Source organism: Nycticebus coucang, chromosome 10 (assembly GCF_027406575.1).
Source record: "Nycticebus coucang isolate mNycCou1 chromosome 10, mNycCou1.pri, whole genome shotgun sequence".
In the NCBI taxonomy this organism is placed as follows: Eukaryota; Metazoa; Chordata; class Mammalia; order Primates; family Lorisidae; genus Nycticebus; species Nycticebus coucang.
The window spans coordinates 94,275,740-94,419,918 of NC_069789.1; the positions used below are offsets into that span (position 1 = coordinate 94,275,740).

Here is a 144,179-nt window from a genome sequence, read left to right on the forward strand (position 1 = left end):
CAAGGGTCTTTGTTTTGTGCAGATATGGCCCAAGCACCTAGAATAGTGCCTGGCACCTCAGTAAGTGTTTTATTAAGGTATAATTTGCATACCAGAAATTTACCCATTTTAAGTGTACAATTCAATGACTTTTAGTAAATTTAGAGTTGTGCAGCCATTTCCATCTCCCTCAAAAAATGCCATGCCCCTTTGCAGTCAATCTCTACTCCCATCTTAATAACTGATCTACCTTCAGGGAACTCCACATCTCAACACCAGCTAATTTTTATATTTTTACTTTTCTTCAGAGGGAGAGCTTGAAGCCCTTGCCTACGTATGAGACAAGTGAAGACTCAGAGTGCATGTTCTGTGCAAGACATAGTTATTTATTTCTGCAGTGAAAGAATTCTCACAAGCACCTGTCAGCTACCATGCAACGAGTGGAAGTCTATTAGCTTATCTGACCGCTTTTCTGAAGTAGTGACATAAGCATTTGGCTTGGAATAGGAAGAGCTGGATTCCAGTTCTGATTTTATTAGCATTTGACCTTGAGTTCTTCTGTGAAATGTAGGTAATAAAGGTTAAATGTTAAAATGTTTGTCAATTATACTATACAATATTCTATTTCTCTAGTGATTTTACCCTTAAGTTAGCAATACATTCTTAGTATTTAACTATGTTTCTGATTAATGATGTGTCTGCATATTCTTTCTGAACAAGGCTCAAGATTTTTGACATGCTTTAACTTTCTTCTCCCTGTCACACCTCTCACTCAGAGTCTGGGATTTTAGTTTCAGAATGTTATTTTTAGTACCCTCCAACACTAATAATTTAGATCAGGAGTGAACTTTCTCTGTAAAGGTCCAAAGAGTAGTAAATACATATTTTGGGTTTCACAGAACATGGAATTGTAATTACTCAATTCTGTTGTAGTGTGAAAATAACTGTAGACAACAAATGGTATGGCTGTATTCCCAATAAAATGTTTTTACAAAACAGGTGATAGGCCAGCTTTGGCCAAAGGGTTGTAGTTTGCTCATCTCTGATTTAGACAGCAAGTCTTATCAATTTATTTGCTAAATAGTGATTTTTGTGTTTCATTTAATTTCATTTTTTTTTCTTATTGGAGAACATCCTCTAGTAGTTAAGAGCCTATAAATCAGGGGTCCTCAAACTGCGGCCCACGGGCCACATGAGGCGGTGTGAATTGTATTTGTTACCATTTTGTTTTTTTACTTCAAAATAAGATATGTGCAGTGTGCATAGGAATTTGTTCATAGTTTTTTTTTTTTTAAACTATAGTCCTGCCCTCCAACGGTCTGAGGGACAGTGAATTGGCCCCCTGTTTAAAAAGTTTGAGGACGCCTGCTATAAATGACAAAACTTGAATCCTTGTAAGTATTATGCTCCTTTACTCCTGTTTGAATGGGTATTTGGCTGGATAATAGACTTCTAAATTCCTTAAACATATTTCAGGGACACTACCCCATTGTCTTCCTACAACCAGTATTTACTGCTGACAAGAAGTTTGCGGTCAATCTGATTGTCAGTCCTATTTTGTAGGTAATTTTTCCCTGTCTCTCATAATTTCAAAGATCTTCACTATATCCGTATGTCCAAAAGAATAAAGCTACAGACAACGGGTCTTAGTATAATTTTTCTCTAATTTGTGGTAGTTGGCCCGCGGGCCCTTTCTATTAGCAATTTCTTAATTTATTTTCTTCTGAGAAATTACTCTTTCAGTGTGGACTGTACTGTCACATCTATTTATTTAGTTATTTTGGGGAGGTGAGGTAAGGGATTAACTTAGTACTATATCTTAAAACCTATTTCCTGCCCTTTTTTCTATCAGCACAAAAGCAAACTACTTGACACAGTATGTTATCTTCTTTTCTACCTCTCCCTCACAAACATTTCAGGTTTTACTCATCAAAAACGTCTTAATTTGCCTCAAATGCACCACTTCAAATCTCTCTGCTTTAGCAAGTCAAGTGCTATTCTTTAAATTCCCTTCTCTACTTAGTCTGTTTTGAAATTTTTTCATTCTTTATAGCTCCAATATCTCCTCCCATAAAATCATCACAGATTTCCCTTATATTCTGCTTTCCCCGCAAAAATTGTTAATCACTCCCTTTGTCCTATTACTCTACCTATGCAACGTCACAGCACCATTTTTACTGAGAATTCAGAAGCCATAAGTCACCTTTAAAAGTACATAGTTAATGGGGTTTTGTAGTCACAAAGTTTTAAAACAATTACCACTAATTCCAGAATGTTTTCATCATATCCAAAAGAAACCCTGTACCCACTCACTCCCCATTACTCCCTCCCCCAGCACCTGAAAATCACTAATCTACTATCTCCATGTAACTTTTCTGGACATTTCATATAGAAATTGAATCATACAATATGTGGCTTGTGTGTCTAGCTTGTTTCATTTAGCATAATGCTTCTGGGGATTATCTCTGTCGTAGGATATATCGACACTCTTCCTTTTTATGGCTAAATAATATTTTATTGTGTGGACATACTTTTTGTTTATCCATCCATCAACTGATGGACATTTGGGTTTTCTCCATTTGGGGCCTATTACAAATAATGCTGCTATGAACACTTGTGTATAAGTTTCTATAGAAACATGTTTTCAGTTCTCTTGGGCATAAACCTAGGAAGTGCTGGATCATATGGTACTCTGTTTAACTTTCTGAGGAACTGCCAAATGTTTTCCACAGCAGCTGTACCATTTTACATTCCACCAGCAGTGTATCAGAGTTCCAATTTTCCACATCCGCATCAACCCTTTCCCTTTTTTTCATGATAGCCATACTAATGTGAAATAGTATTATTGTGGTTTTAATTTGCATTTGCTAATTGACTGATATGGAGCATCTTTTTAGATACTTATTAGCCATTTGTATTTCTTCTTGGGAAATATTCAAATCCTTTCCCATTTTTAAATTGGGTTGTCTTTTTATTGTTGAGTTGTAAGAAATCTTTATATATTCAGAATACTAGACCCTCTTCAGATAAATGTAAATATTTTCTCGCATTCTGTTGGTTGTCTTAATTTTTGATAGTGTCTTTTAAGTTCAAAAAAATTTGTGGTTTAATTTTGATAAGTTCTAATTTAGTTTTTTCTTTCGTTGTATGCGCTTTTGGTGTCCTATGAAGAGACTGCTGCCTTCTCTGAGGTCACAAAGATTTACAGTTACATTTTCTTCTAAGTGATATATAGTATGTTTCAGCTCTTACCTTCAGGTCTTTAATACATTTTAATTTTTGTGTGAGGTGTGAGGTAGGAAGTGTCCTATCTTTGGGCTGCTATAACAAAATACCTGAGATGGTAATTTATAAGGAACAGGAATTTCTCATGGTTCTAGAGGTCAGGAAGTTCAAGATCAGGTGGTAGAAGAACTAGTATCTGGCCCTCTGCTTTCAGGATGATGGGGGCCTTGTTGCTACATCCTCTGGAGAGAATGCTTTGTCCTCACATGGTGGAAGGGATGGAAGGACAAGAGAATGCTAACTTCAAGTCCTTTTACAAGGGTGCTAATCCCATTTATGAAAGTCCACTCAAAGGGCTCCCAAGGCTGGCACCTCTTAATACTGTTGCATTGGTGATTAAGTTTTGACATGAATTCAAACCATAGTAGGTACAACTTCATTCTTTCGTATGTGGATATACAGTTGTTCTAGCACCATTTGTTGAAGATTATTCTTTCCTCCATTGAATGGCCTGGGCACAGATCTATCAGTTTCAATCTGGATTCTCAATTCTATTTCAATGATTTATGCGTGTCTCTTACACTTAAGAGCCCTTTTAATAATGCACTACAGTTGTTTACCTCCACTAAACTGTAAGGAGCCACAGCTTTATTCATCTTAGTATTTTTAACCCAGCATTTAACAGACCCTCAAAACATGTTTATTGAACAAATGTAATTAACTGCTTAGTTTTGAGGAGATGAACAGGAAAGGAGTCCACAAGAAAGGTGGTCCTCCTTTGCATGTAGTACTCTACCTTATGAGATGGCCTTGAATTTTCCTTTTTAGTAAGTTTCTACATACAGCATTGAATTGTGTTTTAGAGACAGGGTCTTGCTCTGTTGCTCATGCTGGAATGTAGTGGTATGATCATAGCTCACTGTCACCTCAGATTCTAGGGCTTAAGTAATTCCCTGTCTCAATCTCTGGAGTACCTGAGGCTGAGGTAATGCCACCATGTTCAGCTAATTTACTTTTTTGTGGAGTTGAGGTCTATTATATTGCTCAGGTTGGTCTCAAACTCCTAGACTCAAGCGATCCTCCTGTATTGGCCTCCCAAAATACGAGGATTACAGTGTGAGTCACTGTACCTGGGCTGGCTTGCAAATTCTGACATCTCTTTTCCATTACTCGCAATGGCAATTGTTCCTTCCAATATTTATTGAGCACTTTCTCATGCAGAAATGTGGGCATCTCAATGTTTGTAATTGGGGAAAAGAGATATGTCATAATAATTAAATAATTAAAAGCAGTAAGTGTTGGAGGTGGCCAAGGGAGCAAGATGGCTGAATAGAAGCCTCCAGCTATCACCCCTCTGCACGAACAACAAATTCAATAACTATACACACAAACACGCACCTTTGGAACCACCAACAATCAGGTGAGCACTCATATTCCCTGGTTTGATCATTATATCAAGAAAAGAGACACTGGGCAGCGCCTGTGCCTCAAAGGAGTAGGGTGCCAGCCCCACATACCGGAGGTGGCAGGTTCAAACCGGGCCCTGGCCAGAAAAATTGCAAAAAAAAAAAAAAAAAAACAAGAAAGAAAAGAAACACTAAGGAGGGCAGAAAAGATAGTCATGCATAGCCTAAGCCACCCTTCCCTCTTTCTCCAGCACTGCTGTGCCTACATGGCGAGTAAAGAGAGAATCTGTGGACTTGGGGGAGGGACAGTGACATTATTATAGGACTTTGCACTGAAATTGAGGGCCACCCTGACACAAGGAAACACAGTACAGGGAAGAATTCTGCCTATGCCCAGTCTGGCTGGAGGGAAAGCCTCTGCCCTGAAACCTGAGTTCTGGCTACCCATACACTAGCTAATAAATAAGCAGCCTGGGGTCTAGATCAATTTGTAAGGCAACTGGATCATAAAGGCTGCAGTCCTTGGGCAATTCCTGCACCTGTGCTGGTTTGAAGCCAGTGACTTATTGTGCACGTGACTCAGTGAGACACATAAGCCAGGGGCCAAGCCAGTGCCTGTTTCACCCCATTCCCAACTGCACACAGTGTGGCTCAGGGAGAGTCTTCTTCCACTTGGGGAAAGGTAAGGGGAGAGTTTTGCAAATTGGTTACCAGCTCAGCCACAGTAAAATAAAGTACCAAGCAGACTCCTGAGGACCTTGAGCCCAGGCCTTAGTTACTAGACATTTCCAGACTTACCCCAAGCCAGGAGGAAATATGCTGCCCTAAAGGCAAGGACCTAGTCCTGGCAGAATTCACCACCTGCTAACTAAAGAGCCCTTAAGGCTTTGAATAAACATCAGAGGTAGCTAGGCAACAGCCACCATGGGCTTTGGGTGACACTGAGCTGGCCACAAAGGGGGACCTGCATCACTTCCTCTCCAACTCTAGCACCCCAGCACACAAAGTGAGGGAAGACAGCAAGACTTTGCCTGCTAATCCAGAGAACATTCCTGTATCTTACCCAAGCACACCAAGGCAGTATCACTAGATAAAGAGTCAAAATGCTGTTAAGAGTCACAGCATTATTTGGCTTAGGGCACCCTGCTGCTAATACAGGGGATTCAAAAGGCCAGTTTGAAAGATGGGTTCAAACAGGTCCAGATTGTGAAGATTAAAATAAATACCTAATTTTTCAATGCCCAGATACTGACAAATATCCACAAGCATCAAGAACATCCAGGTAAACGTCTCTTCACCAAATGAACTACAAAAAATACCAGTGACCAATCCCAGAGCAATGGAGGTATGTGACCTTTCAGACAAAGAATTCAAAACAGCTGCCCTGAAGCTCGGTGAACTTCAATACAACACAAAGAATCCATACGCCTATCAGAGAAATTTAACAGAGATTCAAATAAAACAAAATCAAGCAGAAATTCTCGAGTTTAAGCATTCAACTGACAATCTAGGCAATGCACCAGAGCCTCGCAACAGCAGAAATGATGAAGCACAAGAATTAGTGAGCTTAAAGACAATCTATTTGAAAACACTGACAGAAGAAAAAAAAAACAATACAAAAGAATGAATCATATTTACGTAAGATCTAGAAAATTGCCTCAAAAGGGCAAATCTGAGAGTCATTGGCCTTAAAGAGGAGATAGAAAGAGAGATAGAGGTAGAAAGTTCATAAAGAATTAACAACTACAGGTGCCCACCACAACACCCAACTATTTTTTGTTATAGTTGTCATTACTGTTTAACTGGCCCAGGCTGGGTTCCAACCTACCAGCCTCCATGTATGTGGTGGCGCTGTAAGTACTATGCTACGGGCACTGAGCCTAAAAATCAAAATTTTTAAGAAGTCAAAATAAAAATTACAAAAAGCAGTACATGTTGTAAGACAACATGAAGGAAATGCTATTGGAATTGGAACAGCAATCACTGTCATCCAGGACATCTATCAGTGTCCCCCCAATCACTCATTTAGTCTTCTTAAAGGGTAATACTTTGAATTCAATGCGTAAAGAATTTTTTTAAAACAGGAGACAGGGTTTGAATTTTACTAATAATATGGTTTTGAGATTCTGAATATCTCTGATGGGAAAGACCAGCTATTCTCCTAAAATAAATCCTCGCGAATTATTGTTATAGTTTGACATATATGTCAAAAGTACAACCAATATATTGCAAAATTTAAAAAATGTAACTTGAGGGCGGCGCCTATGGCTCAGTGAGTAGTGCGCTGGCCCCATATACTGAGGGTGGCGGGTTCAAACCCGGCCCCCGGCCAAACTGCAACAAAAAAATAGCCGGGCGTTGTGGTGGGCGCCTGTAGTCCCAGCTGCTCGGGAGGCTGAGGCAAGAGAATCACGTAAGCCCAAGAGCTGGAGGTTGCTGTGAGCCGTTTGACGTCATGGCACTCTGCCAAGGGCAGTAAAGTGAGACTCTATCTCCACGAAAAAAAAAAATGTAACTTGAATAATTAACGCAGGATTGAATTCAGACTGACAGAGAACAGGACTTAGGTATTTGAAGTCATGAGCGTGAGTTGTAATTATGGACCTTCCCCCTCCTCTTCCTCAGCCAACCCAATTACTATTGGCTGATTTTTAAGAAAGAGAAAATGGCTTCAAAGCTTGGATATAACTGTTAGAAAATAGAAGTTTACAGTCTATGAATTATTTCTTGGTTCTCCTGAGATTGAGAACATAAGCCAGTTTAAGTCAATCAGAGTGAACACTTGACTCAATATGGTATCTACTTGGTGTACACAAAGGGCTCTGTGGTTCAGTGGACCTGGACACTAGCCACGTGACTTTAGGGAAACTATTTATATAACCTTTCTCATTTTGGCTTCTTACCTTTCAAATTACTCTTTTTGCCAAAGCAAAGACTTTTAAAAAAGTTAAAGCCTAATTTTGTTAGTTATTTGCAATGAAAATAGCCTACAGGTTTCTAATGTAAGTGTCCCATTTTATAATAGGAAGAATAATGCTATTATAGAACCTTTCGTAACAGATATTTGATACTTTTATTGTTGAGGGACAGTTATTATCAATTTATAACATTCTCAAAAGCACAACTTTGAAAATGCCAGTTTTGTTAAGGACTTACAACTTGAATGGTATAACCAATCAGGAAGTAAAAACACCCCTCAAAAAAATAAAGGGGGCAAAATGCCAAGATCTTCTCCAACCACAATTATTTTTAATCTATGAAACAGAATTTCCTTACAAATTAAGTAGTTTTTACAGTAGTGATATTTACCATTGATGTGATCTATTTGTTTAATATGACTGTAGTCAGAAGGGAAGTTGGGCCTGTTATTTTTCCAGAAATTGAAAAAAGTACCATCATTAAGATAAGGAAGAGAAAGATTTGTATCCATCTTTTTGGGACACATAAGGTGAGAGTGAAGTCTCACAGTTGGAGAATTTGTGGATATTGCTGGAGGAATTGGAGATGCTCTCTAGTAAACGGGTAATCCCTCTTCCCCGAACACTGCTGTTTTGGCCAGAAATTTTCACCCCAGATGGGTAGTCACCTAGGATATTAAAAATAAGAAAAAAGAAATATAGCAATTTTAATAAAGAGATGCCTCAACTAACTGACTCATCCTATTATAGGCTCGCTCTAAGCCATTATCAGATGGATCAAGAATAGAGAGAGATTCTTACAGATAAAAGACTGAACAAGAATGTTTCTTCTTGTTTTTAGGCCAGGAATCTTAACTGAAGTCCTTCAGGCACCACTTGAAATTTCATCTGACTAGCTTTAAAATTTGTTTATTAAAAGACATGGTCACGTCAAAATTATAAAACTATAGCTGTTACAAGAAAACAGGTTTTTTTTTTTAAGTGTCCTGAAGAAAATTCTGAGGAATAAGACATGGTGTCAAACTGAGCCCCAAAACACACACAGCCAAACTGTTAAAGGTGACAATGCTAAATAAAACCATCAATTCAACAAATTTCTTATCTCCCAAAGCTAATTTGGAAACACTGGTTTGAATATACACCTGGAATCTAGATAATAAGCTTTGAGGCCCTAACTTCCTTTAGTTTAATTCTTGTGAAATATATTATGCTTACCGATCGGTGTGTTTGATCTTTGTTCCTGATTAGAAGAGTTGAAATGAGAGAATCCTGGACTCTCGACCCTTAGCTTCTGTAAATAACAGGAAAATACCAGAGGGGGAAAAAAATGTCAATTATTGGATGGTTTTTAATTTCAAATGACTCTTTAAAAATGATAACACTCAAATACTTTCCCAATGTCTGATCAACTTTTGCTGCAAAAGAGAGGAAAGAAGTAGGGTAGACTTTGGAGGAAAATTAAGAATTTCAGGGTTAAGAGAGGGTTTGATAAAAAAAAAAAAAAAGATGAGATTATAATATGTTTGATGAGAAAAACTCTAATGAAAAGGGGTAACAACAAGAAAGGGGGAAATTACTGGAGCCATGTCCTTGAGTGGTAAGGGAGTAAGAGCTAAAACAATAGACTGGTTTTACAGAAGAATGCACACCATTCATTAAAACAGGAGTAAAGTAGAAGAAAGATGCAGGTAGATGAGGTGGTAAAAATACGTAGAAAATCTCCTCTGATTACTTTTTTATTTTCTCAGAGAAACAGGAGACAAGGGCACAGCTGTAAGAAGAGTGAGGGAAGAGGAGATAGAAGTTTGAAGGAAAAGAAGGTGAGAAGTAACTGTCTAGGAAAGCAGGAGACTAATCAGACTAAAAAAATGAGTAACTGCCAGGCAACACTTAAAGGCTGCTGATAATGAATATTCAGGAAGAACAGTCAGCAAGGGAGTTTCTTTCCAGCTTTATTTAACTTCATAGGTATAGGAGTAAAGTACCCAAAGAGTTAGATTTTTTTTTTTTTTTTGGTAGAGACAGAGTCTCACTTTATGGCCATCGGTAGAGTGCCGTGGCCTCACACAGCTCACAGCAACCTCCAACTCCTGGGCTTAAGCGATTCTCTTGCCTCAGCCTCCCAAGTAGCTGGGACTACAGGCGCCCGCCACAACGCCCGGCTATTTTTTGGTTGCAGTTTTTGGCTGGGGCTGGGTTTGAACCCGCCACCCTCGGTATATGGGGCTGGCGCCTTACCGACTATTTGGGGTTTAATCAGGGTTACTATTTGTCAAGTATGATGAAGAAAAGAGAGCCAATGAAGTGAGAATGAGTGCAAGGCAGCGGAACTGACCCACCAAGAGATCTAAACTGGTAGGGAAGAAGTGAGGGAGGGGTGGAGGCAGTAGAAGAGGAGACATGAAACTGCGGCAGTGTGGGTGGGAATGCTGCCCCTGTAAGGGGGTGTACAACAGTAGAGAGGCATAAATGAAGTATATGTCCTTATGTTATGGAACAAGTTGTCTCTTTAACAACAGCCCTCCAATTATTTTTGGGAATTAACACCTGCATTCCTGTCCAAGGCTAGTGATCAGAAGGGTAGGGGACTACTGTTTGTTCTTTGCACCAACAGACAGTGGCTCAATGGAACTGTCTGGGTAGAAGTCAGGAGTCAACCAACGTCTTCATCGGGGTTACCTTAGTTAAGCAGCAATAGCCCAAGGCTGAAAACTACCTTTGAAAAGCTCTGTATTTCTGCTTTTAGGTAGGACAATGGCCCTTTAATTAATTAATTGTCACAATAATAAACTTCTTTCCCTCAAACCACTTGTCCTCCTTCTTGGTTTGGCAAAACAAATACTGAGCTTTCAGTAACACCAGTAGATGTAAAAGAACTGTGGACACCAGGGTAATAGAGAAAGAGCATGGTAGTCAGAGAGGATGATGTTTGAAACTGAGCTTATGGAGGAGGTGCCACTGTGGTGCAGGATTTGATCATGAGAATGGGAATCTGTGTGGTAGAAGACAGGAAAATTAGAGAGGAAATTAAAATACTGAGAGGTGAGGCAGATGGAAGTAAAGATTATCTACAGAGAAGCTAAAATAAGGTATTCTGATAGGAAAACAGATCTGGCACAGTAATGCTCTTAAGAGTGAGGACAACCAACTAAGGGGTCTATTGACTCTGAAAAGGGATTGTCAGGTACTACAGCCTTAATGGCATGAGAGTCAAAGCCTAGAAATTTTAGGGAAAAGGTATAAAGAAATCTGAAAGCAGCAATGAAGGACTAGTTCACATCATTTGTAAATGAGAAAAAAATATCACCATCTGAAAGGGCTAATAGAGAAGCAATATCCTAAGATGGGGGTTAAATTTTAATTATAACCAAGAAGTTAAACAGATTTTCTCAAAAACAGGTTGAAGATATCTGATAGCTCATAACTGAGGCTGAGAAGACCCACAGGAAGGTTTTTCAGAAGTTGGGGAGAGCAGGGAAATAGGATCAGTCAAATAAAATGAGTATGGAGTCTGGAAGATGACAGAGAATGTAGAAGTCCTCTGTTTCCCAGAGTAACTGACGTAAACAATGAAAAGGCACATTACTGAGATTAATTCTGGTGATGTCAACGTGGATGGTAATAATGAAGCTAAGGTGGGGTTTCTCAACCTGGGCACTAATGACATTTTAGGCTGGATAATGCTGTGTTGTGGAAGGCTGTCCTATAGGAACAGAATGCTTAGCAGCATCCCTGCCCTTTGTCCACTAGATGCTGGTAGTACTCCCCCTTCTGAGGGGTGACAACCAAAAATGTCTTGACATTGCCAAATGTCCCCTGGAGACACAAAATTGATCTGAGAACCACTGGGCAAAGGGTTAATGAGAGAGGTCTTTCCCAGTGTAAATATGGACAAGAATGTTATGTAAATAGAATCATACAGTAAATTACACAGTTTATAATCTTTGGAGACTGCTTCTTTCACTTAGTATAATTAATGTCTTTGATATCCATCCTAGTTGATGTTTGTATCAATAGTTCATTCCATTTTGGGGTTTCCCTTTTTACTGTTACCCTATTTTTAAATAACATTTATTTATTTATTATCTCTGTGTTCCAAGGCAAAGGTCTTGGCCCTCTCACACATTGCTGCATTTAACTCTAACAGCTACTCACCCCTAGTATTCCTGTTTAACAGATAAGGAATTAGCACAGAAATTTCAAGTAACTTGTTCAAGGTCACAAAGCCTGTATGTAGCAAACTATTTATTTATTTATTACCTGAAAGAAAATTCAGAAATTCTGATGTGGGAGCCCATACTCTTTAACTGGTTTGCTTAATAGTGTAAAGAGGCCTAAGAAAATAAGTAAATAGCAAGGAGGTAGAGAAATTAAGCTTTTAACCAAATTCTAAATCAGGTCTTAAACATTGCGTAGGTAGATACTTAGAATATTTATATTATCTACATTCAGATATTTAAATTTTTGGAATAGATCTTTGGGAGTATTTTATATAAAGGCTAAATGCCAATTTTAATTTCCTTAAAACTTTGTTAAATGTAGTGGGAAAATATATCAGGAAGGAAAGGGATTTTATGCAAGATGTAACTAAATTAGATTTGGCGTGCCATGAAGGATTTCAAAATAATTTTTAAGGGAAAGGAAAGAACCAAACCAAGGGTTGACCTTTAGCTGCTGTGCCAGGACCATGTTGAATAGGATAGCCAGAGAGATGAGTAAACTCCTAAAAGTTAGCTCCTTACCTGGTAACGCCCTGCATCCAATACAACCATTTTGGGTGTCACACAATTGCTGGCCTCATAATCTTGTAGTGGTACATGAGCCTCCGTGAGCTGGAGTCCAAAGAGAGTGGCCAGAGAATTACTGATGCAGTACCTTTAAAAGAAATAAGAAAAAATTCACCATTAGAATCTCATTTTATTCACCCTGAAAGCATTTATATTTTGAAATCTCTTAACATAAAGCATCCAAAATACTACTTTAAATTGAGAAAAAATAAACTTAGAGATTTATTTCTAAGTTTTATTTCTTCAGATAGAAACAGGTAGCAATACACATCATGTAACAGGTTATTACTGGTAAGCAATCTTCTGATTACCAGATAAAATTTCAGATTCATTGGGAAATGGGAATGAGGGTTAAGATTACCAGGATTCTTACATACTAAAGGCAAGGAAAGGGAAACAACCATAAACACTTATCTATCCTCAGAACCAATAGTCATGCACCTTGTGAGAGGGCTACCAGAGGACCCAAACATCTGGGGCTCCAGGTGCTTTCTCTATAAAATGAGAAGAAAAGGTCTGTGTTTTGGGAGCACCTTCACAAGGAAAACGTCCTTAATGACAATAGGGAATTTCACTCTCCTACAGGAGTCTTAGAAGGAAAATTTCAACAAGTGTTTATGAAGAGTTCATACAAATTGCATAGGTAAGTAGTGGCATGGACAGAAGAATAAAGTAAAAAACCACCTTTGCTTTGAAACAGAACTGTAGAAAACAGAAGTTAACTAGAGATTGGCCCCAGCTGCCAAAGCAATAGCAAGCAAAATGGCAAAGAATTCAATGCAGAATAGAGCTTTATGAAGAAACTCCTTTTTCCAACTTACGCAATCTTCCTGCAAACAGCTAAAGCACAGAAGAGAATATCATTTTCTTCATGCCACTTGCACCTGTTACAAAAAAAAAAATCTTTAATATCCTAACTGAAGTACTTTAGGGTTTTTATATGCAAAGATTTCTAATTTACATGAAATCATTAAGAAAAACTAACATAAAGACTTCTAATTTAACACACAAAAAGATTTTTTAAAAATAAATTTTATGTTACTTCCTCTGATGTAAATTCATGATACTATGCAAATTATACATTAATATAACGCTTAAATTTTACCTTAAAATAAAGTGAGTATTCTAGGGTCACATTAGTGACTGAGATTAACATGCACTCAATTCAATGTTTACTGAATGCACACTATTTGCCAGGCATTGTTTGGCACTACAGATACAATACTTAATAAAACAGACAGAAACCTACTGTCCACACAAAACTTACTTTCTAGTGAGGAAGACACCTCACTTGCCTTTAATATTTAAGAGAGATATGCAAGAGCATAATACAGGGTCCAGTTGAAGTAACCCCCTTTTGTTCTTGAAGTGTGATATTGTTATGCTACATAATTACATGCTCATGATTTTGTAATAATAAATTGGTACAGACTACCAGCTCATAAAAATGGGGTGTTATTTGTGCCATTATTTGTACATGTAAGTCTGTAACATAATACCACACTCAAGCACAAGAGGGCATTACTTCTGCTAGACCCTACACAAAGTAATTTAGAAAATTTTAAGTGCTAAGGAGAAAAAATGAAAAAGATAATAGGAAATGTTGGGGAAGGGCAATGTTTTAGGTAAGGTGACAGGAAAGCCATCACTAAGGTGGTGGTGTTTGGGTGGAGACCTCAAGAAGTCACTGACGTTAGAGAGGAAATCTGTGTGATTCTATACAAGGTTATATACACTCAAACAAAATACACTCATAAGAGTCACTATGAATTTGTCTATATCTTTCCATCGAGCACATAATCTATTAAGACTCAGAAAAGCACTACTTACATAACACAAAGCTCCCCTAAAATTAGCAACAATCATTAAAATTACAAACATGCTAAATAGTATAAGGGTAAAAAGTCCATTATTTGTACTTAATAAAAGTTATGTAACTGACTGGAAGACTACCTAAAAATAAGATGAAGAATTTCCCACTGTTTTTCCAAAGAAAAGTAATCCAATATATGTGATTCATAAAACTCTTTAACTCTTAAGTGAAGCCTTAGGTTAAAACTAAACCTGTGTACTTAGACAATCACACATAAGTAATTTTTAGTTTCTAATAATTAGTTCTGTTCCATGTCCAGAATTTAAACCCTAAGTGTGTCCCTACCTCATACATACATTTTCCATTGGAGATCAGATTTGAAATGAAAACAACTGAAAAACCAACAACATACTACAGGATTAAAACAAACAACAACAAAAAAAACCTTACAAAAATCTCATCCTGGGGAAAAATGTCTCCAAATCTGTAGTTCTTCACTAAAAATGACATTATTTTGATTCATTTTTATTCCTATTTCTTGGTCGTCTTCCTCCAAATCCTCCTACTAATCTCCCTAAAAATATAAGTGCATTTTCTAGTAAAGGAAGGTTCATTGTATAAGTCTGTCAAAAACCAGAACTACTTTATATACACTTTGTTAAGCTAAAGGCACAGCTTACTCCTAAAGCTCCCACACCATCTCACTCAAATGATGTACAGCATAAAGGCCTTTCACACTCCTTTATCTCAGAGGAGCCTAATGATCTCTTTTTCTCCTATTTTAGCAGTAACATTGTTTCTTCTTTTCAAGGATAATCCCATCTTTACCTGCCTTGTGAAGCACTGTCATCCCATAGTTATATATACGCACATGCATGCTCTGACCTAGTCAAACTGACTTAGTGGTTTTTCTTAAACAGTCTCTGGGCTGTCATTCCTCTAAGTCACACTTCAGGCCATTTTCTATTGTAAAAGTCCCCCTCTCCTACAATCTCAATCTCTGCTCACAGAAATTCTATCCATCTTTACAGAAGAACCAGATAAAACATTTATTTCATAAAATACTTTGTAGTTTTTAAACCCTTACACTGACATGACTTCTTTATCATAACCTTTTGAAACTCTACGAGTTACCAGAAACTACTATACATGACTTACTGCTCTTATCTGACAGGAGATTCTGAAGGCAAGGATGTCACTCTTACCCATGTGCCCTATAGAACCTAGTCAAGTGCCTTATGTACAAGAGCTGCTCAATTTTTTTTGTTAAATACGAATAGTGCACTAAATTGGACTAAGAAAAACTACTCTAAAGTGATGTCAAAGCATAAAACTTCATCTCTTATTACTATTGTTGGGCTTCCAGTGCAAGATGGTGAATTAAACCCATGCACAAATTTGTCTCCTCTTGATCCCCAGGCCCTATAAAAATGTTACTCAAAGAGTAAAAATGGTAGATGTTCACAATGGAAAAAACAAAAAGAGGTCTCCATGGAAGAGTTTAACAAGTTTGTGGAAAGTGAAGAAAACAAATGGTAACTGATGAAGCTGGACAGAAGTCACGTCTTCAGTGCTCTCATTAGAGAGCTATGGTAGAAGAGGCTCTATCAGAACTCTGGAGAGGCAGTGGACTCAGACATGTCCCTAACCCACAGAGCAGAGGTTAAGACTATTCTTTTTTACAGAAGTCCAGCCTCATGAATTGTTCTTGAAGCAGCAAGAAGTGAACTGCTCTTGGAGAACTAAGCAGCAAGAATGGCTGCTGGTTCCCTAAAGTAAAGCCCTCCATATTCTGCAATTAAGAATTCTCCCTCCAACTTAACATTTAGCTCTCTTGTCTGCATTCCCTATCGCAAATTCTAATCAGTTGACAATTCCCACTAAATAATATGAAACACTCAGCTTTGCAGCCTGATTTCTAAATATGAGCATAATCAAGGATAATCAGACATTCAAGGAAAGCTTGCAACATGAAAAAGACCAAAATAGGAAGACCACAACTCACAATGCAAAAGAATGAGATAATTTAGGGGACAAAAGAAAACTCATACCCCTACCAGGATATTCTAACAGAAAAGAGTGTGTGAAAGTCACACTAACTTATAAAATGGTCAAAAAAGCCTTTTTTTGTCTTGCACATCAAGTGGATTTAGAAAATTACTGCATTCAGGATCCTAGTTTTTCTCATCTCTTCAACTCTCATCAACACTGATGACAATTATAATGATTTGAGTAACATGGTAACAATTATAGGCTGAGAGGTACTGAGATCTAAAAAAAAAAAAAAAAAAAAAGAGCCTCATATACTGAGGGTGGCAGGTTCAAACCCGACCTCGGCCAAACTGCAGCAAAAAAATAGCCGGGTGTTGTGGCAGGCGCCTATAGTCCCAGCTAGTCGGGAGGCTGAGGCAAGAGAATCACCTGGGGCCAAGGGCTGGAGGTTTCTGTGAGCTGTGACACCATGGCACTCTACTGAGGTCGACAAAATGAGACTCTGTCTCTAAAAAAAAAAAAAACCAAGGAGCCTCTTCCCATTTTAAAATGTCAGAGCTTGTTAGGGCTCTGTGATACAAACAATCCTTTCTGACTCTTGCCTAAATGATGTCCTCTATACACTAGGAGGTCCATCAAGACCGAGGACTCATCTCTCTCTTCATTGTAGCTTCAGTGCCCAGCACATAGTGAAAAGGGAATGTTGACATTAACTCAAACCTCTCCACTGAGATCTACGCCAGGATTAACCTGCTTTCTATCTCCAATCTAATGTCTCAGCAGTACCTCTGAACATTCTAAACTTGCTCCTTTCTTCCTCATCTCCCAACAGTAGCATATGATAAAAACCTGGGTATATTTTCTTTCCATTCTCTCTCCCTGAGTCTAATCCATCAGCAAGGTCTACTGATTTTTACCAATCTTAAATCTGCCTATTCCTTTGCATCTCTGTCACCAGCCTACCATCAACCATTTCTTGCCTGAACTAGAGAGCCCATGTAATAATCATAGGCCCCACACTTCCTTTTTTACCTCCTCATAAATCCATACATTAAAAAACTCAGAGGTCTTTCAGAAACCTAATCACCTAATACTTCTCTACTAGACAAAATTCCTTCCTATGACTAACAAGGCCTTGTGCTTGTCTCCTCCTTATTTCTTCAACCTCATCCTGTGCATTATCCTCTTTGCTCATCATTTGTCAGTCACACTGATTGTCTAACAACTTCTAGTAAACAACCACCTTTTACCTCAGTCTTTATATCTCTCTACCCAGCATGTTATTCTTTACATTTTTGGCATGGCTATATCCTTCAGCTTTAATATTTTGCATGCCAATAAAGCCTTCTTGAACATTCTATAATGTATTCTACATTGTTACACTCTGTTAGAGTATCCTCTTGATTTCCTTAGCACTTATCACAAGCTAAAATGACCATTTTCTTTACTATTTGATGTATCTCTCTTTCCCACTGAACCGTTAGCTTCTTAAAAGTCAGAGACCACACTAATTTTGCTCACCATTGCACCTTAAGTCTAGTTAGCAGAGGAATTGCTCAGCAAGTCCTTTGTTGATTAAATAAAGGTTGCCATGTTTTAATCAGAAGGTCATGAATAATGAGTTAGTCCAAAGACATTTATGGTCAGAGACATCAGGAGGATGGGAGATATATAAAAATCATGACTACTCTTAGCCTCTAAAACAGTGGTTCTCAACCTTCCTAATGCCGCAAGCCTTTAATGCGACCCACAGGTTGAGAACTGCTGCTCTAAAATAATGATAGTTATTAACAGCCTGTTTAAATTCCAATATTAATTTTGCGTAACTGTACTCAATTTTACCAATTTAAGAACTTATTCATAGGAGCTAGACAAACATTTATCAAAAACTTATTATAAACTTGAAGGTCTTTTAGTAGATGTTGAAGAGCAATGTCTAAAATGAGTCCCATTTGCTTATATTAGCAAATGTTGTGCACTTAACTAAAATTTCCTTGTAAAATGTTATAATATTGAAATCTTGCTATGTTATGAAGCTCAGTACAAGATTCATCCTGTCCAAAGCAATTTATTACTGAAGTACCCCAAATACTATATAACAATTTTACCTTCAAGAAAATCAAATGGCATAGGCCTCAAAGAATGCCTTATGCCAAAGCTACTCTAGTTTTGTTAGTGTGCACTTGGACTTCAGTACTGGATTTCTTCAATTAAGGTGCATTTTTTCACCTTCTAACCAAAATTAGAATGCATTTTATGATTGAAGGTATTCTACAATTGCTCCTAGACAACTAGAAATAGTTGCCATGGCCTAAGCATATGCAAATATGATTATTCGTAACATTTGCAATCCTTCAACATTTTAGTCAGTAAATCCTTTAACGATTACTTGAGGAAGTATTGGTCTTTCTCTGAAAACTTTCTATTGATCAAGAAAGAACCAGCATCAAAACTTGCAGAAATTATATTAGAATAGAATATATATGGTATATATATATTCAGAAATTACTGAATGGAGTAAAACTGAAAGCTTTTCCACTTAGAACTGGAACCAAAGTTGTCCTCTATTGCCACTTCTATTCAACATATTGCTGGAAGTTCTAGCCAATACAATCAGGCAAGAGAAGGAAATAAAGGGCATCCAAATGGGTGCAGAGGTCAAACTCTCCATTTTGCTGATATGTTCTTATACTTGTAGAACCCCAAAGACTCAACCACAAGACTCCTGGAAGTGACCCACAAATACAGCAATGTCTCAGGATATAAAATCAATGTCCAAGATCAGTAGTCTTTGTATATGCCAATAACAGCCAAGATGAGAAGCTAATCAAGGACACAATTCCCTTCACGGTAGCTTCAAAAAAAAAAAAAGAAATACCTAGTAAAATACATAAAAGAGGTAAAGGACCTCTACAAAGAAAATTAATAAACTCTAAGAAAAGAAATAGCAGAAGATATTAACAAATGGAAGAATGTATCACGCTCATGGCTAGGAAGAATCAACATTGTAAAAATGTCTATACTACCCAAAGCAATCTATAGATTCAATGCAATCCCCATTAAAATATCATCATCACACTTTCAAGATTTGGAAAAAAAAATTCATTTTGTATGGAACCAGAAGAAACCCCATATAGCCAAGGCAATTCTTAGTAATAAAAACAAAGCCAGGGGTATCACCCTACCAGACTTTTGGCTATACTACAAGGCCACAGTGCTCAAAACAGCATGGTATTGGCACAAAAACAGAGAAATTGACATGTGGAACCAGATAAAAAACCCACGAGATGAAACTAACACCTTATACCATTTGATCTTTGATAAGCCAACAATATCATACACTGGGGAAAAGAATCCCTATTTAATAAATGGTGCTGGGAAAACTGGATAACCACGTGTAAAAGACTAAAACTGGACATACACCTCTTACCACTTACAAAAATCAATTCAAGATGGATGAAAGATATACATCGGAGACATGAAACAATAAAAATCCTTAAAGAAAGTGTGGGAAAAACACTTGAAGATATTGGCCTTGGAAAGATTTTATGTGTACTTCCATGGCAATTGCAACAATAACAAAAATAAACAAATGGGACTTAAACTGAAAAGCTAAGGAAACAACAACCAAAGCAAACAACTTTCAGAATGGGAAAAGATATGTGCAAATTATGAATTGGACAAAAACTTGATAACTAGTAACTATAGAGAACTCAAATTAAGCAATACAAAAAGAACTGATACTCCCATATATCACTGGACAAGACAGAGGAATAGAACCTTCTCTAAAGCAGACAAATAGTTAACATGAAAAAATGCTTATCATTCCCCAAATCATCAAAGAAATGCAAATCAAAACTACCCTGAGATATCACCTAACCTCAGCGAGAATGGCCCACCTCACAAAGTCTCAAAGCTGCAGATGCTGGCACGATGTGGACAGAAAGGAACACTTTTACACTGCTTGTGGGACTACAAACTAGTACAACTTTTTTGGAAGAAGTATGGAGAATCCTCAAAGAACTCAAATTAGACCTCCCATTTGATCCTATAATCCCATTACTAGGCATCTACTCAGAAGAAAGAAAATCCTTTTATCATAAGGACATTTACACTAGATTGTTTATTGCAGCTCAATTTACAATCATCAAAATGTGGAAACAGCCTAAATGCCCACCAACCCAGAAATGGATTAACAAGCTGTGGTATATGTATACCATGGAATACTATTCAGCTATTAAAAAAAAATGGAAACTTTACATCTTTTGTATTAAACTGAATGGAGGTGGAACACATTCTTCTTAGTAAAGCATCACAAGAATGGAGAACAATCCAATGTACTCAATTCTAGTATGAAGGCAGATGAGCTAACACAACAGGGGAATAGGGAAATGAGCAAGTGATGAGAAGGGTGGAGGGAGGAGGAAGATGTGGTCACGGTGTACAGTACACCTCTTGGGAGTGGGACACAATTATAAGAGGGACTTTATCTAACAAATGCAATCAGTGTAGCCTAATTCTTTGTCCCCTTAATGAATGAATCCCAAACAATAAAAAAATTTTGCAGAAAGGGTGTCCAGTGCGAAGAAAATCCCACAAACAGTGCAATTCTCTTTTAAGAAATGCTGTATACAATAAAAACACAGACACTCGATGACTCTGAATCAAAAATTGTTGAAATATTTCAGCCAACAGCTGAGGTGATGGTATATAAATTCAAATATCCTAATACATTATCCATAAACTTAACAGATTAACAAGAATAACCAAGACAAAGCAGACAAAATCTACACCAGCAGCATAATTAGAAGACAGAACACCACAAAACTTGATTACTTATAAATAGAAAAAAGTAAACTTTAATTTCCAGGGGAGCAATTTCTTAATCTCTCACCTTGAGCCTTTATATGGAGAGTGGTGTTCAGGAAAAAATAATATCTAAGAAAGTGAGAGAAAGGAAATGGAAAGCCTGAAATTAAATTAAAATCATCTTCACAATGATATTATAAATATTGGAACAGAGTTCTCGTAGATAGAATACTGACCATAGGAAAGTGCCTGTGATGAGGGAAAGAGAAGATGTAAGAGCTCTTTAGAAATTGGATGGAGAGAAAAAAAGCAAGATGGAGAAATTTAGTATCCTGCAGGATTAAAAAAAAAAAATCAAAAAGGGAAAGATCTACAACCATACCCCTGCCACCCTGAAATCATTTTCTGAAGAACCTGTACTTACTTTGCTACCCTGACTGAAGAGGAAGCTCTTGAGCTAAGACTCTCAAGCCTCCCTGCAAATTATCAGTCACGTCCAAGAAATGCAAGGAACAATGCATCTTCTTCTATTCTATAGATAGAAAGCTATTATAAGAAACAGAAAATGAGAATCAAAACACTTTAGCTAGTAACTCTCCCTCAATCTCCTCCCACAAACAACAACAAAAACTATAACTGTAACTTATAATACCACATTAAATATCCCCAATACAATAATGTGAGGTTATGAAACAAACCCTAAAGGAAAAACTTCAAAACCAGAAACAGAAATAATAAAAAAAGAATAAATCACAGTTGATTAAACTCAGGAACAAAAGAGAAAAAAAGACAAAATCATACTGGAAAAGAACTAATTATAAATTGTCCAAAGAAGAATAGATCCATTAGGAAAGCTAATAAGGAAAATTGAAAAAAAAAAACAACAAAACACCCCCCCCCCCCCAGAAAATTGTCAAGAGAATAAATGATTAAAGAAAGCAAAAAGGGTCAGAAAAGTGATTAAAAGGAAAAATAGGCAAAGCTCATCAAACATAGATATATCAGACTCCTTTAAGAAAAAAAAATAGTGGAATAGAACATTAAACTCCAATCTAAGAAAATTTCCCAAAATAGAACCGGATTCTGTACACTGAAAGGGCTCGCCAAATGCCTCAGAAAATGGAACCGCAATAATAAACTCAAAGAAACATCCTAGTAAAACTATTAGACTTTAAAAATGAAAACTGACTAAGGTTTCCAGGCAAAATGATCAAGTAACTCTAGGCCAAAAGATCAGGTAACTAAGGCCAAGAGAATTAATTGAATTTTGTAGAAGGAACACAAAGCAATATAATGGAATTGTATGTTTCTAGACACTTAAGGAAATGAAGTATAAATAATTAGAAGGATTTAAACATGGAAAGAATACAAGGAACACTTGTCCATGAGCCCAGATCAATCTTCTATATCAAGGTTCAGCAAATTTTACAGCATCAAGTAACACAGTAATCTGTTTAAAACTACAGGAAATACAAGGAGACCTCAACAGAAACATAGTAATAGGAGAGATAAGAACTACTCTAAATACGAGATCAATTGAACAAAATATAAAAACATCTGAATGCAATCAATATAGATCTTATGTATCAAATGCTACACTTTGAAAATAAAAAAAAGACATATTCTCACATGCCCATGGAACAGTTACAAAAATTGATTAAACAAGTATATTAAGAAAAAAACTCCAAATACTTTAATTTCCATAAAGTAGAAATATTGTAAACCACATTCTTTGATCACAAAGCAAAAACATCAGAATTTACTAAAAGAAACAAAAATAAGAAAAGCTTTTTCATGCGGACACTTAAAAGCCTTATATTTATTAACTCCTTGTTGAGAGTTAAAAAGACAGAATTTGTTAAAAATGACAATGAAAATATTGCATGTCAGAATCTACAAGATTCATTGAAAATAATGGTTAAAAGATAATTCACTCTACTTAACACTTATCAAAAAAAGGACAAAAGATAAATGAATTATGTTCTTCACTGAAAAAATCTAGAACCCTGAAATACAAAGAGTAAATAAAAGCAGAAATTAATACGAGGATAGTGAAATAGGGGCAATAAATTAAAATCCTGCTGGTTTGAAAAATTCAAATAGATAACACACTAGCTAGAGAAAAAAGGGAGAGGGCACAAATATATAAGAAATGATGAGATAAACCACCAATAAACAGAAATTCAAAAAATTTTAAGATGTCTTCTTTACAGACCTTTAAACAAAAAAACCCTGAAATTAGAATTAGAAAGCCTAATCAAAGCAATTTCTGTAGAGAAAAATTATCAAGGAACTTCCCCCATAAAAATGCACCAGTTCCAGATATGCACAATCTATTAGAATATTAGAATAGCTTTGAAAGACACAAAGGTAGATTTGAACAACGCAAAGACATTGCTTGTCCTTGGATACAACTCAACATTATAAAGACTTCAGTTCTCCCCAAGTTGATTTATAAATCTAATGCAATCTCAGCGAGTTTTATGGAGCTAGAATGAAGTGATACTTTTGAACCTACTGTTTTTGTTTACACATGCCTTAGACATTCAAAAGACAATTAACAAAAGTAGGAAAAAACAAAAAATGGACTAGAAACAAACAAATCAACTATATTTCAAAAGAATAACTTCAGTATATTAAAGGGGGAAAAAGTCTTTTGAACAAAGTATTTTGACTACATACGTTCAGACTAAAAATAACTAAATTCTGAACCATTGTTAGTCTTTATTTTTAAACTATGGTAGTATCACATAATTCTGAAAAAACATACTGAGAGCCAGTATTCCCTTCTCTCAGAGCAAAGAAAAACAAAAATAAAAAGTACAACAGAGAATCTTACGATACTGGATTGTAATTGTAGGTTCCATATGAACTATTGGTGAGAGATAGAGACCCAGTGACATAATGTGTATGGAGGGTATGGATAGACACATACATAAGCTTCCTGGCTCTGTCCATGAAGGGGACCTAAAAATAATGCACTCTAATAAGAAATGAGCATACCTTCCACCCAGATTCTATCCCCAAAATGCTATATTCCACTAAAAGGAACCAGGCATCCTTGGAGAAATGGCTAATTCAAGGTTGGAGCAGAGAAAGTATAAAATAAGCTTGTGCCAGATAGAAAGGAAAGAAGGGCTCAAAGAATGATGAGGAAATGTGAAAAGAACATAGAAGGGACTCCCTCTGGCCAGAACTATCTGAGCATAAAAATACATTAAGAGATTATAATTCACTGAATAGCAATCCTTGAGTCCATACTCATACAAATAAAAAAAAAAATGGGTGAAAAGAAAAAAATTCTTCTTTACAGTAGAACTAATGATGTAGAAGGATCAATTGAATTAGGGGGAAAATATCACTATTTCACTAACAGTAATAATAAGAGCAAAAATAGTCATTGGATGATAAAACTAGTATATGAAAGGTTGAAGAATGGCTACCTAGTTTAAAAGTATTTCCCTAAAAAATATTAATTATAAGGTGAAAAATAGTGACTTTCCAATTTAGAACGCTGACAGACATTACTTCAGTGATCAAAGTTATCATCAGTAATGAGACAAACTGTTATCACATGCGTCCAGATGTGACACACTGAGAAGACACATCAGTTTTGAGGAAGTCCTGCTAAAAATGCAAAATCTCAGTCTAATCATAAGGAAATACAGACCAACTTAAACTGAGAAACATTCTATAAAATAACAGGCAAAAATCAGAGTAAGACTGAAGAACTTGACAAAGGAGCGTAAAAAAATACCTAAGTGCAACACATAATCTTGTATTGGACTCTAGACATTGTTTTTTGTCTATAAAAACCATAATTAGGCCAAGAAACAAAATACAGTCTTCACATTAGATAGTAATATCAATGCAAATATCCTGATTTCAGTAATTATATGACGGTAATTCTAATGCTCTTATCTTAGGAAACACTGAAGTATTTGGGTGCAAAGAGATACACAATGAAAGCTGCTTACTTTGCAAGTGCATCAGAAAAACAGTGAGTTTATACTTAAATATGAAAATGTTAACAATTAGAGAATCTGAGAGAATAGTATACTTTGTTATTATTCTCAGTACTCTTAAGTCTAAAATTATTTCATAATAAAAATACTTTTGTCAATTTATTTCACTAATATATTCCTTTATATTAAGTGCAAGAGTTCCATATAATAAAAAATCTGTCTAAATAATTCTAAAAACGTTCTTTCATCAATACTGAAACTCTAAATGGTAAGAAAGAGTTCATTTGGCAGCTTTTGTTTTGAGCAATACACAAAGTAATATATCTCACAATCAATAAAATGTTATATTCAAGGTAATATAATGCTATAAGGCTTCACAGGAAAATATTGTATAAAAAGGAAAAACTAGTCTTACTATATTTTCTCAGTTTAGAAAAGAAGGCAAAATTACTATATTACATAATTTCTATCAATACCTTGTGTTGCTAGAATAATCCCACATGGCCACATCTAGGAGACTTCGAACCCAGGTCTTGGAGGGCTCTTTGAGAAATTTTTGCTGGTAAATCCCCACTACAAGGTCCTCTACAGTGAGAAGTTCTAGATCTTGCCTGATTTCTTCCAATAGTAAACAGAAACATACACATGATGAGTAAATTTAGGGACTTAGGATATATATATCAAACTGGAAATAAATGTAGATGTTATAATGTGCTTCTGCAGTGACCCTGAGTTTTACCTACCTGATCTCTTTGCCATGTGTTTCAAACACCAGTTCACTCTGGCTCTATCATCAGACTGCAGAAGAAAAAAAAATTACTTTTGTTTTCTTGCATTTGCAAGTAATATAAAAATTTCTTGTATTAATTAATGTTCTCCCTCTAAAATGGGGCTGGGGGTACAGGAGACTGAAGACTTTGTGAACTAATAACTATAAAAATAATTGATGTACACTTCAAAAAAACCACTGTTATTACACTGGTAATACCACTTACATTTACTCATACACAGCAATATTAACATACTTCGAGAAGTGAGACCTAGGGAGGTGAATGAAGGAATCAATGTTCAAAAAAAGACTAGGTAGTCTGCTCATTGTTACAGTAAGCAGCAAGGTTAATTAAAACCTAATTCTTATGCCTACCTTAGAAAAATTTGGACAAAATAAAGAATACAGTCTCTCTAAATATTACAAAACAGGTAGAAGGGGCTTCATGAGGGTAAAATGATATTGCAGATATTTCAGAGTGGGGAATTCAAAAAACACTAAATTTACCAAAGTAGAGATGTTCAGCTTTTATAATCTTCAAAATCAGAAAAAAAATTTTAAAGGCATCATACCTAATTACATTCAAAAATAATTCATCTTTTTTTTTTTTTTTTTTTGCTGTTTTTGGCCAGGGCCAGGGCTGGGTTTGAACCCACCACCTCTGGTATATGAGGCCGACGCCCAACTCCTTTGAGCCACAGGCACCACCCAAAAATTCATCTTTTGATGATCTTTTAGCACAGTGGTTCTCAACCTTCCTAATGCCGTGGCCCTTTAATACAGTTTCTGTGGGTCGCAACCCATAGGTTAAGAACTATTGTTTTAGCATCTAAATGGACCCCTTAAGAGAATTTCTTTTTTTTTTTTAATTTATTTTTATTGTTAAATCATAGCTGTGTACATTGGTGTAATCAAGGGGTACAATGTGCGGGTTTCATATACAATCTGAAATATTCTCATCAAACTGTTCAACATAGCCTTCATGGCATTTTCTTAGTTACTGTATGTAGGCATTTGTATTCTGCATTTAGTAAGTTTCGCCTGTACCCATTCTAAAATGCACCGTAGGTATGGCCCCACTTATTACCCTCCTTCACCAAAACCTCCCCCTTCCCTTCCCCTTCCTTGGCCCTTTCCCCATAGTCTTGTGCTATATTTGCGTTATAGCCTTCATGTGAAAGCTATAATTTAGCTTCATAGTAGAGCTGAGTACATTGGATACTTTTTCTTCCATTCCTAAGATACTTTGCTAAGAAGAATATGTTCCAGCTCCATCCATGTAAATATGAAAGAGGTAAAGTCTCCATCTTTCTTTAAGGCTACATAATATTCCATGGTATACATGTACCACAATTTGCTAGTCCATTCATGGGTCGATGGGCACTTGGGCTTCTTCCATGACTTAGCAATTATGAATTGGGCTGCAATAAATATTCTGGTACAGATGGTTAACTTGAAATTACCTTGCAGTAAATAGGTGGCCAATTCCCTGGGTATGGACGAATAAATCTATAAAGGTTTTGTAACACAGCTGCTTGGTCATGCCCATATTCAAAGTTTGAAATAGGAATCTTGTGACTAGAATCACCTGAATAAAAAGAAGATAAAAGTTCAAATTTTGAGCAAGAAAAATGTTACAAGGTAGGTATAGAAGGAGTAGAGTAATGGCTAACTCATACTGTACTATGCCTGGCTATGGTTAGGTACTTTACATATTTTGATCCACAATCTTACAGCCATTCTATATGATAAATACACAGTAAAGACAATTGAGAATCACATAAATTAATAATAGTTCTTGAAAAGTTAAATTATTATTCACACTCAGGTTTATTAAGTGATCAGCTGCTGTGTTTTCACTATTCCCATGCTGCTTTTCATAAATGTTTTATTAATAAGGCTTAAGAATTTACTAGTAATGACTGCTTTTTGAAAAGGTTATATGCTGAAAACTTCCACTTCCAGTGGAAAAAAGGGGTCAAGTAATTCAGACCCACTGTCTCATAAAAAAAAGCTTGAGAGTATTATAAGCACACAGGACGGTAAGGAATTAATGGTCAAAATGCAAGAGACTACTGAAATCCAGACAAGAAAGACCAGTTTTGGGGGAATTTTTTCCCTGAGTCATTTGCCAATTCCAGATGAGGAAGACCAATGGCTGAGCAGGTGCTTTTGGTAGCTTTTGGGGCCTGAAAGAAGCAAACATAAATCCTCTCTGGAGAAAAAACATATCACCGAAAGCCTCAAATTACTTTAAAATCATTTCCCCTCCAAATGCTGTATGAACAAGGTACACACAAAAAAGAAGAATGAGAACCAAAATAAAGTCAATAAAGATACCTGTAAGCATTCAAGAAAATGCAGATTTTAAATAATTATGCTTATATTTGAAATCGAATTACAAATTTTAGCATAAAATTAGAAACTATAAAAAAGGATGAAGTCTTATGATGACTAGGGAAAACTAAACAAATGAAAACACTTGCTTGAAAATCCTATAGAGATAAAAATGCGGTAAGGAATTATAGGCCCAAAATCTTGAAAAGAAAAATACTAGACAGTTGCATCTGTCATGTGGATTTGTTTTTCCCCAAGGGTATTTAACAATTCTAGAAAAGGAAATTTGGAGGCTGAGAAACTGGACAGAATTTTTAGCATACCCAGAGCTGATAAGAATTAAAAATATTATTTCAGCATTATTTCTGTAAATAAAAAATTTACAATTAAAAAATATTTCGTTGTCTTCTGCCTTCTATTCGTTTATGCTGTGGAGTCAATGGTAAATTTTACTGATAATCCTTTGGTGGTAATCTGTCCAGCATAACCCCTTCTCTACTAAAGATCAACTAGACATAGACTAACCCTTATAAAGCCTAAAGTTACTTTTAAATTACCTTAATCCCTAAAATGAATTAAAGTAATCTGAGATATCAACGACTCCATCCTTTTGGCACATGCAATCATAAATCTTCTTTGGAGAGAAACGAGTTTTTATATATACTGTTTGGCACTCAGTTAAAACTAACTAGATATATGAAGAGATCTGATAACTTGCTTGAACATTAAGATAACCAAAAGACTATACTCCTATACTCAAACTCAATGCTGGGCATAGTGTTTTATGCCTGTAAATCTTAGCACTTCAAGAGGCTGAGGTAGGAAGATTGCTTGAGTCCAGGAGTCTGAGACCAACTGGGCAACAGCAAGATGCCACATCTATAAAAATCTTATAAATTAGCTGGATTTGGTGGTATACTCCTATAGTTCAGTCTCAGCTTCACAGGCAGCTTAGGCAGGAGGACTGCATGAGCCCAGGGGTTTGAGGTTGCAGCTAGGTAGGATGATACCACTCCAGCCCACTCAAATAGAACAAGATCTTGATTAAAAATTAATCAAATCCAAAGGAAAATTCTATGATAGAATTATCAGATGTAAGACCTTAAAGTAACTAACCTTAACATGTTCAGGGCAATTTAAGACAATATTCGGTATTTCTGAAGAACTAAAAAACATTCAAAACCTATACCCCAATCCGTTTTATTATGGCAAAATAAACTTAAAAGTAAAATTAAATAAGGCTAATCTCAGTTTTTAACAAAATTGCAAAAACCATGAAATAAAATAGCACCAAATCAGACTCAGTAATTTAAGATATACAGAGAGTTCTAAAAAAAAGTATACACATTTTAAGGAAAAGAACTGTATTAAAATCATAATACTCAACATATACTGGTAACAAAAGATGAATACAAGCCACATTGAAGACCTCTTGTAATTGTAGAAGTCAAATGTGATTGGATTATAAATTTAATATGGTTTTTCCTTTCTTAAAATGTATATATACTTTTTGACACCCTCTTTCTATAGTGACTATGTTGTGTTTGTTCTTGGACAGCAAGGTTGGTTTAACATAAGAAAATTAACATACGATCAACAGACACAAATCATCTGAAATGCAGATAAAGCATTCATTAAAATGTGTGGCTGCCATCTTCTGAGCCAAACTGGCAATACTGGTATACCTTGTAGATATTGTGAATTTGGTGCCAGACCACTGCAACAAAGTGAGCATCAAAAGAGTCATGCCAATATTTTGGTTTCCCAATGTATATTACAAGTTATAGCAATGGACTATATTGTCGTCCATTGAGTGCAAAAGCATGTCTAAAGACCTACACATCCCTAATTTTAAAATATTAAATATCAAAATATTGCTAAAAGTGCTGATAACAGCACAATCTTTTTGTTGGTGGAAGGTCTTGTGTTCTTGATGGCTGCTGACTAGTCAGGGTGGTGGCTGCTATAGGCTGGGGTAGCTATGGCAATTTCTTAAAATAGGAGAATGAAGTTTGCCACATCAATGATTCATTTTCATGAAAGATTTCTCTGTAGTGTGTGATGTCATTTGGTTAGCATCTTACTCATAGTATTATGTCTTTCAAAATTGGAGTCAATTTTCTCAAACCCTGCCACTGCTTTATTGACTAACTTCATATAAATTCTAAGTCCTTTTGTTGTCATTTCAACAATTTTCAAAGATATTCACCAGGAATTGATTCCATCTCAAGAAACCACTCTTTGCTCACATGTAAGAAACAATTCCTTATCATCTAAGTTTTCTCATGAGATTGCAGCAATTCAGTCACATCTTTGGGTTCCACTTCTAATTCTAGTTCTCTTGCTAGTTCTATTACGTCTGCAATTACTTCTTCCACTGAAGTCTCAAATCCCTCAAAGTCATCCCTGAGGCCTGGCAACTTCCTCCAAACTCCTATTAAAGTTGATATTTTAACCTCCTCCCATAAATTACAAATGTTCTTAATGACACCTAGAATGTTGAATCCTTTCTAGAAGGTTTTCGGTTTACTTTGTCTAGATACGTAAGAGGAATCACTATTTATGGCAGCTATAGCTTCACAAAATGTATTTCTTTATCTATGGGCTGCAGAATGAATAGTGTGTTAGAAACACAAAAACATTAATCTCTTTGTATATCTCCATGAGAGCTCTTAGATGACCACTGTCAATGAGCAGTAAAATTTTCGAAGAAACCTTTCCTTCTAAGTGGTAGGTATCAACATTGAACTTAGAATATTCAGTAAACCATGCTATAAAAGTAGATGTGCTATCATTCAGACTTTGTTATTCCATATATAGAGCATAGGCAGTTGACTGAGTGTAATTCTTAAGAGCCCCAGAATTTTAGAAATGGTAAATTGAGCACTGACCTGAAAGTATCCAGGTCCATTAGCCCTTAACAGGAGAGTCAGTCTGTCCTTTGAAGCCAGGGACTAACTTCTCTCTAGTCATTAAAGTCCTCAACAGCATCTTCTTTCAAGAGGAGGCAGTTTCATTCCCACTGAGAATGTGTTTAGTGTAGCCACTTTCTTCAGTTACCTTAGATTTTCTGTATAACTTGGCAGCTTCCATATCGGCACCTTCTGCCTCACCCTGCGTTTGATATACAGCAACGGCTTCTCTCTTTAAACCTCATGCATCAACTTCCACTTCCCCCCAACTTTTCTTCTGCAGCTTCCTCGCCTCTCTTGGCCTTCACCGAATTAAAGGCAGTCTGGGCCTCTCTCTGGATTAGGCTTTGGTTTAAAGCAGTGGCTCTCAACCTTCCCAATGTCGTGATCCTTTAATACAGTCCCTCATGTTGTGGTGACCCCCAACCATAAAATTATTTTCATTGCTAATTCATAACTGTAATTTTGCTACTGTTATGAATCATAATGTAAATATCTGATATGCAGGATGTATTTAGGCAACCCCTGTGAAAGGGTCTTTTGACTCCCAAAGGGGTTGTGACCCACAAGTTGAGAGCCATTGGTTTAAAGGAATGTGGGGCTGGTGTGGTTTTCTATCCACCAGACCACTACAATTTTCCTCATATTAGCAATAGGCTATTTTGCTTTATTACTATTTGCATGTTCACTGAAAAAACTTTTAATTTCTTTTAAGAACTTTTTCTTTGCGTTCACAGCCTGGCTGTTTGGCACAAGAGGCCTAGCTTTCCGTCTATCTTGGCTTTTGACATCCCTTCCTCACCACCTTAAAAATTTCTAGCTTCTGATTTAAAGTGATAGACATAGGTCTCTCCTCTCACTTGAATACAAAGGTCACTGTAGTGTTGTTTAATTGGCCTAAATTCTACACTGTTGTGTCTCAGGGACAGGGAGACCCATGGAGAAAGATGGGAGAACAGCCAGTCAGTGAACAGTCAGAACACATACACATCATTTATTACCTGTGCCATATCACATGGGCAGTCTGTGGTACCCGCATAAAATTACAAGAGTAACACCAAAGATCATCACAGCAGATATAATACAAAAGTTTGAAATATTGCAAGAATTACCAAAATGTGACACAGAGACACAAAGACAGGATTACCAAAATGTGACACAGAGACACAAAGACAGCACATGCTGTTGGAAAACTGGCACTGATAGACTTTGATGCAGAATTACCACAAATCTCCAATTTTTAAAAAACGGTGAAGTGCAAAAATATGAAGCACAAGAAAATGAGGTTAAAGCTTAAGAGGAAAGTCCTTTATCCTGATAAAGAATGCACAACAAAAATGGAAGAGATAAAGAAAACTGTAGCAAATAGCATATTCAGTGGTAGGAAAAAAAATCTAAAAGTCCTAATTTGCAAGCTAACAAAACAAATTTTAAAAAATTTAAATAAAGATAATGTGGCTTACAAAGAACAAGAAGTGATTTCACAGATATGATTATAATAAGAAGTTTATTAAAAACTCAAGACTTTAGAAAATGGGTGGGGTAAATCAAAATATAAAAGTAAATAACAATATGTATTCGCAAGGAACTGTAATAGCAGCAAAAAGTTAAGATATAAATTCAACAAGAGACATTAAGGTTATAGAGAAATTATAAAACTCTATTGAAAGACATTACAGAACTAAAAACAGGGTAGCACCATGTTCACAGACTCAAGATAATGAAGATAACATTTTTTTCTAAAATGACCTAATGTGAAACATGAAAAACTGATTCTAAATTGTATATGGGAGAACAAAGGGCCATGGTATTCCACAAGGACAAGGTCAAAGGACTTGATAACTATTGTTTAAGAATATGATAACACTACCAAAAGAAAAAATCAAGTAGATCAAAAGAACAGTCTAAATAGAAGAAAAAGGCCATGACATAATACAGGAGATGCTACATATTGGGGAACAAATTTATTATTTAATAAATGATGCTGAGACAATGGATTAACCACATGGGGAAAATATGAAAGTGAGTATCTATCACATACCATACATAAATCAATTCCAGGTAGAATACTTGGATAAGAAAAAAAAGCTTTATATTTTTTAGAAGACAACAGAGACCTTGGGGTAGAGGAGAATTCTTAAATCAGACTTAAAACCCCACAAACAAGAAAAGATACGTTTACTAAGTTAAAAGGAAAAACAAGTATGGGTTGGTGGCATGCACCTATAGTCACAGAAACAAGTATGGGTTGGTGGCATGCACCTACAGTCACAGTTACTTGAGAAAGTGAGGCAGGAAGATAGCTACAGCCCACAGCTGGTGGTTGCAGTGTGCTGTGATTGCCTCTATGAATAGCCACTGACCTCCAGCCTGGACAGCATAGGGAGACCCTATCCCTACAAAATAAAGAATAAAAATAAAAACATCTGTTCATTAAAAGATACTATAACAAAGTGAAAAACACAAAAGATAAACTGAAAACAGGTATGTGCACACAGTTTAAAAGATGTGTAAGCAAAGATGTATTAAACTTCCACAAGCCAATAAGAAAAACAATTTAACAGAAAATGGAAAAGATTGCGTTAAAAAATGTTATAGCTATTTAAATTGCACACGAACTTCATGGCCACCCTGTATATACACTGTTGATGGCATAAAAATTGAAACAAAATTAAACACATCATTTAAATAAATACACGTGTACATGTTAACAAAAGTACTCAGAAATGATTAGCAAAAACAATAAGAATTTTTGTTCTCTCATAAAGAGGGAATGTGATGCAATCAGACAGCAATGAGGACCTTCAATGGTACTGGCAAATGTGCTATTTTTATAGCTGACTGTAGGGTCCATTGCCATTCATTAATACTATTTGTCTCTTAAAGGAATGTTATCATCTTTGTGTGCATAAAGCGTCATTTGAAAAGCTGATGAACCTTTTGTACAAGAAGCTGAAGGCTTTGTTTTAAAGCAAATGTCTCTTGAGAAAATCATTAACCAGTAAAATGGAGGAAAGCAGAGCTCCTCTGGCTAAAGTGGGGAAAGAGAAGAACGAAGACATACCCTCACATTCAAACTTCATAAAAGATCAGATACTACAGAAGCATTTGAAACATCTATATGCATGTTCCTTAGCTACTACTCAAATTCATTACATCCACACACATAAATTTGTTCCACCATGTTACTGTATGAAACACATTCTCCTCTAAATCAGCTCAATTACATTAGCATAGACTTTTTTTTATTTTTTTAGTTATGTTGATACGGTTATTTCCCTAATAGTCATTTATCTTATTTAACTGGCACATTTCCCAGGGTTATCAAATTGGCAATTTAAGACAGGCTTAAATTGATAAGCACCAAACATTTTAAGTTACCCTTTAATGAGAAACACTGTGCTCTGTTTCAATTAGTTTGAGCAATAAATTAAGAAAACACTCCTAGAGTATTTAATCGTTTTTTGTAAAGAGCCATACTCTGTTAATCTCATTAATTTGAAAAGGTTATAAAAATAGCACTTTAAAAATAGATTTTTAAAAAGGATTTATCAGAATCAAAATAGCAAAGAAACAGTAAGCCAGCGACCCACTTACAATAAGTGTCTGGGACATAGTAGGGATTGCAATGCATTCAATGAATAAACCAGAAACAATTTAAGTAAAAATGTGAAAATTAACTCTGCAGCTAAATTTCTACTTATGGCTTTTTTTCCTACCCTATATTTAGCTTGATAACCTCAGATAATGCAACACTTGGGGAGATTAACTATGTTCACACTCCAAAGCAACTACAGAATTTTTCTTTCGTATCAAATTTTCTTAGAGTGATATAAGGAGACCTACTAAAAAATCTCCTTTACGCTTATTCCACAGCCTATAGCCCTTATTCCAGGCAAACAAATAATGGATTAGTACATATTCTTCACTAAGATTGGAAAAAATTCAAAATACACAACCAAAAATGAGCCCAAAATATTCTCATTTATGAAAAGCACCATTATAAGTATAATATAGCTGCTTGTTATGGCATATCTGAAAAGCTTATTTCTAATTTCAAACACTTCTACGGCCTAGTTGTCCGTATTTTTCAGTAAAAAAAAAAAAAAACTTCAGATACATGGTCCCTAATAAAATAATGACACTTTTGAATTAATACATATTAAAAAATAAACCTACCATCATGACTTCCATCCTAAGCAAATAGAAAACTGCTTAAAGTAGTTTAGGAACTTAGATATACACAGTCATGCCTTTTGGTTGTGGAATTATAAAGAACCTGTTTTACTTATATAAACAAAAATTTAGTTTATTGTTTTTGGGGGGATTCATTGAAGATACAAAGAATTGTGTTACACTGATTGCATTTGTTAAATAAAGTCCCTCTTATACTTGTGTCCCACCCCCAAGAGGTATGTCATATACCATGTCCCCCATCCTCCTCTCTTTCTCCCAGCAATAACTTTAACCCATGGATATCCCTGAAAAACCCTAAATCTAGATAATCTGAGACTTCTTAAAAGACTGTACTAAATGTATCAACAACTAAAAGCAGCTGACCTTAAGGTCGAAGGATACATACATATACATGAAAGGACAATCTCCTGAAAAGTCATATTATACAGTAAGTCTGTAAAATTTAACTATTAAAGATTGCAGACATCACCTATCATTTCCATACAGATTTTCCAACAATAACTAAGGTTACATTTTTCTAACTTACGTTGTATGAGTTAAAGGAATACATTTTAAGTATGCATGTATTCAATGCATATATCCTACCCTATTCCCTTATACTTACTTGCAGCCTGACAATGAAACCGAAATCCTCGTGGAATTTCACCTAAAATACAAAACATTTTGCTGAGAAAAGCAGAAATATCAAAATTCTCTAGTTGTGATACAGTAATACACCATAGGATGACCAAGTCATAACACAGGTAAATTTTATTACATAAAAATACAAAAGATTAAACCTTCATCATGTTGTTTTAAACCAAAGGTACGCATAAGCTACATTTAGAAGTTACTCCTTACAGACAAAAAAAAAAATTAGGTAAACAAAATTTGTGCCAGAAGAGTTTTATCTAGGAGTCCATGAATAAGCTTCAGATGACTGTGAAGCCCCTGATACAGAAAGATGATATGCATTGCTGAGGGGGGAAAGTCTCCACGTTCTATCTTTTTAATGTTTTACAACTCATATGGAAAAAAAGTAGCTATCTGACTTCTCCTAATGCTCACGAGTAGGATGATTCATTTTTTCTGTTATCTAAAAATGAGAAGAGAAAAGTGCTGGGAAATCCCAATCAATTTTAAAATGATTGATAAAACTAAAGATGAATATTGAAGCAGTACCCTGAACCCCACAAATGCATAATGTACAAAGTTATGATTCAATAAAAAATAAACAAAAAAACTAAAGATGAAGTTCTTTCCCCAATTTCTTCTTCCATATTTCTCCCACTTACCTTCAAGGGAATGGGGTTTCCTGAACTACTATCTATCTTCTTGGGAACAGAATTCAATGCTATGTCTTCCTACCTATCTTGCTTTTGATGGAGTGGAGTAGTAGGAGAGATGCTGATAACAACTGAGAGCCTATTAAGTACTACGCTATTTCCATATTTTGTCATCTATTCCTTAAAACAGCCCTCCAATAGGTATTATCCCCACTTTATAGATGAATGAATAGGTTTAGAGAGGTTGAGTAATTTCCTCAAAGTTACAAGGCCATGAACATAAAAAACTAGGGACCACTGAGCTGAAGGGTAGGGTAGAGAAGGAAAAGATCAAAGCATAAAAAGCTTTCAGAAAAATTTCAAGATGTAAGGCCACAGGTAAGCAAACAGCAGGCTATGCATTATTCAGATATTCTAGTCACTCAATTTTAATGCTTTCCTGAGGTTAAAAGCCTAAACCCAAAACCCTTGTCAACACCTAATTCCTAACAGTTTTTCAACTAAGTATTGTGAAGTCTTGTTACATTTTGAGAACCTAGCTGTACATCATTCAGCTTTTAAGACAACAAATACTATTACCAAATGAAGTCAAGATTAAAAAAAAAAAAACATTTAATATCTACTCTGACTAGTTACTTACCAGGATTTATAAAACTGTGGAAATCTGCCAGAATACCTTCTTGGAGAGAATATTTAACACAGCCAATTTCACAAGGGAGAAAGCGTTGTTCACAATGAGGTGGCAGCTCGCCATGGCTAAAAATGTTCAAAAAATAAAAAATGCCTCCAAGGACAGCTAAAAAGGAAAAACATATGTGTATGACAAAATTAACAAATTAAGTGTCTCCAATGTACCCCCTTCCACAAAAGCCTCATTAATTCAAGGAAAAAAAATGTTTTAGAACCATTTTCTGTTCTTATATTCCTAAATGAGCTGAAAGAAAACTAATCAATTATACAAAATAAATAAAAAATGTTATTTAATTTTATTTAAACAAGTAAGAATTGTACATGTGCATGGCCATACAGTGGTATTTTGCTACATATAACATATAGTGATTATGGTAATATCATCTCAAAATTTTTTATAGTTATACTCAAGAATTAAAGTGATAACTACTATGCATGAAGCAACAAAACTATTCAGACTTACAGCCAGTTCTATGCAAATACAAGTCCTAAATCACAGAATGACATAAAAAGAGCTTGACAAAAATCAGTATAGAAAAACCCTGTAATATAAACTATGAACAATTTAGTTACCAATTTGGTTCTCTTCTAGCTTAGCTCAGTAATTCATTGTAACCTTTTAACTTCCCATTCAGAAATTTAAATTTCATTTTTTTTTTTTTTTTTTTTTTTTGTGGTTTTTGGCCAGGGCTGGGTTTGAACCCACCACCTCCGGCATATGGGATCGGCACCCTACTCCTTGAGCTACAGGCGCTGCCCTAAATTTCATTTTTAATTAACCAATAATTACATATATTTATGGGGTACAATGTAATTTTGTTATTTGTATATTATGGAATGATTAGTCAAGCTAATTAATATATCACTTCATTTTTTGTGTTGTTAAGTATTTAAAACCTATACTCTTAGCAATTTTGAAATATGCATTATATTAAGCACAGTGACTACATGTACAATAGATTTCAAAAAACTTATTTATCCTATCTACCTTTATAATTTAAATGTATTGAAGTGCCTACCCAGAAAACAAGCCTAAGAAGTATCTGTACCTAATAACATGAAGTGGCAGAAATCAAGACCAGTTTTTTGTTCAAAGCAATCTCTCCAGTATTACTTTAACAAATACAAATTACCTGATCTTTTATAACTTTAGCACCATAATATTTAACACACGCAGGCAATTACTTTGAAATGGAGGATCAAAATGAAAAGAAATCATATTTACTGATCAATATAGTGTTTTAAGCATCTAAATTTATCTAAGCAAAATACTTTAGGATTGCTCTACCTTGATCACTTTTTAGAGACAAAGTTGACATATCTGGGGGCGAAACATTCTGCTTTGGTACGAGCATGCCTGGCCTCCTCAGTGGCATGGAAACAGGTTTCTAAAGAGGAAGAGAGTAAGTGATCACATTTTTTAAAACCATGCTAGGCACTTCAAACCATATACTTACATTTAGCAAAATAACTGCAGAGCAGTCCACTGATCACTTCTCAAGGCCAACGAACTCAATGAATAATTTGTCATTAACACCAACATCCACAGGCAGCTAATGTCAATAAACATTCTAAACATGTAGTGGCATATTAATGTTATTCATAATATTGTTTTAATTAATAAATTCAATCATTACTAAAGGTCATTTGCCCATTACTGATTTACCTACTTATCCTGAGCCACCTACTATGTGCCAAGTCAGTGGCCAAAAGAACACCCTTCCCCAAAGTGCTACACTATTTTGTTCTTACCCACACTCAAAAAAATCAAATCACCTTGACTCCCAATCTCACATGAAGTATATTCTACAAAACAGCTTAAGTTCTGAGGAGAAATACATTATAGTAAGAAAAAAAATCAAAGTTCACAAGTACAACTAAATACAAATTCAGCTGACTAGAGCTTCTAACTCAAAACATAAGGTCCATACAATTAAAATCTCTGTAACCTAAAGCAAGCAAAAAGCTCTCTTGAATATCAAGCCAATGTGGAAACTTTGATGATGGAATTTTACCATGGAAGAATGCAAAAAACACCTGTTGGGAAGTGGGGAATTTTACCATGTAAGAATGCAAAAAACACCTGTTGGGAAGTGGGGTGGACCACAATTAACCTGCACTTCTCTCATGCAAAACTGGCAAGAAAACAAATCTTACTTTGTACTTTAACATTCTACTACACAGGAATTTACTCAAATACACTTTATTCAATTCTTTTACTTTTAAAGTAAACATATATACAGCAATATCTCCAAGTCTCATTGTTCCAATATTTCTAACACAGCAGCTGACTTGGTTTCAGGTGTTATTTAAAAGGAATAGTCTAAACTACTTCTAGGTGGGCGGAGGGGGGAAGAGATGGAGAGAAAAAGAAAAGACTCTTAGATCATAGAATAGTTGAGAACCTAGGGATCACCTAATACAACTGCTAAATATCAAACTCTCCCATTGCTGATCAGAGTTTATTGTCTGCAGGTTTCCTAACAGGGATTTCCCAGGCCTTTCACCACCAAATTATACCAACGGGCATGTGTCCAAGTTATGGAACCTCATGGATTTTTAAAAGGTATTCTGACCCCCCCCGGGGGGGTGTGTGTGTTAAAAAATGAATGAAACTCTTCTTTGCGCTCACCCAAGTAAGCCAATAGTGTATACCCTTGATATCTACTCAAACAACATTTACTGAACAGGCCTACGTGCCAGGCAGCTGGCTGCTCTTCTCTTGCTAACTTTACCTGCTTCTCTGAAGGCCCAGGGTCCTTTCCCTGGGCAGCCCTCCATTCTCGAGCCATTTCTGCGTATTTCTCCTTGTCTTCCTCCTGCAGGAGCTTTGGGAGATTGAAGGGGGAAACAAAGAAGAGAAGCAAGTAGCCATGAGGATGAAGGACCCAGTGCCCTGGTTCCACTGGTAGTTCCAGCGTCGGTTTGCCCGGAGCCACAACGGGGGCCTTCTTTTCCCTCCAGCAGAGTCCAAGCGGTCACTGGCCTCCTTGAGGCCTCTTGCCTTCCTGCCTTGTGCCTTGTCCTCCCGCTTACTCAATTGCCCTGCCCGTCCCTCTCACCCGCCTCTAGCCTTACCGCCCAGTCTGAAGAGCAGTAGGGGATGGCATCAGCAACGCGAGCCACGGGCAGGCCTCGTCTCCGTAGTTCGGGGATCTTCTCCTGTACGAAGAAATAGTAGGCATTGCGGCTAGCCCTGCGGTTCGGCATGGTGAGCTCGGCGAGCTTCGAAGCGGCCCTGAGACAACCCCAGCCACCGGCGCCCTCGCCGGGCTCCCGCCCTTAGTAACCAAGGTCGGTGCCTGCGCGCGCAGCTCACAAATCTCGGCCAATCAGGGCTTGGCGCGCAGGCGCACTGGCCCCGCTGGGGGTAAAAAAAAGGTCTCAGACTGGGAGATTCCACTGCTTGTGCTCGTCGGGGTGAGGGGAAGAGGAGGGGAGTCACAGGTCCGGAGCGTTCTGATTGGCTGGGTGAGTGCTAGGCGGAGGTGTTGTCACGTGGAGGTGTTGTCACGTGGAGGCCTCGGAGCGATGTCTGTACATTATTGCGTAACACGCGACTAAGTAGGTAGAGAAAACCGGCCTTAGCCCGTACCTCAGGTTCTTCATCTTTAAAGGGCCATCTTTGGGCCAAGTACAGTGAAAGGTATTGGGTGAGGAACGCAGAAAATAAGGTCCAGGGCGGCGCCTGTGGCTCAAAGGGGTAGAATGACGGCCCCATATGCCGGAGGTGGTGGGTTCAAACCCAGCCCCAGCCAAAAACTGAAAAAAAAAAAAAAAAAAAGAAAAGAAAAGAAAAGGAGGTCCAGGCTCTCAAGAAGTTTACAGTCCAACGGGAACAAAGAGTGACAAAAACCACCAAAATGGTATTTTTTAAGTGCATTTAAAAATAAGTGTTAGGGGTGATGCCTATGACTCAAGGAGTAGGGCGCCCGCCCCCTATACCAGAGGTGGCGGGTTCAAACCGGGCCCTGGCTAAAAAAACAAACAAACAAAAATAAAAACCCAAAACAAAAGTGTTAGGTAAGAAACACAGCAAGAGGCTTAAAACAATACCTGTGAATAAAGTTTTGCAAATTTTCACATAAAAGTCTGGTCATTTATTTGTCGGTTTTATTTCTCAGTTACAGAACTTTTGGAGTTTTATGAAGATTATGTCTGTAAGTGTATTTTTTAACTTGTTAGTGCTGTTGTGTAGAGAAGGTATTGATTTTAGTATTGATGGGATGTGTTTAGTCACACTGAACGCATATTGGTTAAAATAGTGCCAGCTGATTCTCTTGTAGTTAGATATGTTTCTTAGAGAAGGTTCCGGTCTCTGCTCAGTTTACTATTTGTGTGTATATGCTTTAAAATCAAGTTTCTATTTTCATTATCTTCTATCAATTTCACAAGTTCAGGTCCCCGGGTCTGTGTCAGCTGCTCAGAGGCTTGAGGGCCTCTCCTGCGCAAGCAAAGGCATGCAGTAGGAAACCTGGCCACCTCAAAGGGGAGTTCAACCTGGGCAGAGCAGGACTGCCAGACTCCTCCTCCATCTGGAAGTGAGGTGGTGAGAATTGATTTCCTTATTGTATAGGACCAGATTCACAGAAGGGTCCAGGCTCTGTGCTGCTGGAGTTGTGGCACTCAGACACTATTGTGTCCTTGGTGGAATTAAGATGGAGTCCCAGTGTTGGAATAGTCCAGTGGCTACTTGCCCCCAGAGCAGGGCACACTCAAGAGGTGCCTCTGATCTCAAGGTGGCAGGTTGGTGAGTGGGGTGGGAGTGCATACCTTATTCCCATAATCTGGGGCAGTGCAGATGTGTGAATTGCTAGAAGAACTCCAGACTGGTCTCAGAGCTTGTAAGGACTGTGGGAGTCTCCCGTAGCAAGGACTACAGGTGTTTGTGGTGTCAATGAGGGCTGGAGGGGTTCTTCCACTTACCTTTATGCTGGAACAGGAAGTCCCTTCCTGACTCCTGGCAGATCTGATCCAGTCAGGGCAGACAGGGCTGCAGAGGGTGGGTGTCTCCAACATTGAGACATGATTGAAGTGCAACAAACTGAATATATTTAAAGAGTACAATCTGGTAAGTTTTGACATATATATACACCTATGAAATTATCACCACCATCAAGATAATAAACCTATCCATCCCCCAAAGTTTCCTTACCATCCCCCCCAGGCTGCTTGAAGTTGTGCACAGTTCACTGATGTTCTGTTCAGTTTTTTTTCCTTTTTTCTGTTTCATTTTGTGTAGTGCTCATTGTTCTGTCTTCATGTTTACTATTTTTTCTTCTATAGTATCTAATCTGCTATTTAATCCAGTGTATTTTTCATAGAGTATTTATTTTCATATTCAAAAGTTGAGTCCTTTTAAAAAATCTTATCTTTTTTTGAGACAGGGTCTTACTCTGTCTGAGTGCAGTAGCATCATCATAGCTCACTGCAACCTCAAACTCCTGGGCTGAGTCATCATCCTGCCTCACCCTCCCATGTAGCTGGGAGTATAGGTGAGGACCACCATGCCCAGCTAATTTTCTATTTTTATTTTTTAGAGACAGGGTCTCACTCTTGCTCAGGCTGGTTTCAAACTTCTGGCCTCAAGCCATCCTCCCACCTTGGCCTCCCAAAGTGCTAGGATTAGAGGCATGAGCCACATACCCAGTCCTCCCCTACTTTCTTTAACATGGAATATAATTACAATATATAATATAGTTATATTAACTATTAATGGTCCATGTCTACTCATTCTATCATCTGTGTCATTTCTGGGTCTGTTTTTACTAATTATTTTTTTCTTATTACGGGTAGGGTTTGGATGCTGGTCATTGTAAATTTTACCCTATTGAATGCATTTCTGAGTCTTACAAAAAATTTTTGTGCTTCATTCTCCGTCACAGTTCTTTTACCTGAAAACAGTTTGAGGCTGGTTTGTGCTCTTTCTAGGCTTATATTTATGCTTTGTTATTTGAGATCAGAGCAATCTTTAGGTCTAATTTTCTCCTCTTTCAATAATGTTAACGCCCTTCTGAGTACTCTACTTGATATCCCATGAATTTGAAGGTTTTTCTACTTTTGTTGAGGGGAACACAGACTATTTCTAGTTCTATGTGAATTCTAAGGATTGTTCCTTTTAATTGGTTCACGTTATTCTTTCCTGGTAATATGTAGTTTCTTCCCATACATGCACTGATCAGTATTTGGCTGAAGCTTCAAGGGAGCTTCAGAGCTCACCAGATGTCCAGAGCTATTTTTTTTTTTTTTAGATCTTTGGCCTGTTCCCTCTGTTCTGATATTCTGCTCTGCAGACTCCAGGCACTGTGCCCTACCTGGGCATCCAACTCCATCTTATTAATCCCCAGGGAGACCACTGAGCTCTGCCTAGCTTACTACCCATCTTGATACTGCAGAGCAGTACCATCCAGGAAGCTACCAACAGCAGTCACAGAGTCACCTTATTTGTTTCTGTTCTTTCAGGAATTACCTCTGTTCCCCGATGCCTAGTGTCTGAAAACATTGTTTTGTATGTTTTAACCAAATTTGTTATGTTTTGCTTTTTTGTTGTTGTTGATTTGCGTATTTTTTTATAGTTTGGGATTCATTGAGGGTACAAAGAATGAGGTTACACTGATTGCATTTATTAGGTAAAGTCCTTCTTATAATTGTGTCCCTCACCCAAGAAGTTTGCCATACTCTGTGACCCCCTACTCCCTCCTTCCCCTCCCCCCACCTAGTATTAGATTAGATCATCTACTGCCTTCATATTAGAATTGAATACATTGGATTCTTGCTTCTCCACTCTTGTGATGCTTTACTAAGAAGAATGTGTTCCAAATGTTTTGTTTTTCAGAGATAGGGTCTTGTTACGTTGCCCAGGCTAGACTTGAACTTCTAGGCTCAAGTGATCTTCCTGCTTTAGACTCCCAAGTAGAAGGCACTACACGTGTTCACCACTACACCCAGTTTTTTAGTTGTTTTGGGCTACTGAACAAATCCATATCTTGTTTCTCTATTTCATATTTTGATATTTTAAAATGATATTTATATTTAACTACTACATTTTAAAATAGGTATTCAGGGCAAATCTCTCTTAAGAAAAAGTGACTATTAAAATGAGAAAGGGTGGGCTTGGCACCTGTGGCTCAAGCGGCTAAGGTGCCAGCCACATACACCTAGCTGGCAGGTTCGAATTCAGCCCAGGCCGCCAAACAACAATGATGGCTGCAACCAAAAAATAGCCGGGCATTGTGGCAGGCACTTGTAATCCCAGCTACTTGGGAGGCAGAGGCAGGAGACTCGCTTGAGCCCAGGAGTTGGAGGTTGCTGTGAGCTATGATGCCACAACACTCTACCCAGGCTGACAGCTTGAGGCTCTGTCTCAAAAAAAAAAAAAAATGGGAAAGGGTGGAAAAGAACAGAGCTAGTTGTGTGGAAAATTGAAGAAGAGAATTCCAGGCAGAGGGAATAGTACATGTAAAGGCTTCAGATGATAAAGAGCTGGGCATGTCTTCAGAACAGATGGAAGACTGGTTGGTGTTGCTGTGGTGTATACAGTCAGGTGGAGAATGGTGCATGCTGAGGTTGGAGTGATCAACAGGGATTCGAGCATGACCATAGTAAAGGGTTCCAAATATTGCCATGAGTACAACACAGATGGTCATTTAAGGGTTTTATTTAATATTTATTTTTAATTGACAAATAAATATTGTACATATTGATGGTAAACAACATATTTTTAAATGCAGTAAAACCTTCATAGTTAACTACCTCCCTACATTGACTACCTCCTTAAGTTGAACTAATTTTCACAGACCAGACATGCACCACTTGGACGTATCAGAACAGCTCATCTAGTTCCCTTATGTTGACCACCTCCGTATGTTGACCAGTTTCTTGCAGTCCCTTGGGTGGTCAACTTACAGAGGTCCTACTCTATGTACACATTGTAGAATGGTTAAATTGATCTAATTAACATATGCATTACCTCACATACTTATTTTTTGTGGTGAGAACACTTAAAATCTATTCTGTTTAACGGTTTTTAAAATATGTGTCATGATTTGGTTTACAGTTTGAAATCTATCTTATTTCTATTAGGGGAATGAAATCAAAGTAGTAAGAATGGGCATGGCAAAACTAGTTAGGAAGTTCCTGCAGGAATCTATGTGAAAGAGAATGGTGACCTAAAACAGAGAAGAAAGGATGGGTTCAAAGTGTATTTTAGAAAAATAGAACTAGCTAATGGATTGGATGTGGAAGGGGAAAAAAAGGAGGAGTCCTAGGATTTTGACTTGAATAACCTAGTGATAAGTAATGCTTTTACTAAAATAGTGAGAACTGGGCAGCAGAGGGAGACAGTGCTAATACCAAGGAAGTTGCCAAGCTCCTCCATAATTCCTATGATCTGCTTCTCTCCTCCTTTGATCCAATTGATTATTTTCAATCTTAAGTCCTACACGAACAGAACAGCTTTTTCTACTTTGCAATCAGATTGTTTTTCTTACTCAGAAATTCTAAAGGGTGGCAGCATTTGTTTTGTTTTATTTTGTTAGAGACAGCGTTTCACTCTGTTGCCCAGGCTAAAGTGCAGTGGTGTCATCATAGCTCATTGCAACCTCAAACTCTTCCAGCAATCCTCCCTCTCCCTCAGCCTCCAAGTAGCTGAGACTATAGGTATGTGTTACCATGCCCAGCTAACTTTTCTATTTTTTGCAGAGCATAGGGTCTATGTTGCTTAGGCTGGTCTTGAACATCTGGCCTCAGCCTCCCAAAGTGCTAAGATTATAGGCCTGAACCACCAGGTCTGGCCAGTGGGAGGTTTTGGTTGGAGTATGTGTGTAGGAGGACAGAGATCAAGAGATTCATATGCACATGTTGATTTTGAGATGCCTATTGTATATTCAAGTGGAGATGTCAAGTAGGCAACTGACCATGTAAGTCTGGAATTTTATGCTTGACAGAATTTGGAAATAAGTCACATAAAGATAGTATTTGAATTCATTGGAATTAGGTGATATGATCATGAACAGAAAGAAAAAGAATCCAGGATGGAGTCCTGAGGAACTCGCATTTAGAGAAGTCAGAGAAGGAAGACCCAGTGAAGGTGACTAAAAAGCAACACGTGAAGAGGTAGGCAGAAAATCAGGAAAAAACAAAAGAGGGGAGCAATTTCAGTGGGAAATGGTTTATTTATTCCATAAATATTATTCAGAGTCTACTGAGTGCTGGGCTCTATTTTAGGCCCAAGAGGAGGTTCGATAGAACAAAACTTGTAATGAGAAATAAAAACAGTCAATAAAGAAATAAATAAGTATATAACAAGATGTCAGAACATCTTATTGGGCAGTAAGTCTAAGGAAGAAAAATAATGCAGGATAGGGAATAGAGACTGATGGAGGGTGAAATTTTATGGTGGTTGGAAAAGGTACTATAGGAGGAAATGAAATTGGAGCAAAGAGTGGAAGGAAATGAGGAAGATACTGGGGACAGAGCATTCCAGGCAGAGAGAGTAGCAAGTGCAGGGGCTCTAAGGTGGGAGCACATCAGGTGTGTTTGAGGAAGAGCAAAGTAAGTCTTGCGCTGGAGTGAAATGAATGAAGGGGAAAGTACAGTGGATATTAGAGAGAGAGTTAGGGCTAAATCATGTAGGACTTCAAAGGCCACCACAAGGACTTTAGATTTTAGTCCAAATGGGGGAAAGCCCTCATGATTTGGATGGCCTCTACTATTTTTTGGGTGGTCGTGGGAATATGAAGTATGATGTGTGATTTTTCAGCTGAGTAAAACCACCCAAGAACACTTCTTGGAAAATGTGGCTGAATTTTATCCCAATGCTAGTTTAAGTTAAGACTCTGACATTTTTCAGTGTGCAGCCTCCATCCTGTGCTAATAATAATGATAATAATAGGAACAGGAAATTGAGGATTGGAGTGGTGAAGTGACTTCCCCATGCCACACAGCCTGTGAGTAACTCTGAGCTCTGTGAGATTCCTACTTAACACTCATTTCAGTCTATTCATCAGAGATGCTCAAGGGTGATAATTGCCTGATGCTTTGCCAAAGTGAAAGGAGGAATTTCCAAGCACCATCTAGACACTGCCCGAATGCACGTCACCATCACATTCTGGAGTAACTCAATCTGAAGTCTAGGTGATTTCTCCTGATTGGTCAGTCTGTATACATACAACCTCCTGTCAGGTTGTGCGAATTCCACCTCCTCCCTGTAATGTCTCTCTCTACTGATATTTGCTCCCTATTCATACTACCCCCTTCTTGGGTGCTTGTTCCTTCTTGGACTCTTGTAATCAGCTCTTTTCATCAATTCATCCTGAACCCTGTGACCAGAATAACTCTGCTGAAACACAGATCTGATCTTGTTTGTCTGCTTAGAAATTTTCATGGATGGTACATTGCCTGTGGAATTAAGTCCAGGTCTATGAGTACAAATCTCGTAGTAATCTGGGTTCCCTTGTTTTGACCTTGTCTTACCTTTTTAGCCTCATTGCTGACTCTGCTCTTTGTGAACCTGTGCTCTGAGTAGCAGGTCCCACCCTCACCTCTGCTTGTGCTCTAAGTAGCAGGTCCCACCCTCACCTCTGCTTGTACATCTGCACTACCTCCAGCTCCCTTTCTGCTCTTAGAAATTCTTTCTAGATGATATGGAAGACTTAGCTTAGGGGTCACTTTTTCATCTCACACAGGCTTTAAGGATAAATAATTGTCTCCCCTCTTTATCTTCCCATCATACTTGGTATATATCCTAACATAGGCCCTGCCACTCCTACTTAGAGACCATGTGTGTGCCTCCCTCCTTCCCTTTCCACTCACATGACTGTAACTAAATGTAAACTCATAAGGGGCTGTGACACATTCATGTCTGAATTCCTATTCATCTTGAATTTCTGAATTTCTAGCATAGTGTCTAGAATATAGTAAACAGTCAATAGATGTATGTTGCATAAATGAATGAAATCAGGAAAGAAAAGATAAAGAAAAGTGAAGGTCAATATACTAAATGAGTTTATAATTAATTAGGCAGATACGTGTTGATGGTATCTATGTAAGTGTAAGGCACACACTCAGAATTAGGGAAAAGGTACAGAATTAACACTTCTGTTAGAGATCCTCACTCCATGACTTCAACCCAAGGTCAAAGCTGCTGCTCTTTTAACACTGGCCTTGAAAGCCCACATGCCCCTTCTCTTGTCTGAGTTGCTGCTTTTCATTATGCTCAGCCTTTTCCTTCCAGCTCCCTTCCCTGCCCATTTTTTGGGGGTGAGGTCATTGGATGACATATTTGTTCTGGTTCACTTCCCTCCCTCAGGTTCCGTGTTTCAGCTGTGTCAGAGAAGGAGGCCTGTAGCAGAATGTTTAGCGCTCTGAGAAACAATCTTCTGGCTTAATCACCAAGACCTAGTGCCCACGGCAGCTTAGTCTTATCAAATATAGGCAGCCAGGCCATCTTTCTTCCTGATGCCTTTGGGCTATAGGAACCTACTTGACCAGAGGAATCAAGAATTGCTTTGCTGTTCATGTTGGAGGCTGTCAGTACTGTTCTGGTCTCCAAAAGATGCTAACATTAAAACAAAAACAAGGAAAAAGAGCAAAACCCAGTGACAGGGCTCCTAAAAGAGGGGCAGGTTTACTTCATGTTTGGTTTTTTAACTTACAAAGGACTTACAGGTTGAACTGTTCAGTCTGTAAGGGCTCCCAGGGCTTCAACTGTTCATAATTAACTTGATTAACTGCTCATGCTTGAGATATAATGAGAGCAGTTGCACATATGGGAGCTTTGTATCTGGTTAAAGATACAGGCCTGACAAAACATCTGCCACTTCTTCATTCCTCTCTACTTTCTCCAGAGACATCCCAGAGACTGAGTGATTTTGGCATGATTGCATCTTTTATCTAGCATCTTTTTCTGCAATGTAGAAGTAGTAAAATGTATAGAAAATTATAAAGAAGGAAATATAAATGAAGGACAGTGCAACCTAGAAATAACCTAGAAATAACCATTTACCCATTTGTTGTTTTCTTTGTCCCTTTTAAGTGCATTTTTCCATATTTGAGACCATACTCTATATGTACTTTTATGTTTTCTTTTTTCCTGCACATTATCTTTAGAAGGACCTTTTTAGGGAAAGCACTGTAGCTCATTCAGGCAGATACTGTCCCACTGTTGTGTGGGGTCTAGCTTTAGGATAGGGTCCAGGTGGCATCACCTAATTCAGCACTCAGCAGCACCACAGTTGGATTTGAAGTCTGAGTCTGAGCCTATTGGGTTAAATCTGCCATAATTACATTGAATTTTCAGCAAATTTTCCCAACCTTTAACTTAATGTGTGCTTGCCACTGTACTTAGCAGTTGAGATTTTTTTTTTCTTTTCTTGTTTTTGTTTTTTTGGCATTGTGCACTGTGTATATTTGCATTTCCTCTCTCTAAAGCATTTTCTTAATGAAAAAATTTATTCCTCAATATGAAAGGCCTTTCAAATTGAAAATGTTTCCAGTTTTCAGTACAGCATGACTAGAGTCTCCACTTTTTTTAGTGCCTAGGTTTACCTATTGTAATTTAGATTTTTTTTAAACTTATAATTCGTGGAGGATGGTTCTGAAGATATGGAGGATGAGGAAGATAACAAACCTAAAAGGTAGAACAAGGGAAGGAAAGATAATAAACATGGTATTTATTTTAAATTCACACCTCATATATCCTCCTAGAACACAAGATCAGAGAGAACAGAAATATGATTTTATCTGTATTTCTAAAAAGACTTACATTAAGCAGGATTCATGTGCATGCATGCCTGTATGTCTGCAATGAAATCATGTTTTAAAGAGGATTCAGCTGCATTGTATTTATAACCATGTGGTTGCTACCAGCTACCAGCATGTCTCCTTGTGGTGGTTCACTTCTCTTTTCTCTGTGTCCTAATTCCGTTCTAAAGTGCACAGCTTTGATAAAGCAGCCAGCTAGTCCAACTGCCTGCTCCTCACCCCCTGCAGTATACAATCCCAGCTGTGGCTATCTGGGAATCCTGCTCTCCTGGGACCTGGTTCCACACAGGTCCTTGTTCTGACATGTTTGCCTCTGGTTACAGGACAAAGTTTGAAGTGTTGGGGATCCAGATGCCCCTTGGCTGTAATGAATCAATCTCTATCCGGGGTTCTGTCCTATTTGGCCAGAATAAATGGACAGTTGGAACATAACCAGATCTGAGGCTCCTTCAAAAACATCAACTTAACAGCCTCCCAGGATATGAAAAAGATGGTTAGGTATTGCCTCTTAAACATTAACGTGTACTGGAAGCACTTGGGGAAGGTGGTTAAAATGCAGATTTTGGCGCCTGTGGCTCAGTGAGTGGGGCGCCAGCCCCATATGCCGAGGGTGGCGGGTTCAGGCCCAGCCCTGGCCAAACTGCAACAAAAAGATGGCCGGGCGCTGTGGCGGGCGCCTGTAGTCCCAGCTACTCTGGAGGCTGAGACAAGAGAATCATGTAAGCCCAAGAGTTAAAGGTTGCTGTGAGCCGTGTGACGCCACGGCACTCTACCGAGGGCGGTACAGTGAGACTCTGTCTCTACAAAAAAAAAAAAAAAAAAAATGCAGATTTCCAGGATCTACCTAGTGTGTCTGAGCTCATCATTTTTAGCAGAGGCTGGGAATCTGTGTTTTAAGCAAACATTATAATGTGATTCTGATAGTGGAGGTTTCAAAACCACACTTGGAAGAACACTAGGACTCTGGATGTCATACTCACCCTCCTTCCCCTTCCTTCTTTTAGGTTGCATGTTTAGTTGTACCTTAAACTTTGTTAACCCTCCATCACCTTGGTGATATCATGTGCATTTGGGAGGAGCACACACTGATTTATTATAGACTACTGTCCCTTTACGGTTGGCTTAGGGACCCACCCACACAGGGAGATTCAGGATAGACTAACTGTACTTTCTAGCTGTAAAGTAGACATGCAGGGTGCTACACAGAACAAATTCTTGGTATGGTGGATGAGGCGCTTGTAGTCTATGATTTTTCTCTAGCACAAGCTCTTCTGCAAGTCTCCTGATTCCTTGTTGAAGTACACATAGGCACATACAGTGAACATACATTCACAGTTTCCATTTCACGTGTACATCCCGGCTCTCTTCACTCAGTCCATCTCCCAGTTTTCACATGTATAAACTTGCTCTTATGTCCAAATGTTGCACAAACTGTCATTGTTATCTGAGCTTAGATACTAAAACCATTCAAATGCTTAAAGGCTCATGTGGATACATATACAGTAAATGACAGAGCATAATAAAAACATATCATCATTTCAGCCCTCTGATATAGATGTCCCTTTTATACAGAGGGCATATGCTTTAAAGTCAGAAGACCTGAGTTTAAATCCTAGATCTCCAATGACTAGCTACCTAATCTTAGAGAAGTTAATTAAATTCTCTGGGCATAAGTTTCTTCATTAGGATTAACAAAAACTTGTAAGAACAACTAGTAACTGTATCTAGAACCTAATAGGATACTCATAAATATTAGATTATTTTTATTTTTTGTACATGAAAGGGAATAGTCCTCAAATTTCTCTCACATAGTGTATTGGTTAGAGTTCTTAACTGCAAGCATCAGAAATCATCCTGGACAAAATAAGTGAAGAGAGAATTAATTTATGAAAGGATATTGGGTAGCTAAAAGAATTGCCAGGAAAGTTGAAAAGCCAGGTACAGAAGATGAGCTGGAGTGGCAAAACTGATTCTGCACTGTCCCTGTTATTTGAATTGCTTGCTCGAGATTGAAAAAGCTCTTACTGAAACATCAATCTGGCCTTGCCTGGGGCCTAGGCTTGAACCCCAGTTGTTAAGGTCAGCGTGGTACCCCTAGACTTTCTGGCTTCTGTAGTTGGTATTCCTCAAAACTAAGAAGGGAATTCAGATGTAAGGCCACTGTCCAGGGTCTACTCTCACCATTTCTCATGTGTTCACAAATCATCCCTTTTTACGTATACATTCATTCTTAATTATAGAGGCTTTCTGCTTTTAAAGAACCCCCCTCCAGCCAAGCACCACTCTGTTTTCAACCACTAGTTTAGACCTTTCTGCTTTGTCTCTCTTTCCTCTGCTCAGAATTCTCCCTGCCGGCACCCTTTCCACCCCCGGATCCTGAACAGCCCTAATGCCTATTCTACAAATGCCAACTTGGTTGTTATCTCTCCTTTGTTGTGGTACCCCCGTCCTCTCATCCAAGACTAATTTGCTCCTTCCTCTATGTTCCTAGGCCCTTTCTCTATGTCTCCATTATCGCATTTGCCTCATTTTACTATGAATATGTATTATACTTTTAATGGTCTGACCTCCATCCCTCTCCCTACCCCGTATGAGGTTCCTTAAGGGCACGAAGTCTGTCATTCATCTTTGCATCCTTGGTTCTTAGCACCTGGTGTATGCTTAGTGTATTTGTTAAACAAAACACACATTTCTCAGTTCTCCCTCACCACGTACATTTTGACTCCCTTCACACAAACAGAAGACAAATCCGTCTTTAAAAAAGAAAAATGGAAATAATCCATGTAAACGTGTCCGGCAAACTATAAAGTGTTGGACAGATCTGAGCCGTTATAATTGTTTATTCCATTCTGGTTTTACATATCTTCTGTCAACAGCATGGATGCCCTTATTCTACCTCATCATATTTTAACAGGAAAAAGTTATGACGCGGGATTCCCGCCTACCTTTTCCAATTCTGCGGAGTCTCCCAGTTGCTTGCACTGTCAAAAAGGAAGCCAGACGGAGGGGCGGGGGCGCAGCGAAAGCAAGCGCTCTTGCCTAGACGACTCGCTAGTCCAAGTCCCTTAAGAAGTTATGCCAAGTCGGGGCAAGTCCCCCACCTTTGTAGCTGCGTTTCTTTCTCCCCGTTGAGGTTGTTCAGGTTGGCTGTTGCCACATGCATACACAGACTTCCCCTCCTCGCGTCCCCAGCCCACGTTCTCGCTCGGTTTCCGTTCACCCGCTACCCTGGGAGAAGCAGCTATGGTCGCTCCCTGCTCGGCGCGGCCCGTGGAGCTACCTCCCCCGCGCCTCTCCCAGGGCGCGACCCCGCGGCCCCATCTCCCCCTGTGTACTTTGTTACTCCGCGCTGACCTCCGGGCTGCAAGGGGCCGGCACGTGACCGAGAAACTTTGGCAGCCGGGCGGCGAGCGGAGGCGCGGGGAGGTGGCGCGGCGGCCGAGCTCCCCCGCGCGGCGGGCTCTGCGGCGGGGAGGCGCTCGCCCCGCGCCGCGCTGCCTGGGCGTGCGGGTGCGCCGAGGCGGCAGGGAATGCGCCGGCGAGCGCCGCGCGGATCTCGGAGCCCGCGGCAGCGCGCGTTCGCCGGCGGCGCGGTCCAGACCCCGGCCCCGCCAGCGCTGCTGGCCCGGCGGCGGCACCACGGGGTCCCAGTGCTCCGCGGCCGCCTCCAGCCGCGGGCGTCTATAGATCCTGACGTTCCAGTCGTTTCCCACTTTCCTCACTCCTTATCTGGATGGGAAGTTGGGGAAAATGGACAGGATCGTGGTGAGGTGGATTGCTGTCTTCTGGCTAGCAGGTGAGAGTCATTTTCCACAGGGACGAATAACTTTATATGTATTCCTGTAGTGGTGCTGTTCTCACCCCACCCCACCCCCATATTCTTCCTTATTGACTGTGTTTAAAGCTGCTTAGCGGGCTGGTGGTAAGTGGGGGATGGGGTCTGTGTGTGTGTGTGTGTGTGTGTGTGTGTGTGTGAGAAAATGATGGGGGTGGCGGGGGAGAAGCTCTATTCCAAGTGAGACGGATCTTGATGCAGGTGTTTGACTCATTGGTGCTGTGAGGTGGTTCTTTCCGATGGCATTTCCCCCTCCATACAACGGTTCTTCTCTGGTCTTATCCTGAGTTTGTAATGCATTGAGTCCTAGGAAAAACCTGGCTGGAAAAAAGGAAGCTCAGAGGAAGCAGATTAATTAAGTGAACTGGATTTTTTTAGGGGTGGGGAGTAGACTGTCTCCCTAATTCCTCTGCTAGAGAAGGAGCTAGACCCAGGGGCATCTTTCTGTGATTCCTTGGAGGAGGTGGGGGGGGAGGGAGTTCAGAAGGAGATGGGGATGGAAGCTTAATTGGTTGTGGAGTTTAACATCTGACTGCCTCTCACTTGTTACCATTTGAGGAGTGGTCCCAAATGATATTAGAAAGGAGAAGACCCTATGTAATTGATGCCCCACCCCCCAAATACACACACACCCACACAATTTCAGAAGTTAAGAGGCATTGAGCTTTTCCCCAGACTAGAGTCACTGGTCTGGATGGGTCCTCTGTGTCCTCCCTTACCTTTTTGTGAACTTTCTCCCCATTCTCGTGGGGTCAAGAAAGGCTCTTGTTCCTAACATGTTTCCCCATACGGTGATTCTACTTGGTTAAGGGACAAGTGGCTCTTGGGGGTGGCCGGCCCTGAGAGATTCATAAAGCAGCCCTGCTAAGGGTGTGTGGGGATAGGAGTGAGGACCGTTTGGATAGCTTGAACTGGTCAGAGGCAACCATTCAAAGCAAGATACAGACAGAGTGATGGAAGAAACAATATGGGGTTAGGAAGGCAAGGACAGGACTAGGTGAAGGGCAGGAGAGATAAGGAAAATAGCACCACAGAGGAAGAAGTTCTGTTCCCTCTGGGGCACCAACTTGAAGATCTGGGAAAAAATCAAGTCAGTAGGAAAAGGGGAACAGGCAACATTAAAGAAGGAAGAAAAGCAAATGTCCATTTCCCTTAGTTCAGGATAAGATTATTGATGGACTATTTTTTTTCCTATTTTCTGTGATAGGTCCCTAACATTTGCCCCCCCAACCCGCCCGCGCTGGATTTAGGAGGGGCACCCTCAGCAGAGTTAGCCTGTTCTTTTGGCTGCTTTTTAGTTCATCCCTCCCACATTATTCAAATATGAATCATCTCTAATTTCAGGGTTTGGCTGATCCATGCCTCCCTCCTTCCCTGGCCTCCCAGTGCCTTCTACTTCTATCCTCTGTGATTCTTAACATCCTTAGTTTTCCTCTGCTTCTCCCTTATCATATTCAAGGGGTAACTTAGGCATTGAACCTGTATTACCTCCTCCCTGAAGTCAGCCACGCATATAGGGAGGGGTCCCTGAGTCCCTACAGGTACTCTTCCAGACACCCCAAGGTCTGCCCAAGAGACTCTGGGGATTTGCAGGGAGTGGGAGAATAAGGGTAACATATAGCCCTGTCTGGATGACTAATAGCTTTTTATGAAATGGACTCATATCATGGAGATGGGGGTGGGGGTGCCACAGGAAATCTAGTTCCGCGCTCTCAGTTTATAGAAATGGAGGCCCAGAGAGGCAGTGTGCACACAGCACATTCCTGACACAACAGGGACTAGGTCCCAGTTCTCCAAAACCCTGGGCCAGTCCTATTTGCATTCTCCTAAACTGCCTCTCTCTTTTTTTTTTTTTTTTTTCCTGTTGAAGGGTTTTTTAATTTTATTTTTGTTCTGAGGGAAGTGATGCTTTGTGTCTTTTGCCATCTGCACTTGGAGAGGCTGCTTCTCCCTGGAAGCAGGCAACAGGTTAGTTATCAGTGCTATCTCAGCTGTGAGATGGCTGGAGCTTCTTTGCTGCACAAGTGAGGCTGACTGCTGAGATCCTATTGACCACTCATCAGCGTCCTTGGCTCCCAGCTTCTGCTTCACAACCCTCCTCCTCCCTGTTCTGGGATCCCATCACTGCTGTGTCAAAGGTGCTGAGGAAGAAGCTGCATCTCAGCTCCAGCAAAGTAGAGGAGCTAACAATGGCGGCTGGAGAGGTGGGGGGAGGAGAGAGCTGAGGAGGATATGGATTCAGACTCATTCTTCTCCGAGAAACCAAGTGAGGAAAGGTGAGAAATTTTAGTCCAGCCCAATCAATGAATTTTCCCTTGTGAGGGGGTGGGAGAAAGGGAGGGAGGCAGAAAAGGATAGATTAAAATGAGAAAGAAAGCCAGGGAAAAACCATATCCATTCCTTTTCTCCCTCCTTTTTTCTCCCCCTCAATCTCTCTTTTCCTTTCTCTCTTTCTCTCCTACTCTCCCTCTCCCCTTGTTTCTCCTTTTTAATGCAGGCTGAGCAATTTCTAATCAACACTTCAGTTTTTCCCCCCCCTCAGGCTCTAGCAGCTCCAGCCTTGTCTTTCATTGCTAAAATACTGTATTTCTTTTTGCTATGATGTCTTTCTTAACTGTCATTGTGATGCTGCTTCCTGTAATAGATTGTTTTTGTTATTGTTGTTGTTTTGGACAAAACAAAATGCTTACCAGCTGCTATTTTAGCAACAGGTGCCATCTAGCAATAAGACTTGAAGGAGGGTTCACTCTGTCTTTGTTCCTGAATATAGATGGCGTTTTATCCTTTTCTGGCAGCAGAGGCAGTGAGAAATGCTGGAGCTGCGTCTACACTCTGGGAACACGCTCCTGGAGCAAGCAATGTGTTTTCCTACAGACTCTTTTGGGTATCACTGTGATGAAGATTGCTTGCTTTGTTAGCATTTCTTTTGGTAACCTTTTGGTTTCATTCATTTATTTACTGTGGGGTGCTTTAAAGGAGTTCCTAACCCAGCCTACAGTGGAAAGGAAGGCAGCAGAGAATGGTTGTTTCTTGGTCTGGTTTATGTTGAGGTATACAACTAGGGACCATGTGAGGATAGTTAAAGTATTATTAGCCTTGGACAAGGAAGAGTCACTTTTAGAGACTGTTTGACACCTCAACTTACATTATCTCCTTTCCTATCCTGTATACCTTCAAATTTCTCTCCCTCCTCTGTTCTACTTTCCTCCATAGACGTGACCTTGTTCATACCAGAGTATCTTCTCTCAACTCTTTATCACAGCTCTTCCCACTCTGCACCACCCCCAGCCTGGATGCTTCTCTCCAGACTAGGAATGGGAGGTTGTTTCAGTATCCTCCCAACTCTTTACTTTTAGATATATGAGTCTGATGAATGGCTAGTTTATATAGACTTGAGTATTAGTACTTGTAGGCTTAATGCAAATGCTGTGCGAGTACTAGCTACTGACCTTAGTGCAAGTACTATCAATACCAGAACAAGGTTAGTGGAAAGAACCCTGACCTGGGAGTTGAGGGTTTAGCTAGTTTCAGCTCCTTCATAAGTAACTGAGTTGCCATGGGCAGGTTTGGATCTTGGTCTTACAACCTGTTAAACAAGGTGATTTTTTTTTGTTGTTGTTGAGACAGAGTTTCACTTTATCGCCCTTGGTAGAGTGCCGTGGCACACAGCTCACAGCAACCTCCAACTCCTGGGCCTAGGCGATTCTCCTGCCTCAGCCTCCCGAGTAGCTGGGACTACAGGTGCCCGCCACAACGCCCGGCTATTTTTTGGTTGCAGTTTGGCCGGGGCCAGGTTTGAACCCGCCACCCTGGGTATATGGGGCCGGCGCCCTGCTCACTGAGCCACAGGTGCCGCCCATAAACAAGGTGATTTTTAAGGTTACTTTCAGCTCTAAGATTTTAGGGTTCTAAACTTTTCTCCATTTAATTTTGACTAGTTGAAAATCAAAGCTGAAGAGTGACAGGCCCATTCTTCCTTCTATAATTTATTCCGGAAGAGCCATCAGGGAGACCTAGGTGTGTTTGTTTTTTTAGCCTTTCCCACTCTTAATGATTGAAATGAAAAACACCAGTTGGAAAGGAAGAGCTCTTGTTAGAATTTCCAGAATAACAAATGGAGTTGAATTCAGTGCTTGATAGACAAGAGTCCCCTCTGAACAATTAAATATTGTTAAATGCAGTTATATTGAGGACTGGTAAAGTGAGGCAAGTACTTTGGACCAGATAGGATAAATCCTATTCCAGCCAACATGGGCCTAGAATGTCCCTTCCAGTCTTAAATTTTTGTTCCAGGACCCACTCACCTCTTCACTCCTTCACACTATTTTAACTCATGCCTGCCTCCCTTTTCCCAGTCAGGAATATAAATAAAAGCACGATGTGGTGGCTGGTGTTGTTGCTTATTTATAATACTTTTCTATATGTGTTAAATGACTTTCACATACATTATTCCATCTGACCCTTCTACCTAAGTAAGCCTGGAACTACCCATCTAGACTAAAGAGGACCAAAGCTAAGATGAAATGCATGACTTGTCCAAATCTGTGATCTCTGCTTCATTAAAAGAATACAAAATAGTATCACTGCCTTATTATGATTTGGTTATTTCAAGTGCCTGAATCCAGGGGAAACATTCTTTTCTGGTAAGGTGGGTCAGACTGGAGCTGATTTAGGTAAACATACCTGGTGTCTATTATGGGAGTTGGACATTGAGGATTAGAGTTCATTGAACTCAGGGAAATAATGCAGGGAAAGTGAGAAAGAATGACAATTTTTCCTAATGAAATCCCAAGACATATGGGAAAAGAGTGAATGAGGAGTGCTCCAGCAAGGCATGTGAGAACAGAGGATGTGTCCCAGTGACAGAGCAGACACTGCTGTCACATCGGAGCCCATCTGGGACTGGGGCGGGTGCTGTGCTCCCAGGAGCCACACAGGATGTAGCTATGGCATATGCATGCTTAAAGTCTTGGTGTTCAACATAGTTTTTGGCTCTGTGAAAATGAAAAGAAAAGGCATTTTGGATGACTAGAGTTCTTTATGGGCCAAGAAACAAGGAAGAACTCAGAAGAACATGCTGCTTCCTGTGTTCTCTTTCCGCATCTGGAGCCCTGCAGGAAGTGGTGCTCTGAATTAGGAGTAGGACCTGCATGTGCAGCTGAGATCCTGTTTCATCACTCTGTCCATGCCCTTAGCTCATCAAAAGGTAGACTCGGAGGCAATGGGGTGGTGGTGGGGGTTGGGGGGTTTAGGCTCAAACTGACCTGGATTTGAATGCTAGCTTAATATTTTACCTTATTTTCTTTGGCTTTAAAATAGAAAGCTAACCTACCTTATATGGTTGTTGTAATCATTGAAATAAAATTAAATAAAACTCCTAGCACAACATTTGGCCTGTGGTAGACCTTTGATAATTATTATGAACCCAAACTGGGACTATTAATCAGCATTTTGATGCAGCAAAATGCAACCCTAAAATCTCAATCTCCTGGAACAACATGTATTTAACTTTTGCTCTCATGTTACATGAGAGCTGCAGTAAGTTGCAGGTAGGTAGCTGTCGATTGGCTAGGTTTGGGGGATTTGGCTCAGTTCCCAATGTCTTCTTACTTTGAGACTCAGAATGAAGAAGTAGCCACTACCTGGACATGTTGTTCTCACCCTGGAGGGAAAATGCTCAAAGGGGGTAGGCACAGAGCCAAGCCACCCAAGTACCTTTAAATATTTTGCTTGGACATGGCTTATGGTACATCTGTTCACATTCCACTGACCAAATGTGGCCAAGCCTATAGTCTGTGGAGTGGTGAGTATTCCCTGGCTACAGGGAACCAATGCAAGGGTTGGGGAGGTAATAAACAATAACGAATAAATAGCACAGTCTATCAACTGAGTAGATTATTCAATGAATGTAAGAGTACCTACTATGTAGCAGAGTCTTTAGAAACCTGCAGAAGGAAGCTTGTTACTAATGGAGGAAACAGATGATTAAACAGGACATTCTTAGGCAATGTGATTCCCTCTGATACTGTGACTGCAGTAAGAGCAGGAAGAAGCTTCTAGAGGCAGTGATAGTTGAACAAAGTCCTGAAGTATGAGTAGGAGTTAGTAGAAGCGTGGAATGAAGGAAGGGAAATTTGCAGAGGGAACATCATGTGCAAACAACAAGAATCAAGGGGGGAAATGATGTTTTCTGAAAACTACAAATACTTCAGTACAGTTGGAAAATTTAGTCCTATATATAGGAGGAATGGAAGGGAATCCTCACCTGAAAGGAGCCTTAATGCTTCTGGAGACTAGAGGGAATCTTGTAAGAGTCAGAGCAAGGGAATCAGATGTGCATTTTAAAAATATCATTTGGGCCTCAATATAGAGAGTGGCTTAGACATGGGCAAGACTCATAGCAAAGTTAACTAGGAGACATTTGCAGAAAGCAAGGCAAGACATGATGAGATTGTGAGCTCACATGGAACAGTAGGAATAAGAGATGTGGACAGAGTGGCCAGAGATGGAAGAAGTGGACTGGCTTGGTTGGATGTGGAGATTGCGCGGGAAGGAGTGTCAAAGTGCCTCCAGGTTTCTGGCTTGGGATTGCTGTGGATGCCTTGATAGGTGTGAACGTGTTAAGGGAGGGAGGTGAAGCTTGCTTCCTCCTTCCTGCCCTTCTTTCCTTCCAGTGTATTAAAATATAGCCTAAGCTGCTATAACTAGGAGACTATAAAATATTGTGACACAAAATTGTTTCTTTCTCCCTTAATAGTCCAGATCTATGGGGGTGAGTCTAACTGTTTCTAATGTTCCAGCCATAGCCATTTCTCGTCCAGCAGGAGTACTGAGGAAAGCAGAGTTCTAGGGCAAGCAGCTTGTTTTTAGAGAGGTGACCTGGAAGTTGCAAACATCACTTTTCCTCTCATACCTTTGTCCTGAACCTAGTCACATGTCCACACTTAGTTGCAAGAGAGGTTAGGACATGTAGTATGGCTGGCTCAGCAGACTGTATTCTATTACTAAAAGGGAGAAGGAAATGGTTAGAGTCTCCCTCTACAGAGGGAAGAGTTTGAGGTGTTTTCCTCAAAGTTTGAGGTGTATGAGTCTAGAGCTCAGGAAAGAGATCTTAAACTAGTAATACAGATAAGAAGTTGGTTTGATAGGAGCTTTCTTAGGGATTTTTTTTTTTTTCTGTCCAAATGGTTGGTCCTTCCCAGAAATCTGACCCACCTGAATGGACCAAGACAGTTTCCAAAGTACCTCTGCATTGCAGAGTAAAGGCTGACCTCTTTTAGCACCACTTTGATCCCACTGGAACAGCATGTAAGCCAGCTGGACATCACCCATGAGCTCATTTCAGATCTGAGGCACATCAGACAGAAAATATGCTTCTGACTTTTATCTACACAGTGGTGGCAAAGAATGAGAAAGCATGGCAAAGTTGGACACATAGAAAATATGCTTAATGAATGGCAAGCTTTGTTTGCACAAGCATCAGCGTTATCAGCAGTGAATAATAACTAGGCCATGATGAAAGCCAACCTGGGCAAAGGCAGCACTGTCATTGACTATAACTCTATGGGGAAGGGGGATATATTGCTGCTTTGGGGGACTCTTGAGGGGAAACATGTAAAAATGCTATCATGTTTTTTAAAATTCTCAAAATGTTCCATAACCCTATAAAAAAGAAATAAATGGCTCTGTGCCTGCTTTCCATTCCCTAAATAAATAATCTCAAAATGGTACATCTCTGGTCACTCTAACCCTAAAGTGAACCAAGCAATCAGGTACCTTTTTAGCAAACAAGAGAAACTAATTCTGGCCAATTTAAGCAGAAAAGAATTTATTAGAAAGCAGTTGATTAACTCACAGGATAAACAGGAAAGCTGGAGAATAAGTCTCAGAAAATAGGCAGATACCAAGGCAGTGTCTTTCATTCTTGGTAAAGTGTTTTTTTATTTTTTTAACCAAGTTTATTGAGAAAATGAATGGTTCCGATGCATCCATATGCATTTTCTTTGTCTTTAAACTTTTAGCCTGTAGGTCAACATTTCCCAGAAAGTGTTGCTCCCTCCTTGACAACATTATTAAAGCACCTGCTTTCTTTTCTTGTCTCAGATGTTGGACCAAGCCTAGAGGAGATGTTTAGACACACCCTTAATCATCTCCTACCCATAGAAAATATGCCTATTAGTTGTTCCTAAGAAATGCCTTAGGACATTGGAACAATATGTTAAAAATTATAAAACAAAAGATGAATTTCTTAAAGAAGACTTAACTTGAAGGCAGACAAAAGAAGATTTGTACAGGTTGAGTACGCCTAATCTGAAAATTCAAAATCCAAAATGTTCCAAAATCCAAAACTTTTGAGCATAGACATAAGTCCACAAGTGAAAACTTCCATGCCTGACACCTTTGCTTTCTGATGGTTCAATGTCTACAGACTTAGTTTCATGCAAAAATTTATTAAGAAGTGTATAAAGTTACTTTCAGGCTATGTGAATGAGATTTATATATAAAACTTAAATGAATTTTTTATTTAGACTTGGCTCCTATCCCCAACATATCTTATTATGTATATGCAAATATTCCAAAACCTGAAATATCTGAGCTCTGAAACACTTCTGGTCCCAAGCATTTCAGATGAGGGATATTCAACCTGTGTTGTTACACTGAGAGCAGAAAAATCTTAAGAGTCTAATGTCACGGCATGCTGGGGAATGGGCAGTTCCGCTTAGGAGACTTAAGAGAGTTAAGGGAATGGTGAGCTTTATACAGTATTTCTAGGGGTGCTTGTCTCTAATGATGACAATTTTCCATGACCTTTAGCAGCAATCTTTGTTTCTCTAAAGTGGGTTGTGCTTCTAGATCTGCCTCTCAAAGATGCTGGCAGAAATAGCTTACAACTAGAGGGGGAAAGGAACTTGCTTTGAAAAAAATCAAAGTGCTATAAATAAGAACATCATTGCCTTAGAGTTTGCTTTTGTTATTCTTGCAGGAACATAGTGCATCATATATAGAATCCTTTTCTTTACATGAGAACTGGGGCAGGACTTTATTTTGCCCCATGTGGGGAAGCATTTGTCTATACCTGGAGCTGATCTGCCCTAGTCTGGTGTCTAGGGGCCTGCTCCTGGTGATTAGCTGACTTGAGGGCTGCTGTTCTGAGCTGTAACTCATCCCTCCATCAATAGGCAACTTTCCTAGTTATTTGCCAGAATCTATCCCCTGCACTGGCTACCACCTGCTAAGAAATATCCCTCAGGCCCATTCATTCATCCATTCATTGAGTCATTCCACATTTTTTGAGCTTCAACTGTATTCTGTGGCTTTGTTGTATACTGGGGATACAAAGTCAACAAAATCCTATCCTGGCCCTCAGGGACCTTATAGTTGGAAGCCAATTTTATAATAAATTTCTCAAGTTCATGGACTGGTCTTTTATTTATTTTTTTTATTTATTTATTTTTTTTGTAGAGACAGAGTCTCACTGTACCGCCCTCGGGTAGAGTGCCGTGGCGTCACACGGCTCACAGCAACCTCTAACTCTTGGGCTTACGCGATTCTCTTGCCTCAGCCTCCTGAGCAGCTGGGACAACGCCCGGCTATTTTTTTTGTTGTTGCAGTTTGGCCAGGGCTGGGTTTGAACCCCTACTCACTGAGCCACAGGCTCCGCCCATGTACTGGTCTTTTAAATCTTTCTTGCTAGAGGTTAGCACAGTGTTTTAAAATATGTTTTTGATTGAATTAAAATTAGTCAAGGACAGTTTTCTTGGGGGCCAGGGCACCCAAATATTCAAAGAAAAGTCTGGTAGTTTAGGAATGATGACTCTGTCCTCTGCAAATGTGGATGACCACCTATGATCTTCAGTATGCCATTTGGTGCTTCTTTCAGTCAGGGATCCTCTAATTTCTTTTCTTTTTTTGTGTGGTTTTTTTGGCCAGGGCTGGGTTTGAACCCACCACCTCTGGCATATGGGACCAGCGCCCTACCCCTTTGAGCCACAGACGCTAACCCTCCTCTAATTTCTTTTTAAAGAAGTTTTAATTTTTATGGGGTGCTCTATGCAGTATAATTGTTTGCCTTGCTTCACTTCTTGTTTTTTGCTTTCCCCTGAAGTGCATCTGTCTGGTTTTATGGAATACCTGTTTTAGTTTATAGGCTGAAGCATAGATTCTTTTGGCACTGCTGTAAATTTCTTTCTGAGTTTGAAACTCAAGTTCCATATGGTGTTACCAGAACCTCTAGAGTCCCTGCGTTCCATTGTGCCATCACATGCTTGTTCACATGTTTGCAAGACCCACTCTCAGTGCTCTGGCTCCCAGGAACTCCTTCAGTTGCATGCCCTAATATTTCCTCAGGTGAAGGGAACAACATACTGATAGTCAAAAGATGGAAGATAATTGCATTATGGCTTGGAGCATACTTGGGCTCAAAGTGGCAGATAAGACCTTATATGCTACATAAAGTCATGGAAGGAATGGAGAATCAATGGAGGCCTTAACAAGGAAACTGGCATCATTGGATAGATGATTTATAAAGAATACTCTAGAATAGTGGTTCTCAACCTGTGGGTCACGACCCATAGGAACTGTATTAAAGGGCCGTGGCATTAGGAAGGTTGAAAACCACTCCTCTAGAAAAATGTGGAGAGTGGATTGGACTGGGAGTAGGAAGACCAATTAAGAGGCTATTGTCAAACCCAGGAGTTAATGGGCACCTGTGAAAGTGATGGATGGGTAAGAGCTGTGTCGCTAGTTAACCTGGGTTCAAACGTGACTGTCAAATGCTAACCCTGAGATGCTAGGCAGGGTACATACATTCTCCAAGCATCCATTTCTTTCTCTACAATATAGGTATAATAATAATAATACCTACTTTATAGGATTTTTGGAAGAATTCATTAAGATGAAAAGCACTTAGCATAATCTCAGAAACAAATTAAGCATTGTACAACTATTGCCTAGTAGCAGGGACAGAAATCTGATTGAAGGGAGTGATGGTGGGAATACAGAAGGATCAAATTTGAAAGATATTTAGACTGTCTGACCAACTGAATGTGATCAGGACCCGGAAGGAATTTATTAAGGATGGGTGGATAGGAAAAAGACCTAGGGATAGAGAAAGGATGAGTTTATAAGCAAGAGTTGGGGTGGGAAGAGGAGATTATGAATGAGATTTAGACATGTTTAATTTGAAGTATTTGTTAAACATGCAAAGGAGGCTTAAGGCATTTGAAGGTCTGAGACTTAACTAGTAGTTGGAACTAATGGAGTGAAAAATATTTCTTAGATTAAATGCACAACTCAACACTACAAAGAATCTGAAAGATATTAATTTATTTATCTGGCATTCCAAATTATATATTCTTATTAGGGTGTGTAGACTCCAGCATAAGAAGTACTTAGTATCTGTCAAGTGGTGAAATAGAAAAACAAAAAAGCAAAACAAAGCCCCCTTAAGAGGTAGGATCTCAGCTCAATACACTAATTTAACCCCATCTCTGAGGTCCTGATCTATGGATAGGGGACCCCACGAGAGATATTTTGGATACTGGGTGAATAGCAGCATCACGGTTTCAGATTTTGATCAACTATGCTCGAGGGGTAAGAAAAACAAAACCCAACTCTCAGGACCTCAGGAGAAGGGACTGGTATGAGGGTCCCAGGCAAGCAAGCTAGAGTTCAGAGCAAAGCTTCAGTCCCAGTGGCACAACTAGATTGCAAATGAGGACACCAAGGTGGAAACACAGTCACTGTGTAAGGTAAACATGGGTTGAGAGGAAGAGATGCTGCTCAGTGGGTATAGGGAACTGAAGTTCTCACCATGGATCCAGGGTTAGGGCTGGAAGAGCAATTCTAGATCTTATCCTCTTGATAAGCTTGGTCAAGGCAGCCATTCATCTTACTGTTTGAATAAAGGTGAAGCAAAGATTAACATTTTTTACCTTTATCTCTACCTCTTCACTCTTGTGATCCCCAAAGATTCCATAAACTGACATCAACTTGGAATTCCTAGTCCTTATTGTCTCCAGCTATCTAGATTTATCTTTAGCTTAGAGTTTCAGGGTTCCCGTTGTACCTGTACAAGTACATGTGACCTGTGCATGTCTGCACACAAACACGCAGGGCTGCTGTCCATTTCTGACTTCTGGGGGTGAATGAGTGATGGGCAGTGATGAGCACCCCGGGCACTGTCATTGTTGAGCTCCTGCTGACATACTCTAGCACTCTTGTCCGTATGCACTTAGCATCTCACATCTTGATATCAGTGCTTGCATAGCTCTAGCTTTGTCCTAGCTTCACAAAAGTCCGCAGACTGTTCTTGACAACTACATCAACAACAGCAGCAACTACATTTATTGAATGTTTACTGTATACCAGATATTATCCTAAGTCAGTGTTTTTCAACCTTTTTTTTTTTTTTTAATCTCACAGCACACTTGAACTTATAGTTAAACTTCCAGAGCACACTTAAATTATGTTGATCCGGGAAAAAAAAAGAGTAAAAAAATGTACTTACTGTGTTTTGAACTTCTTTTGAAAATAATTTAATCAATGGTCTTTAAAAATTTTTGTGACACACCTAATATCCTCTCATGGCACACCAGTGTGCCACAGCACATCGGTTGAAAAATCAGTGTCCTAAGTGCTCCTAAAAATCTCATTTACCCCTCAAACAAATACGTAAGGTAGCTACTGTTATGCTGTTTTTCTGGTGAGGAAATCGAAATTGGTAAGAGTTGAGTTCATTATTTCCAGGTCACATGAGGTGGGAAAGCCTGCACTCTAATTTAGGACTGACTCCAAATCCATGCCTTCAACTCTCATGCTCTTTAATGAACAAAACCCTAAATTTAACTCTCTACATAAATAAATAAATAAATAACTCTTAACACTTTTGTGTAGTACCTTTCTCCTTTTCTGGTTTTATTTATACTAGAAAAGGTAGGAATTAGAATTTGGCAAGTAGAGCCTGAATCGGTAGCAGACCAGAAAGGTGGTTATAGTCAAGGACACAGCATACGATGCCTGTGATTGGTTGTCCAACCTTAACCACCGCTAACTCAAGTCAATTCACTTCTCTATCCCATTTTCGTTATCTGAAAAATTGGAGTATGAATAAAGATTTGAAGAAGAATTACGGGGTCAAAAAGTTAACCCAATAGAATTTAAGGAGAATTTGTAAACAAACTTATTTTCTTAATCTAGCTGTGTGAGTCAGGAAGAATGGAATTTGTCCCATCAACATTTGAGGGTGGCGAAAGGACTCTTGGGAATTGGGGTTTTTCAGTGCACTTCCAGATGGAATTTTTTGCCCAGTGATGGCTAATCTGTATATAATCAAACATGATGATGGCGGATGATCATTGAAATTCAGAATGAGAGGTGAGGGGAAAGGTTGGAAAGGTGAGGGAGGGGTGTATCTGAGATCTACCCTTTACCTCTCATGATGCTCTTCTAGTGAGTCTACTCTCTGAAGATTCCCACTGAGAAAATATTTGTTTATGACACCAGGAATAAGCTTTATAATGCTCCTTTTATAGGTGAGGAAAATGAGTCTCTGGTTTTTTTTTTTTTTTTGGCAGTTTTGGCCAGGGCCAGGCTTGAACCTGCCACCCCCGGTATATGGGGCCTATCCCCCACTCCTTGAGCCACAGGCACCACCCTCTCTGGTTTCTTAAGAAACTTCATTAAAGCCTTACTACTATGAGACAAGATTCAAAGCCCTGCCTATTTGATGCCTACACTATTTACTACATCATGCTATCTATATCTCATTTAGCCAGCTTCCTCTGCAAAGTCCTAACAATTCATATATTAATAGTCATTCATTTGTTCAGCCTTTTAAATTTATTTCATGGGTAGTTATTAAGCACACTGTATCTCCAAAACACTTTAAGATTTGATAAATCTCAAATGCCCTGCTGAATTCACTTCTAAATGCCACAGAATGCAAAAACCTTTTTCTTCTAATATGAATTGGACCTAGTTTTTCATTGTATCTTCACTAAGGAGAAGCACTGTTCTGTATATCAGAAGATGTGGGTACAAATGTGGTATCTTTCCCTTGTCAAGGATGCTTTTAGCAAAAAGGTATATTCTTAAAAAGTGCGTGTGTGAACTGTTGAGAATGGGTTTACTTTATAGGATGTCATAGTGAACACTAGCACTAATAAAGGACAGGACGCCCCCTGCCCCAAAGTAGTCTTTTTTACATGTCTGAAGTCCAAGCTGTGGTTCTAGGTTGAAACTACTTTCCCTAAACTACCTGGATTCAGTTCAGAACCTCGTTATCATGTCTTCATATTGCTTTTTTCTGCCTACCATCATAATTTCATTTATTTCTACCTCTATAATCAAGCTAGTTAACTTTTGATTCTTTTGTTCAACTGAGGACATTATGTTCTCTTTGCTTGGAATTTCTACATCTTACCATTAAGTTCGTATAAATCCTTTGCCTCTCAAACACTACACTGGTTTCTTATTCACTGAAATTTCCCTCTCTTTCTTGGTCACCAAGCCTCAGGTTGGATCATTTTACCACTTAAACTTCTCATCTGCTTTTCTTCTTTTGATTACCCTTCAAAGCTTTTGAACTTAGTCTCCTGCTTTTGATCTGCAATCCTCTGTTTCTTTCAAAGACTTCTTTTCCCCCTTCATCTCTGTCCCCTTTGCTGGATCACCAACTGGAAGGGAAGTCACTTCCTCCTGAAGTCACACGTCCTGGTTTCATAGTCATTATTTATCAAATATTTGTTGAGTACTGATAGGCTCCCCAGGCCAGGGCAGCACGATAAGAATCCTTACCTGAGAAATCTGACAGGGGTGACAGACATGAAAATAAATCTTTCAGAATTGTTATAGTAAATGTCTAGAAGAGAATGCTGGGTACACTCATGGTGCAAAGGGGGACATGACAAACTTACTGATGGGTCAGAGTAGGCTTTGCAGGAAGACCTTGAACTGGGTTTTCAAAGATGTGAAAGAGTTTTCCCAAGGAGACATATGAGGAGAAAGCATTTCAGAAATAGGGAACATCATGTACAAAGACTTAGGCATGCAAAACCTCATGTTCCATTTGGGAAACTGTTAGTTCTTTGATATTCTTGGAGCTCGGTGCGCGAATAGAGGCTTCAAGAGGTGAGAGGTGAGGCTGTGGGGGTAGGAGGAGCTAAATGATGAAGTACATTGGATGCTTTGCCAAGGACTTGGGGTTTTATCCTGAAGGCCAGGGAGGATCAGTGAAGGGTTGTAAGAAAGAGAGCCATAATAGATTCAGAAAGATCACCTGAACTATAGCAAGGATAATGTCCTAGATGAGGACAGACGGAAGACAGGGAGACCAGACAAGAGATTATTATAATAGTATAAGCAAGAAATGAAAAGGGCCTAAACAAAAGCAATGGTAGCAGTGTAAAAAAGAAGGGAAGAAATATTAAAGATGTTAAAAGATCAAGTTGACAGGACTTAGTGACTAACTGGATAAAGGGAGTGAGGGAGTGTTTCTACACAGGCAACTGGATAGATATGGAAACCACTAATTGTAATAGTGAAAATGGGGTGGGGAGGACACAGGTTAGGGAAGTGAGGGGGAAGACATGACCGTGTGGTGGAAGGTAAGGTCCAAGATGTACACATTGTTTGGACATGTTCATTCTGTTTTGCAGCCATGGCTAAAGGCCTTCAGGTCACAGTGCCCGACAAGAAGAAGGTGGCCATGCTCTTCCAGCCCACTGTGCTTCGCTGCCATTTTTCTACATCATCCCATCAGCCTGCAGTTGTGCAATGGAAGTTCAAGTCCTACTGCCAGGATCGCATGGGGGAATCCCTGGGCATGTCCTCCCTTCGGGCCCAGTCTCTCAGCAAGAGAAACCTGGAGTGGGACCCATACTTGGATTGTTTAGACAGCAGGAGGACTGTCCGAGTGGTAGCTTCAAAACAGGGCTCGACTGTCACCCTGGGAGATTTCTACAGGGGCAGAGAGATCACAATTGTTCATGGTAATAATGCCCGTTTTGACTCTAAGAAATGGGTTGCATTCTTCCCTTCCCTTTATCTGTAAAGGGATGTCCACCTCTCACCCTTTCAAACCCTCAAAACTTTGATTTATTAGACATGGAAACATTAAGAAACCTAGCAGATTGCTTTAATGGGATGGTGAAAGGAGGAAGAGTGGGCAGTGTAGTATCTAGAGAAGAAACAGATGAGCTTTGGAAATAGTCTTCTTTCTAGAGCCCAACAGCAAGTCTCTGATGCTTGTTTTCAGATGTGAATTGAAATGAGTTCTAGGGAAAGAACTTCAGACAAACTTCCTACACCTTGACATCAGCCTTTAGGGGCCCTTTCTCAAATGTAGAAAGTGGACTTTCCTAAAAAGTTCCTCTGCTGGGACTTGTGCTTATAGAAGGGACATATGCCCTCGTCTGAGCCAAGGTACCTTTGCATCAGTCAATCCCATCCTTTCTCCTGTTCCCCTAAACCTCTGGACAACAAAAGGTCCCGACAGTCTGATATGACCTATTTGATTATCTGAATTTTGAAGAACTTCTGTAAAGTCAATTTGTTTCCAGGAGTCTAGAATAATTTTGGAATTTATTTAGCACTCAGAGCCTCTGCAGGCTCCTGACTAGCATTAGATGGTTGGTTTCTGGCCTGCATTCTCTCTCCTTTGTTTATTTTAAATAAAGCACGTATCTTTCCATCACTATCCAGGGAAACAAATAGAACACTGCAGACATCCCGGAAGGGTTCTCTCCTCCCAAACCCCTATTGCTCAATGTTTTTCTTTCAGAGGACAGGTTTAGGACTCGTCCTTATTTTTGTGTAACAGATGCAGATCTTCAAATTGGAAAACTCATGTGGGGAGACAGTGGACTCTATTACTGTATTATCACCACCCCTGATGACCTGGAGGGCAAAAACGAGGACTTCGTGGAAGTGCTGGTGTTGGGTAAGTGAGAACCACAGGTGACATTTTCATTGTAGACCACTTGCACTGTCTCCCTGCTCTCCCCGTGTGGATTGGTAGGTTGTATACATTGTAGCTTTTGCACATAGGCAAACCTTTTAAGAATATGTTTTTTTATGGGAAGTAGCTGTATTTACTATATCTTGTTTTTTAAAGGCTCTGACCCTCTTTTTATTATTGTCCCTAATACTTCTGCTTTCTTAGTTTTTCTCACCTTCTTTCCACTTTCACCTTTAACCCTGATTTTTCTCTGATAATTTACTTGTCTTTTTATATGCTAATTTTGAAGAACATGCCAGAGGCTTTTTGAGCAGGGTAGAGATTACTGGAAGATCAGAATTCTCTGGTGTGTCAGGACCTCTTTTTCCACTCTATCACCTCCACTTAAGACAAACAGAAAGAAAGAAAGCTAAAAACTGGGTTTAGTGATAAAAGGTACCCAATGAAAAGGTACTTGGCTGTTTAAAAGATATGCTAAATGTTTAATCAGAAGGCAAATTTCTTAAAATCTAAAAATGTCTGTGTTATTCTCAAAACAAATACATCTAATCCTTGTTAATATTAATTTCTTCGTAAATGAAAACTCACTACTTTTGGCTACTTTTCCTTTTTCATAGATTGGAGGAAAGTCATTGGGATCTAATCTCCTTATATGAAACTGAAAGTCGAGCCTTATATTGTGCACTTTAAATGTTGGCTGAACAAGAAAATTAGAGTAAAACCTACAAAATTAAACTGTATTAATTGTAAGTGAAAAGGTAGTTCAGGATATATACGTGATGCCATTTTTCAAATGAAATTACATTTTCTGTAGCCTGCAAGAAAACAAGTGACAGCAATTTGGGGGAATAATAAGGGTCTCTTCTTTTAAGGCAAGTGAGGTCCGAGGTTGATTTTTTTTTTTTTTTCCTGTATGAAACTCAATCCCCACAGAGAAGTGGCATTGCTTTGGGATTTTTTTTTTTGAGACAGAATCTCACTATGTCCCCCTCAATAGAGTGTCATAGTGTTACAGCTCACAGCAACCTCCAACTCTTGGGCTTAAGCGATTCTCTTGCCTTGGCCTCCCGAGTAGCTGGGACTACAGGCACCTGCCACAATGCCCGGCTATTTTTCTTTTGTTGCAATTGTCATTGTTTAGCTGGCCCAGGCTGGGTTCGAACCTGCCATCCTCAGAGTATATGGCTGGCGCTGTAACCACTGTGCTACACTGAGCCTGCTTTAGGATTTTTAGTTTGAGCCTTTATCATGATTATGTGACTTTGGAAAATTGACTATTCTGATGCTTTAGTGTTATTCGTATATTTTCTAAATTGGATTAAGGTAATAATGGCCTAACTTATTTGGAAGGTTGACTTAATTAAAACATAATCCTTGGGTCCAGTTATATAAAGTAGAACTGTTGTGACTTGTAAAGAATGGAAATGTGACAGATATTCAATAGGAAAGGAAATAGTAAAAAGCACATATTGACATTGTAAAAGAACACAGGGAGATGAGATTTGGGATCCACTGTGACTCTGTAAATCAGAAGGTAATAAAAAGATAAATTTTTGCTTAATCACACAACTCTTACAGCCAAGTTTGAAGGAACAAGTGGCTCATTGAGCCTACAGTTAGCTAATTGTGAGCACAGTTATTTGGCCGGGGCAGCTACTTGCAGAGAAGTAATTGCCTATGCAGTAAAAGGAGGCCAGGTAAAACCCACTTTAAATAATTTGGTCTCAGTATTCTGCAAACCTGAGGGAAATGGATAGAGAGAAAGCATTTTCAACTGAGGATGTTCTGAAATGGATGAACGGGCATTCCTCTCAATCAAAACAAACAGAACAACTTGGGCCAAATGCTATTCTCAGGGCAAAAAGGGGTCAGTGGCTGAGAGGTGTGTGAAAGGAAGACTCACAGGACAATGGTCACCCATGTTGGATGGAAGGAAAGATGAACTGTAACGGAGAACTGGGGAGGCTGCGGATCAGACTCCCAGCAGTGGCAGTAGTAGCACATCCATGAGATAAACATACATGCTAGGGTTCTTGGGACACATAATTCTGCTGTGTTCCACATTAATTTGAGACATTCAAAACATGATTAATTTGTCATGGAAACTTATGAGGGCAATAGCTAGTTGTGTTACTTATTTAAAGGGCTAGTTTGAAATCTAAAAAAAAATTCCAGGCCCATAAAATACTGTATTGACTTTCCAAATACACAATTCTGAGTCTTGTCTTGATGTCCCTTTATAGTTTAAAAAATTCTAATTATTTGGTTGTCATGTGCTACAGGCCTATTTGTTAGGTACTCTTTTTGTGTAAGGCCAGGAGAACAACCTGATTTCTGAGATCAACTCCTAAGGAGATGAAGATTTCAATGGAAGGATAACTGGGGCCCACAAGTCAGCTAATTACAATGTCCATGAACCACCTGTTTAGCCACTGAATTTTATATGAGGAATAACTGGAGGATTTGGAACAGGGAGCCTGGGAAGTGTCTCCAAATGTTTGAAGTGAAATTGTGTAGAAGAGGGATTGGAAACACTCCAGCTGGCTGGGTAAAATTGAATTGGGGTGGAAGTTACAAGGGGAGGGAGTCTGTCTTAGTATGAAAGAAGAACTGTTAACACCTGCTGACATCCAATGACAGGATGAATGTCTCAGCCATAGTAAGTTCCACATCCTTGGAGTATTCAAAAGGATGGAAAGTTTCTTATTAGAGTTACTGTATCAGGCACTATGCATAGGAAAAGGTACTTACCTAAGTTATTTTTGAGCTTTATTTTGATTTTGAAATTCTTTGATTAAAGAAGATGAATACGATTGATGCGACTACCTTGATGAATAAGAAAGTGATTTCCCAGGAATATTCAGTTCTCATGATGGACATAAACAGGATTACAGGTCAATTACAAGAACATAGAGGGTGATGCTTATTCACAAGGAAGCATGTGGTCTTTTGTTTAATTGGCAATAAACTGTGATCTTTTGTTCAGGGCTAATAAGACTAATCCCCCCAAGAGGAATAGAAGAAACTATTGATGGTGGTATGAAGGAGTCATCTACTTTAGCTATTCTTGGAAATGGTCATAAAATGGAGAGCAAAAAACTAGTTGGAATTTCAGATAATGATCTAGTAAGCAAAGATGAGTTAAAAAGATAAATACAGTATTTATCTTTTTCATGTTTCTTTATTATATTCACAATGATGAAGATGGAAAAGTTGATGGGGGCAGGATTGTGAAGTGTCTTATATGTAAGTTTGGACTTACTCTGAAGACTTGGGGAAAAGAGGAATGAGATTAGATCTTACATCAGGACACCATCTAGCAGCAGGGTAGACGAAGCTTTGGGGAGAGGAGGGCTCGAGCAGAGGGGCCTGTTCAGGTGGGGTTGGAAACTGCCACAGTAGCACAAGTGAAAGGTATGAGATTCTGAACCAGAAGAGACAACATAGAAACATTTCTGACATAGACACAATGGATCTTGGTGACTAATGTATAAAAGAAAATGAGAAGAAGGATGAGTCAAAGAGAACAACATAATTTGTAGCCAGCTGGGAGGCCAGCTAGTCCATCAACCAAGGGAGAGGACATTGGTGGACAAGCAGGTTGGGGAGGCAGGAGAATGAGTTTGGTTTTGGTCATGTTGAATGTAAGATGTCTGTGGGACACCAAGATGGAGATGTCTTGCTGACAATTAAAAATGTAAGTCTGGAACTCAGTGGAGAAGTAAGGATTAGAGATAATAGATTTGTGCATCATGAATGATAGAACCATGAACGAACAGAGAACAGATGAGTCACCCAAGAAGATTCTATAAAGTGAAGAGGGCCAAGGACAGAACCTTTTTATCTTATATTCTAGTTTCACTTTGTGTAAATGGAAACATTGGTACTGTAAGTATCCTTATCTTGATTTCCCTTACAAAATTGATAGCTTCTTAAGAATATGGGACTGTGAGCTCTTAAGAGCAAGGACCCATTCCCATTTGTCTTTTATATCTGCAGTACTAAGCAGAGTATCTAGAATAAATACACTTCTGAATATTGTTCACTTGTGAATGTTGTTTTAAGTGATAAATGGGTAGAATCTGTAACTCATCCTTACTTTGTTCTTAAGTATTAGTCAACAAGGAGTATACATTTGTTGACTGGCACAGGGTCAACCCAATAAACATCAACAGTCTCAAGCAAGATAACATGATTTAATCTCATTTTTCCTCTGGTTGTTTAAATTATTACTAGTGATAGATTCATTGGGGACTATGGTTGAAAGCAACACAAATAGGCTGTGGGTAACTTAAGCAGAAAAGAAGTTCCTTGGAAGGGTATCAAACTGGAAAAGAAGGCTGGAGAATCCATCTTAGAAAAGGATAGGATGGGGATGGGCGGCTCCTGTGGCTCAAAGGAGTAGGGCAGCAGCCCTATATGCTGGAGGTGGCGGGTTCAAACCCAGCCCCAGCCAAAAAGAATAAAGAAATAAAAAGAAAAGGATAGGATATTAGGGTTACACTTGTTAGTGTCTGTACAAGCAACTCCCTGATCTCAGTGCCTTAACCACATTGACAATTTATTACTTCTGTCCTAGTCAGGTGTGGGTTAGAAAGCTCACTTGGTGGAGCCCTTCTACTTGGTGGTGTAGGGATCTGGATTTCTCCATTGTCTGATCCTGCTGTATTGGAGACCTTTGCTCCCAGTTGCACAAAGAGATAGTGAAAAAAGATCATGTGGGGACAGATATGATAGTGACATGGATCACTTCTGCTGTCATTTTTTGAATGCATAGGAAGGAAATAAAACTAGTTTGTGCATAGGACAGTCTGCCCTGCCATAGATACTCCAAGGTCTACATAACAGGAATTAATGGACAATATCTTTAGGGCTTCATAGCCAGACAAAATTAACTTCATTTTTCTATTCTTGCATTTTCCCACTCAAGAATCAGAGTCTCAGCAAAGAACTTCTAGTTGGCCCAATTTGGGCAGTTGTCTGTTGCTTAGCTTTGGGAAATCAGGGGATTTTGGTGGCTAGTCCATCAAGATACCAAGAATTAATTCTCCAAAGTAAATTAGGACACTTACAAAAAAAGAAGGGATAGATGTGAGATGCCAACAGAGCAGTAAATGTCTTCTACCAAAGTGCTATGCTATTACTGTATCCACCACCAATATTAATATATACTGATAATAAGTTATAGTTGACAAAGTTTTTCATAGTATAGGAAGGAAAGTATTATTTTTTCCTTATTTTCAAAATGGAGAAATTAATGTCTAAGTTGTATGCCATATCCCAGTTTAAAAACAAAAAGCGTCAGAGATCAAAACCAAGTGTCTTGATTCTTCACCATATCTCCTTATCTCCTTCCATGATACCATAGGAACTGTCTGGATTAAGAAGTTATAGAATAAACCCTGTTTAAAAAAAAAAATCTGTTTGCTGCTTAAGGCCATGGGTTATGATTTTTTGCTCCAGGTTTTCTTCAGTCTTTCACTTTATTTCTTAGTGAAACAGCCCCCAACTATTGACCAAGACCCTCACTTCAGAGGCTTAGTTGTTCCCATCTAGGTTGCGTAGTCCCCACTGAGCATGACTCACCTCCTTCTACCCCATACATCTGAACCATCCACAAATCGCTATAGAAGCTGCTTTCAGAGGTTTCAGAAATATACCAAGACATGTGATTCACAAAAATGGGAGGACAACCACTGATTCAACATCAAACATGAAAACTATACTGAACATCCTTTGATTTTTTTTTTTTTTTTGATGACTCAGAAGGTAAAGTCATTCTGAAGTTGGAAATGCATCCAGTGTTTTGGGTGCTTTGAAATGACCGTGACAGGTATACTTAAGAAATATTTAGACAGACATTTGGGATCGTAGGGCCATACCAGCAAGTCACAGAAGGTGGGAGTGTCCAGAAATCTGTCACTCTGGGATTAAACATTGGTCTGGGATCAATGGCGAGGACAGGCTGTTTAAAACCTGGAACCTTGCCACTGTTTGGATAGGAATAAAGTTCACTGGGGCATCTCCAGCTGGCAGGAAAGGGACTTCACCATTTCAGGAAGGCTCAAGCAGGGAAGTTATTATTTTAAAATCTAAAAGCAGCTTGCCTGTTCTTACTTCTTTCTATGCACAATGTGAGGGCTTGACCCCGTCTTTCTGATGTCCCAGGTAACTTGTTTTTTAAGGGACTTTAGTTAGAAAAATAGGAAAAAGGGCCCTGGTGGAAATGTGGCTGGATGGACACCCCTGCCCCTGGGCCATGAATAGAATAAGAAGATATGAACCAAGGGGTGTTTAGAATCAAGGTAAGGTAGATGTTCCTAATGGTAAATAATAATTTTTAGAAATTACATGTGGTTGAGGGAAATTATAGAAACTCCTTCTCTGACAAGCTTTTAACATGGAACAGGTTCTCTTGCCTAGGATATTAGGTTAAACAATATGGATTTTCAGAAACCTTTCAATGATTTAACTTTATTTAAAAGGTCTACAGATGGCAGAATTAATTCTCTATAGATGGTGATGCATCAAATACTGCTGTTTGATTTTATTTCAGTAGTTTCTGTTTTAGGAAAAAAGATACATGCTTATTGTGATAAATTCAAACAAAACACAAAAGTGCAAAAGAAGAAAATATCTCCTAAAACTCTCACTATCCAGAGCTAACTTTTATTTCTTAGGACTCTTTTTATTATAAGAGATAGAGGCTCAAACTGGCACAGGGGAACCTTTTGGTTTGGGTAACAGATAAATCCAGGGGTATTCCTAGCTTCAATCATGAATGAGTACTGCTGTTTGGATTATGTATTAAAGACTGTCTCATTTCCTGCATCTCCTGGGCTACATTCCTCTGTGTTCACTTCATTTTCACGCGGGTTTTGTCCAGATAGGGTAAAGATGGCCCCTAATCTTTGGCGTCTAGGCTTCTATAGTCTTTTAACATCTTCCATTTCAGTTGAAAGTCCTCTTGTTGGGGGTGGCCTCTATGTTGTGGGAGGAATGTAATTAACCACCAGCCCCAGCTGCGCCAAATGAATTTGAAGGGAAAAGAAGTAACTTCCTGAAGGAAAAATCAGGAGTCAATATGTTTCCAAATGAAGAAGAAAAGAATGCCAGACAGGCCAAAACAATAATGTTAACATTTGGGGAGAATTCATCACCTTCTGCTTCTTTATGGGCCAAATGCAGTGCCAATCCAGGAGGCCAGAAATAGGTATGCTCCCAGCAGGTCCTTCTGAGTAAGAGCTAATTTGGAATTGAATCTTCTCGACAAATGCAATTCCACAGAATAACCTTTGTTTTCCTGTCATGCTTCTATTTTTTCTTCCATCTCCTCTTGTGATTTACCCAGAAGTACAGAGTATTTTACATAGACAAGTAGGGAAGGAATGGGCAGGCATGGATTTTTTTCAAAAAATCAAGTTATTTGTAATACAATACCTGAAATTGTTATTGTAGTCTAAAATGAACTTTCCTGCCCACTAGTATTAAAAAGCCACTAAGAATCTAATCAATGAATTTGGGGGAGGGAATATCTCAGAATTTGTGATTGACTTAAAGGATGCTTGATGGGACTGTACTTGATGGGACTGTGCACAAATGCCCTAGCACCCACCCCTGCATTACTGCTGCCTCAGCTTAACTTCCGTCTACCCTCCACTCCCACGACTTCAGTTAAGTCTGTTCAGAAAGGCTACTTGTTGCCAAGCCTTCCCCTCCCCCTCCTATTTGCCTTCCCCAGCCTAGTGCTGCTAACCAAGGAGATTTGCTGATTAAAAGGGCCTCAGCTCCCAGAGTTCCCATGGCAACAGCCTCCTTGGAGGTCTTTGTTGCCTGCTAAAACTTTGATCTCTGAGAGTGGCTGCTGCTGTTTCTCTCTAAGATTTACAAACAGAGGAAGAGGGAAAAAGAACTGGGGGAGAAGAAAGAAAAAGTTTACTCCTGGCAGAAGGGAGAGAAGGAATTAATTACAGAGCCACACTCTAACCATAAATCTGGAGGTTACTTTTTTGGAACATCTGATTTGGGCTGTGCCCACATTTTCATTTGAAGGCTCCATCAGGCTTCACATATGCTTCAGGTTATGCCTCAGTGGGGTTGATGCCCCTAAGAGGGTAGAATCATCCTTTCTAGTGTTAGCAGACACCTGTGCCTTCAGGTTTCCAGAACAGCTGAGATTACTCCACAACTCCCATGAAAGAAGAGACAGAGAGCAAAAGGCAGAATGGCTTTTCAGGTCTCAGCTCTGCTGCCTTTACTTTCAGCACTCTGGCTTAGCCCTGGCCTACCTTGCACTGAGCTTACCTAGATTCCTCTGTTGGTCTTGTTTTTAAAAGAACCAGAAAAATGTGTTGAAGGGATGGAGGAGAAAGAGGAGCTAGAAAAGTTAGCCAGGCATCAACTAGAATCTGATTCAGGTTAATGACTGTCAATAACAAGCATTCTAATAAATGAGGAGCAGAGTAGGGTTTATGATTTCTCTAAAGACATGGGATCATGCCTTTTATTCTTTGTAAGAAGCTTCCTTAGGCTTCCAGATCTCTTTACTGCATAATCTCAACCTTGATCTTTTAGACACCATGGAATGGAGTCAATTTTGCTTCAAGTATGATTTATATTTAAACTGTGATTTAACTAATAATTTTGCATATTATGTCTCTAACACAGCATAAAAAATAAATAAATGAGAGGGTTTTGTCCCTGTAAAAATTACTGTCTTTTGGTGATAATAAAAGTTCTCTTTCTGAAGCAATTAGACAAAAAAAGATTAAATTTGTCTTTGAATATTAAATATGTGGGCCAATGATTCTCAACAGGGGGCAATTTTGTCTGTCTTGGAGACGTTTGGCAATGTTTGGACACAATTTTTTGATTGTCACAACTTGTGGGGTCCTATGGCGTCTAGTGGGTAGAGAACAGGGAGGCTGCTAAGCACACTACAATACAAAAGGGCAGCCTTTCCCTACCCAACAAAGAATTATCTGGCTCCAAATATCAATAGTGCTGAGGTTTTGAAACTCTGATCTTTATCAAAGGTTTATATGGATACTGGGTAAGGTCCACTGTGAACAGCCTGGGCTTTGGGGTCAAGCCACCTTGGACACAGTGCAACAACCTTGGACAAGTCAATACCTGTGAGCTGGGTTTCCTTATCTGTAAAAATGTTGGAGGGGTTATAAAAACATAGAAGACCTATTATGGAGAGTAAATGGCATATGATAACTCAGAAATGGTTCTCTTCTCCTCCTGCTCATTCCCTACATCTCATCCCTAATCTGTGGGAACAATCTCTAGGGAAGTCTACATGTGGGGACTCCTGCCCCTTCTATAGGCAGAGGCTTTAATGGGCCATCTGTGAATTGGCAATCCTATTACTAATAGATTCACATTTTCTCAATGACATCTGTGCTGTGGCTTGCCAGTGGTGACCCTAATCAGCCCTGTGGAAATCTTCCTGCTGGTGGATTTGAGGGCGTTGTGTCCCAACATGCTCTCTTTGGGTTGTTGTGTTTTGGTACCTGTTGAAAGCCCTCATTTCTTAGGGGATGCCCTTAGTTAATTGCAGGTTGTTTATCGCTAAGGTAAATTCAAGGATTCGATCACACAGCCCATTCAGTGGAGCCTGGAGGAGTTTGGATCAGGATCTGGGTGGGGGAACACTTTAGATAGAGTAACTTTATAATTTATTATCCAAACTAGGACACTCTTCAAGAGTACAAGGGGAAGTCTGACTTTGAATAATTCCTGGCAACACAACAGGCATACTGGTAGGACTGCCATCCACCTTTAAATGAGCACTTTAAAGCGTATCTTACTGTTTGAAGAGACAAGGGTGTGGGCTCGCGGTTGGCTGCTGAGCCCGTGCTCTCCTAGTCGGCCTTTCCTGCACCAGGATGTGCCCATACTTCGCCACTCTGCATACCTGACCAAGTGAACGGGCCGGGCAAAGAGATGGGGGTTTAACATAAGATTTGGTTTTTTTTTTTTTGCGGGGGCTGGGTTTGAACAGCCACCTCCAGCTTATGAGACTGGCGCCCTACTCCTTGAGCCACAGGCGCCGCCCTAACATAAGAGTTGTTAACGGAAAAATTTGCCCTGAGATTTCTGCATGCCGTCGGTTGCGGCTGTTTAAGACCCTGCGTTGTCGAGAGAACAAATGAAGTCTCCTAGGCTCTGTCCCTTTCCCTAAGGCCCCGCCCGTCCTGCGCCGCGACAGCTCGGCCCCGCTCTGTCGCGCTGCTCCCTCCTCGCAGCCTTCATCCCGCCTATTTTTGCTTCACTTGTTGCTCACCGCTGGGGGAGGAAACTCGGCCTTCAATTAGTGCGCATTCCTGCCGCCTGCGGTTGCCGTGGTTACCCCGGCGGGAGCGGGAGCAGCTGGGTCAGCCGCGCGCTGCATTGTCGCCGGCTGCGCGCGCGCCGGGCTCGGCGCGGGAAGAACCGGGGGGCAAGCGCGAGAGTGGGTGGCACCGAGAAATCGGCTCAGCCCCTGGCAAGAAAGACTCGCAGTCCTTGAAAGCCGGTCAGGAGACAGTTGTTCCATTTTTCTCCGAAGCCAGCTGCCGCTATTCAAGCGTGCAGGTTTGCGTTCACACGGGAGCGGTGCCTCCCACTTGGGTGAATTGGCTTCTCATGAGAGGGTCTGGGAAAGGCTCCGTGGTCCAAGACCCTTACACTGAAAGGTGGCTGGCTACAGAGCAGAGAGCAGGAACTCTGACAATCTGAGGCCTACCAAGAGTGTGACTCTCTGTGTCTGCCTGAGACTGCCAGGGCCTTTTTTGTTTAAGGAAAAGTAACCATTGTTTGCATCCATCTGCGCTAGTCTGATGGATGGAGCCCAGTGAGTTCAGGATGTCACACTGGGCTCCAAGAAACTCAATTTCCTCCTCCTCTGACATCCCACCCTCCTCCACATCATTTCTGAGTCAAAGCTAGCTGCTTCTGTATTTCATCTGAGGCCAAGTGGAACATGTTACATTACTAATATTTTGTATTTATTCACTCTCTGGAGGTAGGGCGTTGCATCACTATAGCACTTTGCAAAGACAGAGTACTTTGCAATCATTTTTATTATTGTTTATTAGTTTGTCGCAGCATGGTGAATGCCTTTTAATTAGATCATACTGTGTTATGATGTATTGAGTAATCATTTTCCGGTTGGAGCTTTAAAAGGTGCTGAGAATTTCAATGATCTCCAACATTTCCTACAGCCAAAAATTATACTTTAATTATATAAATAGAGTAATAATGCCACAAACACAAATTTCAGGGTCACACACTGTGTATATTAGGAGACTTAGAAAGTAGTTGCTGTGCATTTCTAAATCAAGGATCAGCAAACATCCGGGGTGGTGAAATACTGGGGAAAAGTACTGGAATGAATGTGAATGGACCCAGGTTCTGTGACTGGTTTCATCATTAGTCAGCTGTGTGATTTTAGAACAGGTTCTTAACCTCTTACCTAAAAGTTCCTGAAAACATGGGGTAGAATATGCACTAGATGATCTCTGAGATCCTTTCTAGCTATAAAATCTGACTCTAGAATTCCATGTGAATAGAAGTCAATTTATTAGGCCAAGCTCATAACCACTGCCAAAAATCCCCAAAGTATTTATTAACAGTTAATTGCAGCTGGTCCATTACTAGTCATTTTATGGAGAGAATCCACTGTCACATTCACTTATTCTCCTCTATGACTATAATTTAAAATGGACTAAAATGTAAAAGACCCCAAAATTAAACACATGAAATGATTAAGAACATAGTTTATAAATGTGTAAATGAAAGGGAGGCTACATCCATGTTTGCGATAGTCATAAACTATATTGAACGCATGGTTTCCATGGGAATATACAATAAAAACAGGGATTTGTGTGCCCTTGTGAATTTAGGTTTCCAGATAGCCGTGGTAACAACACATAAAAGCATAGCCCTAGAAACATCTTTACACTTAAAAGGGCCAGAGAAAGGCATCTGCTGTCTTCAAAAACTTAGGAGAGAATATTTTGGAGAGTTAGGAGCTGAGAGAACAGGGGGTGGATACAGTACATCCCTGAAAATGAATCTAGGGCATCTGAGGAAAGCTTGAAAGTGGAATGAAGCTGAAATGTGCCTTAAACAGAAGGGAGAAGAAGGGAACCACGAGGATCTGGGGAAGAAAGGCATTCCTCATTGTCCTAAACAGAAGGTTCATTTGTATAGTATTGGCAAACCCCAGGAGGACTCCAAGTTAATCAGTTCAAAGAAATGAATGGAAAGAACTATGCTTTCAACAGTGGCGTCATCATGAAAATGAAGTGTTGTCACTCATTTCCATAATTCCAATGCATTAAAAACCATGTGTCTGTCATCAAGTGATTGAGTAGGCAGATCTAGGATCTGAAAATAAGTTTGTCCCAAATACAGAACTTCTGCACTTCTCATTCCATTTTGAAGGCTTGGATTAATAATCATAGCTTGGATTTAAGTTTAAAGACTTGAGACAAGCACAATCTGCTTGGCTAAAATCCGAATGTATATCATATTTCTGTAATGATTTTGTTAAAGATACTCTAGCCTGGTGGTTCACAGCTCCTTGGTATAGGGTGGGCTGGTGCTTCCATCTCCTTAGATAGAAAGATGGCATTTTAGGATGATCCAACAACTAGAGGATGCTCCTTGAATTGAGCCCCTGAGTCCAGGCATGTTGAATATTATGTAATACATAGAATAGTGATAGATGAATGAATGAATGGATCCTGCATATTTATATTAAGAGCCTACTTCCACCTGAGATTGATAGATGGCACTGTAAGGAGCAGCAAATCAAAAATCCAGCCAGAAGCTCAGCATACTGAACAAGAGGGATTTGCCACATCGGGGTCCTGACAGGTAGGTGAGGTGCCTCCTCCTGCCAAGCTGCTGGAGATGCCAAGCATATAGCGCAGTCCCCACCCTGCCTGTAGAGGCACATGTAAAAGAATCATAGCAGCCATGAGATAAGTGCCTTAATAAAGCCATATACAGTGGACCTGGGGACAGAGAGGACTAAGCACCGTCTCAGTGCAGCACTCACAGGGCTCTGTCAGAATATACCTGAGTCTTGTGGACTGTGTGTGGTAAGTGTTTACCCTGGCAAAGAAGGTAAGTGAATTCTACTTTGAGGGGGCCTGACCTACCAAGAAAAGAGTATAAAACCCTCGGGGAAATGCCACCAGGACGTGATTTGTTGTGAAATGTGCAAAGCTCTATATAGAAGTGAGAAACCAGGCAAGGATTGTGTCTCCAGGGAAAGGCCCCATGACCAAGTAGAATCTGATGTCAAAAAGTAAAGAAGGTTGATGAAAATGGATTTAGCAGGTAGAAAATCTTTTGACTTTACTAAATCTTACGACACAGAAGCAGGTATCTAAAACTGAGTTCTTATACAGTCGGACAAACTGAGTTAGACTATGACCTTCTCAAGTGTCTCAAGACATGGGAACATGTCTTTTTGTTTGTCTCCACCTGGCACAATATAGATTCTTTGTTGAATGAATGCCGAATGAGTGAATTAGAGAAATTTCGCAAGTAAGCAGGAATATGTACAGGGGATAACTTCAAGGTAGCAGTGGCAAAAAACAACTGAAATAGAAAATTTTATAGGTAAGATATGTAAATTGTTTCAGTTATGGTGTACGTTTCTGCCTTGAGCATTCAATCCAAAGTGTGTGAATGTGTTTGGCTACAGAGTTTGTGACTGTATGGTACAAAAATGGCCCTTGTGTGTGTGCCTATACAAACTATTAGTATGCCTGATTCATTTGGTCTATTCATGTGGAAATTTCTCAAAAGTAGTGGATTCTGCAAGTTTTGGGGAGAAATGTTTAGAGTGCTTACATGAAAACTGTATTTTCTACTGATAGTTTGAGCTATGGTTTGAAAAAGAGTAAATGTGGCCTTCCATTTGCAGGGTCTGTTTTCCATCCTTTTCTCAGACATTAAAGTGAATTGTAATTGTCACTCTTACTGAATCCTGAAAGAATGACAGTGATTCACAAGTGTTGGTAAAGTGCTACTGAAATCTGGAATGTATTTACTGCAATTGTTTGGATTCTCTAAGATCAGACCTTCACAGAAGAAGAAAAGATAGAGCATTTCTAACTGGCAATAGTGTTTCTTAGAAATTGTTAGGGAAGAAGCTGGGAGCAAAATGACTTTCAGAAATACAGGATTCTACCATAAATCTAGTTTTTAAGATGCCCTTAGTTTCAATGAAATGTAAGTCATAGTGTAAAAGCCAGAGGGCTTTGCACTCTCTGCTGTTGACACCACATATTGGTACTGTCTGCTCTCCCAAAACTCCTACTATGTTCTGAATTCTGAAGACACTTAATTTTATCCACTTTACTGCATGATTCTGTCATTTACATTACCCTACTGGGGCTAACACTACAGAGGTGCATTGTGGGAAGCCTTCATCTTCTTCTGAAGCATTAACTTCAGGGAGAACGAGAAGTTTGATGTATGTCTTCCTGTTGGAGTGACAGCTTTGTGAGTTTTCTGCCATATTTCTGATATTTTAGTACACCCTCTTTTTTATTTTAATTTTTTTCAATTACAAAAGTAAAAAACGTCTAAAGTAAAAATTGAAAATCATTTCATTGTTCTTTCATGATGCCCATTCTAGCTCCCCAGAAATAAGACCTATTTGTTGTGTAATACTGTTGCTTTCGAATTTAAATTTGAACATAGATGGCTAGAGCTTATATTTCCTATCTTTCTGTGTGTGGAAGTGATGTCAGAACACCATTCATTAATCTGACCTAAACAGCCTATGGAGAAATCCAGCTTTTGTGTTTTATCTCCCCATAAATATATCGCTGTGTATATACCCTTCAGAGGTTGCAAACTCATGATCTGTGGGCTTTATGCAGCCCAGAGACAAACTTTTATGGCTTGTCTTATGCTGTAAAAAATATATGAATTGATCAGCATGCTGGTAAAGGGGTTTAAAAGAAAAAGAAAAAGAAAAAAATGTGTGTATTAATTAGTTGCCAACATCTGAAAATCAGGGTATTTCATATACAGTCTGTGGTCTGGTGAATCTTGAGTACTAGGATGACCTGAAACCCTGAAGACACAGGCTGGTGGCTAGAAGTGGGTAGTAGCAGCCTCCTTAAGACAAGTATCTGCTATCTGTCACACCCCAGTTGACCCCTGTTATATTATATCTGGCCAGTTGCACTCATTTGCTTTACCCGCTGGCCTCTACAGACATTTGAGTTTGCAAATGATATAGATAGGATGACCATGTAATTAACTTTATACGCTAGTACAATTTAGATCAGTGGTTCTCAACCTTCCTAATGCCATGGCCCTTTAGTACAGTTCTTGTGGGTCACGACCCACAGGTTGAGAATCGCTGATTTAGAGTAAAAATGAGTGCTATTAATAATTATACCAGGACCATAGGAATAAACTAGGACGAGACAAACCAAGATATATGGTCTTCCTATTGATAGACAACTTCATTCAACCCCTTCATTTTACTAATGGGAAAACTAAGACCTAGAAAAGGGAAGTAGCTTGCCTATGGAATTTACCAAGTGAGTTAATGGCAAAGCTGCCCTAACCACCTTGACTTCCAGTCCACTGCTTTTTTCCATTATAACATGCACTATATAATACGTATGAGCACTATAACCTCCTTGAACGCATGGATTTCTTATAGTTAATAATTATCACATAGTTAATTTTGTGTGAGAGTTCACAAATTTGTAGTTTATATCAACGATAGTTCTGTTATGCATCTGAGCAATGATTTGGACCATAGCACATTCAGAGATGTTTAAAACATTTATAGGCTTGCGAACTAGAGAATAAACATAAGCAAAATTTCTCATTTTACTAGATACAACAAGAGATGTATTTAGATGTGCTAATTGTCCAGATTGGAAAAAAAAAAAAAGCACACAATAAAGTCTACCAGTAAGTAAGTAGCTGCTTGCTAAAAAAAACACTGTTCATTGTTTTTTTGATCATTGGCTATGCCTGGTCTTCAAGAGATGTTGCAGACCCCAAATTCCCAAGTATTTGGCCAGCTGTTTATTGCCTTATTGAGTTTCTAAAAGATATTTGTACAGAGAACACTCCAGATGAGACCAGTGCATGTTCTTAATCACTTGCTCAAACTTTGGCCCCAAATCCCTATCTAGCCTTCGGGCAACTCTTAACCTTTGGGGAAGGCTTAGATCAAAGACTACCTTGAGAAGACACTTCTTTCCAGTGTCCCACGTGGCTCCCTCTTGTCCTTCCAAGGGACCTTACAAGCAGTGGAGCCATCTTACCATGTCAGCTGCACAGGATGGAGAACAGTAAGAAGGAAGCCCTTTTCACTAAATTGGCCTAAGTCACCCACCCCATTCTGCCTTTCCATAAAGGACACACTGTGATCCCCATTAGCTTTTCAAACATGGGCCCATCACCCACACAGACCAGGTTGCATGTTACCACACTGGCCTTATAGAGTCGAGGAGAGCCCCCAAAATGTAAAGTGGGCAAAGATCCCTTTTACCCTACTCAATAACACCTTGCCCAAACTGTGGTATTCTCCTTTGGAAAAGCCCTTTTCCTTTGACCATTGTCAGAGCTTCTTTTCTGTAGGGTAGCTTGATGGAGGAGGGGCCAGTGACCAACCAGGACCTTTAGACTCACAATCTGAACCACATATACGGGTAACCTTTTTCTCTAATGCACCTTAACAAACTTTTACAGGAAAAAGTTGTTTTCTAAATGAGACATATATACATAACACAGACCACTAAAGCTTTGCTTTCCAGTAACAATGTGGCTACTGAGCCCTTAAAATGATAATATTTTGGTGATACTTAAATAAGTTAAAAATAAAAATAGTTAAAAATAAAAATACCTTTATTTCTTCTGTTTCTTTTTCCTTTTTAATGTAATTACTAGAAAAGCTACATTTACTCATGTTGCTAACCTTATATTTCTATTGGTCAGAGCCATTCTAGAGGCATACATCATGTATGTCATGAAGTAGAATTTAGTTTGATGCTTAGGTACCATGGTGGCTTTTTACCATTGAATCTGAAAGGGGGGAGTTTGGTAGTTGTTTCCTAGTGCAAATTATTAGTTTATCAGGAAGGCTTCACTGTGGTAGAGACATCTGGTATAGGGGCAGAAGTTCATAACAGAATGTTACCTTGATGTGAGAACATGGTGAAAGCATTTGGGACATGTTTTTATAAATCAGGCTAATTTTTAAAAGGAATAATCTCCTCGCTCATGTCTCCCAGCATCTTGTTTCCCGTACTGCTCTTTGCCTCACAGAGCCACTGACGGGCACCTGTTCTGACACCAGCTTTTCAGCTTCCATGCCATATCATACAGAAGGCACTTGGGTCCATACAATGCCAGCTGTGGGTGCCATATGGAAAAGCCATATCATATACACATGTACAGAGTGTTTCTGAAGCCAGAAGGAGTGTAGAGGAGTCTGTAACTGATCTAGCTTTATCTTTTCTTTGCCTTTGAAAATTTTAATCATTGAAATATCTTTAAGGCCATAAATAGAATCATGTAGTGAGATAACTCTGAGTTAAAACCAAATATGTACTTTTGTTTTTATATGGACACAGGACTGTGTATGAATGTATGAAAATGCAGAGTGAACATTTGGATCCAGACAAGTTTGACTTTTCAATGAAGGATATGGAGAGCATGTATAAATGAATGGGGATGGTGTACGTCAATCTGTTCAAGCAGAGTTATTCATAGTGAAGCAGAGATTTCCTCCTTCTATAAGTAGTTGAAGTGAAAGTTCTGTTTCTGCTTCTGCCTCACTTAGGTGCAGAGTTCACTTAGGTGGCTGCCAGAGATTTGCCTCTCCTACCACAAAAGACATGGACTAGTGGTGCCATGTGTGGGATGGTATCAACTGGAGCCAGGCTTCAGGCTGTGTTTTCCTTTGCATTAACTGCTTTCCTTCTTCTTTTCCTTCCACTTCTTCTAGGCAGGACAGGGCTGCTTGCTGATCTCTTGCCCAGTTTTGCTGTGGAGATTATGCCAGGTATTCAGTCATTTAACTCTTTATTTGCTTAATTTGCTATCACTCCATTTGCCTTGCTTCTGCATTAGTTACTAATTACTCCTTTAATTTATTAGCATATATATATATATATATACACATATATGTGTGTGTGTATGTCTATGATCTTTTCCAGGATTAACTAAGCCCATCAAAAGAGACTTTAAATTGCATTCCTTCTGTTACTGAGACCTAAAAGAATAATGGTAATTAAAAATAGGCTGAGATGGAAACCTAGTTCTTTAGTGACAGCCATAAGGGCTCTTTGGCAATCTTCATGCCCATATCAATACCCCATATGTACCCTAACAGCGATAAGTATTCTTAACAGAATAATTATTTATCTGTAGTCCTATTTCCTAAGTTATATGTTTATCTATCCATTATTATATAACCACACTATTCTGAATTGCCTTTCATAATAGTATCAATTTTTTTCAGACCCTAGGAAAACTATACCCTTTCTCCCTTGAAAAATACATATTTACAGACCTTTATTACTTTGTATACAATTTTAGGGGCTGATTATTAGTGGTTGCCTTACTTCCCTAGGGGGTCCGTGGGCCACATGTCAAGGACACCTGCCTCAAATATACATCTTTGTCTTTTTATGTAGCCTCAGTTGAACATCCCAGCCTAGACAAACCCACACCAGTTTGGTGCAGCACTACTATGGTCCATAACTGAAGGAGGATCAAAGAGAAGCAAGAAGGAACTGTGGGAGAGGGTATATCTAAACCCAAGGAATAGGAAAGGGTATAATGCAGTCTTGTTTTAGAGGGTTTCTGCCAAAGTTTTAAGAGCTGCCTACTAGCAACAGAGAGATACAAAATCTTCTTGGCCATTGGTTTGGGCTGAATTTGAGTTTTAAAAATATCCAAAGTCTTTACAGTTGAGCTTCACTTATTATTCTGCCATGAATTCTTTTAGTCCTTTTCCTCATTAGCTGGCCAACTCAAATGTAGATGTTCTTCTGATTGAGTTGCTCCCAAGGACACAAATAGATATCTCTTTGATCACCCTTATCCGGGGTTCGCTCTATTTGTTACCATTTGTTCATCACAAAAAAACAATGTTACATTGCAGTGATCCAAACTAGATGCTATCATCTCCTAGTCCCAAGGAAGTGTTACTGTATTTTTCATATCTGGTCCTATACGCCGGAATTTCCCTCCCTTTTGACTCCAAGAATCCTTTCCCAGATAATACTCTTTTGTTTCTCAAATGTGACTTGCCAGTTTTTTATCCTTGACTGCCTGACCCAAACTGTAGCTACCAGTCCACATAGTTCATATAAACCTCAGGGCTCACGTCTGTCGTAGCTACATTATGTTATTGTGTGCTTGCTCAGGCCTAGGCCAAAGGCTTCTGATACCTGCCAACCTCATAAATGCTCTCCAGACCCTTCTAGCCAGTCACCAGGTCTTCTCATTTCCTCACTAAAGAAAGGTTGATCTTGTTAATTTTAATATATTTCAGATGGATAAAGTGAGGAAAGACAGTCAGGAAACATAAGTTGTTTGTTTTATAAGGAAATTATTTTCTAGACAAAGTCAATTTAGTTTTTTACTATTTTAATTTTCACCCAAATCAAACAGTTTTACTATTACCACAAAACCTTCATGTAACAAAAATGCCATATTCTCAAGCTCCCAACTAAATGTCTATTTAATTGAAGGAATATTTAATAATCCAAATGTAAGAAAAACAGTGTATACTTGAGAATCAATATAAAGGGAATTTGGTAGATGGCTTTCGACCAAAGTGAAATGCTTTAATCATTTGGCTGTTAAAAAAAAGCATGGTTCACTCCAGTCTGTCCAGAGGGAAGTATGGTCCTATTAACCAAGTCCCAAAAGCAGAGGGAAGTGTGGTCCTATTAACCAAGTCCCAAAAGCAGAGGGAAGTGTGGTCCTATTAACCAAGTCCCAAAAGCATGATATTGAGATAAGTCATCTGAGGACCATAGTAATTTTTATCTAAGCCAATTAGATTTTGTTTCCTTTCTCTTAATCTTTTTGGTGGGTGAATGAAGTAAAATTCACATTCAGCTTCTGGCAGAATGGTGAAAATAGCAGAAGTTGACAAACTTACACATTAGCCTTGACATTCATCACATCTCCTAGTCACTTGGCTATGTTAGCTGTCCAGCATGGTCAGCATGAGTGGGATCAAACCCAACCCATTCTCTGGGGACAGGGACAGTGTCTTCTTTGAGTCTCTGTCTCTAGTTTTCTCTAGCTATGGATCACCATCTGGGTATAAGCAATAGGTTTGGATCTGAGCACTGATCCGAGTATAAGAAAGGCATTGTAGGAGTTACCAGCAGGGAAAGTAGATGAATACAGAAGGGGCCTGGAACCACCTGACCATAGGCTACGTTTAGACCACATAGACACAGAGCTCTTTTCTCAGGACTTAGCTTTTGTAGCTAAGATCAACTTGATGAAAAAAGATAGGTGTATTCCTAAAGTCCACCACTTCGTAGCCTGGTGGGCAAGGTTTCCCCTCCTCCCAGCAAAGATCTTGCCACTCTTGTCCCATCCTTGTTCTGACAGTACAGTCAGTTTGGTTAACCCTCTCCCCTGTATGAGATCCTGAAACTCTCCCATCACTTTGTGCTGGTCCTACATGTGCCCACTATGACGCAGATCACCTTCTTCCCTCTTCTCCATGCCCCAGCCCTGGTGAGGTCAGCACTCCTCACTCATAGTTTCCCTTGAGATTTGTGGGCTCTGTTCCCTGTTAAGAAATGTTTTCTTCCCCAGGTTTCCCCTCCTTGCCCCTTTTCACCAGGGAGGTACCAATCAGAGTGTGCCCTGCCCTGAAGGTGAGCTGCCTCGAGATGGATTTCTCTGTGCATCCCTCCAGAGTGGGTGTTTGTTGGCCTGGTGATCCTGGGAGTCTTCCTCTTCTTCGTCCTGGTGGGGATCTGCTGGTGCCAGTGCTGCCCTCACAGCTGCTGCTGCTATGTCCGCTGTCCATGCTGCCCAGATTCCTGCTGCTGCCCTCAGGCCTGTGAGTAAAGTGACCAGTGGGGAGATGTCGGGTGACCAAAAGAAATGCCACCTCTCCATGTGACAGAGTTCCTCCTCATCCACCTCCTTTCTTACCACTTGAAGTCTTCCCAGACTTTCTCCTCCTCTGGGAACCCCAGCTTCAGGGATGACTGTCCTTGCTTGCTCTCACCTACATGTGCTTCTCCATGCTTTTGATCCATACCTGTCACCCAGTGCATTTGAAATCCTCACAGACATTACTCATAAAATGGAAGCACAGGTTCACGGTGGTGAGGTTGTGGGGTAAGACTGTGTGCTCTGCTCAGGGCATTCAAACTAGAGGAAGCCTTCCCTGGTCATTCCCCTCCATGCAGAGAACTTCTTTTTATAAGCAGAGTTGCCTAAGTGTGGCCTTTGGGCACTACCCAGCAATAGATGAATTTTGTTTAATCCCATGAGAAAATGGCCCACTATAGGGACTAACCTTCATTTAGGGATTCACAACTTTCACCTTTACTGTCTTAGCCCATGTAGGCATTGAGTTTGACACCCCTGCCACAAACTAAACACATCTTGAAAGAGAGAGGCACTCCAGGTGTCTGTAGTATCTTTAGGAATAAAGCAGTTCCGATCAGGAGTCAGGTTATCTGCTCTTCTTTTGAAGTCACAAAGCAGGGGCCATGTGCAAGCTCACTGCCTGCTTTCCTTCTCTAGAAGAGGCTCAGGATCCTCCTTGAAGCAGCCCTGGGCAGCCCTTGTGCTAGGCCTCCTCCAGAAGGGCTGAGGCAGCCTAGAGACAGTGTGGTTATGAGTAGGCTGCTACTGTCACTGAGGATACTGCTATGACAGCTCCCAGAACCGCTTAATTACTCAGCTGCCAGGTACTAAACACTGTAATTCCTTATGTCATTGCCTTTTGGTAGAGCTGAAGGGGAGTCCAAGGGAGTGGGGGAGAGTGGTTCTGATGAATCAATTCAGTCCTAGGAGAACACACACATCCAGGAGCTCCCGTGAGTGCATCCTCAGGGATTTTTTGGTGAGGGTTGTGGTGGGTGGGATGACATAATCTCTCTTGCTCTTCATCTCCCTCCACAGTGTATGAAGCAGGGAAAGCAGCAAAGGCCGGGTACCCTCCCTCTGTCTCCGGTGTCCCTGGCCCTTACTCCATCCCCTCTGTCCCTTTGGGAGGAGCCCCCTCATCTGGCATGCTGATGGACAAGCCACATCCACCTCCCTTGGCACCAAGTGACTCTACTGGAGGAAGCCACAGTGGTAAATGTAGTTCCAGACTGCCCTGCCCCATTCTTGTCTTGGGCCCCCACCTAGTTCCTTGCTGATAAATGCAATCAGTTCAGTGATACATCTGTGGAGAATGGCTATCTCCATTCTAGAAGCAGGTGCCTTCCGGCTACTTCAGGCTTTTCAAGGGCCATGGGCATTGTGACATTGCTGACCAATGCTTTGTTCCTAGCCTCCTTAATAACTAAAACTATAAGAAAAAGAGACTATGTACCCCCTGAATATTGATCATTCAGTTAATAATTATCTCATCCCTACTGCATATTTAGGACTGTGCTAGGTACCGTGAGGGTCAGCGAGCTATGTAGGGTGTAGTGTTTCTTTCTTTTTTTTTTTTATTTAAACTTTACTATTTTTTTTTTTTTTTTTTTGTAGAGACAGAGTCTCACTGTACTGCCCTTGGGTAGAGTGCCGTGGCATCACACGGCTCACAGCAACCTCTAACTTTTGGGCTTACGTGATTCTCTTGCCTCAGCCTCCCGAGCAGCTGGGACTACAGGCCCCCGCCACAACGCCCAGCTATTTTTCTGTTGCAGTTTGGTCAGGGCTGGGTTTGAACCCGCCACCCTCGGCATATGGGGCTGGTGCCCTACTCACTGAGCCACAGGTGCCGCCCGGGTGTAGTGTTTCTAACAAGTAGTATGGCTTACTCAAGGAGAGAGAATGGGCCTTTATTAAAAAACAGATACTAAAGAGTATAGTATTTGGAGTTCAAGCAAAAAGAGCTGAAGTAGTTACAGAGACTTTAGCGAGGAGGTGAGATTTGAGCTGAGCCTAGGAATGAGCAGGATTTAGAAAAGCAAGCAGTGATACTAAGCAGCCCACATGGGAAGGCCAGTGTGGGGAAGTCCCAAAGCTGGGAGGGCACAGTGCAGGTGTCAGGCAGTGTCCAGCATGTCAGCCTGATGGAGGAAGGTGGAGCCAGATCAGAGTAGGCCTTCAAACCCCTCCAGCGGAGCCAGGGCATGGTATTAGAGCCACAGCGAGCATATTCCTGAGGGCAGAGTTGGTACCATGACAAGGTGAGTGATAAGAAGGAGAGAGCAGAACCAGAGACCATGAGCTATGCCAGGACTGAAGTGGCTCAAGTGTGAGCTTCTGGATTATGATGGAGACAACAGGAGTTGAAATTCATGGGTCAATCTGAGACATACTTTGAAAGAAGCAATGAAATTTTGCGGAATTTAGGAAAGGGAGGCTCCAAGATGACCCCAAGCTGTCTAGTGGTACAGTCATAGAAATGAAGCAATTGGTCAGGAGAACTGATTTGGGTGAAGATTCACCCCATTTGGGATATGATGAATTTGTAGCTACAGGCAAGGGTAGAGGTAGAGGGCATTAAAATACAGCTTTCCTGAGGCATTTAAACAGATTACAGGGTAGTGAAAGGTAAGCATTGTATGTGTTGTAGATTTAGGTGATTTTAAAATTCTCAGATATGGATGAGCCACTAGGGTTGGTAGAACAGATTCTTCTCCCCTGGCAGTATCTGGAGTGCCTGTGGTGGGGCAGTCGGGAAGAGTCTCTAGCCCTCTTTATGAACTGCTGATGCCTGACTGTGGAAGGAGTGGATATCCTCAGTAACTGGTAGTTGTGCTTTTCTCTCCCTAGAACTATTAGTAGAATTCTGACGTCTGAGACATAATGAGTCACAGACTGGGAAGTAAAAGTTAATGATCAAGGACACCCAGGGAATTAGAGATAAAGACAATATAGTCCTTCTCCAAGAAGGATGGTGTGGGCAAAAGAGAAATTAGTGGAACTTGTCTCAGACTCTATTGCTGCTTGCTTTTTTCTAATCTTCTTTTTCCTTCCTTCTCTCTAGAATCCTTTCCCCTTACCTTTTATTTAACGGATTGTCATGATAAAACAGTTCTTATTCATAGAATGGGAAATAGTTCCTCTCTCCCATTTTTAGCCTTTTTCTACTTCCTGCTTGTTGTAGTTCCATCATTTTGGTCCCATCCTGCCATACTAACCAACTATAATTAGAAGTGCCTTTAAAGAGAGGAAAAAATTATTTTACATAACAGGAAATGCAAGGTAGGGTAGCTGCAAGGTTGGTTAATTGAACGGTTCAGGTGGCATCTTTCCAGTTTTCATTCTGTCACTTTGCCTGGCTTTGCTCATAATCCCTTGATGACTGCTGTAGTTTCAGGTATTAAGTGCATTCAGGGATAGAAAACGGTCTGCTTCTCCCTTTGCTACTTTTTTTAAGAGTGAAAAAATTTTTTCTAGGAGCTCTTCCTCATGCACCAGACTTCTTGCAGTTTTATTGGCAAGAATTGTGTCAATATCTGTTCCTAAACCAGATTGGCTTGAACTAATCAAGACATACCTCTTAGGCCTAAGCAACTACTCACTTTGGGAGTGAACAAAATTAGGGTTCTGTTAGCAAGGAGAAAAGTGCAAAGATAGTAGTTAATGTCAGCTACAGCAAGTCTGCCCATGTCATCATCACCTGGGTGGCTGAGTCAGGACAGAGTTTTTCTCGAGCCATACCTGGCACATTTCTGTACTCTTGGTCCCATGGGCAGCAGTAGAAATAGTGTTTGTCCTCTTCTAAGGAAGGTGGCTTAGGCCAATGTTCCATGTAGATTTATTTTTCAAAGAACATTAAAAATGTTGAGAAATAATGACTTATAAAAAAGTAAATTCTGCCTGTTTTATATTTATATGCTATTTCGATTTTGGGGTAATTATCTAGCAACAGTAGTTTTTCAGATTACATCTGCATGCGCTACTCCACAGAGTAGTTAAACTACACAGACATCTTTGTATGGAATAGCCGGTTGGTTACCGAAAGGGAGAGAGATAAGAGGCACCCTATTCCCTTCTCTCATTCTTCATGGCAGCTACTTGAGACCTTCTCTGTTACAATGAAAGAAGATTATCTGCTTCTGTGCTTCTCTGGATACATCCCTTCTAGCTACTCAAGGCTCCATCTCTGCTGAGGATCTACATCCCCCCCCATTCCCACCTCACCTCTCCAACCTTTCCTTCTTTAGTGACTCCTTTCTATCAACATTCAAAATATGCTCAAATCTCTCCCATTAAAGTACAACTTGCAAAAACTCTGTAAACTATTTCTTCCCCATCCTCTTGTCTTTATAGCCACGCTACTTGAAAAAAATTTTTGAATATTTGATGTCTCCATTCTCTCTGTTCTCACCAAGTCCCCAACTAACTTCATCCTGCTATCGTTTTCACCACTCCAGAAACCATCTTTTGCCAGGATTGTTTTTTGCAAAAAACTAACAGATGCTTTTCTTTTCTTTCTTTTCTTGAGATATAGTCTCACTCAGTAGAGTACTGTGGTACCATAGCTCATAGCAGCTTCAAACTCTTGTGCTCAGTGATCTTCTTGCCTCAGCTTCCTCAGTAGCTCAGACTAAAGGCACCTGCCATAATGCCTGGCTATATTTTAGAGACAGGGTTTTGCTCTTGCTCAAGCTGGTCTCAAACTCCTGAGCTCAGGCAGTCCACCTGCCTTGACCTCTCGGGGTGCTATGATTAAATGAATAAGCCACAGCACTGGGTCTCTAATGGATACTTTTCAATCCTGACCTCCCCCTGACTTCCCCAAAGCATTTGCCACCCCTAACCCACTCATCATTCATTGCCTTTCTCAGTAAGGAGCTTTGTAAGTGTCCCTAACTATCTCTGTATGCTGGCTCTTCTGCTGTGCCTCCTCCAGATGTGTCTATTCCATCTCATGCCCTCTCCCCAGAAATCTAATCTACTTCCCTGGCTTCAACTGTCATCTATGTGCTGATGTCTTCCAAGCATTATCTCTACCCTCTCTTCTGCTCCTCAGTCTCATTTATCCAACTGCCTTCTGAACATCTCCATCTGGATGTCTTGCTGGCATTTCCACCTTAGCCTTGGAAACTGACTTAATCGCTGCTGCTTCACTTCAAACCAGTTTCTGTGTGTCTTATCTCAGTGGATGGCATCTTTGTCTGCCTCCACAGCCCACAGCAGAAGCAGGGATTTCATTCTTATCTCCTCCTTCTCCCTCACTTCCCTCATCCAGTTGGTCACCACATCCTTTAGACTGTACGCCAAAATAACCTTGAACTGGTTTACTTTCCTCTGTCTCTACTGCAGCTACCCTAGTCCTTGCTGCTATTACCTCCCAGCTTGCTTAATGCACTTATCTCCCACCTGGTCTTCCCGCAGCTACTCTGGCTTTGCTAATCCAGTCTATTTCACATATACCTGTGAATTCTTATTCATGTAAAAGAACTGAGTAGGCAGGTAGGGTTTTTAAATGTCATTTTCAAAATTAATAAGGATGTGTGTCTATATATACATATATATACCTACTGTATGTATACAGAGAATATGCAAATTTTTAGAATCACTTCTCCCACAACTGAGATGCTGTCACCTGGGGGGTGGAATCTGGCAGCTGTTCCATCATCCATAAACAGCCTTACTTAGCTCATTAAGATAGGACAGGAAGAACAAGTCTATATCCATGGGTATCTGCCTCAGAGACTCCTTTTTTGCAAGTTTTACAAGTTGAATTTTGGCTACAAAGGAGAACTGAGCTGAAAAATAGCTGAGCCTTAATTGGGTCAAAAATATCAGCTCAAATTCTTAAGCCATAAGACTTTTTGAAATTACAGTTTGGCATCAAAGTGAATATCCCAATATCCCCTCTCCAATAAAATCAAAGTGGACAAGGCTCATAAATGAGGGGAGCTGAAGTATGAAGAGCCATACTAACCAAAGGACTTGGACCAGACTGAATCTGAAAGCAGAAATAGATCATCCATAAACTCTAAACTGAAACATCACCAGGAAGAAAGTCATTTTCCACATATGCTGGACTTTGGCCAATAGTCAAGGACATTTCCTATTAAAACATCACCATGCATCAGAGAGTTCTCTGATCTTCAAATTACAGATAAAAATCAATCTGACACCATTTATTTGCTTTCAAATCAAGAAATATTTAATGAATGCCTACAACTTTTCCCTATCCTCAAAGAATTACAGTCTAGTAGGGTAGTTGCTAAGGGTTTGTGAATAGAAATAAAATGAGTAGGTAATTCAAGGCAATATATGATAAGATTCTTCCATGGTGCAGGCTTGGAAAGGAAAATCTTATCCTTGGAAGGCAGGATAAAGAAAGGTTTTCTGATGTTTCATATGCTCCTGAGTATATAAATGACATAGAGCCAGGTTCTACCTGGATGAAGAATAGTTTAGTATACTGCATGGTCAAACTTGTAACTTACCATTAAAAAAAAAACACACACACACACACAACAGTATCTTTTAAAGGGAGAATTCCCTAAATTTTTAGCTACTGAAACCAAATGGATGCTGCCCCTAATATCTAAAGATCAATATTTTGCCTCTTTATTTTTAAAAAAATTACGATAGAATTTAAATTTCTGAAGCCATGGGGCTGCTGTGACTGGGATATCAAAGCTGAAAGTATCTAGTATAGTAGAGTCTCTTTATAATGCCAGTATTGAAGGCAAAACTCTTATCTTCATTTGAAACTACAAATACTTACTGTAACTTTTCAAGGGCAGCATAACCTATACATACACAAACAAATTTGTATCATAATGAGGAGTGTAATTTGTTATAATGACATAGAAAACAATCCAAGCTCCAGTCCAAGTTGCAATTAACTGAGGATCCTCCAGCTGTTGCTCAGGGCAGCAGCCATCTCTCACTGGCCATCTCCCACTGCCAGGGGACAGCTGGCACATTGTTGCCTATAACAACAGCCTCCCCTCCATCTCAGTATTACTGAGTGTTTATCATACACTAGAACACCTACATAAAGCCACCGGCTGTAGGCAAAGTAGGCCCCTTCCCTAATGCCTAGAAATATGCTAGTTTTCTTTACTTAAAAAATAATAATCAATAATAATAATCACAATGCTTACTTGAACCTTGCTGCTTTCCTAGGGCTACCATTCATGCTTTTCCCTGCCTGGCCAAAATTCTCCAATAAACCACCAACATAGCCTCATCTACCAACTTTCATAATCTCTTGGAGTATAGTTTCAGTTTCTATTCCCAATTTCTCCTTGTTCATTCATCCATTCATTCATATATGGAAATAAATGTTTTGAATGTCTATAATGTGCCAGGCTCTATGCTAAGTGCTGGGGGTACAGAAGAGCAGAGACCTAGTCCTTATCCTCAGGAAGTTTACAGTCTAGTGAGGGATACTCTACAGAAAGTACACTTTTCAAAAAAACTTTTTATTTTTTTGAGACAGTCTCACTCTGTGGCCCTGGGTAGAGTGCTATGGCATCATAGCTCACAGCAACCTCCAAGTCTTGGGTGTGAACAATCCTCTTGACTCAGCCTCACAAGTAGCTGGGACTACAGGCATGTGCCGCTACACCCGCCTAGTTTTTCTATTTTTAATAGAGACAGGGTCTTGTCCTTGCTCAGTCTGGTCTCAAACTCCTGAGCTCAAGCAATCTACACACCCCAGCCTTCCAGATTGATAAGATTACAGGCATGAGCCTCTCCGCCCAGCCTCAAAGAAACTTAACTCTGTCCCTATCCCCAGGCTGGCTGCAATTCAATGTACATTTATTAAGTGCCCACTATATGTAAAGTATGGCTCCAGGCACATGGACATATGGAATGATAAGGGTTTTTCCCTTCAAGAATCTTTAAGATTAAATATTTACACAAATAACTTGAAACAAACTAGAATAAAGGCCAAAATAAAAGATCAAACTAAATGGTTTGTCAGTTAGAGAGCGAGAGAAAGAACTTTTCTCACTATGAGAATAAAAGAAAGCCCTTTGGAGGAGGCAGCATTTAAGCTACTCCTGATACAAAGAACTCAATGTGCTCCGCTGATTTGGTCTTAGTTGCCCTCTCTTTTTAAAGAGATTATTTGAAGTTGGGAAGTACTGTTAGTTGTATTTTATGGAGTTAAAAACTGAGTCCTGGGTAGGTCATCACTTGAGGTCCCTCAGTAAGCCAGGATTAGCTTGCCTACAAGATGCCTAGTTCCCTACCTCCCAGAGCTCATCCATCAGACGTAATTGCCTCCAGAACAGACATAGCAGTTCCGTGGGATAACTGCATTTTAATTGAACTGTCTGTATTACTCTGTGAACGCCTCTGCAAAGATGGAAGAATGTGTAGCTCAATAAATAAAATCATTTCTGCTAATAATTGCTTCCGCGCAAGGATTATGGATCTAACCTCTGGGAAGAGATGCCATGTGCTGGGATTTGTTCTTTTTTTTTCCCCCTAAGTAATTGTACAATTTGAGATGAATGTGGACTGCCCAGTATGTTTCATCTAGAAAAGCAGTGCACCTGCAAATGGGTGTGTGGGTGACTTCTCTGTCTTCAGTGCTTGGGCTGCAATTAGAGTGCTGTGGAATTTTATATTTTAGTCTTCAACGTAAATAGCTTGTGTGGGAAGGCTTTGTCCACAGCCAGGGTAACATGACCAGAGACGATAAATCAGGGTTTTCTCAGGAGGCACATGCAGTCATGAGGCTTCTTTATGGTATCTGTCCCACTTTGGGGACAAAAAATGATTAAGGCACCAGCTTATGTCTCATTGTACAGTCCTGCTCAGCTGGGAGGTAGGGCCATGCTGTGATCATACAACCCATGGCACACCTAAGAGTATTTCCCACTCGGGGCTGTACTTCTCTGTCTCCCTCACCGCCCTCTTCTTACTATCTCTCCTCCCAGACTCTAGAGAGGCAAGATGCTCTAATGGTTAAGCTTCCATTAAACCATATGGCTCCAGCCCTGACGCTGACAAAGTGTCACCAAACTGGACAAATTATGAAACCCTCCTGACCCAAAGTTTTCTCAACCATAAAATGTGGCTGATGACAGTATTTCTTTAGGTGGTTGTGAGGAACAGGTGTCCATTAAAGCATTTAGCACAGTATCTAGTACATTTTCAGTACCTACTAAGTGTTGTCTAATTACCATCGTTGTTCTATTACCATCCCATTATTCCCTTCTTTTGTATTTTTCTTTCTCTTATCTGTGCCTGAGGCCTGCAGCCTGAGGCATATTGGTATCTGATCATCCTTGGGACTGGTATTGGGCTAGACTGATACCTAAGTGATGTGGGGTCTAACCAATCTTTGCCCCTGATAACTGAATGATGAATAGTAAGAGACGGTATTACCTGTCCTGATTTAGTTACATTTTTTCATGAAACTCTGAAAATAACACCTGCTTATAACTACATAGCAGCAGACTGAAGTAATTATGTCTAAAATACAGTATTTCTCTTCCTAGAAAGAAAATGCTAAACAAATAAAATGGGACCGGGATTAAAAATCTATATATTTCACATTTTGTTTGTACTAATGTATATATAGTCTAGAATCCGATATTAGCTCTTATGTAACACTCAGTTTAAGGAATTGGTGCACCACCTCCCAGGCAACTAGAGGCTTTCAGGCTACCTTTGTCAAAGCCCCTGGTGTTTGAATATCTGTTTTAAAGTTACCTATGCTTCTACAAAAGGAAGATGTAGTCTTCAGACTGCAGAGTGACATATGTCCTCAATCTAGAAAGTGGTCTTTTCTTAGTATGAGGATACCCTCCAGTGGAACTCAAAAGCTTTGAGAAGATGAGCTTTAAGTGGAGCCATAGGAGGTCAGAAGATAGGAAACAGAGGTTAACAAATGACTAAAAATGTACTGCAGTGGAATTTTATTATTGCCCTTTAGACCTCCCATTCTGGTGGCACCATCTAATAAAAAGGATCTCAGGTATGGTCACATATGTATAAATACAGATTATTATTTCTAGGCCTATTTCAAAAAGAGTTGTTATAATTGGGAACCATGCTTTCTACTTGGTGAAATGAATGGAGGCCTCTTTCTCCTAATATTTTCCTTTCTCAGCTCACCTTCTTGTACTTTTTTTCAACAGTTCGCAAAGGTTACCGGATCCAAGCTGACAAAGAGAGAGACTCCATGAAGGTCCTGTACTATGTTGAAAAGGAGCTGGCTCAGTTTGATCCAGCCAGAAGGATGAGAGGCAGATGTGAGCATCTATTGGTTTTATATGATCTGTACATCATGCTAGAGTTAGTTGCTAAAAGGGGAGTTGGGGATTACCAAACTAGGGTGGCTCGGAGCTTGCAGGGTTAGAATTAGCAGGGTGTTGGTGATACCGCTAAAGAAAATAGCTCTGCAGACACAGGGGAGTAAAAACAGCCCATGATGTGCAGAGTATAGTAGTTGTGTTCCACCTTGGTTTATGTTATGTCTCTCCATGGGGCAGTAAGTATTGCTGGAGCAGTATTATCCTGGGGTTTGGAATGCTTTATTAAAAGCCTTTCCCAAAAAAAAAAAAAAAAGCCTTTCCCTGCTATTCCCTTTAAAATTCATTAAAAATAATGACTTAAGATGTGGAAGTTTGAGTATCAGTTTTTCCCAACGTGAAAGGCTCTAGCATTGAACAATCCAGCTGCCAACCTCCTGCATGGAGGCTTCAATGAAAGAGAAAGAACTAGTCCGGCAAATCAATCTGGGAGTAGAGGTTGATATTCCTCTGAGATGCCCAACAACAAAGACTGAGGGGCAAGCAAAGAGACAGTTCCTCTTCTCCAAAGAACATTTTAATTACTAAGTCTGTAGGTTCCAAGGCCCTCACCCTTAACTCACCCCCAACCCTTTGGAGACTTTGCAGCTGCCACAGCTGATTCTTGGGATGGATTCCAAATTACCATCTCTCACGGGAGACAACACAGGGCAGCTCTGACATGGACAGGCTAATTATCAAGAGGGTGCTGGCAGGCATGGTAGTGAGGTCACTACGCTTTCTCTTTGAACCCTCCTCTTCTTGGAACTAACAAGAGACTTGATGGAATTGTTGGGGAAACAGTCCCAGACTAGAGGAGCTTTATTCAGATTAAGGACAACATATTCCACCCAGTTTGCAATTCTAAATTCATCCTGTCTGCGTTGTATCCATTGCTGTATCCTCCCACTACACTGGCTATAAAAAGACCATCTCCAGATTGGAATATCAGGAATGCAGATGTCACTGCACTTGACAAGCTAGTTGTAACAATGTTGTCATGGATCCCTGTAAGGGGCCAGAGACAGAGTGAATCAGGGATCAAGAAGAAGCCTGTGCAGGAAATGTGTAAATCTCACAGCTCAGAGAAGAAGTTGACAACCAAGGTTAACAGTGAAGATTGGATTCTGGTTTAGCTGATGTCTCCTGTCTGTCTACTGTGATTAAAATGGTCTCCAGGGGGTGGCTGGTCATAAGGTAATAGAAACTTAGAGATGAAGGGGACCTCAGAGATGGCCTAGGTCAACCTTTGCAGTGTGCAGATGAGGAAACAAAAGCCAAAGAGGTACAGTGACAATCAGGACTGGAACCCAGTTCTTCTGGTTCCCAGTCTTGTGCTCTTTGTTGTTTTTTTGTTTTTGTTTTTATTTGTTTGAGACAGAGCTTAAGCTATTGCCCTGGGTAGAGTGCTGTGGCATCACAGCTCACAGCAAACTCAGACTCTTGGGCTTAAGCGATTCTCTTGCCTCAGCCTCCCTAGTAGCGGCGACTACAGGCACCTGCCACGATGCCCGGCTATTTTTTGGTTGTAGTTGTCATTGTTTGCCAGGCCTGGGCTGGGTTTGAACCCGCCAGCTCTGGTGTATGTGGCTGGCGCCCTAGCTGCTGAGCTACAGACCCCAAGCCTAGTCTTGCGTTCTTTACACAAGAAACTTTTGAGCAAACTATGCAAGGCTGTAGCAGCAGATTCTCTTAGACCACAGCCTTCTTGCTTATAGAGCTTTTGAATTCTAGATCTGGCAGGGATTCTGAGGTTGTTGAATCCATCTTTTTCATTTAACAGAGGAAGATAGTGAGTCAGAGAGGGAAAATAACCATTGGCAGTACTCAGTGCTAATGCCAGAACAGGGACTCAGATCTCCTGGAACCTGCAGGATGACTGTGTAGAGATGAAATAGGAATATAGTTCACTTGTAGTTGGAGGTTTTATTCCTGAAGAGCAAAGTAAACAGTGCGGTAGTGCAACAATCTTGAACATCTCATTACAAATGGATTTCATGGTTTCAGGGTGGAGAAAGGGAGTAATTCAGTAATACAGTAGATTCTGTAATAATTGAGAGTTTGAGGTCCAAACTCATGAATTTGCTAGCCAGTATGGTCCTCATTTGCCCCCTACCCTTATTAACTGTGGAGTTGCTTTCAGAATGTTTTTAGTTTAGGAAGTCCTAGAGCAGAGATTGCCAAACTATATCTCCTGAGCCAAATATCTTCCACTTCCTATTTTTGTAAGTAAAGTTTTATTGGAACAAAGCCATATCAATTCACTTACATATCATCTATGACTTTTTTAATGCTACAGAGAAAGAATTGAACAGTTGTGCCAGCATGGCTTACAAAGCATGAAATACTTCCTTTTTGGCCCTTTACAATAAAGTTTGCTTACTTTTGTCCTAGAGTTACATTATTTGGTGTCTGTGAGGCTGGAGAAGCTGCTGTTTATGTTCAACTTGGCAGAAATGTTGATGTAACATAAGAGTGTAGACAGTACATCACTGTGAACAGTGAAACATAAATAGCCCTCACTATCTGGAAAAATAAAAAGATCAAGTATTACCTGAAGTTAAAGGAAAGTTCAGAACCAACAGTGTTATTTTTCTATAGTCTCCCTTTGTAAGTTTTAAAGTTGTTCTGTCCCTGGGATATTGAAATTCAGAGGGATCGTTGGCAAGGAGAATTTCTAGATTTTATTAATCAATAGTATCTGAGTTACTTTCCTTGAAGCAAGCATAGTCCTTTCTCTTTAGAAGGAAGAAAAGGTTTAAAAATTAGATTATAATTAAAAACCAACTGACTTCATGATTAAACTCAATGTCATTCATGGTAAACCCTGTGTCCCTGGTAAAATAGGGCAAGGAAGCTACCTTTCAAGGCCTTTCCTCATTTTTGTGCAAAACTGTTCAGATCCTCCAAGGACTGTTTGGGATAGGAAGGAGGGGGTTGGGGGAAGTAGAGAGGAATCTGAGACAGACAGTTGTGTTTTCCTCATCTTATCTTGCCTTACCTCTCACTCAGTAGCCAGGCCTTAAACCTGGTGAATATTATTTTGGATAATATTTTGAAGTTCTAATTAAAAGATTTTAAAAAACAAATGGATTCAGTTACATTGTAAATAGATTCACTGGATTTATGTTTAAGGTACAATGAAATTCAGTACATTTCAAAGTTTTAAAAATAAATAGTTGAGGGCGGCGCCTGTGGCTCAGCCGGTAAGGCGCCGGCCCCATATGCCAAGGGTGGCGGGTTTGAACCCGGCCCCGGCCAAACTGCAACCAAAAAATAGCCGGGCGTTGTGTCGGGCGCCTGTAGTCCCAGCTGCTCGGGAGGCTGAGGCAAGAGAATTGCTTAAGCCCAGGAGTTGGAGGTTGCTGTGAGCTGTGTGAAGCCACGGCACTCTACCGAGGGCCATAAAGTGAGACTCTGTCTCTACAAAAAAAAAAAATAAAAAATAAATAAATAAATAGTTGAGTTTTTTTTTTTTTTCCTTTCCAGACTCTGATTCTGATCCTTGTTCACAAGTGCTTTTACAAAAATGTAACATAATGCCACCTTGGGAAATGAGGAGGCTGTGACTAGATACCTCCCTTACATTTTGGGGCTGAGGCCAGAGTAGAAGTAGAGACACAAAGGCCAGAAGTACACCCCACTTTTATTCCCACACTTTCAAACAGCTGGTCTGGCCACCCAAGGTCACTTATATTTGGAAAACTTAGAGTGGAAGGGTCTTCCCAGGCTCTGGAAGTAAACTTAGTGCCATTCAGACAGGATATTCTAGGTTCCTGGAAGGACACGAGCTAGAAGGGGGGCATGTGGACACTAGGTGTGCACTTCCCTTGGATCTGTGAACTTCTTGCTGTGTGGTGAGGGCCACAGAGCAAGGAGGCCAAGACAAGGTGCCTCTAAAGCAAGTGGCAGTCCTGGCTTTGAAGGCCCATCTAGGGAAGATGCAGTATTCTGTAGCTTCTCTCTCCCTTTTGGCCTAACATGCCTGGGATAATCACAGCTCATCTCAGAATTACACAAAAAGAAAACATTTGAGAAGGGATGGTGATGTACTAGGAGGAGGCCAGCTACAGAGAACCCAAGTTCTGGAAAGCCTACCTCAGGTGCAACAATAACAATGATTCTATTCCAACAACAGAGCATGTACGAAGCCTCCCTCTCTGTAAACAAGAAGGCTTCCAACTGGAGCCAGTTCCTGCTGAGCTAACAACACTAATATTACTAGTTCATGTCTATAATTCTCCCTGGACAGGATCGAGGCCCTCAGGCAGGAGCTTCCCAAAGCCTATGATTTCAGCCCTGAACAGAATCCCCTTACTATTTAACACGTAGAAAGCTCTATCATGCCTGGTTTTGTTCCTGCAGATAACAACACCATCTCAGAACTGAGCTCCCTGCATGAGGGGGACAGCAATTTCCGCCAATCTTATCATCAGATGCGAAGCAAGCAGTTCCCTGTGTCTGGAGACTTGGAGAACAATCCTGACTACTGGTCAGGTGTCATGGGAGGCAACAGTGGGGCAAGCCGGGGGCCGTCAGCTGTGGAGTATAACAAAGAGGATCGAGAGAGCTTCAGGCACAGGTGATGGCTGTGAGGGGCAGATTCGGTGCTAAACATGAGGGAGCAGGAACTGGAAGGCAAAGTAGATCTGAGGCTCTTGTTAGCCAATAGCATCTCTGTCCATTCTGGGTCATCCTGCCCTATCTCTTTCTAGGGGCTATGGAAGGTCTCCTCACAAGGAAACACTTGAGATGTCATGTGTAAAATATTCAAGAACTTTGGAAGGGGTGCTCTAGACCTCTAAACCTTAACATATCTTTACCCTTCTCATGTATTTTGTCCTATAACCTCGTAAAAATCCCACCCATTATCTCCCATTTCTGATCATGTATTATGTAAAAGGTAAAATGCTAGACACTTCCTACTGTTGCATTTAATTCTCATAACTCTAAAAGGCAGCTACTGTTAATGTCCCTATTTTAAGCTGTGGAAATTTAAACTGACAGATGCTAAGGAATTTACCTGGGGTGATGTGGCCAACAGATGTGCAAGGCCAAGACTTGCTCCGTTTTGTGTGACCACTTCCTCTGGAATAGCACTTGAAAGATAGTAGACGCTGCCTTTCTCTTACCCCTTCCTCAGGACCCTTTGGCCTCCTGCTCTAAGAGGTAACTTGGCCCTTAGTTCTGAAGGAGGAAAAGGCCACTCTGTGTGTTACATGTACTACAGGGGCTCCTGGGGCCACATCTGTGGGTATTGCCACTAATGTTGGCTTTGAGGTGGGTGGAGTGAGATGTGTGGTGTCCACCAGAGGGCCCATCCTGATGATCAGAAGGTGGCCCTCCGGTGTTTGAACACTCCAGAGATCACAAAATATTTCTAGCCACACTTCATTTTGATCCTTTGCACAAACGCATGAGACAGGCAGTTACCCTCAATTTGAAATGGTGAGGTCTGCCACCATGACTCGTCCAGCCAGGAGCAGAGCCGAGGCTGGGACCCGAGGTCTCCAGACCCAGGCCCAGAACCTGGTGGGTGCTCTCAGAGCTCAGCCTCCAGCTCCCCCACCTTGCATGTGGCGGGTGTTGGGCACACGGCAGGACCTGGCCGACTTACCAATGCCTCCTCTGCCTGCAGCCAGCAGCGCTCCAAATCTGAGATGCTGTCCCGGAAGAACTTCGCCACTGGGGTGCCGGCCGTCTCCATGGACGAGCTGGCGGCCTTTGCAGACTCCTACGGCCAGCGGCCCCGCCGGGCCGAGGGCAACAGCCACGAGGCCCGGAGCGGGAGCCGCTTCGAGCGCTCCGAGTCCCGGGCGCACGGGGGCTTCTACCAGGACGGCTCCCTGGAGGAGTATTACGGCCAGCGCAGTCGCAGCCGCGAGCCCCTGACCGACGCGGACCGCGGGTGGTCCTACAGCCCCCCGCGCCGACGGCCGCCCGAGGATGCGCACCTGCCGCGGCTGGTGAGCCGGACACCAGGCACGGCGCCCAAGTACGACCACTCGTACCTGGGCAGCGTGCTGGATCGGCAGCCTCGGCCCGAGGGCCCCAGCCGCGGCGGCAGCCTGGAGACGCCGTCCAAGCTGAGCGCGCAGCTCAGCCAGCGAAGCGCCTCCTACTACGCCTGGTCGCCGCCTGGCACCTACAAGGCGGGCCCGCCGCAGGACGACCAGGAGGACGCGTCCGACGACGAGGACACGCTGCCGCCCTACAGCGAGCTGGAGCTGACCCGCGGCCCGTCCTACCGCAGCAGAGACCTGCCCTACCACAGCAACTCCGAGAAGAAGAGGAAAAAGGAGCCGGCCAAGAAAACTGTGAGTACGCGTCTGGCGCCGCTCTTCCATGTGGGCCTAGAGGGGAGCCGCTGGGCAGGGCTGGCAGGGTCACTGACCCAGGGCTGGCGAGGCGGTGAGGAAGCAGAGCAAAGCAGAAGGCTCCCAACCCTGACCCTGAGGTGCCGCGGTTGGAGGGAGTCAGGGTGCAGGAGCCAGGAAGCCTGATTTGGGGAATTGTCCGGAGATGTTAGGGAGGGGTCTTTTTGAATCTCTTTATCTTAGGGCCTGGTGAAGCATGGGGCCTTGGAGAATTGCATAAAGGCAGAGAGTAGAGGGCATAGTTTTACAGAGAGCATTAGATAATTGACGACCAGCTTTAAAAATCGCTTAGCGCCAGAGATTGTAATCACCGTCATCACCGTAGGCCTTTGGGGGGAGCTTCTGAGATCTGTGCTCAGAATGTTCAGTTTGTGTGTGCTTCCCCACCCTCAGCCACTCTTGGGGCCACGGTCGGTAACTTGTATCAAATGCCCCAGTCTACATCCCAGAGAAGGTTAGGAGCCACTGCTACTTACAGAGGACAATTCCTTTGACATCTTACTGAGTGCAAATCATGTACTGTGCCCAGTACATGTGAAGGAAATTCTCTGGTGCCTGCCCAGTTCACTGCCACTTCTGTAAGTGGCCTTATGTAGACTTTATTGCTTACTCTCTAAATGCCAAAAGCAGGGCACTCTATTCCTTAAGCCCCTAAGTATGAGCTCTGGGCCTTAGAGAAGCATTGTGGGACACTCACATTAGATAGATGTCTACTGTGGAGGTGGAAAACACCTGTGACCTCCATGCTTTGGGAGTACTCTCCAAGCACAGGTGCTTCTGCTCCCTGCCTCATTGCTATTTTATCATTCATGATTTAAGCAGATATTTTCTTCAGTGCACAGTATAGGGAGAAAGAATATGGACAGAAAACGGTCTTGGCATTATTACTAACCTCTTCAAAACAAATGTCTTTTGTTGTTCTTTAAATAGAAAAATGCAATGACCAAAGTACCATGAATAGGGAAGAAACTTTTTTTCAGCTTTATGGTACACAATCCACACCTGCTATTGTGGTGCTGTAAACATAGTTATCCTCAAATTGCGGCCCGCGGGCCACATGAGGGGGTGTGATTGTATTTGTTCCCGTTTTGTTTTTTTACTTCAAAATAAGATATGTGCAGTGTGCATAGGAATTTGTTCATAGTTTTTTTTTAAACTATAGTCCGGCCCTCCAACGGTCTGAGGGACAGTGAATTGGCCCCTTGTTTAAAAAGTTTGAGGACGCCTGCTCAGAAGGGTAGGAAGTTATTCCTTCGCCATGGAATTAAGTTCTATCAGATGTTTGTTGGCTTCAGCACCAACTGAGGCTTGGGATCAGCCATCGTAAGTCTAAATGAAATGTCCTGCATCAGGGTGTGCAGGGTTGAACAGGTTGTAGACATCCCGCCGTGAACCATCTGTTGTTGGTTGCTTTCTTTACTTAGCATGTGGTTTTAATGTTGAGCTCTTTCTGTTCTTCCCTAGAGTGACTTTCCAACCAGGATGTCCCTTGTGGTCTGATGTTTCGACATCTCTCTGAATAACCAGAAATCACATGCAGACTACGGGGACAAGACACGTATCCAAGAGCCAAGTAGGACCAGGACCTTCTCTGGCTATCACCTTGGAAGATTTGCTGACCTCTGCTTTGGAAGATTTGCTGACCTCTACTTTGGCAAAAGATGGGAGGCAGCCTTTAAAGGAGGCTGATTTTAAACCTCTGTTCCCATCTAACTAGTTTGAGAACTTACCAAGAAAATGACATATGGAAATATTCCCACATACAGAGTTTCTCACCATAGAGTTTATGTCCAACCTCCTTCCTTAGTAAAACCAGGACTCCATTTCCAATTTTAAAGGAGAATTAGCTCTTAACTGCTGATCTCCAGAAATTGCCTATGCCTACAGTATGCTTTTCTATACCTCTTGTGCTATGCTTAGAGACAGAAGAACTTATTACTACTATTAGAAGGCTTTCTGCTGACAAAAGAAGATAGCTTCAAGGCAAATATATACCTTTTATACCCATCACTTCCCAGTCACTAGTCAATGACTATTGTTACACTAAAATCAAAAGGCCTTTGGTGAGCTCAGTGACAGTGACCTCTGGGACAATCACAGAAATGACTTCGATTTGCCATTATAAATGACAATTCTTGAGTGGCTGGGACAAAACAAAAGAGAGTGTGTCTTTTGAAAGCTGCCTAAGTGGTATTTCTTTTTCCACTCCTAGAACATGAACTGCTTTTTCTCCTGCTGTACACATCCATATCTGAATTTTGGACGTGAAGGGCTCTTCTCTTTCTCTCCTTTCTGGAACTTTCCGCAGGTTGGTGCCACACAAAGAGCCCCACCCCACTCTGCACTCTGATTAGATTGTCATCAGGTGCCTTTTGATAAATACTTAAACTAGACAAATGAAAGAGAAGAGGGAGAAAAAGAGGAGAAAACAGTAACAAATAGAAAAGACTGAGAAAGAATTTAAGAGGAGAATGACATATTTGGAATGTGGGTCATTTCCGCTACAAATTCCATTCAGTCTTTTCTGGTTTTGTGCTTCATTTACCATGAATTGTTTCTGCCATTCCAGGACACCAGAGATGTGGAGCATGCATCTCTTGCCCGAACTAGGCCACCACTGTAGACACTTACGGGAAAAGAAGGCTATTGCTTTCTCAGGAAGGAGCGCTTCCTATTACCACCCTTGCTTAAGTAATATATTTTGCCCGAATCCAAAAGCTAGACCTCTGTGGATTTTGTAATTTGTATAGATTTTAAAATAGCCACAAAGTCCTCCCTTCTCATCAAAAAGTGCAGTCTTTTCTACTCCTTGAATCTGAAATTGGCCATATGATTTGATTTGACCAATGGCTCAATAGCAAATGTGATACAAGTAAAGACTAAAAGTTCTCATGAATGGGGCTTGACCTTTCTTGCTGCTCATGGGAACCTTGACCACCAGCAAGTAAATGAGCCTGTACTATCTTCTTGCATGAGGAGAGAAAAGAGCTCAATTACTCCTGATCCCCCATCTGACAACCTGTCAACCTTCAGCTGATTGCAAACATGAGTGAGTCCAGCCAAGACCAAAAGAAGAACTGCCTTGCTGAGCCTAGCCCAAATTTCTGATTCCTACTCAACGTGTGAGAGTTGACACACTTTATATGTTCATTTCTCTTCAAGGACAAAATCGACTCTTCTTGTCCAGTGTTCTCTGAATCCCTCACTCCCTCCAAACCTAGGTATCTCACAGCCCCTGCTTTACCTTACAGGCTTTTATCAAAGCATTTCACCCTACACAGTTATGAGGGGAAAAATGGTTGAGTTAAATCACTAAAGGACAATAATGCTTGACCTTGCTTCCCCTAATCCAGCAGTGGTTCATTCCCTATCTGTGGATCCATGAAAAACCTCTGAAGGATGTTTCTTTTTCACTATCTCCTTGCTTTTCCCCAGAGCCATCTGATTGGAGCTGAGCCCTGTTTTCAGAGTACCATTCCACTAGTATCCATTGTACTTCATGATAGAAATTAAAAAAACAAAATCCCATGTTTGCAATGAAATAAAGAAGCGGCCGAGTGCGAGTCAGAGGGATGAACTGGTATACTACTTGGAGAACTGGCCCACGGAAGGACTTCACAGATGCTTTGGTATATCCCAGAGCAGTCAGGAGAACAGTTCAAACCAGTGCTGGCACTTCCAAGGGCTGGAAGACACAAGCCATAACCCTGGTGCTGAGATTTTTAGACTTGCTGGTGTCCCTGGCCTCTGAAAGCCTAGGTCTAGTCTGTCTGTTCGGGCCCCAGTTCAAATGGAAAAGATGATGAAAACATCATTTCTTAGTCACCAGCTTTGGATTTCAACTTGCTCAGGCAATTTCGAAGAATGTTGGGTAGTTGCAGCAGCTATTATCGCTTTATACTGAGCACTGTGTCAGGCTTCTCACCACCAAAGAGCCCCATAGCACGAACTACAGAGACCAAAAATGTTGCTTTTTTTTTTTTTAAGCTGCAGGCATGTATGATTTTGATGAAGATAGCAATGAGAAAGAATTATTAAAATTGGAAACCTGTAATTCCAAAGACAGCAAAACTACGTAAGACAGACAATAAAAAAATACAAGGAAGATAGCAAGCTACTGGAATTACCTGGGTGGTCAGGACCAGGTTGTCCTCTGTAGGGCTGCATAAATCACTCAGACTTCCAGGCCTTCAGTGGAGAGAAAAAGCAATTGTTTCTGAGTGTGTGGGCAAGAGATAAGACTAAATAAACAAGTCAGGCGAAGCTGGCTATCCTCAATACCCCTGGCTTTTCTCTCTGTAGCCCTTTGTTTCTTTTCCCTTGAATAGTGTGTTCTTCATAGGAAGTACATGTTAGCTTCCTTCCTAGGTTTTATTTGAGTACAAAATAAGTCTCATGTTAAGACATGAGCTCTGTTTATGGGACCCCTCAATTTAATAGGGAAATAAGACATACCCAAGAAAGAATTAGGAGATTTTATATATATAGTATGAAATTGTGCTATGGATAAATAACAATAAACACAGAGATTTAAAGGTTTTTAAAATTTAAATAATATTTTGATACTTAAGTGTTGTATGTGTTTGTTTAACATCCTGCTTAAGGGGTATGCTCGGTGATCTGAAAAGCTAATATTCAAAAGTCTGAACTGGAAGGAGGTGAATTAGATCCTGGAAGGGTGAGCTGCAGGAGGTCCGGAGCAATGACTCACAAGCTCTTTTTGCCTGTGAGTCACAACTGCATGAGGGAGATGCTGGAGGAGGGGGTGTGGATGCAGGTGGCATGGGTGTCACCCAGTAGGTGAACTGCTTCTCTAAGCCATCCATAAACTCATCAGGAATTTGGGGACAGTAGCCATGGACCTGGTGATGCATACTAGGTCTTCTACCCAAGCGTGCTCACAGGAGAGCTCACCATCTGCTCCACGGGCTCAGTTCTGCAGCTTTGAGTGTTGCTGCCCACCTTCCCTAACACAGCACAGGTCTGAGAGAGATGGTGGGCTGCTCATCTCCCTTTTAATGACCCTCAGTTTGCATTTGTCATAGGACTGAGCACACTTGGCAGGGGAAAAGACTGCCACTCAAACCTGAGGTTCCTAGCCACCTCTGTAAATATTTCTGAATAGTCTGCAAAACCTCATATAGACAACCTTAGATATCCTTTGAGCAAAGCTGAAGTAACAGATGTTGTTGTAATTTACCCCCTTAACACTTTAATAGATGGAGAAACTATCATTGTCATTACTGAAGTCACGAACCTATTGGGTCTTTAGATTACCAATCTCAACTCCCTTTCGGCTGGATCAGTGTTTCCCAAAATTGCCTAACCATAGGAATTGCTTAATTGCTGTTGTTTATATAGTTGTGAACCAATGGGAGGGGGGTGGTCAGGTACCCTGTTTGTTTTCACATGTTCCTGATACACATTGGTATGTGACTGTTAAAGGCATCTCCTGTCTCCTGCCTTGGAGGTTGATTGGATGGGTCAAGAGCCAGGATTGGCACTTTTAATAAGCATTTCAGGGGCGTCTGCAGCTGGTTGCATTGGGAAAATGTTGCCCTCAGTCTTATCTCTGGTACACCCCAAAGAGTTTGTCCTGAGACTTCCCTGAGCTTTGCAATTTTTTTTCCAAGTGTCCCAGTGAGGTCCCTCTCACTCCTATGGGTGGGCTGGCAGTGGTGAGGCTTCCAGCAGTCAGGCTGTTGCCCTGGGGTGGGGCTTACCAGAGTACAGTAGTGGGAAAACTGTGAGGCAGTGAGACAGTTGACAGTGAGGCAGTGACACTCCCTAGGAGCCTGTTACAGATGTTTCCATTCCCAGAATAGTGATCTGTTGTGACAATCTCAGATCAGACAACAAGATTACAGGTAATTTTCTCATTCCCTTGATGCCATTCTGAACAAAATTTAGATTATGAATAGAAAGAAAAGAGGCCATTGTGGAGATGGCAAAGGTAAATCATGTTTTAAAGAGGCATATGATAAATACCTAGCTGATCAACCTGAAGACTCAAAGTGAGATGGGCAAGAATACTAAAATCTACATCATATATCCTTCCAAAATGAGATTTAAATGCTTCCAGAATCTTAAAGAGTTTGAAATCAATTGATAGAATACTTAGAAATCCAAATTTGCTAAAATAGGGGACCAGGTACTTAGAGTCTAGAGAGAAAAAGTGTCTAGTGTTTTTTCTGCCAGGATCCTACCTCCTAGTCACCTGGGAACGGATCACTGAAGCTTTTAACAGAGTGGGACAAAGATAATGTTGAGCTGCTTTAAGCAGCAGCCTGAGCTTTAACACTGCCTGAGAGTGATAAGAAGGTTAATACTAATAATATTTGTATCATTTTTATGGTGTGTTAACTGTTTACAGGCCACTTTCACATGCATTTTCTCATTTGATCCTAACATCAACCCCTGTGATAGACGCAGGATAGGGTGGATGTGGTGGTCCCTTCATACAGATTGTAAAACCGAGATTGAAAAAGGCTGTGATTTGCCTGTACTTAAATGACTTTAAATATAGAGCCAGGCCTTCTGATTGTCGCAGGGTTCTTTGCAATTCGTCCAATACCAGTGGGACTGGAATCTGGCTTATTCTCTTTACAGCCAAATACCTGGTGAAAAGAGTCCTGGCCTTGATGTTTGCTCATGCTGGGTGTGGGGTGAAGCTTTGAAGGTAGACACTGTCACTGCATCTAACTGATCACCATTCCTCAAATGCTCTTGTAAGAGAGAGTTGGTGTCACTCTCTACTTGAGCATTACTAATGAAAATGAAACTCTCCTTGTTTCATTTTCATTAGTAATGCTGTGAGGAGAAAAGGCTTTGGTTAATGTGTGCTTCAGCTTTTCTTTTCAAAATCCTTCTTGAGGGATTTCTGAACCAAACTATAGATTTAGCTTGACTTCAGAAATTCCAGGATTGGGGGCAGGAGCTGCTTAGGAGGAAGAATATCTGACATCTTCACTACATTTTGGGATTTTAAGTAGAACTAAGAGGGGCCATACACAGAGACAAGGAAGGTAAGAAGGAGAAAGATATAGAAGCTTAGCGAAAAGTTCTCTTAGAGTTTCTTATTGGGGCTGGACATGCGTTAAATGTAGGAAGCTAAAGAGATACACATACCTTCTCTTTTACTTTGGCTTTAAAGAAAAGCCACATTATTTGACAAAATAAAGTTTTAGACACTACTACATGAAAATTCTCTCATAGTAATAAAGAATAAAGGAATAGAAGAAACAATGGGACTTCTGAGGGTCAGAAGTCACCTGTCCAGTTGTTTTTGTGCCTTTTTTGTGACATCAGAACTGAACTATTTGTATCACTGTTGCCTGTGATTTTTTTTTCTGTGTCAGACATACAAAATGAATTTAGTTATAATGTTTTAAATTAAATAAAGCATTCTCACCTACATTTGTTACCAAGAACTCTTAATTAACATAAAAATGGTTAATCATGATCTGACATTAAATGGCCTCAGCAGGAAAAAGAATCATATCATACATGCCTTCCTCAGATTATTTTAAATACCATAGTAGAGGAAAACACGTTGCGGGGTCATAGGAGAGGCAGGTGCTGACAGAACATAATGCCTATTTTTACAAATTTTAATAAGTAACAGCCAGGATAATTCTGTTGTCACTCGGAGCACTCACCCCAAACTGTATAACATTCAGGAGGAGATGAGGGGTAAGAAAGGTAGTTGAACAAAGTAATAGTACCTAGCTCATTGTCAAATAGAGCTCAAGCATTTGTCTACTAGAAATTACCGTTAAGGATGGGAGGAAGAGAGCTATTCATGGGAGGACATTTTAGTTCTGAAAAAAATTGAGAAATTCCACAGAACCATAATTAACCTAAAATCTATGTTAGCAATAGAAATGATAAGTGCCTCAGGGAACTATTATACCACTCTTGATAGCCAGGCCCTCTTAAGAGTTCCAGATTTTAGGAATGGAAAAATATGTCCTGCTTGAAGTATCAGGGCTCAATTATTTTCTTCTAGTTGTTAACTTAAAAAAATGTCAACATGTACATTTAATTATAGACTCTAAAATGGTTTAACCTTGATTTCCTCCTCTGGACTTTGTGCTATTTTATCTAATGTTTTAATTCCATCTTGCTTTTTCAGTTCTATATAATAAATTTTGTTTTTATTTGTAAAGCATTCATTAAGAGTCACCCACAGTTTTTCTGCACATACTTTCTATTTTTCAGCTCTTCCTTTTAACACCTTTTCCTTCTGAAAGTTTTCTTTAGTGATGATCATTTGTTGGCTGGATACCTTTAACAGTTTTTGTTAATCTAAAACAAAGTCTTTGTTTCATTCTTGTTCTTGAAAGATAACTTCACTGGCAAACAATTCTAGATTGACAGTTACTTTCTTTCAACATCTTGAAGTTATTATTCCACCATATTCTGACTTTTACTGTTGTTTTTGAGAAGTCAATTGCCAATTTAATTACTCTTCTTTTGTAAGTAATCTGTCTTGTCTCTCTGGCTGTTTTAAAGATTTTCATTTTGTCTTTAGTGTTCTTTGGTCTATTAACAAGGAACAAGGTGTGGATTCCTTTTTGTTGTGTTTCCTAAAGCTGTGAATTGGATTTTACTTCAGATATGGAAAACTCTCAGCTATTAACATATCAAATATTTCCTCTTCTCTTTAAACTCTCTTTTTGGAATTCCGATTAGATGTTAGATCTTCTCATTCTATCCTCCATATTGCTTTATCTGTCTTTTCATATTTTCTATCTCTTTGTCTTCCGTTCCTTATTCTGAGTTATTTCTTCAAGTCGATTTTCTATTTCACTAATTTTCTCTTTGGCTAGCTCTAATTTTCTTTCTTTGCATTTTATTTTTAATTAATGTATTTTCCATTTCTAAAACTTTAGATTTTTTTTCAAATCTGTGTAGTCATTGTTGATAGTGTCACATTGCTTACTCTTGTATACAATTCCCTTTTATTTCTTTGAATATACTAAACACACTAATTTTAAATTTTGTACCCATTTTTTTATTAGCCTTTGTGAGTCTAATTTTGGAGTTACTTATATTAACTCACATTCATAGATTTTATTTCCTTATGTGTTTTATAGTTTTTTATTGTGAACTCATGTTTGGTAGAATGCCGTATTATACTTGTACCAGTCAAGAAAGGCCTTTCCTGCTTCTTATCTGCCCTCTTTCTTTCCATAATGACTCCTCATATACATAGCAACCCCAGAGGGCCCAAGCGGAATGAGTGAGTAAAGAAGTAGTAGATGAGCTAAGTGTGGAGGAAGTACACACATTTCTCTCTAATGTGAAATATAGAATGCAAAAAGGAAACAACTTAAGATGGGGAGGGAAAGACACTCTATATATGTTCATAATCTGATATTTATTTTAAAAAGGCTATTTTTATTGTAAATATAAGACTGTTTTAGGGGTTAAAAATGAACAGAAAATCATTAAATGTTAAGAGTTGCTATAGAAATAATGGATCTAGATTTCATTTAAGAATCAAGAAAGGACTAGATTCATTGGATGCATTAGAGGTGGGCAAAACAAAATAATTTATTTTTTCTCACAACTACCTAATTCTAATCCAAATTTTTATTTTCTTTTAAGAAATAAGAAGGAGGCTGATTTCAGATTATCTTAGAAAATCTTGGCAGAACATCCTAATAATACTCATCACACCATTTAGGTGAAAGTTATATTTTCTGCTGAATTGGTTATAATCATTTCTGGAATGCACAGCAGGTGGCCTGAGATGACTCACCAAATAATGGCCTGAGGTGTAGAGGCAGAGAGCAAGTCACCGAGAGACGGCGAGCGAGTTAGCCTGACACGCCATCTAGTGGCATGAATCCAACGGACTGACTATTGCTAGTCTTCCAGTATTAAATAGAGTGTGCTTCACATTACTTAAGAGATGTATTTTTAAAAAGCTATACATGAATTAACTTTTGGAGAAACTAATTAAATGCATTAGGAATTCTTTACTTAGAAGCTTTCTCTGTGTTTTTCAAGTTTAGAACTTGCTATATTATGTTTTCAGGGTACCACGTGAGAAAACTTCACGTTTTTTTTTTTGTTTGTTTGAGACCAAGTGCGAATTAGGTACACGTCTTTCTTGTTTTACAGCTATTTTAAAGCATGATTTTAACACCACTGAATTACACATGCTTTCTGATGTCAGGTCAGGACTCCAGTTCTTCAGAAATACAGTGAAGCCAGTTTCTCTGTAACAAGCAAAACTGTCATTGAACTGTGCAACTAAAAGACCTAAATTGTCCATTCCCTGGCCTTTGACTGAACAAAAATGAATCTCTCTCTTTTGTATTTTCACTCTGTGTCTGAAAAACAAGTGGAGGAGAAAATTTCACAGTCTCATGTTAAAGCAATTTAAAAGAAAAAAACAATCCTTGCTTTCAGGAGACATTTTCTGTTTTGTTATATATCTCGTATAGTGCATAGTGTCAGTATATTCTTCCTTTTTTTCTCCTGAGATTTCAGTATTCAGTAGAGCAAAGCTGAAGGGAGAAATATATATGTGTATATATATATTTCTATTTAATACATATATATTTCTCTTTAACATTGTTTTTAGAAAACACCTTTGTTCAGCTGAATGGAATTCATTGATAACAGTAACACCTGCTCCTTCCTCCTGGCCTCCTAGTGTTCCTGGCATGATCTAAACAACTAGTTTTTCTCATTTTTTCAGGCCAGGGAAATAGCCACTAATGTTTCTTTTTTTGGCATCTGTATTAGTAAAACATCTTCTGGTCACAAATGACAGAAATTTAATTCAGACTAATTTAAGAAAAAAATGGAAGGGATGGAGGTAGTTTGAGAAATCCTGGAGTAACTCATGAGATGGAAGAAGAGCTGTCAACAGTGAGGGCAAATCTGGGTATTGACATAGTAAGATTCTCTCTCTGTTCATCACCCACATCTACTTGTCTTTTTATATTTATATTTCTTACCAGCGAGGGTAGACTTTCTCCACAAGACAGGATTATAGCCACTAGAAGTCTAAGAGTGATATTTTCCCAACTCGTTTGACCAAACAGGTGAGAGGTCTTCTGCCTGAGCACAATCTGGAGGAAGCACAATCACTGTAGCCAGGGAGATGGCAAGTAATTTATGACCATGAAGGCAAGGCTGCGGTGGACTGTACTGTGGGATGGGAACATTTCTCCAAAGGAGAGAGGGAGGTGTTATTAACAGAAATGAGAAAGGGGGTGCTGGGCAGACAAGACACATACACAACAGCAACAACAACAGGTATCCACTCCTGCATCCAAAGACTCTTCTCCTGTAGCCAGAGAGCCATGAACAACCAACATTTCTGGCTTCCTTTTGCTGCCAAACTCCTCAGGCATAGTATCTCTCTACCCAGGGCTTCAGGGAGGCTGTTTTCACTGCAGTTCAGTGAGAGATCCCACCAGAGCTTTCCACATACCAGCATATCTCCTTGGTTACACTTGACTCATTCTGAATTTAGAAATCCATCTGTGTGTTACTGTCTCACTTTGGACCTTTCATCTCTTCCCTGGATTATTCCAATACCCCCATTTCTTCTCTCCTACCCCTCAGCCTTGTCTAATTATTTACCTTCTACTTGGTTGCCAGAGATTCTAGACAGTTTCAAGAAGAATACTTGATGTTGGACAAAGTGCTTTCCTCCTTTCTGTCTACTTTCTATACAACAGGGAACATTTTGCTTCTCTATTGCTATGGACTGAATGTTTGTGTCTCCCAAAAATGTATATTTTGAAACCTTAATTACCAACATAGTGGTATTTAGAGATAGCGAGTTTAGGAGGTGATTAGGTCTTGAGAGTAAAGCCCTTGTGATGGGATTAGTGCCCTTATAAGAAGAGGCAGGGGAGAGATTGCTTCCTTTCCTTTTCTGCCACATGATACAATAGGGCATGCCCTACAAACCAGGAAAAGGGCCGTCACCAGGAACTGAACGCACTGGTGCCTCTACCTTCAACCTCTCAGTCTCCAGAGAGACAAATACATCTCTATTATATTGTTGAGACGACCAAAATATCATGGAGCACCAAGTCCATGATATTTTCATGATAGCAGCCCTAAGTGACTGAGACAGCTATTCACCTCTTCATTCTTTTCTGTACAAGTAGGGAAGGATAACTAAGTGTATTTGTGAGAGTCTGAAGCTTATCGTGCCACACTTCACAGTGTAGAGGTTTATGTCCCCTGTATTCTCTTTTCTGCTTCTACATCCTCTTTCACAACCTGTTCTTAGGGATGGCCAACATCTTTGTGCTTTATTCTCTCACGTGGAGGGGAGAAGATTTCTTGGGCAGAGTCCTTGCCGTGCATCTCAGCTTCAGACCAAAGCTACATTCTCTAACATGGTGACTGGAAACCCTGCATCCAGGGGGTTCTTTGTCCCTTGGTGAGCTCCCATTGAACTTACAATCTTTAGGTATATGCAGCGTTGGTCATGGAAAGAAAAGGACTAGGTTACCTCAATATATACGCATGTTATGGGCAAGTAAATCATTTTTACATTAGATTATATAATTTTAATATATATATATATAGGTTTTAAAAACTAACTAATTTCTTCCAAGTAACTAATATCTCACATTCATCAGATCATGGAATACCCATGACATGACACCTTCTTACGATTTTAGCATTTGACACAGGAATTCAAAAAGATACTGGATATTTAGAATAGCAGATTCTTGGGGGTGGGGGAGAATCTATCTATTAGGAAATGTTCCCTCAAGAGAAGTGAATAGCATGTCCAAGGCACTCACCACATGAAGAGAACTTGGAGAGTGCTCATTTATTTCATGGTGACTCTTCAGATTTAAATAATCCTGTCAAATGGAAAGTGGATTTTCATAATGATCCAAATGCAAGTCACGCAGAGCAGACCATGGGGAATTTTTAAAAGGAAACCTCTTCTCCAGGCATTTGAGGGCTCTTGTGTACACTTTCAGTATTTCAGAGGGAAAAGTCTTCAAGAACTGGCCAACAGTTCTTCATCACAGCAAATGTACTTCTTTTTCCAAGGAACTTGCCAATACCTTTTTTTTTCATTCTCAATGAAATTCAGAACTAGATTAAATGTTTTAAATTCTTGACTTAAGGAGACCAGCCGTTTTGATAAAGCTGCCAAATGTTCTTCACAGTATGGAAAAGAAATAATTGACCTGGAGACTTGCACTGTAAGAAATGGAAGGAGTTAAAGGCAGCTATTTAACTCTGGCTTGTGGTAGAGGGGGACCCAGCTGCAGGCGGTGCTGACCTGCCCAGAGGACTGGGTGATGGAGTGCTGGGCCACATCCCATGGAGGCTGTGCACCGTTGGGTTCCTAGGCCACCAGGTTCCAGGCAAAACCCTGGAGCATCACATAGTCCATCCACAAGGGTAGTCCTGAGGGTATACCTGAACTCACATGTAGCCATGTCGTAAGTATCTTGATAATGACCTGCAGTGGTGAAATTCCAGATGTGCACGTTTTGTAAGCAGAAAATTCAGTAAGTACTTCTGTTGAAATTAGGACACTTAATGTCTGGCTCTGTCACTTTCAGCTCTTCACAAACTTTTTTTTTTTTTTTTGAGACAGAGTCTCACTATGGCGCCCTTGGTAAAGTGCCATGGCATCACAGCTCAGGGCAAACTCTTGGGCTTAAGTGATCCTCTTGCTTCAGCCTCCCAAGTAGCTGGGACTACAGGTGCCCACCACAATGCCCAGCTATTTTTTGATTATAGTTGTCATTGTTGTTTGGCAGGCCTGGGCTGGGTTTGAACCCACCAGCTCCAGTGCATGTGGCTGGCACCCTAGCTGCTGAGCTATAGGCACCGAGCCAACTTCACAATCTTTTTGACAAAAGGCAAGCACCTTAGGGCACACACGAGGCTCTGAGTGATCCAAGCCCTTGCTGCCATCATGGTCCGTTGTCAGTTACTACCTCTTCTTCCTGTCTGCTTCCTTGCTATACTCTAATATGCAGAACTACTTGCAGAGCTTGTGGACATGGTGTTGTTTTGCACCTTTATCCCTTTATTGTAGAATGCTTTACTGCCCCCTCTTTGGACACTTTCTTACACACATTTTAAGAGTCAGTTTGGGAGCTCCGCCTTAAGGAAGCCCCACTCCCACCAGGCTGAGCTCAGAGCCCAGTTCCATGATTCCGCAGCAGTCTTTGTCCTGTCTCTGCATTCTATACATTAATCCAAAAAGATCTCTTTTTGTGTGTTTGGCCTGTCACTGGAATGTAAGTTCTTTGAAAATATTCTTTCTTTGGATCCTTCATACTATTATGTTTTGTGGCTTCTGCAATGTTAGCTTAACAAATTTAACCAAAGTCAAATAATTTTATGATATTCTGAAAGTTCTGACCTCAGGAGGGCTGGAAAGCAGTTGCTACTGTGCAGGTTGAATGTGCCCAAATGCCTTTGCCTCCAGGTCACGTATCAGCCAGTGCAAGCGATCTCAGACACCTTAAGGCTTTTGGCCTAGCCATACACTGGAGTAGAAGTTAGGAAATTTTTCAAAGAAACTTGTCCTTTTCATATACAAGTATAGAGGAGTTTGGGGAGCAGGAGATGGGGATTCTTTTTACTTTTAAGCCATGGGCAAGAAGCTTGGAAATAGGAGACCCTACCACAGCTGCTCACCCCAGCTGATGATTTATTTGTAGCTGTAGAGTTTCTTGATGATCTAGAGCTGGGACCTGAAGGAAGCAACCAGTCCATAGGCCAAAATCTGTACCTATTTTCATTACACTAGTAATTCCTGTTCCCACATTCAAGAGAACTAGAAAAGAGGGTAAGCCAAATATATAAGATAGGAGATATCAGGGTTGGATGCTGCCAGGGGCCTAGAACATGTCCTGTCCAGGCAGAGGGAGGCTAAGCCACTGAGAAATCCACTTTACCTCTGCTAGGCCTGAGATCTGCTGCTTTCCTCTCCACCATATCCTCAGTTTCTTTTAGGCTAAAAGGCAACAAGTTAGTGTAATAACTAAAAAATATCAATGCTACATGCACTCCTCAACCTCTTTCTCCTCAGTGCACACCAAACTCTGAACAGCTAGCTCAGCTTCTGCAATTCTGTGTTCTAAAATGGTGTAATGGGTTCACAGGGCAAGACCCCATAGGAGGCGGGCCTGGCTCAGTTGATTTACAGGAACAAGCAGAGTATGTGACAGAAGAAGATAAAAGATCATGGTCAGGATAGGGTAGGAGAGTTTGGAGAAGGGAAAAAGATTTGGGGTATAACCATCATTAATATGGGATTTTGAGAGAAATATGAAAAAAGGATTTTAAGCATTTTTTTTGTTGTTGTTGTTATGAACACAATTCCCTTTGTCATTTTTGAGAGTCTTTAGTATGTGCTAAGATAAGGGCATGGCTTAAACTGGTTATAACAGTATTTAAAAAGTCTCGCTTCTTAGCAAGGCTTCTATCTTATCATCTAGCACAAAGGGTGTTTTGCATCTTTTTTGAGAAAGTATCTCCATGCTGGGCATAAAAATCAGGGGAAGAAAGGATGAGGTGCCCAACTGTGTACAGTGGACTGTGGCGCTGATGATTTTGGAGACACAGTCCAGAGAACAGCCTTGGGGCCTCCCCTAGACTCCCATGTGGCATGGATTCTCCCTAACTCCTGGCATCTGGTCCTGGCTATCTTGGGATACTGCCTTCTTTCCAGTAGATTTTAAATTGTTCCATAATATATTTCTATATGTAGTTACCAAATGCTTATAACAACTCTAAGGAAAGCAGAACAGGCATTATTTCCTCTGTTTATAAATGAGAAAAATCAAGACCACAAAGAGGGGAATTACTATCTTAAAGTGATTTAAAAAAGAAATAGACAGCAGTGAAACAAGAGCTGGCATCTAGACCTTCTGAACCCTTGTTCATTGTTCCCTATTACCCTTAGTTCTTTCTTAGTAAATAACTGTTGAGATTGTAAAAGCTCACATGAAAGGAGGTACAATAGACAGGAACCTTGAGTGTCCCCTGACACGTGCAACAGATGAAGCTGACTGCCCGTGAGTGTGAGACGCTGGGAAGGACCGGCAGATTCGTGGGCAGCGAAAGGTCCAGAATCACATCCCAGGAGAGCTCTATAGACTGGAATAATAGCCCAAATCTAATGCAATGAAATTAGAAGAGATAAATGCAAAATCTTACACTTTGATCTAAACGATAATTGCACAAGGATGAGATGGGGAGATATTGCTTAGAATCCTTTTATCCTTATATTCAGCTTATTTTTTAAATTATTTTTTGAGTGTGCACCATGTCTATAAAATGGTCTTGGTACTGAGGTACTGAATGAGATTAAGGCAAATAAGGCCTTAAGATTAAGGTACTTTGTACTGAATGAGATTAAGACAAATAAGGTCTCCTATACTCATGGAGTTCAGACTTCAGTTAGGGAGAAAGTCAATACATAAGTAAACAAATGATTTTGTAAAAGTCTCAGTGTTAATACAAGTATAAATCAGGACTATAGACTTGAGCATCAAGTTGGGGTATAATATTAGAGGAGTGGTCAGAGAAGGACTCTGTTAGGAAGGAAAATTATCAAATTGTTATATGTGGAAACCAAGGTTGTGAGGATCAGTGGGCAGAGTTCCAAGGAAAGAGAGAGCAACTGCACAGTGCTGGAGGTAGGCATGATTTCAGAATGTGCAAAAAACAGGAAGCCACTGAGACTTGGAATTAATGAATGAGGAAGGATGTAGGAGATAATGTTGAGGGGCTGCAGGGACCAGACCCTTGAGACCATGAAGGCCACAGTAAGATGGCAGACTGCTAGGCATCCTTCCAAAATTTACTCTTTTTCTGCCTTGGAAAAAGACCTCTATCTGGATGCCCAGTCACACACTAAATGTCCAGCCATCTTTGCCATGAGGTATGTGACTATTGCTAATGGAATGTGAGCAGAAGGGTTGTGAGCAACACCCACCTCACTTGATTCAAGGAAAACTGCTTGTCTTTATTTGTCTCTTTCTCCTCCCCAGAAGTGACCAACCATGCAAATAAAGGCAACGTACTAGACTGAGGAATGGGGGAGCAACAAGATGGGAGGAGCCTGGTTTCCAAATGACCTCATGGAGAACCAGGCTGGACTGTGTGAAAGAGAAATAATCAGCTATGTTATTTAAGACACTGTATTTTAAGGTCTTTATTATAGTAATATAGTCTTGACTGTAATTAAGTCACTCAGAAATTTGGATCTTTTAATTGAAAGCCATTAGAAGGTTTCAAACAGATGAGTGACATGATCTTTGTTTTAAAAAGATTATTATGACTTCTGTGTGTAGAACATATTGCAGGAAAGTGAGAGTGGCAGAAGGGGAAAGAGAAAGTGAATGCAGATTTAATGTGAGAGGCAGTGAAGTAAGATGATGGCAGTACAGGAGATACAAGATATGGTTTATGAATATATTTTGGAAGTAGAACAAGTAGGCTTGCTGATTTATTAAATTTTGGAAAAAATGAAGGAAAAGGAAAAGCAAATATGATTCCTAGGTCTCTGATTTGAATAACTGATGAAACAGTGATGGAATTTCCTGAGATGGGGAAGATTGAAGTGCCAAGTGAGATAAGATGCTTTGACTGAAAAAACCACCACTACAACAATAACAACAACAAAACACCCCCACCCCCAGAAAACTTGACACAAGCTGGTAAAAAACAATAAGGAAGTTTAGTACCCTAAACAAAGTAGAACAGGCTACAATGATTGGTTGTTCCAACAGCTTAAATATGTTACCAACATCTGTCTAAATCTCCTCTTTGCCATCCAAGTTTAAATTTCATCCTAAAGCTGCTTTCTCTTCAGGTCAGTGACTGATGCTATCTGTTCCTTTGCCCACATCCAATAGGAAAGAGAGCAAAGTCATCTTTCTAAGCATATGAGTCCTTCCTTCTAGCCTGAATTTTCTGACTTGGGTCTGCCATGTTCTGACAGGCGTAGATGAACAAAGAAGAGATGTGGAGTTACTGTCCTCTGAGTCATGACCAAGATATAGATGGCCAGCTATGACACTGGGGTAAAATCAGGTTCTGTTGGGGAGGACAGGAGAAAAGATTGATGAAGAGTTTATGTTTTGTAAGCAGATACATGTGCAGATTTGGCTAACAGAGGAAGACCAGGATCTTATAGCAAAAGAGAGAGATTTTTTCATCCATCAGAAGAAAGAAATTTTAAAAACTAGTAAAATACAGCTAAAGTCTCCCTGGCACCAAGGGGGAAGATCACTCCTAGTATCAGCTTTAGCTTATGGCATAACTGCTACGTAGATGAGGTACTGTGCATCTCAGTGACTTTTTTGGTTTTTGGTAACACAGAGGTGCTGTCTTCAAATGATGAGTCCATGCAGCCCTGTGGGGAACCAGGGCAGAAGACAGTAAAATAAAACTCTTGTTGGCCTTGATTTTTGTGTTCTAGAAATCAAGTCTTTTGGGCCTGTTAGAGAATGATCCCAAAGGATTCTAAAACAATCTCTCTTTTGTAAGTCAAGCCTGTGACATTCTAAGAAATAAGGCCTTGAATATGAAAAACAAATCAAGACAGTGCCATTGAGGGCAAAAGGAGCCTTGGTCCAGGATGAAGGAGGGAGGAGGAGAGGACAAGTGAGAATGGTGTTGTCATAGCAAAAGCCTAACTCCAGGGAGACAGATTCTGTAGGTGGCTTTCTTATATGTCATTCTATGAATAAGAAACTTGTTCAAAAGCTGGTCTTAGGGAGGAGCTATTGGGAGGTCTTACTTAATGTTTGTGATAACCCTGAAGCACCCAATGATTGTAAGGTTGATATAGATCAGGCCATCAGCTCCCTGTCCAAGACAAAGGGAGGAGGGGGCAGAGACAAGATGGCTGACTGAAGCCAGCTTTCCACAGAGGCTTCCGTCCAGAAGGAGAGTTAAAGGACAGAAATTTAGCAAGTAACCTGGTGGATTAGAGCTGTGCCAAGAGAGAAGGTTGAAGAACGCACATCAACCCTGCTGAGGCGAGCTGCGACCCCAAGGATACAAACAAAAGGTACAAAATCCATCACCAAGTGGATGGGAGTCTCCTCCCCATGAGAATGGCTCGGAGTACCCCATAAACAAATGAGCAGAGTTCAAAAGTCCTCCCATTATACTCCACGGAAGAGACCCTCTAAAAACTGGACCTACTTCCCCTGCTAGGGTGCCATGGCACTCTCCTGCCAAGCATAAAACTGTATATATACTCTACCTGCAATTCTGAGCTCCCAGCACTCCCCTCCACTCTCACTCTGAGGTCTGGAGCCTGTCCAGATTTCTCGAGGGTTGTGGACAGGGCCTGGACTGCAGCTGGTCAGTGCTGATTCTGCAGCACAGGAGTGAGGAGAGGACGGTTGGCTGAGAGGGAACCATGCCGGAGCAGCAGTGCCCCGAGGCGCAGAACAGCAGCTGTTTTTGGCAACAATAGGGCTCACGCCTGGATATTCTGAAGTCACACCCCCTGTCTCTCTGGGCAACCAGAGGAGGCCGGGTATCTTCTCAGGTGACAACCACTAGTGGAACAGATCTGGGATGGAAACGCGGGCACCGTGAGTAAAGGGTTTGCCTGAGGTGGTACCGGCCTGGGTAGAGCACAGGGACTAGAAAACGCACATGCAGTGCTGGCTGACTCCCAGGGCGGGGCTGACCCAGAGGACCACTTTACTGAGCCTAAGACGCATCCGGCCCCCACGGGATCATCAGCCTAGACAAAGGAGGGCAGGAGGCTATAACTGACAGCTAACCATGCTGCAAATACAAACTACGAGGCAGCAGCAAAGACAGGACCTGAGGCGCAGGTTCTGTGAACTCAACACAGCTTCTCTTCTGCAGGGGAATTTAGCCAGGACAGAAACAAATTCACAAAGTTGTTCTGTCAGTAACATCAATCAGGAGCAGGGCTGAAACTGAGTGAACACCCCCAGCCTTCATCAAGTGCCTGAGGTTGTCAGGCCTCACCTGGGTCACAGCCCTGCAGTGTTATCAGTGACTGGGTGTGACAGAGGTACAAGGTGGGGAAGGAGGCATCAACCTTCCCAGACTAATCTATTTGCTGGGTGGGTCTTCCTGACCTCACAGACCACTGGAGTAAGTCATATTTAAGTTGTCAGCAGACTCCTGCAATCTAGTTGCCAGAGACCTTTTAAACTCTTCCACCTGAGACAGGTGCTGACTGAGACAATTGATTTGGACCTTTTGAACCGAGCCAATCACCTCAGGACTATCCAAGTGGTGCCCTGGTTGTGTGGTTGTAGGAAGGTTTCATTTTCCTTTTCCAATTGTTGACTGTGGGGGGCGGGGTGACTTAACTGTTGAGACTTCAACCCAGAGTAACTGTTTCACTAGGGTTGGACAGAGACCAGCTGAAAAGAAGGCAGAACCACTTAGCCCCACCACACCAAACAGGTCCCCAGTTTCTCAGGCTATAGCACTGTACGGATCTCGGCAAAACTCCAGGGGAAAAGTCAAACGGTGTAAAATAATCATGGGGCGGAATCAGCGGAAAAATTCTGGTAACATGAATAACCAGAGTAGATCACCCCCCTCCCCCAAGAAAAGATATGGCAGATGTAACTGAAGATCCCATTCATAAACAGATGGCCGAGATGTCAGAAATCAAATTCGGAATTTGGATTGCAAACAAGATTAATAGAATGGAGGAAAATTTGGAATTAAAAATTCGAAGAGCAATTCAAAGTTGGAATTAGAAATTTGAGAAGAAATCCAAAAGTTGTCTCAAAAATTCAACGAATTTAAAGACAAAACCACCAAAGATTTTGACACATTGAAGCAAGAATTTGCAGTCCTCATAGATCTGAAAAATAAAGTAGAATCCCTAAGTAACAGAGTGGAGGAAGCAGAAGAAAGGATTTCTGACATTGAAGACAAAGCTTTTGAATGCTTCCAAACTCTCAAAGAGGAACAGAAATGGAGAGCAAAAATGGATCCTTCTCTCAGAGAGCTCTGGGATAATTCGAAGAAGGCTAATATCCAACTCATTGGAATCCCTGAAAGCAATGTAGTGGCTTCACAAGGCACAGAGGCCCTTCTCCATGAAATTATGAAAGATAATTTTCCAGACATGCCAGGAGATTCTGAAATTCAGATAGCAGACAGTTTCAGAACCCCAGCATGACTCAACCCAAATAAGACATTCCCCAGGCACATCATAATTAACTTCACTGAAGTTAATATGAAGGAGAAAATTCTGAAAGCAGCCAGACGTAAGAAAACCATTACCTGGGGAGGAAGAATATTAGAATGACTGCAGATCTCTCTGCTGAAACTTTTCAAGCCAGAAGAGGGTGGTCATCGACTTTTAATCTCCTAAAGCACAGTAACTTTCAACCCCAGATCCTGTATCCAGCTAAACTGAGTTTCATTTATGATGGAGAAATTAAATACTTTAATTACATTCACATGTTAAAGAAATTTGCCATAACCAAACCAGCTCTTCAGGATATTCTCAGACCTATCCTCCATAATGACAAGCCCAATCCTCTACCACAAAAGTAAACTCACTCAGAAACTTTTGATCAAAGTCTAACTTCCACAGTCACGAAAGGATTAAAAATGTCCATTGGACTTTCAAAAAACTCGATATCTAAAATTTCACCAGACTTATCTACATTCTCCATTAATGTGAATGGCTTAAACTGTCCTCTAAAGAGGCACAGGTTGGCTGACTGGATACAAAAACTCAGGCCAGATATTTGCTGCATACAAGAATCACATCTTACCTTAAAAGATAAATATAGACTCAGGGTGAAAGGATGGTTGTCCATATTGCAGGCAAATGGTAATCATAAAAAAGCAGGTGTTGTAATTCTATTTGTAGACACAATAGGCTTTAAACCAACAAAAGTAAGGAAGGATAAGAATGGTCACTTCATATTTGTTAAGGGTAATACTCAATCTGATGAGATTTCAATTATTAATATTTATGCACCCAACCAGAATGTGCCTCAATTTATAAGAGAAACTCTAACAGACATGAGCAACTTGATTTCCTCCAGCTCCATAATAGTTGGAGATTTTAACACTCCTTTGGCGGTGTTAGATTGATTCTCCAATAAGAAGCTGAGCAAAGAAATTTTAGATTTAAACCTAACCATCCAACATTTGGATTTAGCAGACATCTACAGAACATTTCATCCCAACAAAACTGAATACACATACTTCTCATCAGCCCATGGAACATACTGCAAAATTGATCACATCTTAGGTCACAAGTCTAACCTCAGTAAACTTAAAGGAATAGAAATTATTCCTTGCGTCTTCTAGGACCACCATGGAATAAAAGTTGAACTCAGTAACAACAGGAATCTGCATATGCATACAAAAACATGGAAGTTAAATAACCTTATGCTGAATGATAGCTGGGTCAGAGATGAGATTAAGAAGGAAATTGCCAAATTTTTGGAACAAAACAACAATGAAGACACTAATTATCAGAACCTCTCAGATACCGCAAAGGCAGTCCTAAGAGGGAAATTTATAGCCCTGTAAGCCTTCCTCAAGAGAACGGAAAGAGAAGAAATTAATAACTTAATGGGACATCTCAAGCAACTGGAAAAGAAAGAGCATTCCAACCCCAAACCCAGTAGAAGAAAAAAATTAACAAAAATTAGAGAATTAAATGAAATTGAAAACAAAAGAATTATACAACAGATCAATAAACCCAAAAGTTGGTTGTTTGAAAAGTTCAATAAAATAGATAAACCTTTGGCTAACCTAATCAGGAAAAAAAGAGTAAAATCTCTAATTTCATCAATCAGAAATGACAAAGACGAAATAACAACAGACTCCTCAGAAATTCAAAAAATCCTTAATGAATATTACAAGAAACTTTATTCTCAGAACTATGAAAATCTGAAGGAAATTGACCAATACTTGGAAGCACGCCACCTTCCCAGACTTAGCCAGATTCAAGTGGAAATGTTGAACAGGCCTATATCAAGTTCTGAAATAGCATCAACCATAAAAAATCTCCCTAAAAAGAAAAGCCTGGGACCAGATGGCTTCACGTCAGAATTCTACCAAACCTTTAAAGAGGAACTAGTACCTATATTACTCAACCTGTTTCAAAATATAGAAAAAGAAGAAAGACTACCCAACACGTTCTATGAAGCAAACATCACCCTGATCCCCAAACCAGGAAAAGACCCAACAAGAAAAGAAAATTACAGACCAATATCACTAATGAATATAGATGCAAAAATATTCAACAAGATCCTAATGAACAGAATCCAGCAACACATCAAAAAAATTATACATCATAACAAAGTTGGCTTCATCCCAGGGTCTCAAGGCTGGTTTAATATATGTAAATCTATAAGTATAATTCAGCACATAAACAAATTAAAAAACAAAGACCATATGATTCTCTCAATTGATGCAGAAAAAGCTTTTGATAATATCCAGCATCCCTTCATGATCAGAACACTTATGAAAATTGGTATAGAAGGGACATTTCTTAAACTGATAGAGGCCATCTACAGCAAACCCACAGCCAATGTCGTATTGAATGGAGTTAAATTGAAATCATTTCCACTCAGATCAGGAACCAGACAAGGCTGCCCATTGTCTCCACTGCTCTTTAACATTGTAATGGAAGTTTTAGCCATCGCAATTAGGGAAGAAAAGGTGATCAAGGGTATCCATATAGGGTCCGAAGAGATCAAACTTTCACTCTTTGCAGATGATATGATTGTATATCTGGAAAACACCAGGGATTCTACTACAAAACTCTTAGAAGTGATCAAGGAATACAGCAGCATCTCAGGTTACAAAATCAACATTCATAAATCGGTAACCTTTATATATACCAACAATAGTCAAGCTGAAAAAACAGTTAAGGAGTCTATTCTATTCACAGTAGTGCCAAAGAAGATGAAATATTTGGGAGTTTATCTAATAAAGGATGTGAAAGATCTCTATAAAGAGAACTATGAAACTGTAACAAAAGAAATAGCTGAAAATGTTAACAAATGGAAAAACATACCAGGCTCATGGCTGGGAAGAATCAACATTGTTAAAATGTCCATATGACCCAAAGCAATATACAATTTCAATGCAATCCCTATTAAAGCTCCACTGTCATACTTTAAAGATCTTGAAAAAATACAACTTCATTTTATATGGAATCAGAAAAAACCTCAAATAGCCAAGACATAAGCAGGAAGAATCACGCTACTGGACCTCAGACTATTCTATAAATCGATAGTGATCAAAACAGCATGGTACTGGCACAAAAACAGAGAGGTAGATGTATGGAACAGAATAGAGAACCAAGAGATGAACCCAGCTACTTACCATTATTTGATCTTTGATAAGCCAATTAAAAACATTCAGTGGGGAAAAGATTCCCTATTTAACAAATGGTGCTGGGTGAACTGGCTGGCAACCTGTAGAAGACTGAAACTGGACCCACACCTTTCACCGTTAACTAAGATAGACTCTCACTGGATTAAAGATTTTAAACTTAAGACGTTAAAAACTATAAAAATATTAGAAGAGAGTACAGGGAAAACCCTTGAAGAAATCAGTCTGGGTGAGTATTTTATGAGGAGGACCCTCCCCCCCAGGCAATTGAAGCAGCTTCAAAAATACACTAGTGGGACCTGATCAAACTAAAATGCTTCTGCACAGCCAGGAACACAGTAAGTAAAGCAAGCAGACAGCCCTCAGAATGGGAGAAGATATTTGCAGGTTATGTCTCCGACAAAGGTCTAATAACCAGAATCCACAGAGAACTCAAATGTATAAGCAAGAAAAGAACAAGTGATCCTATTGCAAGCTGGGCAAGGGACTTGAAGAGAAACTTCTCTGAAGAAGACAGGCACACAGCCTACAGACATACGAAAAAATGCTCATTATCCTTAATCATCAGAGAAATGCAAATCAAAACTACTTTGAGATATCATCTAACTCCAGTAAGATTAGCCCATATCACAAAAACCCAAGACCAGAGATGTTGGCGTGGATGTGGAGGAAAGGGAACACTTCTACAGTGCTGGTGGGAATGCAAATTAATGCATTCCTTTTGGAAAGATGTTTGGAGAACACTTAGAGATCTAAAAATAGATCTGCCATTCCATCCTATAATTCCTCTCCTAGGTATATACCCAGAAGACCAAAAATCACATTATAACAAAGATATTTGTACCAGAATGTTTATTGCAGCCCAATTCATAATTGCTAAATCACGGAAAAAGCCCAAGTGCCCATCGATCCACGAATGGATTAATAAATTGTGGTATATGTACACCATGGAATATTATGCAGCCTTAAAGAAAGATGGAGACTTTACCTCTTTCATGTTTACATGGATGGAGCTGGAACATATTCTTCTCAGTAAAGTAGCTCAAGAATGGAAGAAAAAGTATCCAATGTACTCAGCCCTACTATGAAACTAATTTATGGCTTTCACATGAAAGCTATAACCCAGTTATAACCTACGAATATGGGGAAGGGGTAGAGGGAGGGAGGGAGGGAGAAGGATGGGTGGAGGGAGGGTAATTGGTGGGATTACACCTATGGTGCATCTTACAAGGGTACATGTGAAACTTTGTAAATGTAGAATATAAATGTCTTAACACAATAACTAAGGAAATGCCCAGAAGGCTATGAACCAGTGTGATGAAAATATGTCAAATGGTCTATAAAACCAGTGTATGGTGCCCCATGATCGCATTAATGTACACAGCTATGATTTAATAATAAAAATAAAAAAAAACAAGACAAAGGGAGCAGAATTTATTCCTAATCATAGATGGTGCTGCCAAGGACCTAAGAAACTCAGGGGACATGGAGATATTGGGGTCACTACAGAATTAGTTTGATCAGATATATGGAGTCTAGACCCCCTGCATCTCCAGACTGTACTTTTAGGTCATTAACTCCAGTGCTAAAAATGGAAGATGGCTGAAGAAACTGGGCAAAGCCACGAAGCTATCAGTGATTTGCCTCTGCTTTTGATTGTGTTTTGGGTGTGATCCACCCATCATCCTGTTTTCTTTCAGAGTGAGTAAGGCATATAGAATTCTAAAAATCAGACTTAGGCTGGGCAGGGTGGATCACGCCTGTAATCCTAGCACTCTGGGAGGCTGTAGTGGGTAGACTGCTTGGGCTCAGGAGTTTGAGACCAGCCAAGTGAGAGTGAGACCCCACATCTGCTAAAAATAGAAAAACTAGCCAGACATAGTGGCTCACTCCTATAGTCCCAGCTACTAGGGAGGCTGAGGCAAGAGGATTGCTTAAGCCCAAGAGTTTGAGGTTGCTGTGAGCTAGGATGCCATGGCACTCTATCCAGGATGACAGAATGTGACTGTCAAAAAAATAAAAAGTAAAAATCAGAGTTAATAGTTACCAAAGTAGAACAAAGAAGGTAGGAAAATTAAAAACAGTTTTTACAGTTAACCTTAGAAATAAAGGGATTTTTTCCTATAGGAATGTAGGAGTAACAGTAATTTAGAACATATTATGAAGACACTACTATCTCTCAGGGAATTCTAAGGGTTCAGAGATTACATCAGGGCAAAGATAGCCAAATTCTTTATTATACAACGCATTGTCCACAGCTGATGCATTCATTACCAAGCCATGCCAACTTCCCATCTTAAATTATCTTTTAGATACAGCTTCTCTGTCCCATCCCTACCACACTGTGTGTGTCCGTATCAACTCTCATGAGGATGAGAGCCACAGCCTTAACTGGTTGCCTGGCTTCTGGGTGTGCTTTCCCACCACGTCATCCTTGACTCTGCTCACAGTTATTTTAATAATATAATTTATCTAACTCAACATTTCTAAAAGATGATCACTTCATTACCTATGTGTGTGCATATATATGTTTAGGACTGCTTCTGACTTTAAATTTACATGAATAAAGTTAAATAAAATGAACAATTCTGCCCCTCAGTCGCACTAGCCATGTTTCATGTACTCCAGAGCCACACAGGATGCAGCACAGGCCTACAGTACCAAACCCCCTTCCTGCTCGTGGCACACAAGTCCTTCATATCTGACTCCCATGGACTTGTATCCCAACTCCTTCCACCCCAGCCCTCCTGCTGCCATCACCAGCACCTTCTTCTTTGGCCACACCGAACCTGCTGCTCTTCCCCCAATAGATTCCTCTTTTCCCTCATTTCTACACCTTTGTCCATACTGACCTATCTGCCTTAAAAGTTCTTTCTCTCAGTAATAAAGTCACATGTATTGTTGAGTATTGACAGAGATCAGGACACGCTACCCCAAAGTGTGGCACCTTAGGGTTTGAGAAAACAGTAAAAGTGTCAAGGCTACTCTCCCCTCACCCACACCCTTCTTCCCTGAAGAGGTTTCATAAAACCTAAGAAGATCAGTCTCAAACCTTCACCCACCTTTCTTCCCTCAAGCAAGTCATAAGACTCTCATTCAAGAGGTGCTCTTCTTCCACTCAGAAGAAAGGAGCATCCTTATCTCTGAAGACCTAGGGACACAGAAAAAGATCTGAGCAAACAGATCTTGCTAAGTTCTGTCCAGGTTGTTACAATTAGATCATATGCTTTTGCCATCTGATCCTATATCTCCATGACTGTCCACACCTCATCAAACTTAAGCATAAAAATACACAAGTTTATCAGGCTTCCATGTTCCTAATTATATGACCTAAATGTGGATGCTTTTCTCTTGTTAATCTGTCTTTTCATTTTAGGGGCCTCAGCCATGAACCTAAGGTGTGAAGAAAATACATTCTTACTCCTCCTACAGTGTGAAGCACCAATTTTGCCTCCTCTGTGAGGATGTCTCAGCCCCTCTGGGCCGAGTTCATCATGCTCACCTCTGAGCTTCGGTGGTGCATTAATGCAGCTCTTCAGCTCTTGGAGCAAGCTATATTTTCTGCGTCAAGGATTGTGACACATGATTTGACACCTCGACTGACAACCAGGCAGACTGTTTGAAAATCAAGGAAAAATAGCTTTTGCAATTATTATTCTTATCATGTCATATTGAAACTGTGTTTGTACTTGCCTGGCTGGTGAGCCCCTCTAGGACACAGGCAGTCCCTCTTCAGCTTTGTGTCCTCAGTTTTAGTTCCATGCCTGGTGACCATTAGCTCCTTCTCCATTTATCAGGTTAAACAGGACAAATCTCTTTCCCTGCATACAGAAAATACTTCTGGCAGAGGGAGTTCATAGGGCAGTTATGTGCCCTGCTTCTTCCTGCCCTTAACCTTCACCCAGTTTGTTTTTTCACCCAGTTTTGTTGTATAAAAACTCTCTTAAAATGTTTTTAGTCAATCATAACATAATTAATGACATAATCATAACCAATACATAATCAATAACAATGAAAACTGTTACCAATTTTACATTCTCACAGAATTCGAAGACTTAAACAAAGAAAGTGAAATATAAATGGCAGATGGGAGAGGTACTTTACAATCAGAAGGAAGAACTTGGCCAAGCATGGGAGTTTTCTTGAGTCACTGAAAGCAGACCTCATATTGGTATTGCTGGGGAAAAGATTCAGTCATTTCAGAAATAGACCTCAATATAGCCACTTTGGAAGACAGTTTGGCAGGTTCTAACAAGACTAAACATACTCTTACCATATGATCTAGCAATCACACTCCTTGGTATTTACCCAAAGGAGCTGAAAACATGTCCACAGAAAAATCTGCACACGAATGTTTATAAAAGTTTTGTTGCCAAAATTTGGAAGCAACCAAGATGCTCTTTAGTAGGTAAATGGAAAAATAAACTGTGGTACATCCAGACAATGGAATATTATTCATTGCTAAAGCAAGTGAGTTATCAAGCCATGAAAAGACACGGGGAAAATTTAAATGCATATTGCTAAGTGAAAGAAGCCAATTCAAAAATGTTATATACTGAACAATTCCATATATGACATTCTGGAAAAGGCAAAACTATAGAGACAGGAAAAAGACCAGTGGCTGCCAGGGGTTGGTGGGGAGGGAGGGATGAACAGATGTGACACAGGGTTTTTAGGGCAGTGAAAGTATTCTGTGTGATACTGTAATGGTAGACACATGTCATTATACATTTGTCAAAACCCATAGAATGTACAGCAACAAGAGTGAAACCTAACATAGACCATGGACTTTGGTGACCATGTTACATCAGTGTAGGTTTATCGCAACAATGGGCCTCTCTACTGGGGAATGTTGATAGTAGGGGAGGATAAGCATATAAGGGGAGGAGGGAATACAGGAAACCTCCATAATGTCTGCTTGATTTTCCTATGAACCTAGAACTCCTCTAAAAAATATAGTCTATTTAAAAACATAAACAAACACCATAGAATGAGAAAAACATCTGTCCACAGCTTCTGTGGTGCCTGAAGAAAAAGTAGCTTTCTATTCTTTCTGTGGCTCAGAAGTCTCCTTGGATCCCAAGGTAGGTGACTAGGGACTCCCTGCACCTCCCCATCATGCATTTACTCACTCATCTCTTCTGTTAGACTGTGAGCCCCTGAGGGCAGGGGCTGTGTTTGGTTAATGCTTCTTCCTATTGCTGGGTACAAGATTTGGTGTCTACTAAGTGCTTAATGTCCAACCTGCGGCTGGCAGGCAGCATGCTAATTTTGTAAGGACTTTTTTTTGCTTATCTGTGGTGTCAGATATCACAAAGAGTATGCACATTTTTCTTTTTTGCTAGTCAATTTTCATTACTGTTTATACATTTAATGTGTGGCCCAAGACAATATTTTTCCAATATGTGACAGAAAACAAAAATGGTTGGACACCCCTGCTTATATCTTCTCTGAATCAACTCACCAACTATCTCTGCTGTGTTTTCATAGTACCTTGATTAAAACAATTATTGTTTACAATAATTTTTATTTCATTGTAGTGCTGGTATTCTCAGGGTGCACCAGATGCACCCAGGCTTTCTCCTTGCCATTTCAGTCTGCCCATTGGCAAACAGGCAGAGGAGAGAAAGGCCAGGGTATTTCTCCTCCACTCCTCCTCTGACATATTAGTTTCCCAGGGCTGCCATAACAAATTACCATCTACGAAGTGGCTTAAAACACATAAATGTATTCTGTCACAACATTCTAGAGACCAAAAGTACAAAAGAAGGTGTCAGGAGGGTTGGCTCCATCTGGAGGCTCTTGGGGACAATCCATTCCACTCCTCTCTCCCAGCGTCTCCTGGCTGTAATCTTTAGCATTTCTTGGCTTTATAGATGCATCACCCCAAACGCTGCCTTCATTTTCACATGACTTTTTCCTCTTATTTGGTTCTGTGTCTCAAATCTCCTCCTTCCTCTTATAAGGATTCCAGTAATTGCAGTCCACTCTAAATCTAAGATGATACATTAGCCCATCCTAAATCCAGATGATCTCATCTTGAGATCCTTAAGTACATTTGCAAAGATCCTATTTCCAAAGGTTACACTTACAAGTACTGAGAGTTAAGACCCTGGGGGAGCCACAATTTAACCCACTGCACTTGCCCTGATTTCATCTCTCTGATGAAAGGAGAGACATCAACTTCGTAGGTTCAGTTCTCATGGGTAATGCCATTTTTTTCTCCTTGCCCCTTTTGCCTGAGTTAATGGCTTCTGTTTATTGGCTAGGCTCTGAGTGCCACAGCGATCCTATTATAAGAGACTGAGTTATTGAATAGGCTTCTAGTAGAAAATAACTGCATGAGAACAAAATCTATATTTCTAGAAAATAACTGGTAAGAGGTAAAAGCGAGCCCAGATAAAGAGTTCTCATGAAGGTAGAGTAAATTTTGGTTTTCTCTAAGAAGAACTATATTATATTTGGTTCACTTTTTTTTGTTTTGCAGTTTTGACCAAGGCCAGGTTTGAATCCACCACCCCCGGTATAGGGGGCCGGCACCCTACTCCACAGGCACCACCCTATTTGGTTCACTTTTTCCAAGTCTTTTCTCAGGTGTGAAAATAAGAAAGTCATGGTCAGTATGAGGTAAGGACTCTCTTTTTTTTTTTTCAGGTTAAAAACAAGAATATATTTTATTCAAGCAGGAAAAGCCTCATGGAGGCTGTATTACTAGATATGTGTCTTGAGGGACTAGTGGAATTTGAACAAGTGGAGAAAAGATGAGACAGATATGAGGCCACATAGGAATTTTAAAGGGGCCAAAGAAGAAAAAAATCAATATATCCAAACAAATACCAGTTAGAACATAAAATGGAAGAGACAACTCAATACACATGGCAACAATATGCAGTAAAATAAAATATTTAGGCATAAATTTAGAAAAATATTGCAAAACCTATATGAGAAAAGAATGTGTAAAGACTCCTAAAAGACATAGAACTAGATTTAAACAAATAGATGTTCATTCTATTCTTGGATATGTCATCACTTTTTTTCTTTATAAATTAATATATAAAACCAAATTTAAGGCAATCCCCCCTCCCCAAAAGGACTGATCAGAAGTTCAGGTATTATCAGTCTGACTTAGCCATTACAAAGCCATCAACCATTCATAGGGTAAGGACTCTCTTAAATGTAATGTCATCTTCAAAAGAACATCTACGTTAAGGTATTGATTTTGTGCCTAAATCTTAGTCTACTGAATTAGAATCCATAGAGTTAGGTATCTTTACACCCAACTCTTAACATACAAGAGATTACTTTATGAATATTTGGAGTAGAGCAGTCATGGGTTCCCCAAAAGGCATACCCGGAAATAGGAATTTAAGGACAAGTAGTTTGTTACAAGGAGGTGATCCAGGCAAGGGGTGAGGGTGGGAAGTGAGACAGGGAAAGGGAAGATGTCAATAAAGAGTATATTGTCAAAGCAGTTACTGGTTCCTGCAACTGGAGCTCAATCCTAGTGGGTGATTCCAGGAGGCCACATGGGCATGGCCTGATTACCCTACCTGAGGAATGAGGAATCTGCAGCATTTATCTCTTAACTCCTTGCCCATCTTTGCCTGAGGGCTGCTTCTGAGGGCATTAATGCTCCAGCACTTCCTGCTGTCTACTGTGCTGGGCTAAAGAGAAGTCCCCAGGCAGAGAGTTGTGGATATGAACAGCACTGGCTTGCCAAAGTGAATGTTAAGGGGATGTAGATGGAACATCAACAGCAACTGCTGAACAAAATTGATGCTTTTAAAGAAAAAAAAAAAAATACAAGCATCCCAATACTATGGCAGAACAAGCTAGATTTTATTGTATATCCCCAAAACTTCTTCCTTCTCTGTCATCACCACGGCTGAATAGTGAGCACAGTGTAATTCCCCACCCTGCTGACTTTGGGTTGGCTGTGTGACTTGTGCTGTCCAAAGGAAGGTTAAAAAATGTGATAATAGCAGAGGTTTTAAATGACTTTGACCTCTGTGCTTGTCATCTATGTTTTTACCTAGAATTGATACCACTAGGGAATCAACGCTACAGAAATGCATGCATATGCAAATAAAGTAAACAAAACTATGGTCAGTGAAGAATTGATTATAAAGGCAAGGAAGTATAAAGAACATTATAGAAGAATGGGTAAAGAAGGCAAATAAGGTACAGTATATTCTTACTGTGGAATTTTATGCAGTACGACGTCCTTACAAGTAAAGCTGTGAATGATGTATAAACTAGGAAAAGCAAATTTCAGAGCTATATATACTCCCATTTTTTAACAACGAAGATTATAATCATGCATATGCAAGGATATATATTTGCATCTTTCTTATATCCATGTAGAGAGAAACTGAATGTAGGAATCTCAGGGCATTGCAGTTGGGGCAAGTGGAGAAAAGAAAACCCCTAATGACAGTTTTTTTTTAAATGACATACATGAAACATGTATAAAATGAAAACTTTCATGAATAAAAGATACAAAATGAAAGTGAAAGCTTTTTTCCTTTTCTTCACAAAGCTCCCATCCCATTGTTTCCTGTAGTTCATTCTAAAAACTGTTTCAACAAATGCATGCATTCACGTCATATGTGCATCTATTTGTTTTTTCCTATAAAAAAAGTCACATACTGTACTTCAATTTGTTCTTTTGACTCTTGAGGATACAGAACTACCTTATGCTTTTCCCAGAGGCCCCTTACTCCACCATATAGATTTATTGTTACTTAGTTAACTTGCCTCCTTTTTAGGAATATTTGATGTTTCCAATCTTTTTTTTTTTTTTTTTTTGTAGAGACAGAGTCTCACTTTATGGCCCTCGGTAGAGTGCCGTGGCCTCACACAGCTCACAGCAACCTCCAACTCCTGGGCTTACGCGATTCTCTTGCCTCAGCCTCCCGAGTAGCTGGGACTACAGGCGCCCGCCACAATGCCCGGCTATTTTTTTGTTGTTGCAGTTTTGGCCGGGGCCGGGTTTGAACCCGCCACCCTCCGTATATGGGGCCGGCGCCCTACTCACTGAGCCACAGGCGCCGCCTTACGCTCTTACAAACACAATAAATATTCTTGTAATACATTTTTTCATTTTTTTGAGACAGAGTCTCACTTTGTTGCCCTTGGTCGAGTGCCCTGGCATCATAGCTCACAGCAACCTCAAACTCTTGGGCTCAAGAGATCCTCTTGCCTCAGACTCTCCAGTAGCTGGGACTACAGGTGTCTGGCACAACACCCGGCTATTTTTAGAGATGGAGTCTAACTCTTGCTCAAGCTAGTCTGGAGCTCCTCAGCTCAAGTAATCAACCCGGCTCAGCCTCCCAGAGTGCTAGGATAACAGGTGTGAGCCACAGCACCTGGCAACTTGTACATATATTTTCCTAAATGATTGCAATTATATTTATTGGGTAAATTTCTAGCAGAGGGATTATCAGTGAAAGGAGATGTGCCTTTTGCATTCTGACGGATATTGTCAAATTATCCTCCCCAAAATGTGTCAATGTACATTTCCATCAATAATTTATGAAAGCATTCCTTTTACCCTAGGCTTGTACCTCAAGGTGTCATTGAACATCTACATTTGCCTATCAGAGAGGTGATAACAATGATGTCTTTATTTATTGTTTTGATTCTTTGCATGTATTTAATTATGAGTGGGGTTGTGCACCTTGTTATTTGTTTTCTGGACAGTTCTGTTTCTGTTACTCAAACATTATTACACTTTGACCATTTCCTCTTGGATTGATCATCTTTTTCAGACTGATGAGTAAAAGGTCTTTTCTAATTGAGCAAGTTTAACTTTCCACCATTTGTTTTGCAAATACATTTTTCCAGTTTGTTATTAGTCTTGTGACTTTGTTGATGGCATTTTTCCCCATGCAATTTTTTGAAATGTTTATGCCGTCAAATATATTAATTTTGTTAGCTTTATGGCTTCTGAATTTTGTTCTTACTTAAACAGCCTTTCTTCATCAGAAGTTATAAATTCTTTTAGAGCTTTTATATTTTCTTATGTTTAAATCATTGATCCAGCTGGAATTTATTTTGGTGGAGAGGAATGTTTACTTTTAACTTTGTAGGCATCTCAATTGTTTGAGTTTTCTAAAATGAGCATGTCTTTCCTTCTGTAATTTAAAATTCCAGTAAATGAAATTAGATGAATGAAATGAAATGAAAAAAGATAAGGCATAATAGCTCACAGGACAAAGCCTGGAGACAAAAAGACCCGGTAAGAGTTTTTTTAATAGTCTTGGTTAGATGTGGTTCTCCAATACAGTGACCACCTATTATTTGTCAGGCCCAGTGCTAGATTCTGAAGACGTAATAAAGGTCTGCATTGTAGAACTGACAGTGGTAATGAGAAGGAGGGGAAGGACTGATGGAAGTGTTTTAGCCCATAGAACAATCACCATGACAACAGGAGCCTGAATCATCACTATGGAGACACAGTGCTCAAAATTATGACTAGAGGGATAGTGTGACTCTGTTGGCAAGGATTCGAAAAAGGTAAACAGCTATGTTACAGATGTTTCAAAATGACACTTTTACTGGTCAAATTGAGGTTAGTGCCTGACATTTCCCCAGTGTTCTGTGTCAAGGAAGCTAGAGACAAAATAATTCAAAACAACATAGATTTAGACAAGCACAAGATTTCATTCGGTCATTGCTGCTTGTGACTGTACCAGTTAGGGAGCAGCCTTTTATTTAAAGAAGTTACCACCCAATATGACACACATTTCATATAAAATGTGCTGGTGTTGTAGATGTCTGATTCCCAGGCTGCTTGGCTATTGGGAGAAGCTGCTTATACATTTCTTCCCTGCAGCAATCATAAAGACTTCCATCCAATACTTCAGGCCCAAAGGACCTTATATATGTTTGAGAGCTGGACCTGGTTGATCATGAATTGAGCTATATGCTCTTGAGCTATTTCATTATTACCAGTATGTGGCATGCTTGACTTGCTCATAAATGCAGCTAAGTTCACACTTATTATGTCCAAATTATAATGCTTCTTTGTCCCCCCCTCTTCACTTAGAACATCTAGCCTCCCTTTCAGGGGCTCTGGGGCCTCAGGAAATCCTGGAAGCAGAAGGGGTTCACCCAATCTCTAAATTTGTCTGTGACACCTCTGTAGTTCTACCATTACCTGACTCTGGACACTGCTCCTTTCTCTGCCTGTAGTCACTGCTCATGCCACTGCTGACCCTTCCTGTAGTATCCAGCCGCCACATTGGTCTAAACAAGGTTATCAATCCTCTCTTAGTCCCCCAGGTTGTCACTCTGGGTAAGAATTATTCTAACAGTCATACAAAAGGGAAACTTATAACCAGTTACCAGATAAGACTAATTTGGGGACAAAGGCCCAGGCTCATCCTACACCAT

At 40.2% G+C, this 144,179-nt stretch overlaps 2 protein-coding genes across 4 annotated transcripts; one reads left to right on the top strand and one right to left on the bottom strand.

Moving 5' to 3' along the window:
• Positions 1-7,652: 7,652 nt before the first annotated feature.
• On the bottom strand, positions 7,653-53,136 carry MAEL (maelstrom spermatogenic transposon silencer). The gene is made up of 14 exons (XM_053606758.1): positions 52,772-53,136; positions 41,991-42,108; positions 40,143-40,226; positions 39,800-39,892; positions 38,353-38,452; positions 37,015-37,170; positions 35,714-35,755; positions 27,127-27,251; positions 25,638-25,692; positions 25,371-25,512; positions 13,137-13,199; positions 12,271-12,403; positions 8,744-8,819; positions 7,653-8,196 (listed from the first exon to the last, which is right to left on the bottom strand). The coding sequence occupies exons 2-14, from the start codon at positions 42,081-42,083 to the stop codon at positions 8,009-8,011; spliced, it is 1,350 nt and encodes a 449-aa protein (XP_053462733.1). The 5' UTR covers positions 42,084-42,108; positions 52,772-53,136; the 3' UTR covers positions 7,653-8,008.
• A 166-nt stretch (positions 53,137-53,302) lies between these two features.
• On the top strand, positions 53,303-115,904 carry ILDR2 (immunoglobulin like domain containing receptor 2). 3 transcript variants are annotated; one of them, XM_053607480.1, is made up of 10 exons: positions 53,303-53,622; positions 69,318-69,650; positions 70,481-70,600; positions 88,611-88,667; positions 91,557-91,703; positions 92,780-92,956; positions 101,896-102,009; positions 106,414-106,630; positions 107,687-108,365; positions 109,890-115,904. In XM_053607480.1, the coding sequence occupies exons 1-10, from the start codon at positions 53,577-53,579 to the stop codon at positions 109,923-109,925; spliced, it is 1,926 nt and encodes a 641-aa protein (XP_053463455.1). In that variant the 5' UTR covers positions 53,303-53,576; the 3' UTR covers positions 109,926-115,904. The 3 variants fall into 3 exon arrangements, with proteins under 3 accessions (XP_053463455.1, XP_053463457.1, XP_053463456.1); XM_053607481.1 differs by lacking the exon at positions 53,303-53,622 and adding an exon at positions 55,901-55,937; XM_053607482.1 differs by lacking the exon at positions 88,611-88,667.
• Positions 115,905-144,179: the final 28,275 nt, after the last annotated feature.

Bases quoted from the DNA above. Each gene is read 5' to 3' on its own strand.
- ILDR2 (XM_053607480.1), top strand. From the start codon at position 53,577: ATGGACAGGATCGTGGTGAGGTGGATTGCTGTCTTCTGGCTAGCAG. The intron at 53,623-69,317 runs GTGAGAGTCATT...TCTGTTTTGCAG, and splicing joins TGCTGTCTTCTGGCTAGCAG to CCATGGCTAAAGGCCTTCAG. The intron at 91,704-92,779 runs GTGAGTAAAGTG...CTCCCTCCACAG, and splicing joins CTGCTGCTGCCCTCAGGCCT to TGTATGAAGCAGGGAAAGCA.
- MAEL (XM_053606758.1), bottom strand. From the start codon at position 42,083: ATGTTGGAGACACCCACCCTCTGCAGCCCTGTCTGCCCTGACTGGATC. The intron at 40,227-41,990 runs GTAAGTGGAAGA...TTCTTCGTACAG, and splicing joins CTTCCTGTTCCAGCATAAAG to GAGAAGATCCCCGAACTACG. The intron at 35,756-37,014 runs GTAAGTAACTAG...TTTGTATTTTAG, and splicing joins CCACAGTTTTATAAATCCTG to GTGAAATTCCACGAGGATTT.